The sequence below is a fragment of the Thalassophryne amazonica genome, chromosome 5 (assembly GCF_902500255.1).
Source record: "Thalassophryne amazonica chromosome 5, fThaAma1.1, whole genome shotgun sequence".
Classification (NCBI taxonomy): Eukaryota; Metazoa; Chordata; class Actinopteri; order Batrachoidiformes; family Batrachoididae; genus Thalassophryne; species Thalassophryne amazonica.
This window is the reverse complement of record NC_047107.1, coordinates 91114457-91258635: the sequence shown is the minus strand read 5'-3', so window position 1 is coordinate 91258635 and position 144179 is coordinate 91114457.

Sequence of the window (144179 nt, the reverse complement as noted above, 5' to 3'; positions counted from 1 at the left end):
AAATCACAACAAACAGTTGCCCCAAGGCGCCTTATATTGTAAGGCAAGGCCATACAACAATTATGTAAAACCCCAACGGTCAAAACGACCCCCTGTGAGCAAGCACTTGGCTACAGTGGGAAGGAAAAACTCCCTTTTAACAGGAAGAAACCTCCAGCAGAACCAGGCTCAGGGAGGGGCAGTCTTCTGCTGGGACTGGTTGGGGCTGAGGGAGAGAACCAAGAAAAAGACATGCTGTGGAGGGGAGCAGAGATCGATCACTAATGATTAAATGCAGAGTGGTGCATACAGAGCAAAAAGAGAAAGAAACAGTGCATCATGGGAACCCCCCAGCAGTCTACGTCTATAGCAGCATAACTAAGGGATGGTTCAGGGTCACCTGATCCAGCCCTAACTATAAGCTTTAGCAAAAAGGAAAGTTTTAAGCCTAATCTTAAAAGTAGAGAGGGTGTCTGTCTCCCTGATCTGAATTGGGAGCTGGTTCCACAGGAGAGGAGCCTGAAAGCTGAAGGCTCTGCCTCCCATTCTACTCTTACAAACCCTAGGAACTACAAGTAAGCCTGCAGTCTGAGAGCGAAGCGCTCTATTGGGGTGATATGGTACTACGAGGTCCCTAAGATAAGATGGGACCTGATTATTCAAACCTTATAAGTAAGAAGAAGAATTTTAAATTCTATTCTAGAATTAACAGGAAGCCAATGAAGAGAGGCCAATATGGGTGAGATATGCTCTCTCCTTCTAGTCCCCGTCAGTACTCTAGCTGCAGCATTTTGAATTAACTGAAGGCTTTTTAGGGAACTTTTAGGACAACCTGATAATAATGAATTACAATAGTCCAGCCTAGAGGAAATAAATGCATGAATTAGTTTTTTCAGCATCACTCTGAGACAAGACCTTTCTGATTTTAGAGATATTGCGTAAATGCAAAAAAGCAGTCCTACATATTTGTTTAATATGCGCTTTGAATGACATATCCTGATCAAAAATGACTCCAAGATTTCTCACAGTATTACTAGAGGTCAGGGTAATGCCATCCAGAGTAAGGATCTGGTTAGACACCATGTTTCTAAGATTTGTGGGGCCAAGTACAATAACTTCAGTTTTATCTGAGTTTAAAAGCAGGAAATTAGAGGTCATCCATGTCTTTATGTCTGTAAGACAATCCTGCAGTTTAGCTAATTGGTGTGTGTCCTCTGGCTTCATGGATAGATAAAGCTGGGTATCATCTGCGTAACAATGAAAATTTAAGCAATACCGTCTAATAATACTGCCTAAGGGAAGCATGTATAAAGTAAATAAAATTGGTCCTAGCACAGAACCTTGTGGAACTCCATAATTAACTTTAGTCTGTGAAGAAGATTCCCCATTTACATGAACAAATTGTAATCTATTAGACAAATATGATTCAAACCACCGCAGCGCAGTGCCTTTAATACCTATGGCATGCTCTAATCTCTGTAATAAAATTTTATGGTCAACAGTATCAAAAGCAGCACTGAGGTCTAACAGAACAAGCACAGAGATGAGTCCACTGTCCGAGGCCATAAGAAGATCATTTGTAACCTTCACTAATGCTGTTTCTGTACTATGATGAATTCTAAAACCTGACTGAAACTCTTCAAATAGACCATTCCTCTGCAGATGATCAGTTAGCTGTTTTACAACTACCCTTTCAAGAATTTTTGAGAGAAAAGGAAGGTTGGAGATTGGCCTATAATTAGCTAAGATAGCTGGGTCAAGTGATGGCTTTTTAAGTAATGGTTTAATTACTGCCACCTTAAAAGCCTGTGGTACATAGCCAACTAACAAGATAGATTGATCATATTTAAGATCGAAGCATTAAATAATGGTAGGGCTTCCTTGAGCAGCCTGGTAGGAATGGGGTCTAATAAACATGTTGATGGTTTGGATGAAGTAACTAATGAGAATAACTCAGACAGAACAATCGGAGAGAAAGAGTCTAACCAAATACCGGCATCACTGAAAGCAGCCAAGATAACGATACGTCTTTGGGATGGTTATGAGTAATTTTTTTCTCTAATAGTTAAAATTTTGTTAGCAAAGAAAGTCATGAAGTCATTACTAGTTAAAGTTAATGGAATACTCAGCTCAATAGAGCTCTGACTCTTTGTCAGCCTGGCTACAGTGCTGAAAAGAAACCTGGGGTTGTTCTTATTTTCTTCAATTAGTGATGAGTAGAAAGATGTCCTAGCTTTACGGAGGGCTTTTTTTTATAGAGCAACAGACTCTTTTTCCAGGCTAAGTGAAGATCTTCTAAATTAGTGAGACGCCATTTCCTCTCCAACTTACGGGTTATCTGCTTTAAGCTACGAGTTTGTGAGTTATACCACGGAGTCAGACACTTCTGATTTAAAGCTCTCTTTTTCAGAGGAGCTACAGCATCCAAAGTTGTCTTCAATGAGGATGTAAAACTATTGACGAGATACTCTATCTCCCTTACAGAGTTTAGGTAGCTACTCTGCACTGTGTTGGTATATGGCATTAGAGAACATAAAGAAGGAATCATATCCTTAAACCTAGTTACAGCGCTTTCTGAAAGACTTCTAGTGTAATGAAACTTATTCCCCACTGCTGGGTAGTCCATCAGAGTAAATGTAAATGTTATTAAGAAATGATCAGACAGAAGGGAGTTTTCAGGGAATACTGTTAAGTCTTCTATTTCCATACCATAAGTCAGAACAAGATCTAAGATATGATTAAAGTGGTGGGTGGACTCATTTACTTTTTGAGCAAAGCCAATAGAGTCTAATAATAGATTAAATGCAGTGTTGAGGCTGTCATTCTCAGCATCTGTGTGGATGTTAAAATCGCCCACTATAATTATCTTATCTGAGCTAAGCACTAAGTCAGACAAAAGGTCTGAAAATTCACAGAGAAACTCACAGTAACGACCAGGTGGACGATAGATAATAACAAATAAAACTGTTTTTTGGGACTTCCAATTTGGATGGACAAGACTAAGAGACAAGCCTTCAAATGAATTAAAGCTCTGTCTGGGTTTTGGATTAATTAATAAGCTGGAATGGAAGATTGCTGCTAATCCTCCACCCCGGCCCGTGCTACGAGCATTCTGACAGTTAGTGTGACTCGGGGGTGTTGACTCATTTAAACTAACATATTCATCCTGCTGTAACCAGGTTTCTGTTAGGCAGAATAAATCAATATGTTGATCAATTATTATATCATTTACCAACAGGGACTTAGAAGAGAGAGACCTAATGTTTAATAGACCACATTTAACTGTTTTAGTCTGTGGTGCAGTTGAAGGTGCTATATTATTTTTCTTTTTGAATTTTTATGCTTAAATAGATTTTTGCTGGTTATTGGTAGTCTGGGAGCAGGCACCGTCTCTACGGGGATGGGGTAATGAGGGGGATGGCAGGGGGAGAGAAGCTGCAGAGAGGTGGTGTAAGACTACAACTCTGCTTCCTGGTCCCAACCCTGGATAGTCACGGTTTGGAGGATTTAAGAAAATTGGCCAGATTTCTAGAAATGAGAGCTGCTCCATCCAAAGTGGGATGGATGCCGTCTCTCCTAACAAGACCAGGTTTTCCCCAGAAGCTTTGCCAATTATCTATGAAGCCCACCTCATTTTTTGGACACCACTCAGACAGCCAGCAATTCAAGGAGAACATGCGGCTAAACATGTCACTCCCGGTCCGATTGGGGAGGGACCCAGAGAAAACTACAGAGTCCGACATTGTTTTTGCAAAGTTACACACCGATTTAATGTTAATTTTAGTGACCTCCGATTGGCGTAACCGGGTGTCATTACTGCCGACGTGAATTACAATCTTACCAAATTTACGCTTAGCCTTAGCCAGCAGTTTCAAATTTCCTTCAATGTCGCCTGCTCTGGCCCCCGGAAGACAATTGACTATGGTTGCTGGTGTCGCTAACTTCACATTTCTCAAAACAGAGTCGCCAATAACCAGAGTTTGATCCTCGGCGGGTGTGTCGTCGAGTGGGAAAAAACGGTTAGAGATGTGAACGGGTTGGCGGTGTACACGGGGCTTCTGTTTAGGGCTACGCTTCCTCCTCACAGTCACCCAGTCAGCCTGCTTTCCCGGCTGCTCGGGATCTGCCAGGGGGGAACTAACGGCGGCTAAGCTACCTTGGTCCGCACCGACTACAGGGGCCTTGCTAGCTGTAGAATTTTCCACGGTGCGGAGCCGAGTCTCCAATTCGCCCAGCCTGGCCTCCAAAGCTACGAATAAGCTACACTTATTACAAGTACCATTACTGCTAAAGGAGGCCGAGGAATAACTAAACATTTCACACCCAGAGCAGAAAAGTGCGGGAGAGACAGGAGAAGCCGCCATGCTAAATCGGCTAAGAGCTAGTAGCTACGCTAAGCTAGCGGATTCCTAAAAACACGCAAAGTGAATAATGTGTAAATAATTTAGAGGTGATTCAGCAGAAGGAGTGCTTTAGTTAAGGCACGTAAAGATTACACTGGGAAACAAATCGTAATCTAGATAACTAGATCAATCTAACTGCGCAGATTAAACAGCTAACAGATACAGAAAAACACCGCTGTGCTCCGGAACAGGAAGTGATACAATACCGCAGTGAGAGCCAATCCCCTCCTATTGAAAATATGCAGCTAAAATTAAATCCATTTGTTACGGTCAGTGGGGAGCTACTGATTCAGGTGAAGTGTTGGTCAGAAATGTGTTTTCGAGGGTTGGGAAGTAATGAATTACATGTAACTGGGATTATATGTAATCAGATTACAAAACGTTAATAACTATAATCAGGCCAGAGTGCACTAGCAAAATTAGGGAATAACCTTGTTGTGTCTGATGATTTGTGGGCGTTCATGCTGGTTATACGGTCATAAATTGAGCTTTACCAGTGACACCTTAGCGGAGCAAATAAATGGATATTTGCAACCCTAATCCAGCATGAACGTCCGCAAATCATCAGACACAAGGGGGTTATTCCCATTTTAATCCAATTCCGTCATTTGCATGGTTTATTTTTTTGTAGGTAATGTGGTCGGCGAGGCTTACCGTCAACCATCAAATGTGAAATGGTAATTCTGTATCAGAGTCCGCAACAATGCTTTCGTGTGGTAGCTTAAATTCACCCATTTCGGCATCATCATCGGTACGCAACTTTCTCTCGCTTTCAGCTAATAGCACCATTATTGACATCTGCGTAGGAGCGTGCACGGCCGGTCAGAGCACGGAGTAATATGAGCGCAGCGGCGTGAAGCTCACTCATGGTACGGGGCGTCCTAAACAGGAAGTGCCAATTTTCAAATCCACAGTAAAACAGGAAATGTTCAAATGTCAAACACTTCCTGGATTGACAGACGAGATCCCATAGAATCTCGCGGGAACTCAGTGGCAAGCTCACACTCAAACAGGAAGTGCTGAATTCTCACTCACAGTGAAACAGGAAATGTTCAAATGTCAAACACTTCCTGGCATGGGTGGAGCTAGAGCAGAGGACAGGGTTTCATTGGACTCTCCTGAAATGTGATTGGACACAGATGATTGTCACAGCACCACACGTCTGGTTGAAAGAGCTGCATTTTCAAATCAGTAAGTCACACTGACCGCTAGATTCCTCCTGTCCAGTAGTTTGTGCTGTGCACCACAAAAAATTCTAATCCACCTTAGAAGAAGAAAAATGTTTGCTCTTTCTCTGTTGGCTTATTAGTGCAACAGATAACTGAAACAATCCTTCAAATGGTGATACAAGCATCAAATTATGCACAAATACAGCTGGAGCAAAATTAATGGAGCAACTTTAACTTCTGACCCCTGTACAAATTGAAACTGACCTTTGTCACCATTCTTCCTGCTTTTACCTCATAACTCCATAACATTCAGTCACAGATTGTCCAAACTATACCTTTTGGAATCTTTATGGTCAGGCAATAATGTGGTGTAGTTTCTATATGATTGGAGCATCTTTTAATTTAGACAGGGGTGGGCAACTTGTTCCAGAAAGGGCCAAGAGGGTGCAGGTTTTCTTTGCAGCCACTGACTCCACCAGGTGATTTCACTGATTAATATCACTTTGTGCAGATGGAATCAGTTAATCAGTGAAATCAGTGTTTCTCAATTTCCCTCAAAAGTATTGGAACACTTGGTATTTCACACATTTTAATTTGTTTATTCCATTTCAAATACATTTTTTTCCCCTAAAATTATCTTACTTAACTCAAACTGAAAGCAAATCTCTACAACTTGATATAAATTATTAAAATATAAAATCCAGCTTCCTGATGAAGTGGTTGTAGAGGAGGATTTTCTTAAAAGAAGACCCGATAGTTCAGCTACAATTTGACAGAAAGTACATTTCAGATGAAAGCCAAGATTTGATGTTTTGGTGAAAGAAACTTTTGTATTTCTTCATATTTAATGTAAATAAAGTCCAAGACATATTGTTCATGTTTCCATCCCCTGACTTGTCTAAAGAAAACTGTCAATAAAACTGATTATTATTTACAGGTTTTATCAAGTTTTAGAGATTTGCTTTCAGTTTGAGTTTGAGGAAGATCATTTTAGAAATTTTAATTCTTTCTTTCTTTCTTTATTTGTATTTCTAGTATTCAAGACAGCATAAACAAATTAAAATGTGTGAAATTCCAAGTGTTCCAATACTTTTGGAGGGCACAGTATCCTAACCTTATGACGAGTGTAAAATGAATGTGGTATTATTACTGTTTTGTTTAAGAATGTTTAATTTTCACTGTTACTGCACTTTGTGTCAAATCATAGTCATATCGTATATCATATTGATATGAAAATTCAGTAAGGTATATCTTCTATTATACATTCCAAATCTAAAGTGGAACTCTACTAGTGTTTACTAAGGAACACCTAAATATCTTTTAAAAAAAAAGCGAGAGTAGAGCCATTAGGTGCCTGGTCTTGAGAACCAGGGATGGTCGGTTGAAAAGCTTTTTTATCTCATGGGAACTCTCCCTACCCACCTAAGCTGCTCAAGAATATGGACAGCAGCATGTACTATATAAGTGACATTTACATGACAATATTGAGATACGATAATTTGGCCATATTGTACAGCCCTACTGTCAACTAGCTGAAAACTTTGAATATTAATTTACATCTACATAAAAAAAAAATGCTTAACGTGGCAGGGGGTTAAGAGAGCTGTCATTAGGGGGGTCAGCTGAAAAGCAAAAAAGAAAAAAGCTTAAAAGGTGGGGGGGTATGGGGAGTAGAGCCAACCAGAAGCTAAAAGGTTTTAGTCATGCTCATACTCCCAAGAACCATTTTACTGAAACAAGTCTGAAGCATAAAGGACATGGTTAGATGGCAAGGAGCTTTCCAGGCATGAGGGGTAAATAAAGAAAAATGCTTAAAAAGGCGGGGGGGTCTGGCGGAGCCCCCCCAGAAGCTGAAAGGTTTTTGCCATGCCAATGCTCCCCTGAAGCATTTACTCAAAATAAAGTCTGAAGAACCTAAATGACATGGTGAGATGCTGATGAGCTTCGCTCATTCATGTCCGCGACATATGCATATTACATTAAATGTGAAACGGTTGAATATTTCGCGACCTTACACCCGATATTATACAGTCTGAAATCTTACACGATTAACCAATCAGATTTGTAGAAAATATGTAATTGGATTAGAATGTGAGATAACATCATCAAGGATTACTTTTCAGTGATCCATTGATATTAATTCAACTAGAAGTAAACAGCTGTACTTGTTAAACCAGTCGAGGTCAGTCTTCAACCAGTCAAGTCGAGTCTGGGAGCAGGCGTTGGTATTGCGCTTTGCTGCATCCACAAAACCAAGGAAACCGCCTTGTGTCTTGGATGGCAACCACCCAGGCAGACAGCCGTCCATTCTGACATCTCTGAAATAACCATCATCAACCAGGTGAACATAGATGTCCCCTTGGCCTTCTCTAGCTACTGGTGTCCTTAACACTCAAGCACCTGCATGCTGGATCATGCACAGAGAAATAGGCCACATAGCTGAAATGTTGTAACTGACGTTCCCTCACAATGCAAGTGATCCTCCTCACCCTAGTCTCTTAGTAACCACTCATTTGATACAAAGTCATTTTAGCAGTACTAGGATCCTCCAATGAGACCTAGGCCCGGTTTCATAAAACAGTCTAATCTTTAAGTCTATTAAACATACTTTTTCGACTACGGTTAGTCTCCCAACATTATCCGTCTAATCACTGTTTCACATTCACAGCTAAACTTGTACATTAGCCATTTTACGTTAGCCAGTGATTTTGGCAGGCATAGCGGCCTCGTGAGCGCCATTGCCAAAAAACGCCTCCAGTGTGTGAGAGTTTTGATTACTTCTGGGTTGATCATTGTCATGAACTATCCAGCCTTTGTTTCATTAACTAGCTTTATTAATATTATAGACCCATACAAATTGCAGAATGACATGCTTAGTACTTAGCATAGCAGTTTCACTCTTCAGTTTCTTCTTCTACACGTTGGTCAAGCCTTTTTGTGCACACAACACTGCTCAGCATAACAGTGACGCCGGGTGGCTAATGTGAGAACTGTTGCAAACACATCACAACAGTCATCTGCTACTTTTGGAGGAATATGAGTGACCTTGGGGTGATCTCGAGTGTTCCATCAAGTGATGGTACGTGATAGCCGCCACCTTTGAAGTAAGACATTGAAGTTGACTAAAATTAGATTAGCCTCCTCTGTACCAGGCTAAAAACTTTAGTTTGGTAACATGTAACTTTAGCCGATGGAGTGCTTTGTGCAATGACTAACATCAAAAAATTAATCGATTGAGTTTAGTCGACTAAACAAGATTAGACTGCTTTATGAAACTGGGCCCTAGTACTAAGACAATATAGTCGTCACCATAAGTCACTGGTTAGTGTCCAACTCTCACAACCATACAGCAAAACATGCAGCACCAGGACCCTGAAGACTTGGACCTTTGTTTGCCTGCAAAGACAGCTGCATCGCCAAACACCTCTGTCCAGTGACCTTCTGACTCCACAAACTCTTCCCAGGTGCCTCTGGATCTCAAAGGCTGAGGTGAGAAGAGAGATATATAGTAGCAATACTCTGTTTTGTTATACTCTAATTGCAGCGCTTGCAGCTAGGAGAAAACATCCACAAGATGGAAGACTCAAGCTGCAGCACATTGTGAAAGAAAAACAAAAAGCAAAAGATCTATCTTGCCATCATTTTGAGTTCAAAAAGTGCACCACAAGAACATAAACATTGAGTATAACTTCTGTAATTACATTTGAGTGAAAAAGACCATTTTCAGATAATTAAAAGAGATATGTTTGAGATATTGTATTTAAATTTAATTTTAATTTCTAATTTGTTACGAGATATAGAGGAAAAAAGGATTTCTGATTGTGCCCATTCTTTTAGTATTTTCAGCATCTGATTTTGACATAATCTATAAGTATTCTAATTATGTATTTTTTTTAATCCAATGGATAATGGTACTGATCACAAAACTGAAAAATAATCGGTCACTGATTACAGATGACCAGTAATCTGACCCAGCTCTGGTGCTTCCATACAGTAGGTGTCACTCTCTGTTTTTGTTTGTTTTTCACAGTTAGGCCACTGCAGCCGATCTGGGATCAATATGTTGAACATCATGACTTTGAGAGAAGAACGTGAGCATGTGTTTGCTCCACGTGGGTTTTCTCACATGTTCAGCATTCCCATGTCATTCCCGACTTTACAGATAACATGTAAACCCTTCACTGCCTTATATTCTCTTCACTTACCCATGCAACAGCTATTACTTTCCTTTAACTGACTTTTATCTGTTTGCTTGCTGTGTTGGACAGTTTGAGTTTTCAGTTATCATCGCAGGTGGCTGTTTATACTGTGGAAAATCAATATGCTGAGTGTGCAAAAAAACGAATAGTAGCGCTGTTTTTTTATCGTGCACCACGTGTATTCACCAGTGTGCGTGTGTGTGTGTGTAAACACCCTGCTGAGACACACTGTTCACAAAAAACAAAAAACAGCACTCTGGATGCAGTTTCACTCCACTCGTTATGCTCTTTCCTGATTATTGCTCATGTGTATACAACCCACCCAGGGCATCAATAAAAATCCATCTCACAGTCTCCCACCAGCTACGGCACTGAGTTCTTCTCCAGTGCATGTTAGTTTGTCTATGTGCATGGCTCAGGGCAGCCTGTGCTCTCTGCTTAGGCTTTGGTAGGCTCCAGGAACACTTTGATTTGCCTTTAGGGGATGGAAGAGGATGCAGGGTTCTTAACAGCCCTGTAACACCCAGCATGTCTGTGTGTCTACACTTCTTATTCCACTTTTTCACTCTGCAGCAGGAATATTCTGCAGTTGGAGAAGAATTTTAGTTCAAGTCCAAGCTCAATGCTATAACATGATGCTTTCTGCAGTGATGCGGTGTGCACAGTGGATCCCTGACAGGGTCGACAGGAGAGCTAAATGCACCGATGTCAGTGTGTTAAAAGCTCACTTGATGGCTTGAGTTTATTCACGTCATTCACAAGTCATGTTTTGAGAGGAGCGCGTTTCATGCCAAACTAAAGCCATATAGATAGATAGATAGATACATAGATAGATAGATAGATACATAGATACATAGATAGATATCTAATATATACAACCCCAGTTCAATGAAGTTGGGACGTTGTGTAAAATGTAAATAAAAATAGAATACAATGATTTGCAAATCCTCTTCAACCTATATTCGATTGAATACACCACAAAGACAAGATATTTAATGTTCAAACTGACAGACTTTTTTGTTTTTGTGCAAATATTTGCTCATTTTGAAATAGATGCCTGCAACACATTTCAAAAAAGTTGGGACAGTGGCAACAAAAGACTGGGAAAGTTGATGAATGCTCAAAGAACACCTAAATGGAAACAGGTGAGTGTCATGATTGGGTATAAAAGGAGCATCCTCAAAAGGCTCAGCGAGGATCACCACTTTGTGAACAATTGCCTGAAAAAATAGTTCAACAGTTTAAGAACAATTTTTCTCAGTGTTCAATTGCAAGGAATTTAGGGATTCCTTCATCTACAGTCCATAATATAATCAGAAGATTCAGAGAATCTGGAGAACTTTCTACGTGTAAGTGACAAGGCTGAAAACCAACTGTCCCAGGTTTTTGAAACGTGTTGCAGGCATCCGTTTCAAAATGAGCATATATTTGCACAAAAACAATAAAGTTTATCAGTTTGAACATTAAATATCTTGTCTTTGTGGTGTATTCAATTGAATATAGGTTGAAGAGGATTTGCAAATCATTGTATTCTGTTTTTATTTACATTTTACACAACATCCCAACTTCATTGGAATTGGGGTTGTGTACTTATTCTAGTGACCCTGCAATAATGTTTGCGTTATAATGTTTTATCTGTTCAGTGTTCTGTATTTTTATTGGCAGTCTGGTGCATCGAAGGAGGGAGAGGGTGTAGTGAGAGTGAAAAAAAAAAAAAAAAAAGACCAAGTTGTTATTGTTCTGAGCTGAGCCGTGAGCTGTTGCTGGTGTGATTACAGCTGACAGCAACCATTATTTCACTGCAGAATAAAGAGCCATCTACTGAAACTCCCCATCGTCTTTTCAACGTCATGTCAGACGTTACATCTGTGTCAGAAGTAAACCACCAACGCTTTGCTTGCTGATAGCGGTTAGCTGCGGCTAGCTTGGACTCGGCTAACTTGCATTAACAGCCTGCAGATGTAATGGCTGCACAGTGGGGGACTGCATACGCTCATCCAAGAATCAAAGATGAGGTGATGGACCAGTGTTTATGAGGGTGCATCAGGGCGTGACACGGAGCTTGGCCATTTTTCAGAGCACTTGGCCCGTCTGAGACGAACAGCTTGGAGACTAGCTGCCGACGCTGGCTTTGACTCTTTGAGCACTGCAGGGCAGTGCGCAGATGCAACAACGCCTACCAAAAGTTATTGGCATGTACAATTGAGTATCATCAGCATAGCAATGAAAGCTTCTTTGAGGAAGCTTCTGCGATTAGAAGCGAAACGTCCTTGCGTCAAGCAACCCAGTCCAGTCAAAAATTGAAGCTTCTCTACTATAGCAATGAAAGGCAATCCCAAAATGCCACAGTATATGCCCAAGGGGTGCTATATAAAGGGAGAAGAGCAGGGGGCCCAAGACAGAAATTTCATATCACTAAGGTTAGAGGTAGTTAGAGGTAGTGTTATCGTATAAAACACAGTGAGAGCGACTGGATAGATATGGCGTCAACTATGCAAGGGCACTTCCAGTAATCCCAAAGTAATGCTCCAGCCTATCAAGTAAAACACGATGATCCATGGTGTGAAACGCAGCACTGAGATCTAACAGCACCAAAACCATAATGCTATCTGAATCCACTGCAAGCAGAAGATCGTTCACCATTTTAGTAAGTGCTGTCTCTGTGGAATGATATTTTCTAAAGGCAGACTGCAGTGGCTCAGAAAGATTATTCTCAGTAAGGTGGTCCACAAGCTGCCATGAGACCACTTTTTCCAGAATTTTAGAGCAAATTGATAAATTGGATATCGGCCTATAATTTTTCAATACACTAGGGTCAAGATTAGGTTTCTTAAGTAACAGTTTAATCACTGCAGATTTTAAACATTTAGGAACACATGAGGGCCCACACACGAGGCCCAGCTCAAGAGAAGCCAGCTTGGGCTGCTGACTTGACTTAACTAATTCATGCTGTGGCACTGCAATCACTGCACAGTAGCAACCGTCCTTGCCAGGGCCTCCCTGTGTGTTGGGTGTTTGCCCAAGCTTGCCATATAAGCATGCGATACCCCAAGCAGGCTGGTGCTCAGGGAAATGCCCCAGGGTCTGTGTAGAAGAGACAATGCAGACCCCTGCCCTTGTGCCTCAGTATGCCTTGTCTCCAGGAGATGGAGTCCAGCAACAAAGACCAGAAACAGGGCTCCACTTTCCCCAGAAATAGATGACACTGCTGAATCGGTGAGAGTGGTGGGATAGACTCATGTCTGTGATTTTTGTCATGTCCCTATCACCGTGGTGGGGGTTCCATACATAGCTCTTGTTGACATGGGCTTTACCGCAACATTGATGAAACTTTACATGGTCCCTGTAGGGACACAGTTAGCACCTACTGTGGTGAAACTATGCACGGTGACTGGTGAACTAGCCCCTATGTTGTGAAGAGGGGTGGTGGCTATATGAGTGGGAGTCTGTCAGCAGACTGTAAGGTGTGGGTTGCAGCAGTGCAGGACTCCTGCATGTTAGTACTGGACTTCCGTTTAGGAGGATTTGTGCATGGATTGCGCACAAAATTGGTTCATATTCGCTTACCATCCACAATATGCATGAAACATGCTTGTATGAGTCGGCCTACACCTGCACACGTTCGCAATTATCCGCAGAGGCACGTTTTTCCGTTGCCAGGATTTTTGAGCTGCACAAAATTTTGGCTGTGGATGACATCCACCTTACATTCTCCATACATACTCAATATATATACAATACATACTCAATCTATGCGCTGTATATTCGCCGTCATCTGCTGATATCCGCAACTGACAGTGATTTGCGGCTTGGCAGCGGACTGGGACAGTGCCCATCATGTCCACATCACAAACTAAAATAAGTTGTAGCGACTGCATACAGATTGGCCACGAATAAGAGCATTTTTATTACGTCTGCTTTGCATCTGATTTGCGGCGGATGCAAATCAGATGCGCTGTATTCACAGCTTCACGCTGTTCTTTGTTCTACCAGCTGCCACGCGCTCTGCGCTGGACGCTGCATATATAAAATAATTATTTTGTGGCAGATTAATCATTTTATTGTGCAAATTGGCTGTTGAAAACAGCTCTAATCACCTTAATGGCCAACATGGACACAAAATGCCCAGAGACATATACGTATTTTGTCACAGTTTATAGGCCCCCTGGGCCATACTCTGAATTCTTAGATAAATTTGGTGGGTTCATCTCTAGCTTGTCCACTACTGCAGATAACATTTTGATTATTGGTGACTTCAACATTCATATGAATAAGCAAACTGATCTCCTCTGTAAATCAATTATGGAAATTGTGGATGCATTAGGATTCCAGCAATGCATTCAGGACTCGATGCATATTAGTGGAAATACCCTGGATTTGGTTCTAGCACATGGTACTGCTGTCACGAATACTGACATCACGCCTCTTGCATCAGTGGTCTTCGACCACTCATTTATTAGCTTTACAGTTTCACTGCCGTGTTTAGTGGAACAACAACCTTGTCTATTACTGCGGCAATGCATTAACTCCTCAACTAAGACTGAACTCGAAGCTAGGCTGCCTGGTATCTTAACATCACGTTTGGAGAATGGCCAATTGGTAGACAGTCTTGTGGATAGTTTAAATTCAGCACTCAAAACTACACTTGACAAGACTGCGCCAACCCTGTTAAAACTACGACGTCCCAAAGCACGGTCGCCTTGGTTCAATGGGTACTTGCATGACCTCAGGCAGAAGGCTAGAGGTTTAGCATATAAATAGCGTAGCTCTAAATTAGAAGTATTCCACCTTGTGTGGCATGATGCTATTTTAGACTATAAGCATGTACTACTGGCTACAAAGTGGACCCATTACTCTGATTTGATCAATAAAAACAAGCATAACTCAAAGTTCCTGTTTGACACAGTGGCAACACTTATTCATGAACAGTTGCTCTCCATTTTCAGCACAGGACGTCTTGAATTACTTTGGGGGTGTATTACTTGTCGGGCTAGGTGGTGTATAGGGTTCAGCTGCCACTTAGGGGAAGACGGGTGGCCCTCCACAGGGACAGGTTGGCCCCATACTGAGGGGATCCACGTCGACTTCCATGCCCTGGGCCCTCAACACCTTACCTGAGAAACGACTGTCTTCCCCGTTAATTCCCCACCCCCAAACTCACCCCCTGCTCCTCAGCACATTGTCCCAAGACTGCAGGTGCAGCCGCTGGTGTTCACACTGAAGTAACCTGGGAGACAGAGACACCCCGGCCACCTCAAGTATTTTGCTTTTGATCCCTTGGGTCGAGGGACTTTGTGTGTGTGTGTGTGTGTGTGTGTATGTGTGTGTGTGTGTGTGGAGCATTGTAGCGACTGTTTGAGTTATAATGTTTTATCTGTTCAGTGTTCTCTATTTTTATTGGCTCTCTGGTGTATTGAAGGAGGGAGAATTGTAGTGAGAGTGAAAAGAAAAAAAAGACAGTTGTTCTGAACTGAGCCGTGACCTGTTGCTGGTGTGGTTATGTGCTGCACTTGGATCATTTTAATGGAATGTGGTCAACATTGACATTGTAATAAATAAATGATATGGAATCTGATGAAAATTTTAGGAAATGTCCAGTCCAGGTCTAACCTGAGATTGTTCTTTCTATGTGGAGTTTGCATGTGTGAGAATGTGGACAAAAACAGAGTTTATGCTTCCAAAAACTGATCACCTCCAGAATGGTGCAGTGCACATCTAGATTTGGAAGATCACAGCGGATGTCTCACTTGCCAAGCAACCTTGCAAATTATTTTATCTTAAATGGTTTAAGGTTAGGTTTGGGATAAAAGATAGAGTATAATTCCTCTGGAATGCATAAAAAGTCTGGAACATTGAAAAATACTTTAGAATCCTTGCAACAGCATTGCACACTTCAGAATTCCATAAACACATATATTCCATGTGTGTAGGTTTTCTCCAGCTGAAAAAATGATTAGATTCAATGTTGAGCCTAACTATCAATAGGTGTGAAATTAATGAAATTTTGTCCATATGCTTTAGTTTTGTGATTGGCCTGATTACCAGTCCAGGATGTACCTCACCTCTTAAACTCTACTACTTCCTGCTGCACTTATCTATGTAAATCTGTTAGTGTGTTTTTTCATGTCCCCGTCATGAAAATTGGGCGCTTTTCATGATGTGTTTTTAATTTTACTCTTATCCTCCACCTTCTCCAAACTCTAACCACAACATAAGTGTACCTTGAGTACCTTGTATGGCAGCATCCTCACATTGGGGTGAATGTGAGGCATTATTTGTAAAAGTGCTTTGAGCATCTAATGCAGATGGAAAAGAGCTATATCAATGCAGTCCATTTACCATTTAAGTGTCTCCCTTCCCCTAACCATAACCCCCCAGACCCTAGCATCACCCCGCATTTCGTGCCCATGTCACAAAATGCATTTGTGCCCCCGTCATGAAAAGTGCCCCATTTTTGTGACGATATCACAAACCCATAGATTAATAGGTGGTCTGTGTGATTATTAAATACTTCATGAGAAGATTAAATATATAAAACTCTCAAAAAAGTGTGCCACCATTGTTAATGGTCTTCTTTGTGGACTTTTGCTTTAATGTTGACTTTCCTTTGAACTTTGGATGAACTGCCCCCTCAATTAGCGGTACTGCTCCATTTTGTCTGCATCCATAAGCTTTCAAAAACTGACACAAAGATGAAATGTCTCCATCCGTATCCGTATTTAACACTGAGCATAAGCAAGGTATTATTCTGTTGAAGATGAATTGGAGCGATGGATGATAATGATCAAATGGAGTATTGTTTTATCCAGTTGTTCTTTGGGAGTTAAGCATTGAGACACCAGAAATGTTAAGCAAAAGTACTGAAATATATCACCTGTCTGTGATGCCAGTGTGTGAACTTCACAAGTGAGTGTGTTGATAAGAAAAAACCTATTTTATACCAGGATTGCTATCAGCACATTCATTTGATGTGAAACATTTTTCATTACAATGAAGTTCTCTTTCAACAGTGTCTTTATAAGGCAATATATTTTCCATTTACTCAGTTTAGGAAAAGTTAAAACTAAACAGATTAAACTTGTGTGTGTTCCATTTGAATTCTTAAAGAGAACATTCTAATGATGTCATCCTCCTTTAAACATGGCCTATGTTTAGCGCTATTAGCACATGAAGCGTGTCTTACAGCCTCTCCCGCGGCTTTATGTGATTCAGTGTTAATACAGTTTACTTTTTGATAAGAAATTGAGTCTTTGTCTCTGAAAATAAACTGTGATTTCCTGACTGCTGCTATAGTTTCATCATTTTATTACCCAAATTGACAGATGTTAGGGGGCTAGCACGTGTATTTGAACTATGTTACCTTTAGCAAATTAAGCTAGGAGCACCAAACATGGCATGCACATTATCTTGAAGCAGACACTTGTAGGGAACCTTCAGAGTTCACAAGTTCAAAGGTTGACCATTGACAACGTTGACAACTAAACATTGACAAGGTTATAGAAGAAAAAAAAAAACCCAACCCTTCTGCTTGTTAAAGTGGGAATACTGCTAACCCTTCTTCTTATCCCATGTCTGTGTGAGGTTGATGTATCTTTCTCCTTACAGCCACGTCCTGATCTGCCTCCTCATTCAGTGTTTTTGTTCCTCTTCAGTTTTTTCATCTATCTATCCATGTCAGTATTCTCATTTCACAAAAATAAAGCTGAGACTTATACACATCTTCAGTATCTTGGAGAGAGGTGCACTGGAGGAAAATTTATATCCAGGAGACAATAGACAACTCCTGCACTGTTTTTCTCTTGCAATGAATTTCATTCAGGATAAACAGTATTTCTGTCTTAAGGCTCATTCATGCTCAACATTAAATATGGATACAGATGATATGGGCGCAGTGGAGCAATACTACTGGTAATCGTGGGGCAGTGTGGCTAAAGTTAAAATGAGATACACCCTTAAAGCAAAAGGATACAAAGAAGACCATTAACAATGAGGGAATATTGTTATAAGAGTTTTATGTATATATTTTGCTGCACACACCACCACGTTTATGTACACCACTGCCTGCACTTTTGTTTCTTTTGCAGTAGGCATATTACTATTACTTCTTGGACCATTGCCATGTTTGACGGTCTGCAGTACCCCTTAGCGGATATTGTTGTCCTCAGTGTTCATGCCAACATAAATAATGGGAAAGTCAGAACTATGTGGGGAGTGATGATTACACCGTTTGAAATGTGTGGATAGATTTATTGGGGTAAGTGGAGCATAAATGAACCTTTAGACCTCCAGGATCATTGCTCTACATCAAGCATGCTCACTGCTCAAGATTTCTTAGATTACTTGAAAATAGATGACATTAGATAAAATATATCCCAGCATGCCTAATCCTGCCTGCACCCTGTTATTGATGTGGGTGCCATCACTAATACTCAGCTAGAGTTACTGAATGTGATATTATTTCACTGGGTGCGCTGACGAAACTTGTAACTGTCTTTTCGACCCTATACCAACAAAACTGCTTAAGGACCTTTTGCTAAATGTTTAAAATTTGTCGTGATTAAACCAATACTTAAAAAAATATCTAACCTTGATCCCAGTCTACTGAAAAATTATAGGCCGATTTCAAACCTATCATTTTGTTCTAAAATGCTTGAAAAAGTGGTTTCACAGCAGCTTGTGGACCACCTTACTGAGAATAATCTCTTTGAACCACTGCAGTCTGCATTTAGAATGCACCATTCCACAGAGACAGCTCTTACAGCTTACTAAAGTAGTAAATGATCTCTTGCTTGCAATATAATCTGACACCACCACAGTTCTTTTTCTGTTAGATCTTAGTGCTGCGTTCAATACGATGGATCACCGTATACTACACGATAGGCAGGAGAATTATGTCCTTTCACGGTTGACATCCTACCTAACTGGTCGTTTCAGTTTGGTCTGATAAGATATGATGATGACCAGTCGTTTTTACCGTGTCCTGTACAATAATGTTACCTCAAACCTTGTTAGCATGAAATATGGGGTTCCACATGGGTCTGTCATAGGCCCCCTTCTTTACTCCCTTTACATAGCACCCCTTGGACATATACTGCAATGTTATGAGATCACTTTCTACTGCTATGCTGATGACGCTCACTTGTACATGCTGATAACTGCTGGTAATCACATACACATGAAGAGTTAAGAGGATTGCCTTACTTCAGTGAAAAGCTTGATGTTTAGCAATTTCTTACTTTAAATGATGGTCCTTGGTCCAGCCAGACATTGACATCAGTTTGATCAGCTAATGCTTAACTTAGATTCATGCATCATACATCACACTGACAGAGTAAGCTTGGGGTGACTGTGGATCACATGTTGTCCTTTGACATCTGAGAAATCATGAGGACTGCTTTCACCTTTCGTCCACCTTCGTAACATATTTAAGATTCATCCCATCCTGTCTGTGGCTAATGCAGAGACTTTGATCCATGCATTGTCTCTTCTAGACTGGATTATTACAATGTCCCATTTTCTGGCTTGCCGCAGTCCAGTATTAGGGGTCTCCAATTGGTTCAAAATGATGCTGCCAGAATTTTGACAAGAAGCACAAAGTTTGACCACATTACTTGGTAAGGTTAGACCTTACTTGTGTTCATTGGCTTCCTGTTTAAAATTCTTCTTCTTACTTATGAGGTTTTGAATAATCAGGTCCCATCTTATCTTAGGGACCTCATAGTACCATATCACCCCAATAGAGCGCTTCGCTCTCAGACTGCAGGCTTTCTTGTAGTTCCTAGGGTTTGTAAGAGTAGAATGGGAGGCAGAGCCTTCAGCTTTCAGGCTCCTCTCCTGTGGAACCAGCTCCCAATTCAGATCAGGGAGACAGACACCCTCTCTACTTTTAAGATTAGGCTTAAAACTTTCCTTTTTGCTAAAGCTTATAGTTAGGGCTGGATCAGGTGACCCTGAACCATCCCTTAGTTATGCTGCTATAGACTTAGACTGCTGGGGGGTTCCCACGATGCACTGAGTGTTTCTTTCTCTTTTTGCTCTGTATGCACCACTCTGCATTTAATCATTAGTGATTGATCTCTGCTCCCCTCCACAGCATGTCTTTTTCCTGGTTCTCTCCCTCAGCCCCAACCAGTCCCAGCAGAAGACTGCCCCTCCCTGAGCCTGGTTCTGCTGGAGGTTTCTTCCTGTTAAAAGGGAGTTTTTCCTTCCCACTGTCGCCAAGTGCTTGCTCACAGGGGGTCGTTTTGACCGTTGGGGTTTTACGTAATTATTGTATGGCCTTGCCTTACAATATAAAGCGCCTTGGGGCAACTGTTTGTTGTGATTTGGCACTATATAAATAAAATTGATTGAATGATTGATTGATTGAAGTGCCTTGAGGCAACTTTGTTGTGATTTGGTGCTATATAAATGAAAATAAATTAAATTGAAAAATTACTACACTGATTTTGGCCTCCTTTCATTGGCTTCTTGTGTCTGTGAGGGCTGATTTAAATGTTCTGTTATTAACTTATGAAATCATTCATGGATTTGCGCCTCCCTACCGCTGACTTAATTACACCCTACGCTAGAAAAGCAATTCATTCAATTAATGTTAACCAAATACCAAGAATTTACTGCACAACACTAACACGGTCATGTAGTTGACATTGCTATTCAGTGGCACACAGTCTTCCAGACGACAAGCCTTTATGACCATCACACCATCTGTCAAAAATGACCTGAGCGCTTTCTTGTTTCAAGGTCAATTTGTGTTTGGAGATTTCTTGTATTCATTTGTGCTATTGTATGTAGCTGAATTCATTCGTGAAGCCCCCGACACCCATTTCCCTTTTTGTTTTCTTATCACACAAACAACCTCTGAAAATGGTGAGTGAATTCCATTGTGATTTTAGTTGCCTTACCACTTCAGTCAAAAGCACGTATCTGTTAAAATCCTCCCATGACACTCAACTCTATTCAACGACCTTCATATAGACTTTGGCATCCACTTGGAAAGTGTGATCACTTCTTCCATCCATAGGATTTGTTTTTATGCAAATTTCTAGTGAATCATTTTGTTCTCTTCACAAAGTATTCCCAAAGGAATCAAAACATCAAATCAAAACCCAACCAAGACCTTAATGGTGGTACTGGGGGATGACTCCCAGTCACATTAAGGCTGCATCTGTTGTGTGTTGGGGGGTTTGGCTGGATGTTTTTGTGTTGTTTTCTTTTCTTTGCTCTCCAGGTGGTATGCAAACTGTTTTTTGTCTGTGGAGAAGGTGCTGGCAGAAGAGTCCTTCACCCTCATCAGCATTATTAGCTGCACCTGTGGAGGATGTTCACGTGCAGGCCTACTGACTCGTAGCACCTGTGTAAACTTAAAGATTTTCAGCTGAAGCAGATAATGAGATGGCGTTCTGCATTTAAGCCATGAGTGGTTCAAGCAGAATTGCCGGGAACCCGACCTTGTGACATTCATTTGTGAGACGCTGAGGACCACGCCAGGGTTTGACACATCGTGCCTGTGAAGGAGGACGGGTGAGGGACACATGCTGTCAGCACACATCAGAGGTGATTATTGTCTGAATGATCGCTAATAGTAATTTGGTATTTTGTTACGCAGTGTATTTGAACATTGATGAGAATTGTGCAGTTTGCTTCTCACTGCCGTGGCGTACGGACTGATGATCCTCCACCTGTTGTGAGAAGCTGCTCATTTACATAAAGCTTAAATTCAGACCTGAATGTGTTGCTGATAGTGTGTGCCTTTGAAGGATATTTGCTGTAGCTCTGTTGACTTACCTCACCTTTTCCATCCTTCACAGAGTCAGTTTGTCGTGTCCACCTGGGGGGTGTTTGGCGGTGAATCTGAGTCCAGAAGCGCCGAGGCTTCGATCCTTTTGGGTGCTGGAGAGCGCGCCGTCCTTCACTCCACCAGACAAACTAAATATTTATGTTGTACACTAATTATTGCACTAGAGGGGGAAATAAAATTGTTTTGTTTGTGGAACCGCTTTCTGGTTATTTAGCGCTGGGTTCGGTCAGACGTTGGTCCGCTCCTCAACCTGCGTCTGCACATAACAGCATCCATAAGTTGGTCTCCAGTCATTTTGCTCTCACGCTACTGCAAAGAACTGTGTGGTGACTGCTAACACGTGTGTCGCTACACATTACAAGACAATACCAGTAGGTGTGCAAGGCCCTTTAATAGACTGTGTCAAAACCCTGTGGTGATCCAGAAGCAATGATGAGGGCAGGACAGTGAAGTCCAGGAGGTGCTATGCACAATCTGGCACACAGAGGCAAGTATGATTAGTTACAAAGCCCCTAGATCAAGATCAGACGGTGCTTTTCTGCTGCTGCACCCACAAATGAGCCACTCTACTTAGGATCTGCATAGTAAAAAATGTACCTGTTAATTTACAATAAACTGCTGCAGTTGCCAGTTTTATATTGTACTCTGCAGTGTTAGTATAGTGTTATTCTACAGTGTGCCTACTGTCACATACAACTTACTTTCTTAAAAGGATTACAGTACTGCTCCACTGTAGTTGCCAGAATACATTCTGTAAAAAAAAAAAAAAAAAAAATACAGTAAACAACATAAATGCCTTTAATGAACAACTTGGAAACAGTAGAAACTAGTGTAACACACAGCACCAGTACATTGTCCCTAACCTTACTTGACTTTACCTCAGAGTTACACTGAGTAGGATGTCAACTGGGATACAATGAAGGAAAAATGTAGGAGTTGGAATCTTATAGACTTTTTTTCACAACCCATAGAATTAATTTGATATTATGCAGCCTAATAATATATTATGGCTGATTGTCTGTCTATGTTCACAATTTCCTGCAACCAAAGGTCCTCAAAAAGTCAAACAGCGCTATAATACACAGCCTCCTTTTGATAGTAAATCTTTCTCACTAAAACTACTTTGAAGAACCTGTTCTTATGCAATTACAGCGAAAACCAGCAGGATGACCCTTCACGTCTTTCCCTAAATGCTGTCTGTCCTCCCGCATTAGCATTAATTCCAACATTATTATCATCAAATGACCTTGGGACATTTTCTCCTCTTTTTTGAGTGGGAAAAGGAGAGAAAATGGACATGATAAAAGCCCGCTGATCGTAAGATGTTTTCACAAGACACTGAGGAGAACTCTGAGTGCCTGCTGAAGACTCATTTTAGTGAAGAGGAGGGTATAATGGATTCCATCTTGCTATTTCTGCCTTCTTTATGGCCCGTGACAGAGTCAGGATGCTATCAGTTTGATGGTATTTTTGTCGGTTGGTTGTGAGTCTGCGCCGCATTCTGGCTTCAGCTGATGGAAGAACTTTTTCAGGTCAGTACAGAACCTTCCATCACAGTTTTTGACAGCAGTCAGATGCCACAAACTGCCATCCCAAATCTGGTTCTCACTTTTAAATGTCATCAGAGCTGAAACAGTATATTACACTTATTCTATCCAACCACAATCTCATGCCATTTTGCAACGGCAAAAGTAAATTAATCAATGGTTTGTGATGCCACTACGAAAAGCGACACTTTCATGATGGGAGCACGAAAAAAATGCGTGAGACTGGGCTGATCATAGCAGGTACTGTGTATCTAGCTCACACAAATTCTTTATTTCAGATGCTTTCACACTTGTATATGTGAGTGAAGTGTTCCCTCATCATTCATTTCAACGAGTATGTTGCAAAATACCAAAAGTCTACCTTTTAAAAATACCATCAGCTGGCACACAATAATACCTTCCCTGTTTCAAGTCAGTCAGTGGCATATTTCCAGTGATAGAGGTGAACCTGTTGTATCTCCCCAGTGGGAATTGCTCATTTGAAAAATTTTGGCATCTGGACCTGGTTCACAGGCAGCTCTGAGGTAAATCTTGATGCAGCTATATGTCCACACCACAAGAATCTCAACAGTCTCACCCTAACCTTACGAGAAATTTGATTTTTGTGATTCAAATCACTGCACCACCACTCATCAGTCAACCTCCTTGAAGTTTGCAGATGACATCGCCCTCATTAGGCTCATTTCTGGTGTGATTGAGTCTGCTTAATGGCTGGAGATTGACCATCTGCTGCTCTGATATGGCTAAACAACTTCAAGGTCATTGTTCGAAAGACATGGGAGATGGTGGTTGATATTACATTTAAACCAGTCCCATCCATGCTCTTCACCAGTGTGACTCAGTGTGACTCTCCAGCCATCGTGAAGTCCTTCTACGTCTTGGCCACCAGTGACACCCAAGACCTCAAGTGGGAGCTAAACATCAACTCTGTCACAAAAAAAGGCAGAACAGAGGATGTACTGTACTTGCCGTGGCAACCTGCCATTCCTTGTCAACAAATGTGTGAGATAATTAGTGAAATATTTATCAACAATGTTCCTTGAAGAAAGATTGGAAGGCATTTGCACATTTCTCTCTCTCTACAGGGCATAATATCATTAAACGGTTCAAGGAATCTGGAAAAATTGCAGTGGATAAAGGGCAACAGCGCACGCCTAAGATGGACATCTGTGATCTCCAGTCCCTTAGACAGCACTGTATCAGGAACCATCATTCATCACATGGGCAAACGATTACTTTGGGAAACCTTTGTCAAGAAGTACAATAAGGCATTACATTCAGTACAACAGGGCGTTACATTCAGTACAACAGGACGTTACATTCAGTACAACAAGGCGTTACATTCAGTACAACAGGACGTTACATTCAGTACAACAGGGCGTTACATTCAGTACAACAAGGCGTTACATTCAGTACAACAGGGCGTTACATTCAGTACAATAGGACGTTACATTCAGTACAAGGCGTTACATTCAGTACAACAGGACGTTACATTCAGTACAACAGGGCGTTACATTCAGTACAACAAGGCGTTACATTCAGTACAACAGGGCGTTACATTCAGTACAACAAGGCGTTACATTCAGTACAACAGGGCGTTGCATTCAGTACAACAGGGCGTTACATTCAGTACAACAGGGCGTTACATTCAGTACAACAAGGTGTTACATTCAGTACAACAAGGCGTTACATTCAGTACAACAGGACGTTACATTCAGTACAACAGGACGTTACATTCAGTACAGCAGGGCGTTACATTCAGTACAACAGGGCGTTACATTCAGAATGCCCCTTAAACACACAGCACTAACGAAGGACACCGAAGTCCAAATGAAACAAGAAATCTGGACTGACGTTGACTTCCTGAGACATCGTTTAACTGTCGTCCAGCTTCGTTCCTGCAGCTGGCGCTTCATCAGAATTTTCAAACTGTTGAAAAAATATGAACGAATCCCAACGACAACTTCAATTTGTCCGTATTCTGTTTCGCTTTCTGTCGTGACGGTTCCTCATCATTTGCGTAGTTTCCGCACTGTCAGCGTTCCGTTTGACTGTCGCCCAAATCATCTGTATCATAGTCAGATGATTTTGCTATAAGACAGATTTGAATTTAATATACTATTTGTGTTATGTGTCGGACGCAGCTCGGAGAACCGACCAGCGTTTGAAGGACCCAGTATGAAATAAGCAGAGCACGGTACAAAGGCTAACTGAATTTAATACATAACAGTGAAAATATAATAACAAAAAGGTGCGGCCTGGCGTGGTGCGCTCCCAGCAGCGCTAACGGTCCGGAGCCAGAAGCTGTTTCGGACCCAAGGACCCCGCCGACACCCCCAGGTGGCCGCAACAACCGAGTCTGTGAAAGAAGGAACCATTATGTGAGTCCACACTCTACACACAGAACACTTAAAGGTGTACAAACAGCAAACACTTCCTGGCTTGATTACTGATCAGCTTCCAAACCTGCAGGCATGGAACATCCAGTTCACAAACTCCACTGCAGTGGAAGCTGATACATGACTAACAAACAGCTCAATACAATAAGGTGTGAGGGACACCACATTTACTGACTGTATAACTGTTAGTCACAAAATATAACGTACCTCAGGAAGTGTGCTGACGAGCGTGCGACCTCACCCCCTCCTCTTTCACAGACTGTGCATCAAACCTGGACGTTCTCAGCATCCGCTGCTGATGAGATGGCTCCCGAGACGACGATCTCACCCGTCTGGTCACAAGGTCGAGTCTCTGGCAAATACACACTGTGCACTCCAGTCTTAAATGCCAACATGTTCCAATCCATCCAGATGCACCACAGCTGTGAGTCCTGACGAGTCGCAGGTGATCAGGGTGAGGTCCTGACAGCCTCAGCAACACAGCCACTCAGTCCCAAATGCACGCCACCTGGGAGGAAAACCAAAAGACAGAAACAAACCGGCAGCCAGGCCCCCCCCAGCCATATAACAGTACCCCACCCTCACGGGAAGCCTCCCGGCGACCACACACACCTGGCCCAGGAGAAACACCCCCCTCCAGGGACCATGGCTGGAAACCGTGTCCGCGTTCATCCTCCAACAGACTGGTTGAACTGGCTGCATCTTTGCCCTTGTTCTGACAGTCTCTTAGCACAGGTGTGGCCAGGAGTTCCTACACCTGTGCGGTCAGCCTTTATCCAAACGGTAATTAGTCATAAACAAAACAAACCCACCAAACACCCCCCCCCCCAGAGGACCGTTCATCAAACCCCAGGGAAGGGGAGAAAAGAAAAAACAACCCAAACTTGAGCTCACAAACAAAAATGCCAAAATACCCCCCCCCCCCCCCCCCAGAGGACCGTTCCATCAAACCCCAGGGAAGGGGAGAAAAGAAAAAACCAAACTTGAGCTCACAAACAAAAATGGTACAACACCCCCCCCTCCTCCCCCCCAAACGACATGTAGGGACCAACACCCCCCAGAGGGCCTCCCCGCCAGCTCCAGGAGTAATAACCACGACCGAGGTCCCTCTGGGATCCAATGTCACCCACGGGGACTACCAGCGCCTCCCAGAGGACCACTCCGTCAAACCCAGGAGACGCCTCCCCTCATGACCAATGGACCCAGCCCCGGCCGTCCATGGCTAGATGGGCCTACAGCCCTTTTCCCCCCCCAGAGGACACCACAGTCAAACCCTGGGGGCGGGAAACTGGGGGGGGGAAAACAAAAAGATACCCCAAACCCCCCCCCTCCCCTCCCGGGTGCAGAGGCTACCTGGGAAACGCCCAGCACAACCCAACTGCACCCCTCCAGCAATGCCGACACCACGGCACACCCGGCTGGAGTCAGAGGAGAAGAGAGGGCATAACAAAAAACAAAAAGAGAAAAAACAACCCAAGTACCACCCCATCACCCCCCAGGGGACCGTTCCATCTAACCCTGGGGAAGTTGAAACAAAAAAAATAAAAGGAAAAACAAACAGACCAACACACAGTTGTTTGGGTCCCTTTTTTTTTTTGTCTTGTTTTGTTCGTTTTCAGACAGGCTGCAGGGTCACAACCCCAGACAATAGTGGAAAACAAAAAATAAAATCCCACACAAAAACCAACTCAAACAACACCCACACAAAATGAACTAACACAAAACAAATCAGGAGTTATACCGTCAAGCTCAACCAATGGAACACACCTGTTCCTACTCAAGAGCTTGACGGTAACGTGATTCAGTCACCACAAGGGGGAGCCAGAGTGCTAAAAACAAAAAAAAACCCTTTGGCGACAGAAAAAACAAACGAGCTGCTTTTTTATGTGCGCAGCTGAGTGCAACACACAACCAAATGTGCTCAACTAAATAACGCCGGAGCTGAAAAACAGACGCAGTAGTTACCTTTGTCCGGGGAAACGGGGCTACGACTGTAACACAGGAAGCCCAGCGGACCCGTGCTAACAGAGCTCCGCCATGCGCGTGAACCCATTACAACGCACTCTTGCAGCTCCCGTTTAAACCTCTTATCCGGTCGGAGTGTGACGCGAAGCCGTCGCCAGTCACACTCCACCACGACCCACGGATAAGGCACAACACAGGAACACGGCTGCAAGAGAGCACAAATCAGTATCCAGTAATGGGTTCTCAAACACGCACCTTCCGGGCGGAGAGCCCCGCAACTGATCCGGATAACCACTGAACGTCTGCTGCCGCCTTCCCGGCGCGTTACCGTCTCTGCTACCGCTGGGTCCGTGATGTTTGGGCCAGAGACTACTGTTATGTGTCGGACGCAGCTCGGAGAACCGACCAGCGTTTGAAGGACCCAGTATGAAATAAGCAGAGCACGGTACAAAGGCTAACTGAATTTAATACATAACAGTGAAAATATAATAACAAAAGGTGCGGCCTGGCGTGGTGCGCTCCCAGCAGCGCTAACGGTCCGGAGCCAGAAGCTGTTTCGGACCCAAGGACCCCGCCGACACCCCCCAGGTGCCGCAACAACCGAGTCTGTGAAAGAAGGAACCATTATGTGAGTCCACACTCTACACACAGAACACTTAAAGGGTACAAACAGCAAACACTTCCTGGCTGATTACTGATCAGCTTCCAACCTGCAGCATGGAACATCCAGTTCACAAAACTCCACTGCAGTGGAAGCTGATACATGACTAACAAACAGCTCAATACAATAAGGTGTGAGGGACACACATTTACTGACTGTATAACTGTTAGTCACAAAATCTAACGTACCTCAGGAAGTGTGCTGACGATCGTGAGACCTCACCCCCTCCTCTTTCACAGACTGTGCATCAACCTGAGTTCTCAGCATCCGCTGCTGATGAGATGGCTCCCGAGACGACGATCTCACCCGTCTGGTCACAAGGTCGAGTCTCTGGCAAATACACACTGTGCACTCCAGTCTTAAATGCCAACATGTTCCAATCCATCCAGATGCACCACAGCTGTGAGTCCTGACGAGTCGCAGGTGATCAGGGTGAGGTCCTGACAGCCTCAGCAACACAGCCACTCAGTCCCAAATGCACGCCACCTGGGAGGAAAACCAAAGACAGAAACAAACCGGCAGCCAGGCCCCCCCAGCCATAACAATTTGTATCTAATAAGACCTATTGCCATGGCATTCACCTTGACGTCATCAGAGATAACATCAAAGTGACCATTTTAAAAAAATTGGCAATATATTTGCTCAAGAACACTGAGTCTGTGAACAAGAACTGGTAATAAAATACAATGCATCGCATATGGAAGATATAGAATTTCTAACACATCTATTCCATAATGTTTGGAACTGAACAATATTCCTATCACTCAGGTTCCATGCTTGAGCACCATAAAAATTACAACATTTTGAATTTAAAATGTTGAAAATTATGTCCTTTTGACCACTGTTGCAACAGTATGATTAACTCTGTACACAAGATTGCTTTTCATTCTAATTTCTGTCTTTTTGGACATATCACTATCCTCTTTTAGTGAAGAGGAGGGTATAATGGATTCCATCTTGCTATTTCTGCCTTCTTATGGCCCGTGACAGAGTCAGGATGCTATCAGTTTGATGGTATTTTTGTCGGTTGGTTGTGAGTCTGCGCCGCATTCTGGCTTCAGCTGATGGGGAAGAACTTTTTCAGGTCAGTACAGAACCTTCCATCACAGTTTTTGACAGCAGTCAGATGCCACAAACTGCCATCCCAAATCTGGTTCTCACTTTAAATGTCATCAGAGCTGAAACAGTATATTACACTTATTCTATCCAACCACAATCTCATGCCATTTTGCAACGGCAAAAGTAAATTAATCAATGGTTTGTGATGCCACTACGAAAGTTACACTTTTCATGATGGGAGCGAAAAAAATGCGTGAGACTGGGCTACTACTATAACAGTACCCCACCCTCACGGGAAGCCTCCCGGCGACCACACACACCTGGCCCAGGAGAAACACCCCCCTCCAGGGACCATGGCTGGAAACCGTGTCCGCGTTCATCCTCCAACAGACTGGTTGAACTGGCTGCATCTTTGCCCTTGTTTCTGACAGTCTCTTAGCACAGGTGTGGCCAGGAGTTCCTACACCTGTGCGGTCAGCCTTTATCCAAACGTGTAATTAGTCATAAAACAAAACAAACAACCAAACACCCCCCCCCCAGAGGACCGTTCCATCAAACCCCAGGAAGGGGAGAAAAGAAAAACAACCCAAACTTGAGCTCACAAACAAAAATGCCAAAATACCCCCCTCCCCCCCCCAGAGGACCGTTCCATCAAACCCCAGGGAAGGGAGAAAAGAAAAACCCAAACTTGAGCTCACAAACAAAAATGGTACACACCCCCCCCTCCTCCCCCCCAAACGACATGTAGGGACCAACACCCCCAGAGGGCCTCCCGCCAGCTCCAGGAGTAATAACACGACCGAGGTCCCTCTGGGATCCAATGTCACCCACGGGGACTACCAGCGCCTCCCAGAGGACCACTCGTCAACCCCAGGACGCCTCCCCTCATGACCAATGGACCCAGCCCTGGCCGTCCATGGCTAGATGGGCCTACAGCCCTTTCCCCCCCCAGAGGACACCACAGTCAAACCCTGAGGGCGGAAACTGGGGGGGAAAACAAAAAGATACCCCAAACCCCCCCCTCCCCTCCCGGGTGCAGAGGCTACCTGGGAAACGCCCAGCACAACCCAACTGCACCCCTCCAGCAATGCCGACACCACGGCACACCGGCTGGAGTCAGAGGAGAAGAGAGGGCATAACAAAAAACAAAAAGAGAAAAAACAACCCAAGTACCACCCCATCACCCCCCAGGGGACCGTTTCCATCTAACCCTGGGGAAGTGAAACAAAAAAAATAAAAGGAAAAACAAACAGACCAACACACAGTTGTTTGGGTCCCCTTTTTTTTTTTGTCTTGTTTTGTTCGTTTCAGACAGGCTGCAGGGTCACAACCCCAGACAAATAGTGGAAACAAAAAAATAAAATCCCACACAAAAACCAACTCAAACAACACCCACACAAAATGAACTAACACAAACAAATCAGTGAGTTATACCGTCAAGCTCAACCAAATGGAACAACCTGTTCCTACTCAAGAGCTTGACGGTAACGTGATTCAGTCACCACAAGGGGGAGCCAGAGTGCTAAAAACAAAAAAAAAACCCTTTGGCGACAGAAAAAACAAACGAGCTGCTTTTATGTGCGCAGCTGAGTGCAACACACAACCAAATGTGCTCAACTAAATAACACCGGAGCTGAAACAACAGACGCAGTAGTTACCTTTGTCCGGGGAAACGGGGCTACGACTGTAACACAGGAAGCCCAGCGACCCGTGCTAACAGAGCTCCGCCATGCGCGTGAACCCATTACAAACGCACTCTTGCAGCTCCCGTTAAACCTCTATCCGGTCGGAGTGTGACGCGAAGCCGTCGCCAGCACTCCACCACGACCCACGGATAAGGCACAACACAGGAACACGGCTGCAAGAGAGCACAATCAGTATCCAGTAATGGGTTCTCAAACACGCACCTTCCGGCGGAGAGCCCCGCAACTGATCCGGATAACCACTGAACGTCTGCTGCCGCCTTCCGGCGCGTTACCGTCTCTGCTACCGTGGGTCCGTGATGTTTGGCCAGAGACTACTGTTATGTGGTGCGCAGATGCAACAACGCCTACCAAAAGTTATTGGCATGTACAATTGAGTATCATCAGCATAGCAATGAAAGCTTCTTTGAGGAAGCTTCTGCGATTAGAAGCGAAACGTCCTTGCGTCAAGCAACCCAGTCCAGTCAAAAATTGAAGCTTCTCTACTATAGCAATGAAAGGCAATCCCAAAATGCCACAGTATATGCCCAAGGGGTGCTATATAAAGGGAGAAGAGCAGGGGGCCCAAGACAGAAATTTCATATCACTAAGGTTAGAGGTAGTTAGAGGTAGTGTTATCGTATAAAACACAGTGAGAGCGACTGGATAGATATGGCGTCAACTATGCAAGGGCACTTCCAGTAATCCCAAAGTAATGCTCCAGCCTATCAAGTAAAACACGATGATCCATGGTGTGAAACGCAGCACTGAGATCTAACAGCACCAAAACCATAATGCTATCTGAATCCACTGCAAGCAGAAGATCGTTCACCATTTTAGTAAGTGCTGTCTCTGTGGAATGATATTTTCTAAAGGCAGACTGCAGTGGCTCAGAAAGATTATTCTCAGTAAGGTGGTCCACAAGCTGCCATGAGACCACTTTTTCCAGAATTTTAGAGCAAATTGATAAATTGGATATCGGCCTATAATTTTTCAATACACTAGGGTCAAGATTAGGTTTCTTAAGTAACAGTTTAATCACTGCAGATTTTAAACATTTAGGAACACATGAGGGCCCACACACGAGGCCCAGCTCAAGAGAAGCCAGCTTGGGCTGCTGACTTGACTTAACTAATTCATGCTGTGGCACTGCAATCACTGCACAGTAGCAACCGTCCTTGCCAGGGCCTCCCTGTGTTGGGTGTTTGCCCAAGCTTGCCATATAAGCATGCGATACCCCAAGCAGGCTGGTGCTCAGGGAAATGCCCCAGCGTCTGTGTAGAAGAGACAATGCAGACCCCTGCCCTTGTGCCTCAGTATGCCTTGTCTCCAGGAGATGGAGTCCAGCAACAAGACCAGAAAACAGGGCTCCACTTTCCCCAGAAATAGATGACACTGCTGAATCGGTGAGAGTGGTGGGATAGACTCATGTCTGTGATTTTTGTCATGTCCCTATCACCGTGGTGGGGGTTCCATACATAGCTCTTGTTGACATGGGCTTTACCGCAACATTGATGAAACTTTACATGGTCCCTGTAGGGACACAGTTAGCACCTACTGTGGTGAAACTATGCACGGTGACTGGTGAACTAGCCCCTATGTTGTGAAGAGGGGTGGTGGCTATATGAGGGGAGTCTGTCAGCAGACTGTAAGGTGTGGTTGCAGCAGTGCAGGACTCCTGCATGTTAGTACTGGACTTCCGTTTAGGAGGATTTGTGCATGGATTGCGCACAAAATTGGTTCATATTCGCTTACCATCCACAATATGCATGAAACATGCTTGTATGAGTCGGCCTACACCTGCACACGTTCGCAATTATCCGCAGAGGCACGTTTTTCCGTTGCCAGGATTTTTGAGCTGCACAAAATTTTGGCTGTGGATGACATCCACCTTACATTCTCCATACATACTCAATATATATACAATACATACTCAATCTATGCGCTGTATATTCGCCGTCATCTGCTGATATCCGCAACTGACAGTGATTTGCGGCTTGGCAGCGGACTGGGACAGTGCCCATCATGTCCACATCACAAACTAAAATAAGTTGTAGCGACTGCATACAGATTGGCCACGAATAAGAGCATTTTTATTACGTCTGCTTTGCATCTGATTTGCGGCGGATGCAAATCAGATGCGCTGTATTCACAGCTTCACGCTGTTCTTTGTTCTACCAGCTGCCACGCGCTCTGCGCTGGACGCTGCATATATAAATAATTATTTTGTGGCAGATTAATCATTTTATTGTGCAAATTGGCTGTTGAAAACAGCTCTAATCACCTTAATGGCCAACATGGACAAAATGCCCAGAGACATATACGTATTTTGTCACAGTTTATAGGCCCCCTGGGCCATACTCTGATTCTTAGATAAATTTGGTGGGTTCATCTCTAGCTTGTCCACTACTGCAGATAACATTTTGATTATTGGTGACTTCAACATTCATATGAATAAGCAAACTGATCTCCTCTGTAAATCAATTATGGAAATTGTGGATGCATTAGGATTCCGCAATGCATTCAGGACTCGATGCATATTAGTGGAATACCCTGGATTTGGTTCTAGCACATGGTACTGCTGTCACGAATACTGACATCACGCCTCTTGCATCAGTGGTCTTCGACCACTCATTTATTAGCTTTACAGTTCACTGCCGTGTTTAGTGGAACAAACAACCTTGTCTATTACTGCGGCAATGCATTAACTCCTCAACTAAGACTGAACTCGAAGCTAGGCTGCCTGGTATCTTAACATCACGTTTGGAGAATGGCCAATTGGTAGACAGTCTGTGGATAGTTTAAAATTCAGCACTCAAAACTACACTTGACAAGACTGCGCCAACCCTGTTAAAACTTACGACGTCCCAAAGCACGGTCGCCTGGTTCAATGGGTACTTGCATGACCTCAGGCGAAGGCTAGAGGTTTAGCATATAAATAGCGTAGCTCGAAATTAGAAGTATTCCACCTTGTGTGGCATGATGCTATTTTAGACTATAAGCATGTACTACTGGCTACAAAGTGGACCCATTACTCTGATTTGATCAATAAAACAAGCATAACTCAAAGTTTCCTGTTTGACACAGTGGCAACACTTATTCATGAACAGTTGCTCTCCATTTTCAGCACAGGACGTCTTGAATTACTTTGGGGGTGTATTACTTGTCGGGCTAGGTGGTGTATAGGTCAGCTGCCACTTAGGGGAAGACGGGTGGCCCTCCACAGGGACAGGTTGGCCCCAATACTGAGGGGATCCACGTCGACTTCCATGCCCTGGGCCCTCAACACCTTACCTGAGAAACGACTGTCTTCCCCGTTAATTCCCCACCCCCAAACTCACCCCCTGCTCCTCAGCACATGTCCCAAGACTGCAGGTGCAGCCGCTGGTGTTCACACTGAAGTAACCTGGGAGACAGAGACACCCCGGCCACCTCAAGTATTTTGCTTTTGGATCCCTTGGGTCGAGGGACTTTGTGTGTGTGTGTGTGTGTGTGTGTATGTGTGTGTGTGTGTGTGGAGCATTGTAGCGACTGTTTGAGTTATAATGTTTATCTGTTCAGTGTTCTCTATTTTTATTGGCTCTCTGGTGTATTGAAGGAGGGAGAATTGTAGTGAGAGTGAAAAGAAAAAAAAGACCAGTTGTTCTGAACTGAGCCGTGACCTGTTGCTGGTGTGGTTATGTGCTGCACTTGGATCATTTTAATGGAATGTGGTCAACATTGACATTGTAATAAATAATGATATGGAATCTGATGAAAATTTTAGGAAATGTCCAGTCCAGGTCTAACCTGAGATTGTTCTTTCTATGTGGAGTTTGCATGTGTGAGAATGTGGACAAAAACAGAGTTTATGCTTCCAAAAACGATCACCTCCAGAATGGTGCAGTGCACATCTAGGATTTGGAAGATCACAGCGGATGTCTCACGTGCCAAGCAACCTTGCAAATTATTTTATCTTAAATGGTTTAAGGTTAGGTTTGGGGATAAAGATAGAGTATAATTCCTCTGGAATGCATAAAAAGTCTGGAACATTGAAAATACTTTAGAATCCTTGCAACAGCATTGCACACTTCAGAATTCCATAAACACATATATTCCATGTGTGTAGGTTTTCCTCCAGCTGAAAAAATGATTAGATTCAATGTTGAGCCTAACTATCAATAGGTGTGAAATTAATGAAATTTGTCCATATGCCTTAGTTTGTGATTGGCCTGATTACCAGTCCAGGATGTACCTCACCTCTTAAACTCTACTACTTCCTGCTGCACTTATCTATGTAACTCTGTTAGTGTGTTTTTTCATGTCCCGTCATGAAAATTGGGCGCGTTTTCATGATGTGTTTTAATTTTACTCTTATCCTCCACCTTCTCCAAACTCTAACCACAACATAAGTGTACCTTGAGTACCTTGTATGGCAGCATCCTCACATTGGGGTGAATGTGAGCATTATTTGTAAAGTGCTTTGAGCATCTAATGCAGATGGAAAAGAGCTATATCAATGCAGTCCATTTACCATTTAAGTGTCTCCCTTCCCCTAACCATAACCCCCCAGACCCTAGCATCACCCCGCATTTCGTGCCCATGTCACAAAATGCATTTGTGCCCCCCGTCATGAAAAGTGCCCCATTTTTGTGACGATATCACAACCCATAGATTAATAGGTGGTCTGTGTGATTATTAAATACTTCATGAGGAAGATTAAATATATAAAACTCTCAAAAAAGTGTGCCACCATTGTTTAATGGTCTTCTTTGTGGACTTTTGCTTTAATGTGACTTTCCTTTGAACTTTGGATGAACTGCCCCTCAATTAGCGGTACTGCTCCATTTTTGTCTGCATCCATAAGCTTTCAAAAACTGACACAAAGATGAAATGTCTCCATCCGTATCCGTATTTAACACTGAGCATAAGCAAGGTATTATTCTGTTGAAGATGAATTGGAGCGATGGATGATAATGATCAAATGGAGGTATTGTTTTATCCAGTTGTTCTTTGGAGTTAAGCATTGAGACACCAGAAATGTTAAGCAAAAGTACTGAAATATATCACCTGTCTGTGATGCCAGTGTGTGAACTTCACAAGTGAGTGTGTTGATAAGAAAAAACCTATTTTATACCAGGATTGCTATCAGCACATTCATTTGATGTGAAACATTTTTCATTACAATGAAGTTCTCTTTTCAACAGTGTCTTTATAAGGCAATATATTTTCCATTTACTCAGTTTAGGAAAAGTTAAAACTAAACAGATTAAACTTGTGTGTGTTCCATTTGAATTCTTAAAGAGAACATTCTAATGATGTCATCCTCCTTTAAACATGGCCTATGTTTAGCGCTATTAGCACATGAAGCGTGTCTTACAGCCTCTCCCGCGGCTTTATGTGATTCAGTGTTAATACAGTTTACTTTTTGATAAGAAATTGAGTCTTTGTCTCTGAAAATAAACTGTGATTTCCTGACTGCTGCTATAGTTTCATCATTTTATTACCCAAATTGACAGATGTTAGGGGGCTAGCACGTGTATTTGAACTATGTTACCTTTAGCAAATTAAGCTAGGAGCACCAAACGTGGCATGCACATTATCTTGAAGCAGACACTTGTAGGGAACCTTCAGAGTTCACAAGTTCAAAGGTTGACCATTGACAACGTTGACAACTAACATTGACAAGGTTATAGAAGAAAAAAAAAAAACCCAACCCTTCTGCTTGTTAAAGTGGGAATACTGCTAACCCTTCTTCTTATCCCATGTCTGTGTGAGGTTGATGTATCTTTCTCCTTACAGCCACGTCCTGATCTGCCTCCTCATTCAGTGTTTTGTTCCTCTTCAGTTTTTTCATCTATCTATCCATGTCAGTATTCTCATTTCACAAAAATAAAGCTGAGACTTATACACATCTTCAGTATCTTGGAGAGAGGTGCACTGGAGGAAAATTTATATCCAGGAGACAATAGACAACTCCTGCACTGTTTTTCTCTTGCAATGAATTTCATTCAGGATAACAGTATTTCTGTCTTAAGGCTCATTCATGCTCAACATTAAATATGGATACAGATGATATGGGCGCAGTGGAGCAATACTACTGGTAATCGTGGGGCAGTGTGGCTAAAGTTAAAATGAGATACACCCTTAAAGCAAAAGGATACAAAGAAGACCATTAACAATGAGGGAATATTGTTATAAGAGGTTTATGTATATATTTTTGCTGCCACACCACCACGTTTATGTACACCACTGCCTGCACTTTGTTTCTTTTGCAGTAGCATATTACTATTACTTCTTGGACCATTGCCATGTTTGACGGTCTGCAGTACCCCTTAGCGGATATTGTTGTCCTCAGTGTTCATGCCAACATAAATAATGGGAAAGTCAGAACTATGTGGGGAGTGATGATTACACCGTTTGAAATGTGTGGATAGATTTATTGGGGTAAGTGGAGCATAAATGAACCTTTAGACCTCCAGGATCATTGCTCTACATCAAGCATGCTCACTGCTCAAGATTTCTTAGATTACTTGAAAATAGATGACATTAGATAAAATATATCCCAGCATGCCTAATCCTGCCTGCACCCTGTTATTGATGTGGGTGCCATCACTAATACTCAGCTAGAGTTACTGAATGTGATATTATTTCATGGGTGCGCTGACGAAACTTGTAACTGTCTTTTCGACCCTATACCAACGAAACTGCTTAAGGACCTTTTGCTAAATGTTTAAAATTTGTCGTGATTAAACCAATACTTAAAAAAATATCTAACCTTGATCCCAGTCTACTGAAAAATTATAGGCCGATTTCAAACCTATCATTTTGTTCTAAAATGCTTGAAAAAAGTGGTTTCACAGCAGCTTGTGGACCACCTTACTGAGAATAATCTCTTTGAACCACTGCAGTCTGCATTTAGAATGCACCATTCCACAGAGACAGCTCTTACAGCTTACTAAAGTAGTAATGATCTCTTGCTTGCAATATAATCTGACACCACCACAGTTCTTTTTCTGTTAGATCTTAGTGCTGCGTTCAATACGATGGATCACCGTATACTACACGATAGGCAGGAGAATTATGTCCTTTCACGGTTGACATCCTACCTACTGGTCGTTTCAGTTTGGTCTGATAAGATATGATGATGACCAGTCGTTTTACCGTGTCCTGTACAATAATGTTACCTCAACCTTGTTAGCATGAAATATGGGGTTCCACATGGGTCTGTCATAGGCCCCCTTCTTTACTCCCTTTACATAGCACCCCTTGGACATATACTGCAATGTTATGAGATCACTTTCTACTGCTATGCTGATGACGCTCACTTGTACATGCTGATAACTGCTGGAATCACATACACATGAAGAGTTAAGAGGATTGCCTTACTTCAGTGAAAAGCTTGATGTTTAGCAATTTCTTACTTTAAATGATGGTCCTTGGTCCAGCCAGACATTGACATCAGTTTGATCAGCTAATGCTTAACTTAGATTCATGCATCATACATCACACTGACAGAGTAAGCTTGGGGTGACTGTGGATCACATGTTGTCCTTTGACATCTGAGAAATCATGAGGACTGCTTTCACCTTTCGTCCACCTTCGTAACATATTTAAGATTCATCCCATCCTGTCTGTGGCTAATGCAGAGACTTTGATCCATGCATTTGTCTCTTCTAGACTGGATTATTACAATGTCCCATTTTCTGGCTTGCCGCAGTCCAGTATTAGGGGTCTCCAATTGGTTCAAAATGATGCTGCCAGAATTTTGACAAGAAGCACAAAGTTTGACCACATTACTTGGTAAGGTTAGACCTTACTTGTGTTCATTGGCTTCCTGTTTAAATTCTTCTTCTTACTTATGAGGTTTTGAATAATCAGGTCCCATCTTATCTTAGGGACCTCATAGTACCATATCACCCCAATAGAGCGCTTCGCTCTCAGACTGCAGGCTTTCTTGTAGTTCCTAGGGTTTGTAAGAGTAGAATGGGAGGCAGAGCCTTCAGCTTTCAGGCTCCTCTCCTGTGGAACCAGCTCCCAATTCAGATCAGGGAGACAGACACCCTCTCTACTTTTAAGATTAGGCTTAAAACTTTCCTTTTTGCTAAAGCTTATAGTTAGGGCTGGATCAGGTGACCCTGAACCATCCCTTAGTTATGCTGCTATAGACTTAGACTGCTGGGGGGTTCCCACGATGCACTGAGTGTTTCTTTCTCTTTTTGCTCTGTATGCACCACTCTGCATTTAATCATTAGTGATTGATCTCTGCTCCCCTCCACAGCATGTCTTTTTCCTGGTTCTCTCCCTCAGCCCCAACCAGTCCCAGCAGAAGACTGCCCCTCCCTGAGCCTGGTTCTGCTGGAGGTTTCTTCCTGTTAAAAGGGAGTTTTTCCTTCCCACTGTCGCCAAGTGCTTGCTCACAGGGGGTCGTTTTGACCGTTGGGGTTTTTACGTAATTATTGTATGGCCTTGCCTTACAATATAAAGCGCCTTGGGGCAACTGTTTGTTGTGATTTGGCACTATATAAATAAAATTGATTGAATGATTGATTGATTGAAGTGCCTTGAGGCAACTTTGTTGTGATTTGGTGCTATATAAATGAAAATAAATTAAATTGAAAAATTACTACACTGATTTTGGCCTCCTTTCATTGGCTTCTTGTGTCTGTGAGGGCTGATTTAAATGTTCTGTTATTAACTTATGAAATCATTCATGGATTTGCGCCTCCCTACCGCTGACTTAATTACACCCTACGCTAGAAAAGCAATTCATTCAATTAATGTTAACCAAATACCAAGAATTTACTGCACAACACTAACACGGTCATGTAGTTGACATTGCTATTCAGTGGCACACAGTCTTCCAGACGACAAGCCTTTATGACCATCACACCATCTGTCAAAAATGACCTGAGCGCTTTCTTGTTTCAAGGTCAATTTGTGTTTGGAGATTTCTTGTATTCATTTGTGCTATTGTATGTAGCTGAATTCATTCGTGAAGCCCCCGACACCCATTTCCCTTTTTGTTTTCTTATCACACAAACAACCTCTGAAAATGGTGAGTGAATTCCATTGTGATTTTAGTTGCCTTACCACTTCAGTCAAAAGCACGTATCTGTTAAAATCCTCCCATGACACTCAACTCTATTCAACGACCTTCATATAGACTTTGGCATCCACTTGGAAAGTGTGATCACTTCTTCCATCCATAGGATTTGTTTTTATGCAAATTTCTAGTGAATCATTTTGTTCTCTTCACAAAGTATTCCCAAAGGAATCAAAACATCAAATCAAAACCCAACCAAGACCTTAATGGTGGTACTGGGGGATGACTCCCAGTCACATTAAGGCTGCATCTGTTGTGTGTTGGGGGGTTTGGCTGGATGTTTTTGTGTTGTTTTCTTTTCTTTGCTCTCCAGGTGGTATGCAAACTGTTTTTTGTCTGTGGAGAAGGTGCTGGCAGAAGAGTCCTTCACCCTCATCAGCATTATTAGCTGCACCTGTGGAGGATGTTCACGTGCAGGCCTACTGACTCGTAGCACCTGTGTAAACTTAAAGATTTTCAGCTGAAGCAGATAATGAGATGGCGTTCTGCATTTAAGCCATGAGTGGTTCAAGCAGAATTGCCGGGAACCCGACCTTGTGACATTCATTTGTGAGACGCTGAGGACCACGCCAGGGTTTGACACATCGTGCCTGTGAAGGAGGACGGGTGAGGGACACATGCTGTCAGCACACATCAGAGGTGATTATTGTCTGAATGATCGCTAATAGTAATTTGGTATTTTGTTACGCAGTGTATTTGAACATTGATGAGAATTGTGCAGTTTGCTTCTCACTGCCGTGGCGTACGGACTGATGATCCTCCACCTGTTGTGAGAAGCTGCTCATTTACATAAAGCTTAAATTCAGACCTGAATGTGTTGCTGATAGTGTGTGCCTTTGAAGGATATTTGCTGTAGCTCTGTTGACTTACCTCACCTTTTCCATCCTTCACAGAGTCAGTTTGTCGTGTCCACCTGGGGGGTGTTTGGCGGTGAATCTGAGTCCAGAAGCGCCGAGGCTTCGATCCTTTTGGGTGCTGGAGAGCGCGCCGTCCTTCACTCCACCAGACAAACTAAATATTTATGTTGTACACTAATTATTGCACTAGAGGGGGAAATAAAATTGTTTTGTTTGTGGAACCGCTTTCTGGTTATTTAGCGCTGGGTTCGGTCAGACGTTGGTCCGCTCCTCAACCTGCGTCTGCACATAACAGCATCCATAAGTTGGTCTCCAGTCATTTTGCTCTCACGCTACTGCAAAGAACTGTGTGGTGACTGCTAACACGTGTGTCGCTACACATTACAAGACAATACCAGTAGGTGTGCAAGGCCCTTTAATAGACTGTGTCAAAACCCTGTGGTGATCCAGAAGCAATGATGAGGGCAGGACAGTGAAGTCCAGGAGGTGCTATGCACAATCTGGCACACAGAGGCAAGTATGATTAGTTACAAAGCCCCTAGATCAAGATCAGACGGTGCTTTTCTGCTGCTGCACCCACAAATGAGCCACTCTACTTAGGATCTGCATAGTAAAAAATGTACCTGTTAATTTACAATAAACTGCTGCAGTTGCCAGTTTTATATTGTACTCTGCAGTGTTAGTATAGTGTTATTCTACAGTGTGCCTACTGTCACATACAACTTACTTTCTTAAAAGGATTACAGTACTGCTCCACTGTAGTTGCCAGAATACATTCTGTAAAAAAAAAAAAAAAAAAAATACAGTAAACAACATAAATGCCTTTAATGAACAACTTGGAAACAGTAGAAACTAGTGTAACACACAGCACCAGTACATTGTCCCTAACCTTACTTGACTTTACCTCAGAGTTACACTGAGTAGGATGTCAACTGGGATACAATGAAGGAAAAATGTAGGAGTTGGAATCTTATAGACTTTTTTTCACAACCCATAGAATTAATTTGATATTATGCAGCCTAATAATATATTATGGCTGATTGTCTGTCTATGTTCACAATTTCCTGCAACCAAAGGTCCTCAAAAAGTCAAACAGCGCTATAATACACAGCCTCCTTTTGATAGTAAATCTTTCTCACTAAAACTACTTTGAAGAACCTGTTCTTATGCAATTACAGCGAAAACCAGCAGGATGACCCTTCACGTCTTTCCCTAAATGCTGTCTGTCCTCCCGCATTAGCATTAATTCCAACATTATTATCATCAAATGACCTTGGGACATTTTCTCCTCTTTTTGAGTGGGAAAAGGAGAGAAAATGGACATGATAAAAGCCCGCTGATCGTAAGATGTTTTCACAAGACACTGAGGAGAACTCTGAGTGCCTGCTGAAGACTCATTTTAGTGAAGAGGAGGGTATAATGGATTCCATCTTGCTATTTCTGCCTTCTTTATGGCCCGTGACAGAGTCAGGATGCTATCAGTTTGATGGTATTTTTGTCGGTTGGTTGTGAGTCTGCGCCGCATTCTGGCTTCAGCTGATGGAAGAACTTTTTCAGGTCAGTACAGAACCTTCCATCACAGTTTTTGACAGCAGTCAGATGCCACAAACTGCCATCCCAAATCTGGTTCTCACTTTTAAATGTCATCAGAGCTGAAACAGTATATTACACTTATTCTATCCAACCACAATCTCATGCCATTTTGCAACGGCAAAAGTAAATTAATCAATGGTTTGTGATGCCACTACGAAAAGCGACACTTTTCATGATGGGAGCACGAAAAAAATGCGTGAGACTGGGCTGATCATAGCAGGTACTGTGTATCTAGCTCACACAAATTCTTTATTTCAGATGCTTTCACACTTGTATATGTGAGTGAAGTGTTCCCTCATCATTCATTTCAACGAGTATGTTGCAAAATACCAAAAGTCTACCTTTTAAAAATACCATCAGCTGGCACACAATAATACCTTCCCTGTTTCAAGTCAGTCAGTGGCATATTTCCAGTGATAGAGGTGAACCTGTTGTATCTCCCCAGTGGGAATTGCTCATTTAAAATTTTGGCATCTGGACCTGGTTCACAGGCAGCTCTGAGGTAAATCTTGATGCAGCTATATGTCCACACCACAAGAATCTCAACAGTCTCACCCTAACCTTACGAGAAATTTGATTTTTGTGATTCAAATCACTGCACCACCACTCATCAGTCAACCTCCTTGAAGTTTGCAGATGACATCGCCCTCATTAGGCTCATTTCTGGTGTGGTTGAGTCTGCTTAATGGCTGGAGATTGACCATCTGCTGCTCTGATATGGCTAAACAACTTCAAGGTCATTGTTCGAAAGACATGGGAGATGGTGGTTGATATTACATTTAAACCAGTCCCATCCATGCTCTTCACCAGTGTGACTCAGTGTGACTCTCCAGCCATCGTGAAGTCCTTCTACGTCTTGGCCACCAGTGACACCCAAGACCTCAAGTGGGAGCTAAACATCAACTCTGTCACAAAAAAAGGCAGAACAGAGGATGTACTGTACTTGCCGTGGCAACCTGCCATTCCTTGTCAACAAATGTGTGAGATAATTAGTGAAATATTTATCAACAATGTTCCTTGAAGAAAGATTGGAAGGCATTTGCACATTTCTCTCTCTCTACAGGCATAATATCATTAAACGGTTCAAGGAATCTGGAAAAATTGCAGTGGATAAAGGGCAACAGCGCACGCCTAAGATGGACATCTGTGATCTCCAGTCCCTTAGACAGCACTGTATCAGGAACCATCATTCATCACATGGGCAAACGATTACTTTGGGAAACCTTTGTCAAGAAGTACAATAAGGCATTACATTCAGTACAACAGGGCGTTACATTCAGTACAACAGGACGTTACATTCAGTACAACAAGGCGTTACATTCAGTACAACAGGACGTTACATTCAGTACAACAGGGCGTTACATTCAGTACAACAAGGCGTTACATTCAGTACAACAGGGCGTTACATTCAGTACAATAGGACGTTACATTCAGTACAACAAGGCGTTACATTCAGTACAACAGGACGTTACATTCAGTACAACAGGGCGTTACATTCAGTACAACAAGGCGTTACATTCAGTACAACAGGGCGTTACATTCAGTACAACAAGGCGTTACATTCAGTACAACAGGGCGTTGCATTCAGTACAACAGGGCGTTACATTCAGTACAACAGGGCGTTACATTCAGTACAACAAGGTGTTACATTCAGTACAACAAGGCGTTACATTCAGTACAACAGGACGTTACATTCAGTACAACAGGACGTTACATTCAGTACAGCAGGGCGTTACATTCAGTACAACAGGGCGTTACATTCAGAAATGCCCCTTAAACACACAGCACTAACGAAGGACACCGAAGTCCAAATGAAACAAGAAATCTGGACTGACGTTGACTTCCTGAGACATCGTTTAACTGTCGTCCAGCTTCGTTCCTGCAGCTGGCGCTTCATCAGAATTTTCAAACTGTTGAAAAAATATGAACGAATCCCAACGACAACTTCAATTTGTCCGTATTCTGTTTCGCTTTCTGTCGTGACGGTTCCTCATCATTTGCGTAGTTTCCGCACTGTCAGCGTTCCGTTTGACTGTCGCCCAAATCATCTGTATCATAGTCAGATGATTTTGCTATAAGACAGATTTGAATTTAATATACTATTTGTGTTATGTGTCGGACGCAGCTCGGAGAACCGACCAGCGTTTGAAGGACCCAGTATGAAATAAGCAGAGCACGGTACAAAGGCTAACTGAATTTAATACATAACAGTGAAAATATAATAACAAAAAGGTGCGGCCTGGCGTGGTGCGCTCCCAGCAGCGCTAACGGTCCGGAGCCAGAAGCTGTTTCGGACCCAAGGACCCCGCCGACACCCCCCAGGTGGCCGCAACAACCGAGTCTGTGAAAGAAGGAACCATTATGTGAGTCCACACTCTACACACAGAACACTTAAAGGTGTACAAACAGCAAACACTTCCTGGCTTGATTACTGATCAGCTTCCAAACCTGCAGGCATGGAACATCCAGTTCACAAAACTCCACTGCAGTGGAAGCTGATACATGACTAACAAACAGCTCAATACAATAAGGTGTGAGGGACACCACATTTACTGACTGTATAACTGTTAGTCACAAAATCTAACGTACCTCAGGAAGTGTGCTGACGAGCGTGCGACCTCACCCCCTCCTCTTTCACAGACTGTGCATCAAACCTGGACGTTCTCAGCATCCGCTGCTGATGAGATGGCTCCCGAGACGACGATCTCACCCGTCTGGTCACAAGGTCGAGTCTCTGGCAAATACACACTGTGCACTCCAGTCTTAAATGCCAACATGTTCCAATCCATCCAGATGCACCACAGCTGTGAGTCCTGACGAGTCGCAGGTGATCAGGGTGAGGTCCTGACAGCCTCAGCAACACAGCCACTCAGTCCCAAATGCACGCCACCTGGGAGGAAAACCAAAAGACAGAAACAAACCGGCAGCCAGGCCCCCCCCCAGCCATATAACAGTACCCCACCCTCACGGGAAGCCTCCCGGCGACCACACACACCTGGCCCAGGAGAAACACCCCCCTCCAGGGACCATGGCTGGAAACCGTGTCCGCGTTCATCCTCCAACAGACTGGTTGAACTGGCTGCATCTTTGCCCTTGTTTCTGACAGTCTCTTAGCACAGGTGTGGCCAGGAGTTCCTACACCTGTGCGGTCAGCCTTTATCCAAACGTGTAATTAGTCATAAAACAAAACAAACAACCAAAACACCCCCCCCCCAGAGGACCGTTCCATCAAACCCCAGGGAAGGGGAGAAAAGAAAAACAACCCAAACTTGAGCTCACAAACAAAAATGCCAAAATACCCCCCCTCCCCCCCCCCAGAGGACCGTTCCATCAAACCCCAGGGAAGGGGAGAAAAGAAAAAACCAAACTTGAGCTCACAAACAAAAATGGTACAACACCCCCCCCTCCTCCCCCCCAAACGACATGTAGGGACCAACACCCCCCAGAGGGCCTCCCGCCAGCTCCAGGAGTAATAACCACGACCGAGGTCCCTCTGGGATCCAATGTCACCCACGGGGACTACCAGCGCCTCCCAGAGGACCACTCGTCAACCCCAGGAGACGCCTCCCCTCATGACCAATGGACCCAGCCCCGGCCGTCCATGGCTAGATGGGCCTACAGCCCTTTTCCCCCCCAGAGGACACCACAGTCAAACCCTGAGGGCGGAAACTGGGGGGGGGGAAACAAAAAGATACCCCAAACCCCCCCCCTCCCCTCCCGGGTGCAGAGGCTACCTGGGAAACGCCCAGCACAACCCAACTGCACCCCTCCAGCAATGCCGACACCACGGCACACCCGGCTGGAGTCAGAGGAGAAGAGAGGGCATAACAAAAAACAAAGAGAGAAAAAACAACCCAAGTACTACCCCATCACCCCCCAGGGGACCGTTCCATCTAACCCTGGGGAAGTGAAACAAAAAAAAATAAAAGGAAAAACAAACAGACCAACACACAGTTGTTTGGGTCCCCTTTTTTTTTTGTTTTTTGTTTGTTCGTTTTCAGACAGGCTGCAGGGTCACAACCCCAGACAAATAGTGGAAAACAAAAAATAAAATCCCACACAAAAACCAACTCAAACAACACCCACACAAAATGAACTAACACAAAACAAATCAGTGAGTTATACCGTCAAGCTCAACCAAATGGAACACACCTGTTCCTACTCAAGAGCTTGACGGTAACGTGATTCAGTCACCACAAGGGGGAGCCAGAGTGCTAAAAACAAAAAAAAACCCTTTGGCGACAGAAAAAACAAACGAGCTGCTTTTTTATGTGCGCAGCTGAGTGCAACACACAACCAAAATGTGCTCAACTAAATAACGCCGGAGCTGAAACAACAGACGCAGTAGTTACCTTTGTCCGGGGAAACGGGGCTACGACTGTAACACAGGAAGCCCAGCGACCCGTGCTAACAGAGCTCCGCCATGCGCGTGAACCCATTACAAACGCACTCTTGCAGCTCCCGTTTAAACCTCTTATCCGGTCGGAGTGTGACGCGAAGCCGTCGCCAGTCACACTCCACCACGACCCACGGATAAGGCACAACACAGGAACACGGCTGCAAGAGAGCACAAATCAGTATCCAGTAATGGGTTCTCAAACACGCACCTTCCGGGCGGAGAGCCCCGCAACTGATCCGGATAACCACTGAACGTCTGCTGCCGCCTTCCCGGCGCGTTACCGTCTCTGCTACCGCTGGGTCCGTGATGTTTGGCCAGAGACTACTGTTATGTGTCGGACGCAGCTCGGAGAACCGACCAGCGTTTGAAGGACCCAGTATGAAATAAGCAGAGCACGGTACAAAGGCTAACTGAATTTAATACATAACAGTGAAAATATAATAACAAAAAGGTGCGGCCTGGCGTGGTGCGCTCCCAGCAGCGCTAACGGTCCGGAGCCAGAAGCTGTTTCGGACCCAAGGACCCCGCCGACACCCCCCAGGTGGCCGCAACAACCGAGTCTGTGAAAGAAGGAACCATTATGTGAGTCCACACTCTACACACAGAACACTTAAAGGTGTACAAACAGCAAACACTTCCTGGCTTGATTACTGATCAGCTTCCAAACCTGCAGGCATGGAACATCCAGTTCACAAAACTCCACTGCAGTGGAAGCTGATACATGACTAACAAACAGCTCAATACAATAAGGTGTGAGGGACACCACATTTACTGACTGTATAACTGTTAGTCACAAAATCTAACGTACCTCAGGAAGTGTGCTGACGAGCGTGAGACCTCACCCCCTCCTCTTTCACAGACTGTGCATCAAACCTGGACGTTCTCAGCATCCGCTGCTGATGAGATGGCTCCCGAGACGACGATCTCACCCGTCTGGTCACAAGGTCGAGTCTCTGGCAAATACACACTGTGCACTCCAGTCTTAAATGCCAACATGTTCCAATCCATCCAGATGCACCACAGCTGTGAGTCCTGACGAGTCGCAGGTGATCAGGGTGAGGTCCTGACAGCCTCAGCAACACAGCCACTCAGTCCCAAATGCACGCCACCTGGGAGGAAAACCAAAAGACAGAAACAAACCGGCAGCCAGGCCCCCCCCAGCCATATAACAATTTGTATCTAATAAGACCTTATTTGCCATGGCATTCACCTTGACGTCATCAGAGATAACATCAAAGTGACCATTTTAAAAAAATTGGCAATATATTTGCTCAAGAACACTGAGTCTGTGAACAAGAACTGGTAATAAAATACAATGCATCGCATATGGAAGATATAGAATTCTTCTAACACATCTATTCCATAATGTTTGGAACTGAACAATATTCCTATCACTCAGGTTCCATGCTTGAGCACCATAAAAATTACAACATTTTGAATTTAAAATGTTGAAAATTATGTCCTTTTGACCACTGTTGCAACAGTATGATTAACTCTGTACACAAGATTGCTCCTTTTCATTCTAATTTCTGTCTTTTTGGACATATCACTATCCTCTTTTAGTGAAGAGGAGGGTATAATGGATTCCATCTTGCTATTTCTGCCTTCTTATGGCCCGTGACAGAGTCAGGATGCTATCAGTTTGATGGTATTTTTGTCGGTTGGTTGTGAGTCTGCGCCGCATTCTGGCTTCAGCTGATGGAAGAACTTTTTCAGGTCAGTACAGAACCTTCCATCACAGTTTTTGACAGCAGTCAGATGCCACAAACTGCCATCCCAAATCTGGTTCTCACTTTTAAATGTCATCAGAGCTGAAACAGTATATTACACTTATTCTATCCAACCACAATCTCATGCCATTTTGCAACGGCAAAAGTAATTAATCAATGGTTTGTGATGCCACTACGAAAAGTTACACTTTTCATGATGGGAGCACGAAAAAAATGCGTGAGACTGGGCTACTACTATAACAGTACCCCACCCTCACGGGAAGCCTCCCGGCGACCACACACACCTGGCCCAGGAGAAACACCCCCCTCCAGGGACCATGGCTGGAAACCGTGTCCGCGTTCATCCTCCAACAGACTGGTTGAACTGGCTGCATCTTTGCCCTTGTTTCTGACAGTCTCTTAGCACAGGTGTGGCCAGGAGTTCCTACACCTGTGCGGTCAGCCTTTATCCAAACGTGTAATTAGTCATAAAACAAAACAAACAACCAAAACACCCCCCCCCCCAGAGGACCGTTCCATCAAACCCCAGGGAAGGGGAGAAAAGAAAAACAACCCAAACTTGAGCTCACAAACAAAAATGCCAAAATACCCCCCCCCCCCCCCCCCCAGAGGACCGTTCCATCAAACCCCAGGGAAGGGGAGAAAAGAAAAACCCAAACTTGAGCTCACAAACAAAAATGGTACAACACCCCCCCCTCCTCCCCCCCAAACGACATGTAGGGACCAACACCCCCCAGAGGGCCTCCCGCCAGCTCCAGGAGTAATAACCACGACCGAGGTCCCTCTGGGATCCAATGTCACCCACGGGGACTACCAGCGCCTCCCAGAGGACCACTCGTCAACCCCAGGAGACGCCTCCCCTCATGACCAATGGACCCAGCCCCGGCCGTCCATGGCTAGATGGGCCTACAGCCCTTTTCCCCCCCAGAGGACACCACAGTCAAACCCTGAGGGCGGAAACTGGGGGGGGGAAAACAAAAAGATACCCCAAACCCCCCCCCTCCCCTCCCGGGTGCAGAGGCTACCTGGGAAACGCCCAGCACAACCCAACTGCACCCCTCCAGCAATGCCGACACCACGGCACACCCGGCTGGAGTCAGAGGAGAAGAGAGGGCATAACAAAAAACAAAAAGAGAAAAAACAACCCAAGTACCACCCCATCACCCCCCAGGGGACCGTTCCATCTAACCCTGGGGAAGTGAAACAAAAAAAAATAAAAGGAAAAACAAACAGACCAACACACAGTTGTTTGGGTCCCCTTTTTTTTTTTGTCTTGTTTTGTTCGTTTTCAGACAGGCTGCAGGGTCACAACCCCAGACAAATAGTGGAAAACAAAAAATAAAATCCCACACAAAAACCAACTCAAACAACACCCACACAAAATGAACTAACACAAAACAAATCAGTGAGTTATACCGTCAAGCTCAACCAAATGGAACACACCTGTTCCTACTCAAGAGCTTGACGGTAACGTGATTCAGTCACCACAAGGGGGAGCCAGAGTGCTAAAAACAAAAAAAAACCCTTTGGCGACAGAAAAAACAAACGAGCTGCTTTTATGTGCGCAGCTGAGTGCAACACACAACCAAAATGTGCTCAACTAAATAACACCGGAGCTGAAACAACAGACGCAGTAGTTACCTTTGTCCGGGGAAACGGGGCTACGACTGTAACACAGGAAGCCCAGCGACCCGTGCTAACAGAGCTCCGCCATGCGCGTGAACCCATTACAAACGCACTCTTGCAGCTCCCGTTTAAACCTCTTATCCGGTCGGAGTGTGACGCGAAGCCGTCGCCAGTCACACTCCACCACGACCCACGGATAAGGCACAACACAGGAACACGGCTGCAAGAGAGCACAAATCAGTATCCAGTAATGGGTTCTCAAACACGCACCTTCCGGGCGGAGAGCCCCGCAACTGATCCGGATAACCACTGAACGTCTGCTGCCGCCTTCCCGGCGCGTTACCGTCTCTGCTACCGCTGGGTCCGTGATGTTTGGCCAGAGACTACTGTTATGTGTCGGACGCAGCTCGGAGAACCGACCAGCGTTTGAAGGACCCAGTATGAAATAAGCAGAGCACGGTACAAAGGCTAACTGAATTTAATACATAACAGTGAAAATATAATAACAAAAAGGTGCGGCCTGGCGTGGTGCGCTCCCAGCAGCGCTAACGGTCCGGAGCCAGAAGCTGTTTCGGACCCAAGGACCCCGCCGACACCCCCCAGGTGGCCGCAACAACCGAGTCTGTGAAAGAAGGAACCATTATGTGAGTCCACACTCTACACACAGAACACTTAAAGGTGTACAAACAGCAAACACTTCCTGGCTTGATTACTGATCAGCTTCCAAACCTGCAGGCATGGAACATCCAGTTCACAAAACTCCACTGCAGTGGAAGCTGATACATGACTAACAAACAGCTCAATACAATAAGGTGTGAGGGACACCACATTTACTGACTGTATAACTGTTAGTCACAAAATCTAACGTACCTCAGGAAGTGTGCTGACGAGCGTGAGACCTCACCCCCTCCTCTTTCACAGACTGTGCATCAAACCTGGACGTTCTCAGCATCCGCTGCTGATGAGATGGCTCCCGAGATGACGATCTCACCCGTCTGGTCACAAGGTCGAGTCTCTGGCAAATACACACTGTGCACTCCAGTCTTAAATGCCAACATGTTCCAATCCATCCAGATGCACCACAGCTGTGAGTCCTGACGAGTCGCAGGTGATCAGGGTGAGGTCCTGACAGCCTCAGCAACACAGCCACTCAGTCCCAAATGCACGCCACCTGGGAGGAAAACCAAAAGACAGAAACAAACCGGCAGCCAGGCCCCCCCCAGCCATATAACAATTTGTATCTAATAAGACCTTATTTGCCATGGCATTCACCTTGACGTCATCAGAGATAACATCAAAGTGACCATTTTAAAAAAATTGGCAATATATTTGCTCAAGAACACTGAGTCTGTGAACAAGAACTGGTAATAAAATACAATGCATCGCATATGGAAGATATAGAATTCTTCTAACACATCTATTCCATAATGTTTGGAACTGAACAATATTCCTATCACTCAGGTTCCATGCTTGAGCACCATAAAAATTACAACATTTTGAATTTAAAATGTTGAAAATTATGTCCTTTTGACCACTGTTGCAACAGTATGATTAACTCTGTACACAAGATTGCTCCTTTTCATTCTAATTTCTGTCTTTTTGGACATATCACTATCCTCTTTTAGTGAAGAGGAGGGTATAATGGATTCCATCTTGCTATTTCTGCCTTCTTTATGGCCCGTGACAGAGTCAGGATGCTATCAGTTTGATGGTATTTTTGTCGGTTGGTTGTGAGTCTGCGCCGCATTCTGGCTTCAGCTGATGGAAGAACTTTTTCAGGTCAGTACAGAACCTTCCATCACAGTTTTTGACAGCAGTCAGATGCCACAAACTGCCATCCCAAATCTGGTTCTCACTTTTAAATGTCATCAGAGCTGAAACAGTATATTACACTTATTCTATCCAACCACAATCTCATGCCATTTTGCAACGGCAAAAGTAAATTAATCAATGGTTTGTGATGCCACTACGAAAAGTTACACTTTTCATGATGGGAGCACGAAAAAAATGCGTGAGACTGGGCTACTACTATAACAGTACCCCACCCTCACGGGAAGCCTCCCGGCGACCACACACACCTGGCCCAGGAGAAACACCCCCCTCCAGGGACCATGGCTGGAAACCGTGTCCGCGTTCATCCTCCAACAGACTGGTTGAACTGGCTGCATCTTTGCCCTTGTTTCTGACAGTCTCTTAGCACAGGTGTGGCCAGGAGTTCCTACACCTGTGCGGTCAGCCTTTATCCAAACGTGTAATTAGTCATAAAACAAAACAAACAACCAAAACACCCCCCCCCCCAGAGGACCGTTCCATCAAACCCCAGGGAAGGGGAGAAAAGAAAAACAACCCAAACTTGAGCTCACAAACAAAAATGCCAAAATACCCCCCCTCCCCCCCCCCCAGAGGACCGTTCCATCAAACCCCAGGGAAGGGGAGAAAAGAAAAACCAAACTTGAGCTCACAAACAAAAATGGTACAACACCCCCCCCTCCTCCCCCCCAAACGACATGTAGGGACCAACACCCCCCAGAGGGCCTCCCGCCAGCTCCAGGAGTAATAACCACGACCGAGGTCCCTCTGGGATCCAATGTCACCCACGGGGACTACCAGCGCCTCCCAGAGGACCACTCGTCAACCCCAGGAGACGCCTCCCCTCATGACCAATGGACCCAGCCCCGGCCGTCCATGGCTAGATGGGCCTACAGCCCTTTTCCCCCCCAGAGGACACCACAGTCAAACCCTGAGGGCGGAAACTGGGGGGGGAAAACAAAAAGATACCCCAAACCCCCCCCCTCCCCTCCCGGGTGCAGAGGCTACCTGGGAAACGCCCAGCACAACCCAACTGCACCCCTCCAGCAATGCCGACACCACGGCACACCCGGCTGGAGTCAGAGGAGAAGAGAGGGCATAACAAAAAACAAAAAGAGAAAAACAACCCAAGTACCACCCCATCACCCCCCAGGGGACCGTTCCATCTAACCCTGGGGAAGTGAAACAAAAAAAATAAAAGGAAAAACAAACAGACCAACACACAGTTGTTTGGGTCCCCTTTTTTTTTTTTGTCTTGTTTTGTTCGTTTTCAGACAGGCTGCAGGGTCACAACCCCAGACAAATAGTGGAAAACAAAAAATAAAATCCCACACAAAAACCAACTCAAACAACACCCACACAAAATGAACTAACACAAAACAAATCAGTGAGTTATACCGTCAAGCTCAACCAAATGGAACACACCTGTTCCTACTCAAGAGCTTGACGGTAACGTGATTCAGTCACCACAAGGGGGAGCCAGAGTGCTAAAAACAAAAAAAAACCCTTTGGCGACAGAAAAAACAAACGAGCTGCTTTTATGTGCGCAGCTGAGTGCAACACACAACCAAAATGTGCTCAACTAAATAACACCGGAGCTGAAACAACAGACGCAGTAGTTACCTTTGTCCGGGGAAACGGGGCTACGACTGTAACACAGGAAGCCCAGCGACCCGTGCTAACAGAGCTCCGCCATGCGCGTGAACCCATTACAAACGCACTCTTGCAGCTCCCGTTTAAACCTCTTATCCGGTCGGAGTGTGACGCGAAGCCGTCGCCAGTCACACTCCACCACGACCCACGGATAAGGCACAACACAGGAACACGGCTGCAAGAGAGCACAAATCAGTATCCAGTAATGGGTTCTCAAACACGCACCTTCCGGGCGGAGAGCCCCGCAACTGATCCGGATAACCACTGAACGTCTGCTGCCGCCTTCCCGGCGCGTTACCGTCTCTGCTACCGCTGGGTCCGTGATGTTTGGCCAGAGACTACTGTTATGTGTCGGACGCAGCTCGGAGAACCGACCAGCGTTTGAAGGACCCAGTATGAAATAAGCAGAGCACGGTACAAAGGCTAACTGAATTTAATACATAACAGTGAAAATATAATAACAAAAAGGTGCGGCCTGGCGTGGTGCGCTCCCAGCAGCGCTAACGGTCCGGAGCCAGAAGCTGTTTCGGACCCAAGGACCCCGCCGACACCCCCCAGGTGGCCGCAACAACCGAGTCTGTGAAAGAAGGAACCATTATGTGAGTCCACACTCTACACACAGAACACTTAAAGGTGTACAAACAGCAAACACTTCCTGGCTTGATTACTGATCAGCTTCCAAACCTGCAGGCATGGAACATCCAGTTCACAAAACTCCACTGCAGTGGAAGCTGATACATGACTAACAAACAGCTCAATACAATAAGGTGTGAGGGACACCACATTTACTGACTGTATAACTGTTAGTCACAAAATCTAACGTACCTCAGGAAGTGTGCTGACGAGCGTGAGACCTCACCCCCTCCTCTTTCACAGACTGTGCATCAAACCTGGACGTTCTCAGCATCCGCTGCTGATGAGATGGCTCCCGAGATGACGATCTCACCCGTCTGGTCACAAGGTCGAGTCTCTGGCAAATACACACTGTGCACTCCAGTCTTAAATGCCAACATGTTCCAATCCATCCAGATGCACCACAGCTGTGAGTCCTGACGAGTCGCAGGTGATCAGGGTGAGGTCCTGACAGCCTCAGCAACACAGCCACTCAGTCCCAAATGCACGCCACCTGGGAGGAAAACCAAAAGACAGAAACAAACCGGCAGCCAGGCCCCCCCCAGCCATATAACAATTTGTATCTAATAAGACCTTATTTGCCATGGCATTCACCTTGACGTCATCAGAGATAACATCAAAGTGACCATTTTAAAAAAATTGGCAATATATTTGCTCAAGAACACTGAGTCTGTGAACAAGAACTGGTAATAAAATACAATGCATCGCATATGGAAGATATAGAATTCTTCTAACACATCTATTCCATAATGTTTGGAACTGAACAATATTCCTATCACTCAGGTTCCATGCTTGAGCACCATAAAAATTACAACATTTTGAATTTAAAATGTTGAAAATTATGTCCTTTTGACCACTGTTGCAACAGTATGATTAACTCTGTACACAAGATTGCTCCTTTTCATTCTAATTTCTGTCTTTTTGGACATATCACTATCAAGATAATTACCTAAATACTTAACACACTTAATCCAAACCAGATTCTTACCATCTAACTGTACATCATAATTCTCCTGTTGCTTTTTAGTTAAATGCATACAGACAGTTTTGTCAGGATTGTACTCTACATTGTATTCTCTGCTGAAACCTTCACAAACAGTCAGCATAATTCTTAGACTTGATGCTGTGTGTGCTAATAATGTGACATCATCAGCATACTCCCAAAATTTCCTGTATATTTGTCTAGTGTGCCGGTAGCATGGCCCAAGCAGAGGGTCACCCCTTTGAGACTGGTCTGCTTGAGGTTTCTTCCTCAATATCATCAGTGGGAGTTTTTTCTTACCACTGTCACCTGTGTGCTTACTCTAGGGGTTGGTAAGGTTAGACCTTACTTATGCGTTGCGCCTGAGGCAATTTGTTGTGATTTGGTGCTATGTATATAAAATAAATTACATTAAATCAAATTATATTATTTCCTACTACTCTTTTGTCTTTCTTTGACTTTGTCTTTTATTTGTTTTATTGCATCTTGTAATTTTATTGTTATTTTGAATTGATTTATTTACAATTGGGGGTAACTTGGTGCCCATTGGTGCCGGCTGGAGAAAAGTACTTGGGACAAAATGCTTTAGCGTGCCAACTTTTCTGGAATGTGTTACTCGCCTGAAATACAGGAATGGATGTATATTCATAAATTAAATTAGGTTCACCACACAAAATGTGAAATATCTTTGGGTAACACTGTCTGCAGTGTAATAGCAGAATTTAAAGTACATGTGAGGATGACAGCATTTCCTTTTTATTTGCAGTTTTCCATATTGTTCTAATTTTTTCAGATTTGGGATTTTATTTGTTATTACATTGTTATTCCTTCTGCAATGTTTGATTTTAACTGCAATATGTTTGCTGTTCTTGTTGCAAGTGCATATACAGACCATTTACAGTCTCTATTCTTCAAATAGTGACGCTCATCAAATTTTCTTTAAAGGAATAGGCAGTCCCAGAGGCATCAACCACAGGCACAGACACACAGAACTGCTCTTGGCGTTGAAAATATGGCAGACACACGCATGCTTCTAGGAGCTCAAGCTAATAATGTTTTAGACTATGATACCTCTGCTCCATTACCTTTATTGGAACCCAGATTACTCACAATTAGTGTTTCCTAGACAACACACTGGCTAGTGTGAATTGTAATATCCTTTGCTTTGCAACCCCCCACTTATACACCCACTGTTTTTGCACTTGTCAGGAAATTGTTTTGCCTGCTTGCTGGTCTTTCAGAAGTCATTTTGTGAGCAGACGGAGCTATCGAGAAAGGCAACATGCTTGTTTCCTTGTTCTTTCAGACAAACAGAAGAACACACACATTTCTGTGCGTACACCCATGTGTGCAGTTGTGGTCTATTTGGAGGTCTTTTTGTTGTTTTGGACTCTCCCTCGGTTAGCGAGTAAGGGTGTTATTTACGCCGTTGTTCCTGCAAGATTATTTCTGCTGTGAAGTGAGAGGGGAGATGAGGAACAGCAAGATGTCTCAGCCAGCATGCTGCGCTAGACATGCCACATCCCACGGAACACAATATCTGTTTCCATTAGGTCCGATTATAGCAACGCAGTGCCTCTAAATACATCAACCGAGTTCAGGCGTTAAAGGCATCGCATGCTGATGACTTCACTTCCCATCTGCCGTGGTTTGAGTGATGGCAAAAGAAAATGTTCAGTTCATTGGAGAGGGATATGCAGTCATAATCTGTTGTGATGGAATTATACCAAGATGCAGCGGTTAATCGAAGCACTCAAAAGCCAGGTCACTGTTTGAGGAGATAACAATGTAAAGAAGTATTATAGTATATGAAAATCATACTCAGAACAGACGTTTGAGGAAAAAACAAAGGGCAATGTGATTTTGCTTATCATCAGTGGTGGTCACAGCTAACCATAAAGTTAGCTTCGATAACAGATAATCAGCTAACTGAAAAGTTATTTTTTATGAAGCTAAACCGATAAACCACCCAAAGAATTATCGGAAGCTACAGCTAATCGAAAACCGATAACTTTCAGTTGTGCCTCCTGTACACTTGTAACTAACAAGCTGAATCGCTTCTGGTAGTGTCAAAAACAACCACAGACCCAAACAATGAGTCAGCATTTCTGTGTTTGAGCGCCCTGCGCACTGCTGGAAACTTCTGTTTACTACATAGCTTGCAGCAGTGAGACAGCTGAGAGGAGCAGCGAAGCTCAACTCTCTACTCAATAGCAGTGTCACCGTGAGACAGAGGTCTTGGAAAATAAAGTGGTGCTGTCTTATGGTTTTGATTTATGAATAAAATTAATACGGATAGAATAACTCCATTAATGTCAATTCTGTCATTTGTACAAAGTTAAAATATAACATATATGTTTTACTATTTAAATAATGCACTAATTCTGAAGTTTTGTAACAAACACAGACAGATGCCAAAGGGATTATGGGTAAAATGTGCCTCCGCTAACACTGATTGGTTGACTCATTCATTCTATGTAAAAACCAACACATTATTCACCACGCCTGCAAAAATATGTTAGCGGTCTAAAAATTATCGGATCAAAACCTATCGGAAGATAACTGGTCTGATGATGGTTTTCAAAGTTACCTGAAAAGCTAATCCGATAATGAAACATTAGCTTCAATAATTAGTGGTTAGCGGATTAGTGGAACTGTGCCCACCACTGCTTATCATATACAGTGAAAAGCATATATTGCATTTTCTTTTAACACTTTGAAAGTTTATTTTTTTATTTTACGTTGAATCCAACTGTAAAGACGCCTCGTGCATAATCACGTTCTCGCTGGGGAGGCCGAGATTTCATTGTCACTGTAAACAAGTGTTTGTGGCAACTTGTTTACACTGACATTGCATCGTTATGGAGGTGAGTTCAACCAAAATATTTATTTAGGTGTTTAACTAAGATAATTGTGTCTTTAATGTGAGTTTTATAAAAAAAAAAAAAAAAAAAAAAAGCGTGTTGCTGTTAGGGTTGCGTGTCAGTAATCGGTTCTTTTCAGGTATCCTTAAGAAATAAATCAATCCATCAATGCCTTTTTGCTTAATGATTCCATTATCGGTCCTTCAGAGTGGCTGCTGTTTTTGGGGGTGTTTGCCAGGAAAATGATCATTTTTCTACATTGATTACAGACCCTGCAGCGGGTCTGTATAATCAACCATTTCTGCAGCGCGGCTTTACTTTGAACCTTGAACCAATGAAGCAGTGCTTCAATCTTCGATCTGCTGCTTCACTGGTTCTTTGTTTTATTTCGCTTTATCTTAATCTTTATCTTAGACACACACACAAAAAAAACATAATTAGTTATGTGGGCTGTTTTTGTTTTTTTGTGAGGGGTTATAAATTGTTTGGGTGTTTAGAGGCGATTCTGGTGGAGTGAACGACTGGCGGGTCGGAGCTCAGCTGGACTCAGCCAATCGTCGGTTTTTCTCATTTGAACTTAGGTATTTTCTGTTTGGGATTGGGTCGTGTTGTTTTGTTGTTTTTTATTTCCCTGCTTCCCTAACCCCAACCTCACTTGCCCTAAGACCGTTCGTCTTGTGGGTTGTGGGGTGGTGCAGGTTGGTCACGCTGAGTGTTTCTCAGAAGACCTCTGCACCTAGGGGGGAGGGGTTGTCAGGGGCGTTTTTTTGGGTTTTGTTAGGGCCCGGTTCCACTCCAGCCTCGGTGGGCCTTTGACCGTTCGTCATTGGTGTTACCGGGGTGTGGTGCAGCGGGAACATACCTCAGTCGGAGGGGTGGGCCGATCTGTTGCCGTTCGCCATTTCGGTAGTTCCGCCCCTCCCGATAGGCTGGTGGTATGGTCGGGTAGGGGCACCGGACGTATTTCCGGCTTAGTAATTTTGTGCCGTTCGCCAAAATGGAGCTAACGATTGGCTCTGGGAGTGATCTGGGGTCTTTTGGGGTGCTGGGGGAGGTAACAGGTTTTTCCAGTTGTTTTATTTGCCCCCGGGGTGTTTTAATGTAGTCCGCCGGGGGTTGGATTTTTGTGTTTTTATGCTTCCTTCCAGGTTCCACCTCCAGGGTTGATGGGACGGTCCTCTGGGGGGGGGGGGGGGGGGATTGATTGTGGGGCCGACTCACCAAGTGTGGCTGGGTCTGGTGTTCCTTGGTTGAGGGGAGGGGGCCTCCTGGGTTGATGGTACGGTCCTCTGGGGGGCGCTGCTCCTCCATGTAAACCTGGGGACCTCTGTGGGATTCCGGTTTTGGTTGTCTCTCCTAGAACTGGCGGTAAAGGTCTTCTGGGGGGGGGGGGGGGGGGGGGTTGGGCTGCATATCATTCTGGGGGGGGGGGGTTGGTTGTTATTTTTCTTTGTGAATTTGTGTTTGTATTGTGTGTCGGGGCTGTGTTGGGTTTTTGCATTTGGGAGTTTTTCTTTTCTTCCCGGGGTTGGATGGGACGGTCCTCTGGGGAGGTTTTGTGTGGGTTTTGTGTTTTGTTTTGTATGTTGGGTTGTATGTGGGACTTTTTTGGGGTTTTGTTGATGCCAGCCGGCCTTCCAGCCACGATGCCCTGTCCTGCTGTCTGCTGTGGACCTTGGGAGCGTTACGCCGTCTGCTTGCTGTCATGGACCCCGGAGGGAGGTGCTGTTCTCGGGCCTGGTCTGTTCAGTCGCCGGGAGGCTTCCCGTTGATGGGGGGGTACTGTTGTGTGTTGGGGGGTTTGGCTGGATGTTTTTGTGTTGTTTTCTTTTCTTTGCTCTCCAGGTGGTATGCAAACTGGTTTTTGTCTGTGGAGAAGGTGCTGGCAGAAGAATCCTTCACCCTCATCAACATTATTGGCTGCATTTGTGGAGAATGTCCACGTGCAGGCCTAATGACTCGCAGCACCTGTGGATGATGCTCACGTGCAGACTTAAGGACTTTCAGCTGAAGCAGATAATTAGATGGCATTCTGCATTTAAGCCATGAGTGGTTCAAGCAGAATTGCCGGGAACTCGACCTTGTGACGTTCGTTTGTGAGACGCTGAGGACCGCGCCTGGGTTTGACACATCGTGCCTGTGAAGGAGGATGGGTGAGGGACACATGCTGTCAGCACACATCAGAGGTGATTGATTGTCTGAATAAGTGTTAATAGTAATTTAGTATTTTGTTACGCAGTATATTTGAACATTGATGAGAATTGTGCAGCTCGCTTATCACGGCCGTGGCGTGCGGACTGATGATCCTCCACCTGTTGTGAGAAGCTGCTCATTTACATAAAGCTTAAAGTCAGACCTGAATGTGTTGCTGATAGCGTGTGTGTGTGTCTTTGAAGGATATTAGTTGTAGCTGTTGACTTACCTCACCTCTTCTATCCTTCACAGAGTCAGTTTGTCGTGTCCACCTGGGGGGTGTTTGGTGGTGAATTTGAGTCCAGAAGCGCCGGGCTTCGATCCCTTTGGGCGCTGGAGAGCGCGCCGTCCTTCACTCCGCCAGACAAGCTATATATTATGTTGTACACAATTATTGCATGGAAAGGGAAATAAATGTTTTGTTTTTGGAACCGCTTTCTGGTTATTTAACGCTGGGTTCAGTCAGACGCAGGTCCGCTCCTCAACCCGCGTCGGCACATAACAACAGGTCTGTAATCATTAACTGTGTTTGGATTCTTCTTCTTGGACACAGGGACCAGACATGAGGTTTTCCACCGCTCAGGAAGGAGGAGCAATGAGAGGAGCTGGGGGAAGGGTGGGCAGTGTTCAAGTTGTCAAACCTGTTGAAGAACAGGTTTAGCTGATTTGCCTCATGTGGGTCTCCTTCCATCATCTGCTCTGCCTTCTTACCATGGCCAGTGATGGTTCTCATCCCACTCTACACCTCCATCATGTTGTTCTTTTGGAGCTTGATATCCAGTGTCTTCCTGTAACTGTCCTTCACCTCTGCAATCTTCTTCCTCAGTTCAAGCTGCACCCTCTTCAGCTCCTCCCTGTCTCCACTCCTGAATGCAGAATGTGATTATTGCACAGGTGTGGCCTTTTTTGTGGCCAGCCTAAGGTACACCTGTGCAATAAGCATGCTGTCTAATCAGCATCTTGATATGCCACACCTCTGAGTTGGGATGGATTATTTCAGTAAAGACTCTCTAACACAGATTTAGATACATTTGTGAACAGTATTTGAGAGAAATAGTTCTTTTGTGTATATAAAAAAATGTTTTAGATCTTTGAGTTCAGCTTGTGAAAAATGGGAGCAAAAACAAAAGTGTTGCATTTATATTTTTGTTCAGTGTACTTCATTGTATTGTTGAAATGAAGGGTTTTGTAATTTTCATCATTGGTACACTTCAACTGTGAGCGACAAAATGCAAAAAAAAAAAAAAAATCCAGGAAATCACATTGTAGGATTTTAAAGAATTTATTTGTAAATTATGGTGGAAATTAAGTATTTGGTCAATAACAAACGTTAAACTCAATACTTTGTAACATAATCTTTGTTGGCAATGACAGAGGTCAAACATTTCCTGTAAATCTTCACCAGGTTTGCACACACTGTAGCTGGTATTTTGGCCCATTCCTCCATGCAGATCTCCTCTAGAGCAGTGATGTTTTGGGGCTGTCACTGGGCAACATGGACTTTCAACTCCCTCAACAACGTTTCTATGGGGTTGAGGTCTGGAGACTGGCTAGGCCACTCCAGGACCTTGAAATGCTTTTTACGGAGCCACTCCTTTGTTGCCCAAGTGGTGTGTTTGGGATCATTGTCATGCTGGAAAACCCAGCCACGTTGCATATTCAATGCTCTCACTGATGGAAGGAGGTTTTGGCTTAAAATCTCTCAATACATGGCCACGTTCATTCTTCCCTTAACACAAATCATTCATCCTGTCCCCTTTGCAGAAAAACAGTCCCAAAGCATGATGTTTCCACCCCCATGCTTCACAGTAGGTATGGTGTTCTTGAAATGCAACTCAGCATTCTTCTTCCTCCAGACATGACAAATTGATTTTTTTACCAAAATGTTCTATTTTTGTTTCATCTGAGCACATGATATTCTCCAAATCCTCTTCTGGATCATCCATATGCTCTCTGGCAAATTTCAAACGGGCCTGGACACGTACTGGCTTAAGCAGGGGGCCACACCTGGTAATACAGGATTTGAGTCCCTCTCTGCGTAGTGTGTAGCCTTTGTTACTTTGGTCCCAGCTCTCTGCAGGTCATTCATCAGGTCCTTCCTTGTAGTTCTGGGATTTTTGCTCACCGTTCTCATGGGATGAGATCTTGCGTGGAGCCCTAGATTGAGGGAGATTATCAATGGTCTTGTATGTCTTCCATTTTCTTACAATTGCTCCCACAGTTGATTTATTCACATCAACCTGCTTGACTATTGTAGATTCACTCTTCCCAGCCTGGTGCACATGTACAATTTTCTTCCTTGTGTGCATCTACAGCTCTTTGGTCTTGGCCATGGTTGAGTTTGGAGTCTGACTGTTTGAGTCTGTGGACAGGTGTCTTTTATACAGATAACGAGTTCAAACAGGTGCCAATAATACAGGCAGGGCTTAATTTGAGGGGGAGCAAGCCGGAGCGCGCTCCGGAACCTCGGACGCATGCTCCGGAACCTCTGACGTTGGCTCCACCAGCTATTTATCCCTTTATCTACAGCGATGGTGCCCACACCATATTTTCCATATGCGTATCTTTTTTTTACTGTAACTCCACCATAGTTTGTCCAATCCGAATGATTCAAAGGGCATTGTAAAGCTAACACCAAGGGCTTTCCAATGGTATATGGTGTATTATGGTAAACATAGCCTGTGATGTCATAATGCAGAGGAAAAACACGGACGTTTCACACTAGTGCGCCGCTGATTCTCATTACCGTAAGTTCTCATGTAAGCCCTCAATCTGAAAAATTTCAACACTGACAGCAAGCCAAGAACCCGTGCTCTCCAACAGTATACTATATGTTGCATATATTACGGTAAAGTGCGTTCGGTGACTTTTGAAACGAGGGAAAAGTATGAAAAAGAGCGCAAAAGTGGCAGAAAAGTACAGAGACAGACAGCAAACATAAATGTAATTTTTGAGGAAAAGGCAGGGTGTTAGTGTCATTTGTGAAGGTGTGTGTGCATGTTTGTGTGGGTGTGCAGTTTATTTTAAGTGTGATGCACAGCATTGTTCGCAAGCCCGCCCGCCCTTCTTTTTTTTTCCTGCACCGGAGCCACCCATCCTCTGCGCTCCAGGACCTCCCACTTTACAAATTAAGCACTGAATACAGGTAACAGGTGGAGGACAGAAGAGCTTCTTAAAGAAGTTGTTACAGGTCTGTGAGAGCCACAAATCTTGTTTGTTTGTGGTTGACCATATACTTATTTTCCACCATAATTTACAAATAAATTCTTTTAAAAATCCTACAATGTGATTTCCTGGATTTTTTTTTCTCATTTTGTCTCTCACAGTTGAAGTGTACCTATGTTGAAAATTACAGACCTCTCTCATCTTTTTAAGTAGGATAACTTGCACAATCAGGGGCTGACGACTTTTTTACCCCACTGTATTTTTATAGTTCCAAATCACAACATCAGTTGCCCCAAGGCGCCTTCACAAGGGTGAAGTCTGACCTTACCAACCCCTAGCAGATGAGAGTATAAATGAAGTTTGTTGCCCAAGGACATAAGGAAGTAGCGTGACCAGGAGTCAAACCCAGGTCTATGTATTGGTACCCCATCACCTGCTCTGTTTACTGGGGTTTCCAATGTAGTGCTAAATTGTCAGCTCATAGTGTTACAGCAATGTACAGCTATATGTGTATGTATAAGTATATGTTTCTTGATCTGATTCTGGATTTAGGGTCAAATTCACTGTTTCAAGCAACCAAATGCAATTTGGGCAGCTGACTAAGGCCATCTGTTATTGGTACGGCTTTGGTCTGTATCAACAAGCATGTTTCCACGCTGTTTCCTCCCTCAAATGAAAGAGGACAGAGGTTAGATGGTCACCTAACCTAACTTTTGTGTCTTTGTCTGTGGAAAGGATATACTATATCAAATAGTGTACATATCTTATTGTTTATATTTTTGTTAATTTCATTTTATTTTTATTATTTATTTTGCATCAGTTTGTCTTTTTTAGTGGTTGCGAGTTGCATTCTTTGTGTGTTGCGCATGTTTGACTATTCTCTGTGCATTATATTATTTATGTTAATTGTTATTTTTATTTGTTATTATTATTTGTTGTAATTGGGATGGTCAGATTGGGTGCTACGCAATCCAGCCAGGTCTGCCCTTGTGAAGCACCTTGGGATGCCTGGTGTTGTGATTTGGCGCTATATAAATAAAATTCATTTGAAAATTGAATTTATAGATACATTTTGTGTGAGGTGATGGGCTTGGTGGCAAGGAAGTGCTGTTGGCGATTCTTAACTGCTTCAGACATGATCCATTCATTTCCTTGACAATATCAGATAGCTTTTGAATTTGTTTCCCCTTTTTCCCCAAGAAGCTGCGTTATGACATCATTAAAGTGTCCAGATATTGTGGCTCCTCTTGGTTGGAGGATGTAGCAATGGGATTGGCTGTTGTTACGCCACTGGCAGATACACAGTCTGTGAGTACCATCTGCTTTGTTCAGAGGTGGGTTGTCTAACAATGCCAGTTTAAATGATGACTCCATCAGCTCAAAATCTCTGGCTCACAGTGAAATCACTGTCATTGTGTAAAAACAACACACCAAGAAAGTTTAAACTCGTCTAATCTCAATGTCAGTAAAATTACAGTGCATCCAGAAAATATTCACAGTGCTTCACTTTTCCAAAATGGATGAAATTATATTTTTCCTCAGAGTTCTACACACAAAACCCCACAATGACAATGTAAAAATTTTTATTTTTATTTTTGCAAATTAATTAAAAAAAATCCAAGAAATCACATGCACGTATGTATTCACAGCCTTTGCCATGAAGCTCAAAATTGAACTCAGGTGCGTCCTGTTTCCACTGATCATCATTGAGATGTTTCTACAGCTTAATTGGAGGCCACCTGGAGTAAATTCAGTTGATTGGACTTGTTTTGGAAAGACACACACCTGTCTACATATGAGGTCCCACGGTTGACAGTGCATGTCAGAGCGCAAACCAAGTATGAAGTCAGAGGAATTGTCTGTAGACTTCTGAGACAGGATTGTCTCGAGGCACAAATCTGGGGGGAAGGGTACAGAAACATTTCTGCTGCTTTCAAGCTCCCATTGAGCACAGGGGCCTCCATCATCTGTAAATGGAAGAAATTGTGATTCACCAGGACTCTTCCTAGAGCTGGCCACCCATCTAAACTGAGCAATCGGGGGAGAAGGGCCCTTAGTCAGGGACGTGACCAAGAACCTGATGGTCACTCTGTCAGAGCTCCAGCATTCCTCTATGGAGAGAGGAGAACCTTCTAGAAGGACAACCATCTCTGCAGCAATCCACCAATCAGGCCTGCATGGTCGAATGGCCAGACAGAATCACTCCTTAGTAAAAGGCACAAGGCAGCCCACCTGGAGTTTACCAAAAAGGCACTTGAAGAACTCTCAGACCATGAGAAACAAAATTCTTTGGTCTGATGAGACAAAGATTGAACTTGATGGCGTGAATGTCAGACGTCATGTTTGGAGGAAACCAGGCACCATCCCTACAGTGAAGCATGGTGGTGGCAGCATCATGCTGTGGAGATGTTTTTCAGCAGCAGGAACTGGGAGACTAGTCAGGATTGAGGGAAAGATGAATGCAGCAATGTACAGAGACATCCTGGAGGAAAACCTGCTCCAGAGTGCTCTTGACCACAGACTGGGGCGATGGTTCATCTTTCAGCAGGACAATGACCCTAAGCACACAGCCAAGATATCAAAGCAGTGGCTTCAGGACAACTCTGTGAATGTCCTTGAGTGGCCCAGCCAGAACCCAGACCAGAATCCCATTGAACATCTCTGGAGAGATCTGAAAATATCTGCGCACTGACGCTCCCCATCCAACCTGATGGAGCTTAAGAGGTGCTGCCCAAAAATAGGTGCCCAAAGATAGGTGCTCCAAGCTTGTGGCATCATATTCAAGAAGACTTGAGGCTATAATTGCTGCCAATGGTGCATCAATAAAGTATAGAGAAAGGGGTGTGAATACTTGTGTACATGTGGTTTCTCACACACACACACACTCACACACACACACACACACACACACACACACACACACACACACACACACACACACACACACACACACACACACACACACACACACACACACACACACACACACATCTTCAACCGCTCCAATTATGGGTCGCGGGGGGCTGGAGCCATTTGCAAAAATGAATAAAACAACTTTTTTTCATCTTGTCATCATGGAGTGCTGTGAGAAGAATTCTGAGGGAAAAAATAATTTTCACCATTTTGGAATAAGGCTGTAACATAACAAAATGTGGAAAACATGAAGTATATATGCTAGTCATATGCTAAGGTTGAAAAAATACATTAACCCTGAAGTGTGCTACATGAAAAAAGACTTCAGCACACAATGCTGAAGTTCAAGTCCATACGCAGGACGGACTAATAGAAAACGTCTCCAGCTGTTTGCCACAAAACTGAAATTACTATCTATAAAACCACATTAGAGCCATGCAAGGACAAAAATATTAACCATCAGAGCGCAGCCTGCTGCAGACTGGAGAATAAAAGCAGTGTGGCATTGTGAACCCTGGCCAGAGGCTCTCTGTGGAGGTCTGATTGACTGAGGCCATGTTTAATGATGCAGCTGTGAAATGACGGTTGGCACGAAATGATGCTATTTGTATGCAGCAGAAGCATCTACCTTGTGTTTATGGAGTGAATTGTTCCTCTCTTTATTATTTTCTCTGCTGCAGCAGAGGGACATTACACAGCTGTATTTGTAGAATATTCAGAGGGGGAAAAAAATATGTAAAAATAAATACTGGGAATGTGTAAATGAATGTCTGGTTCAGTTTTGTCTATTGCTGCTATGAATGGCATCAAGATCTGGAATACAACGTCATTCCAAGATGTGCGCTGTTGTGCTATCACTCAGCTTCGCTGTGGTTTAGTCCAGACTCAGCTCAGGTCGCTTTCATGGGTTTAAAGAGGTTACATTAGTCACCTTTTCAAAAATAAAATATAGGTCACAAGTAGCTTTAAAAACAGATATTACATCAAATATTCTAAACTTCAGTGTTTATGGTCTGTTCACATCTTTATTGGCTCAGGGGGTGTCTCACAGTATGAGCGAGCCTAGAGAAGTCCAAAAAGCGGACATTTCAGGCCCGTATTTGCTAAGAGAGGGGTCGTTTCTGCCTGCACAGTAATGGAATTTTAGGTAGACCTTAGTGATTGGACAGGACCATTGTGATGCCCTTGTATCACCTGAAAGCAGCAAATGCATGGAGAGCAAATGACAGAACATTCGTATTATTGGGTGTTTGCCATTTGAGTTATTAAATCTCAGTGATTATGGGCTTATAGCTTTGGGGGGGGGGGGGGGCAGCATGGTGGCTTAGTGGTTAGCACTGTTGCCTCACAGTGAGAAGGTCATGGGTTCAATTCCCACCTGTGGCCTTTCTGTGTGGAGTTTGCATGTTCTCCCCGTGTTTGCGTGGGTTTCCTCCGGGTGCTCCGGTTTCCTCCCACATCCAAAGACATGCGGGTTAGATGGTTTGGAATCTTTCTAATTGTCCATAGGTATGCGAGTGGGTGTGAATGTGTTTGTTTGTCTATATGTGGCCCTGCGACAGACTGGCGTCTTGTCCTGGGTGTATCCTGCCTCGCGCTCAATGACTGCTCCAGCCCCCTGTGACCCTTGATTGGACTAAGCAGTTGAAGATGAGTGTGTGTGAGTGTGTGAGGTCCAGAGGGGTGTGTCTCGTAGAGTATGAGGTCATCTGGAGAAGTCCATATTTGCTCGTAGAAGGGCAGTTTGTGCATACACAGTAATGGAATTGTGGATCAGTGGTTATTTTGTGGAGCTAGTGAAAGAATGTTTTTGTGGCTGTCAAGATACAGAAATGATTGCTTGTACCTACAGTAGCTACATAAAATAGGCAATCTGAAGTTTCCACCCAGGCAAACAACCAGTCCCTAGCTAGGGTTGATGTCCCTTTCAATCAATCAATCAATTTTATTTATACAGCGCCAAATCACAACAAACAGTTGCCCCAAGGCGCTTTATATTGTAAGGCAAGGCCATACAATAATTACGTAAAAACCCCAACGGTCAAATGACCCCCTGTGAGCAAGCACTTGGCGACAGTGGGAAGGAAAAACTCCCTTTTAACAGGAAGAAACCTCCAGCAGAACCAGGCTCAGGGAGGGGCAGTCTTCTGCTGGGACTGGTTGGGGCTGAGGGAGAGAACCAGGAAAAAGACATGCTGTGGAGGGGAGCAGAGATCAATCACTAATGATTAAATGCAGAGTGGTGCATACAGAGCAAAAAGAGAAAGAAACACTCAGTGCATCATGGGAATCCCCCAGCAGTCTAAGTCTATAGCAGCATAACTAAGGGATGGTTCAGGGTCACCTGATCCAGCCCTAACTATAAGCTTTAGCAAAAAGGAAAGTTTTAAGCCTAATCTTAAAAGTAGAGAGGGTGTCTGTCTCCCTGATCTGAATTGGGAGCTGGTTCCACAGGAGAGGAGCCTGAAAGCTGAAGGCTCTGCCTCCCATTCTACTCTTACAAACCCTAGGAACTACAAGTAAGCCTGCAGTCTGAGAGCGAAGCGCTCTATTGGGGTGATATGGTACTATGAGGTCCCTAAGATAAGATGGGACCTGATTATTCAAAACCTTATAAGTAAGAAGAAGAATTTTAAATTCTATTCTAGAATTAACAGGAAGCCAATGAAGAGAGGCCAATATGGGTGAGATATACTCTCTCCTTCTAGTCCCCGTTAGTACTCTAGCTGCAGCATTTTGAATTAACTGAAGGCTTTTCAGGGAACTTTTAGGACACCCTGATAATAATGAATTACAATAGTCCAGCCTAGAGGAAATAAATGCATGAATTAGTTTTTCAGCATCACTCAGAGACAAGACCTAATTTTAGAGATATTGCGTAAATGCAAAAAAGCAGTCCTACATATTTGTTTAATATGCGCTTTGAATGACATATCCTGATCAAAAATGACTCCAAGATTTCTCACAGTATTACTAGAGGTCAGGGTAATGCCATCCAGAGTAAGGATCTGGTTAGACACCATGTTTCTAAGATTTGTAGGGCCAAGTACAATAACTTCAGTTTTATCTGAGTTTAAAAGCAAGAAATTAGAGGTCATCCATGTCTTTATGTCTGTAAGACAATCCTGCAGTTTAGCTAATTGGTGTGTGTCCTCTGGCTTCATGGATAGATAAAGCTGGGTATCATCTGCGTAACAATGAAAATTTAAGCAATGCCGTCTAATAATACTGCCTAAGGGAAGCATGTATAAAGTGAATAAAATTGGTCCTAGCACAGAACCTTCTGGAACTCCATAATTAACCTTAGTCTGTGAAGAAGATTCCCCATTTACATGAACAAATTGTAATCTATTAGATAAATATGATTCAAACCACCGCAGCGCAGTGCCTTTAATACCTATGGCATGCGCTAATCTCTGTAATAAAATTTTATGGTCAATAGTATCAAAAGCAGCACTGAGGTCTAACAGAACAAGCACAGAGATGAGTCCACTGTCTGAGGCCATAAGAAGATCATTTGTAACCTTCACTAATGCTGTTTCTGTACTATGATGAATTTTAAAACCTGACTGAAACTCTTCAAATAGACCATTCCTCTGCAGATGATCAGTTAGCTGTTTTACAACTACCCTTTCAAGAATTTTTGAGAGAAAAGGAAGGTTGGAGATTGGCCTATAATTAGCTAAGATAGCTGGGTCAAGTGATGGCTTTTTAAGTAATGGTTTAATTACTGCCACCTTAAAAGCCTGTGGTACATAGCCAACTAATAAAGATAGATTGATCATATTTAAGATGGAAGCATTAAATAATGGTAGGGCTTCCTTGAGCAGTCTGGTAGGAATGGGGTCTAATAGACATGTTGATGGTTTGGATGAAGTAACTAATGAAAATAACTCAGACAAAACAATCTGAGAGAAAGAGTCTAACCAAATACCGGCATCACTGAAAGCAGCCAAAGATAACGGTACATCTTTGGGATGGTTATGAGTAATTTTTTGTCTAATAGTTAAAATTTTATTAGCAAAGAAAGTCATGAAGTCATTACTAGTTAAAGTTAAAGGAATACTCGGCTCAATAGAGCTCTGACTCTTTGCCAGCCTGGCTACAGTGCTGAAAAGAAACCTGGGGTTGTTCTTATTTTCTTCAATTAGTGATGAGTAGTAAGATGTCCTAGCTTTACGGAGGGCTTTTTTATAGAGCAACAGACTCTTTTTCCAGGCTAAGTGAAGATCTTCTAAATTAGTGAGACGCCATTTCCTCTCCAACTTACGGGTTATCTGCTTTAAGCTGCGAGTTTGTGAGTTATACCACGGAGTCAGGCACTTCTGATTTAAAGCTCTCTTTTTCAGAGGAGCTACAGCATCCAAAGTTGTCTTCAATGAGGATGTAAAACTATTGACGAGATACTCTATCTCACAGAGTTTAGGTAGCTACTCTGCACTGTGTTGGTATATGGCATTAGAGAACATAAAGAAGGAATCATATTCTTAAACCTAGTTACAGCGCTTTCTGAAAGACTTCTAGTGTAATGAAACTTATTCCCCACTGCTGGGTAGTCCATCAGTGGGGAATAAGTTTCATTCCTTTGACTTCTTCCAGCTGCTGGAGTCTTTAATACTGAGGCCTCTGTGTACTGCATTACAATATTCTCATTGTGCATTTCACATGGAATCATACGAAAAGTAAAGCAGGATATTTCATGTATATTACAATGACTTTCCAGATGCATACATAATTCAATTCAATTTCATCCAATTTATTTCATTTATACCACACCAAATCACAACAAAGTTGCCTCAAGGTGTTTCACACAAGTAAGGTCTAACCTTACCAACCCCCAGAGCAAGCACATAGGCAACAGTGGTAAGGAAAAACTCCCTCTGATGATTTGAGGAAGAAACGTCAGCTTTTTTGAAATGTGTTGCAGGCTTTCATTTCAAAATTAGCAAATATTTGCACAAAAACAATAAAGTTGATCAGTTATAACATTAAGTATCTTTTCTTTGGGCTGTATTCAATTAAACATAGGTTGAAGAGGATTTGCAAATCATTGTATTCTGTTTTTATTTACATTTTACACAACGTCCCAACTTCATTGGACTTGGGGTTGTATCTTTCCTTATTCTTATCAAAGATAGATCCTCTGGTCACACTTTGTTTTGACAGGAGGTCATGTCATTGGTAATCAAGTATCCTCCAAAAACACTCACCTAATCTGCAATCAAGAGAAACAAGGCAGCAGCTGGTTTTAAAACTTCATATAGTGACCTCTGTCACGACGCCTCCCTCTGGCTAACCCATGTAGTGCTTTGAAATACCAGTTGACACAACGTGAGCTTAAATAAACCTTTGGATTGGACATGAAATGAGCACCTTTTCATTCATGCACAGACGTACGTTCCATAGATTCATACCTTATAAAACATTACAATGCATGTATCCATTGTCTTCTGCCAGTCCTGTGTGAATATTGGGTCTTTGACTTTGCTTTAGCAAGACTGATAGCACTGCCGAGACTCTACAAAGGCCTCTCTAATCACAGCTGCTGCCTTATTGGACTATTTCTCACCTGTCTGTGAAAAGAAAATACTTTGTCAGCACCATTACCTTTTGTTCCTTTTGTCTAGGCTTTAAATGGTTTCATCAGTGAAGATGTTTCTTCAAAAAGCCTCACTTTTGCTGTAAAGCACAGTTAGACTGGTGTAGTTTTTGGTGGAGATAAAATGTTAAAAGTGGTTTTCCTGGCAGCCTGTGCGTGTTCATAATGAAGTGGATTATTCAGGATTGGATGTTTTATGGAAATAACATCAATCTGCTCTCTTGTTGGAGTGAATGGAGTCAAAAAAAGATTAACAAAAAAGAAAGACAGTCCACACTTATGAAATTCCATGTTTAGTTGAAAGTGCATTAATATTTCAGTACTGTTAAAGGAGAAAAAACCCTATCTTTTCTTCTGCTTCTCAAAACTACATGCACATCACATAGAAAGAGTAAAATAAGATTCATTTTAATGTATTCAGTATTCTATTGAGTTTAAATATCCATTCCACACAAATGTGGTTTTTAATGGTTTTATCAGCAAAGGTGTATCATTTTCATGATATAGGTCAGTTCAGGACACAGAACTGGGAACATGCACTGGTGCTGCGCATCTCTTCCTTCACCACACTAAGGAGTCGCCATTTTTCCAGGATAACAACCATCCAGGCAGGCAACTGATCCATCATTTCTGAGACATGGTTGAAAGAGGAGCATATGGACATTGTCCAGTTTGAGGGTTATGATTTCTTTCCGATAAATAGGATGAACAAACGGGGTGGTGGTGTGGCACCTTATGTTAATTCTGCTTATCACTGTGAAATCATTCAAAACGTGTTTTTCTTTGGAAAATGACATGGAATGTGTCACTGTGGAAATTAAATGCGAAAAATCCAAAAATATAATTGTAAGTTGTGTTTACAGAGCACCAAGATCAAACATAAAAACTTTTGTGGGAAAGTTGATTGAGATGTACAACACTATTAAAAATAATAAGTCTGTATTTGTTTGTGGAGATTTCAACATAGACTTCTTAAATCCTCCTGCTCAAATGCATATAACTGAATTTATAAATTCTGTGTTTTGTTTGGGAATGTATCCAGTAATTACTCATCCAACTAGGATAACTGCGAATACAGCGACACTTTTTGACAATATACTTACAAATGTTACCATGGGGAATTTAGAGGGGGGATTACTTAGTGATATCAGTGATCATTTGCTGGTTTTTGTAGTTTTGAATTCTTTAGTTGACAAAAACCATACTGAAAGTACAAATTTCAAAAGGAAAATAACAGAGGAAACTTTGGAAAATCTTAGAATGGACTTAAGGGATCAAAACTGGAGTGAAATTTACATTGAGGACATTGATCACTCTTATGAGTCTTTCATTTCTATTATCCAATTTATATGATAAACATTGCCCTTTGGTGTCAAATGTTGGAAATAAGCAAAATGTTGACACCCCTTGGATTGCTAAGGGACTGCAAAATGCATGTAAAAAGGAAATTTTTCTGTACAAGTAATTCTTAAAACTAAGAACATTTGATGCTGAGAAAAGATATAAGATATATAAAAACAAGCTAACTAACATTATGCGATCTTGTAAAAGGCAGTATTATAGTGATTTTTTGAAAAACAAAGCAAAACAAACATTAAGGGTACTTGGAAGATTTTAAATGAAGTCATAAATAAGAGAAAAGGTATTAAAGAATACCCTGTCCTTTTTACACAAGCACTGGTACAGTTCTTAAGGAAAATAAAGCTATAGCAGATCATTTTAATGATTAATCAATCAATCAGTTTTATTTATATAGCGCCAAATCACAACAAACAGTTGCCCCAAGGCGCTTTATATTGTAAGGCAAGGCCATACAATAATTACGTAAAAACCCCAACGGTCAAAACGACCCCCTGTGAGCAAGCACTTGGCTACAGTGGGAAGGAAAAACTCCCTTTTAACAGGAAGAAACCTCCAGCAGAACCAGGCTCAGGGAGGGGCAGTCTTCTGCTGGGACTGGTTGGGGCTGAGGGAGAGAACCAGGAAAAAGACATGCTGTGGAGGGGAGCAGAGATCAATCACTAATGATTAAATGCAGAGTGGTGCATACAGAGCAAAAAGAGAAAGAAACACTCAGTGCATCATGGGAACCCCCCAGCAGTCTAAGTCTATAGCAGCATAACTAAGGGATGGTTCAGGGTCACCTGATCCAGCCCTAACTATAAGCTTTAGCAAAAAGGAAAGTTTTAAGCCTAATCTTAAAAGTAGAGAGGGCGTCTGTCTCCCTGATCTGAATTGGGAGCTGGTTCCACAGGAGAGGAGCCTGAAAGCTGGCTCTGCCTCCCATTCTACTCTTACAAACCCTAGGAACTACAAGTAAGCCTGCAGTCTGAGAGCGAAGCGCTCTACTGGGGTGATATGGTACTATGAGGTCCCTAAGATAAGATGGGACCTGATTATTCAAAACCTTATAAGTAAGAAGAAGAATTTTAAATTCTATTCTAGAATTAACAGGAAGCCAATGAAGAGAGGCCAATATGGGTGAGATATGCTCTCTCCTTCTAGTCCCCGCCAGTACTCTAGCTGCAGCATTTTGAATTAACTGAAGGCTTTTCAGGGAACTTTTAGGACAACCTGATAATAATGAATTACAATAGTCCAGCCTAGAGGAAATAAATGCATGAATTAGTTTTTCAGCATCACTCTGAGACAAGACCTTTCTAATTTTAGAGATATTGCGTAAATGCAAAAAAGCAGTCCTACATATTTGTTTAATATGCGCTTTGAATGACATATCCTGATCAAAAATGACTCCAAGATTTCTCACAGTATTACTAGAGGTCAGGGTAATGCCATCCAGAGTAAGGATCTGGTTAGACACCATGTTTCTAAGATTTGTGGGGCCAAGTACAATAACTTCAGTTTTATCTGAGTTTAAAAGCAGGAAATTAGAGGTCATCCATATCTTTATGTCTGTAAGACAATCCTGCAGTTTAGCTAATTGGTGTGTGTCCTCTGGCTTCATGGATAGATAAAGCTGGGTATCATCTGCGTAACAATGAAAATTTAAGCAATGCCGTCTAATAATACTGCCTAAGGGAAGCATGTATAAAGTGAATAAAATTGGTCCTAGCACAGAACCTTGTGGAACTCCATAATTAACCTTAGTCTGTGAAGAAGATTCCCCATTTACATGAACAAATTGTAATCTATTAGATAAATATGATTCAAACCACCGCAGTGCAGTGCCTTTAATACCTATGGCATGCACTAATCTCTGTAATAAAATTTTATGGTCAACAGTATCAAAAGCAGCACTGAGGTCTAACAGAACAAGCACAGAGATGAGTCCACTGTCTGAGGCCATAAGAAGATCATTTGTAACCTTCACTAATGCTGTTTCTGTACTATGATGAATTCTAAAACCTGACTGAAACTCTTCAAATAGACCATTCCTCTGCAGATGATCAGTTAGCTGTTTTACAACTACCCTTTCAAGAATTTTTGAGAGAAAAGGAAGGTTGGAGATTGGCCTATAATTAGCTAAGATAGCTGGGTCAAGTGATGGCTTTTTAAGTAATGGTTTAATTACTGCCACCTTAAAAGCCTGTGGTACATAGCCAACTAATAAAGATAGATTGATCATATTTAAGATGGAAGCATTAAATAATGGTAGGGCTTCCTTGAGCAGCCTGGTAGGAATGGGGTCTAATAGACATGTTGATGGTTTGGATGAAGTAACTAATGAAAATAACTCAGACAGAACAATCTGAGAGAAAGAGTCTAACCAAATACCGGCATCACTGAAAGCAGCCAAAGATAACGATACGTTTTTGGGATGGTTATGAGTAATTTTTTCTCTAATAGTTAAAATTTTATTAGCAAAGAAAGTCATGAAGTCATTACTAGTTAAAGTTAAAGGAATACTCGGCTCAATAGAGCTCTGACTCTTTGCCAGCCTGGCTACAGTGCTGAAAAGAAACCTGGGGTTGTTCTTATTTTCTTCAATTAGTGATGAGTAGTAAGATGTCCTAGCTTTACGGAGGGCTTTTTTATAGAGCAAAAGACTCTTTTTCCAGGCTAAGTGAAGATCTTCTAAATTAGTGAGACGCCATTTCCTCTCCAACTTACGGGTTATCTGCTTTCAGCTGCGAGTTTGTGAGTTATACCACGGAGTCAGGCACTTCTGATTTAAAGCTCTCTTTTTCAGAGGAGCTACAGCATCCAAAGTTGTCTTCAATGAGGATGTAAAACTATTGATGAGATACTCTATCTCACTTACAGAGTTTAGGTAGCTACTCTGCACTGTGTTGGTATATGGCATTAGAGAACATAAAGAAGGAATCATATCCTTAAACCTAGTTACAGCGCTTTCTGAAAGACTTCTAGTGTAATGAAACTTATTCCCCACTGCTGGGTAGTCCATCAGAGTAAATGTAAATGTTATTAAGAAATGATCAGACAGAAGGGAGTTTTCAGGGAATACTGTTAAGTCTTCAATTTCCATACCATAAGTCAGAACAAGATCTAAGATATGATTAAAGTGGTGGGTGGACTCATTTACATTTTGAGCAAAGCCAATTGAGTCTAATAATAGATTAAATGCAGTGTTGAGGCTGTCATTCTCAGCATCTGTGTGGATGTTAAAATCGCCCACTATAATTATCTTATCTGAGCTAAGCACTAAGTCAGACAAAAGGTCTGAAAATTCACAGAGAAACTCACAGTAACGACCAGGTGGATGATAGATAATAACAAATAAAACTTTTTTTTTTGGGACTTCCAATTTGGATGGACAAGACTAAGAGTCAAGCTTTCAAATGAATTAAAGCTCTGTCTGGGTTTTTGATTAATTAATAAGCTGTAATGGAAGATTGCTGCTAATCCTCCGCCTCGGCCCGTGCTACGAGCATTCTGGCAGTTAGTGTGACTCGGGGCAGTTGACTCATTTAAACTAACATATTCATCCTGCTGTAACCAGGTTTCTGTAAGGCAGAATAAATCAGTATGTTGATCAATTATTATATCATTTACTAACAGGGACTTAGAAGAGAGAGACCTAATGTTTAATAGACCACATTTAAGTGTTTTAGTCTGTGGTGCAGTTGAAGGTGCTATATTATTTTTTCTTTTTGAATTTTTATGCTTAAATAGATTTTTGCTGGTTATTGGTGGTCTGGGAGCAGGCACCGTCTCTACGGGGATGGGGTAATGAGGGGATGGCAGGGGGAGAGAAGCTGCAGAGAGGTGTGTAAGACTACAACTCTGCTTCCTGGTCCCAACCCTGGATAGTCACGGTTTGGAGGATTTAAGAAAATTGGCCAGATTTCTAGAAATGAGAGCTGCTCCATCCAAAGTGGGATGGATGCCGTCTCTCCTAACAAGACCAGGTTTTCCCCAGAAGCTTTGCCAATTATCTATGAAGCCCACCTCATTTTGTTGACACCACTCAGACAGCCAGCAATTCAAGGAGAACATGCGGCTAAACATGTCACTCCCGGTCCGACTGGGGAGGGGCCCAGAGAAAACTATAGAGTCCGACATTGTTTTTGCAAAGTTACACACCGATTCAATGTTAATTTTAGTGACCTCCGACTGGCGTAACTGGGTGTCATTACTGCCGACGTGAATTACAATCTTACCAAATTTACGCTTAGCCTTAGCCAGCAGTTTCAAATTTCCTTCAGTGTCGCCTGCTCTGGCCCCCGGAAGACATTTGACTACGGTTGCTGGTGTCGCTAACTTCACATTTCTCAAAACAGAGTCGCCAATAACCAGAGTTTGATCCTCAGTGGGTGTGTCGTCGAGTGGGGAAAAATGGTTAGAAATGTGAACGGGTTGGCGGTGTACACGGGGCTTCTGTTTAGGGCTACGCTTCCTCCTCACAGTCACCCAGTCGGCCTGCTTTCCTGGCTGCTCGGGATCTGCCAGAGGGAAACTAACGGCGGCTAAGCTACCTTGGTCCGCACTAACTACAGGGGCCTGGCTAGCTGTAGGATTTTCCACGGTGCGGAGCCGAGTCTCCAATTCGCCCAGTCTGGCCTCCAATGCTACGAATAAGCTACACTTATTACAAGTACCATTACTGCTAAAGGAGGCCGAGGAATAACTAAACATTTCACACCCAGAGCAGAAAAGTGCGGGAGAGACAGGAGAAGCCGCCATGCTAAACCGGCAAAGAGCTAGTAGCTGCGCTAAGCTAGCGAATTCCTAAAAACACACAAAGTGAATAATGTGTAAATAATTTAGAGGTGATTCAGCAGAGGGAGTGCTTTAGTTAAGGCACGTGAAGATTACACTGTGAAACAAATCGTTATCTAGGTAACTAGATCAATCTAACTGCGCAGATTAAACAGCTAACAGATACAGCAAAACACCGCTGTGCTCCGGAACAGGAAGTGATACAATACCGCAGTGAGAGCCAACCACCAGTAGAGGCAAGCAAGAGCTGTCAAAAGATTACTTTGAAAATGTGGGTAAAAATTTAGCTTATTCGATTGTATCTTCTGGACTGCGTTCTTTGGATTACCGTAAAACAATTAATAAAATTCAGGATTCAATGTTCATTAAGAAACTAATGAATATGAAATAATTTACATTGTTTGTAAATTCAAGGGGGAAAAAAAACAACTGATAGTGATCATTTTGATATGTCTTTGATTAAAAATATTATTAATTGTATTTTTAAACCTTTTACATATATTTGTAACTTGTCACTAATGACTGGGAAATTGTTGTGTGGGCCGCCAGAAGAGGAGGTACTGCTGGCCCACCACCAGAGGGCGCCCTGTCTGGAGTGCGGGCTCCAGGCACCAGAGGGCGCAGCCGCCTCACAGGAGCAGCCAGGGTGACAGCTGTCACGCATCACCTGCAACAGCTGTTACCAATCATCTGATCGGCAGGGGTACATCAGCAGGACGATGTCTCCACCTCTTTGCCGAGATATCGTTCTACCTGGAAGGTAACATTCTCAGCTAACTGTGTGACAGTAACCTTTTGTGACTTTTGTGCATTGTATAACAGACTCCTTTTCCAACGAGCCTGCCCACACGACACCTTTTGTGATTTGGCTTTTTGTCCATTGTTATAATCTGTTGTATTTGTTGTGCCCATTCACAACAGTAAAGTGTTCTTATTTGACTTCCTCCATTGTCCGTTCATTTGCGCCCCCTGTTGTGGGTCCGTGTACCTACACTTTCCCAACAGGATATCTCGGCCAACGTCATGGACCCTGTGGGGCGTCAACCGGCTGTTGAACGGCCAATGGAAGAGCAGGGCGCACAGGCGTCTGCAGGAGGAATGATCGGTGAGTTGCAGCGAATCCTCACCGCTTTTACGGCTCGGCTGGGTCTGATGACCGAGCAGAACGTCCTCCTTAACCGCAGGGTGGAGGCTCTCGCCGCGCAGGTGGAAGCGCGCCCTCAGGGCGCTGCTGCGGCTCCCCCTCCTGTCGATCCTGTGCGCAACAGTGACGTTCCACAGGTCGTTCAACGACCCCTCCCACCTTCCCCTGAAGCATACATAAGCCCTCCAGAGCCGTACGGGGGTTGTGTGGAGACATGCGCGGACTTTCTTATGCAGTGTTTGCTCGTCTTCGCACAACGTCCCGTCATGTACGCGACTGATGCTAGTAAGATAGCTTATGTAATTAATCTGCTTCGCGGCAAGGCACGCGCTTGGGCTACAGCGCTTTGGGAGCAAAATTCACGGCTCCTTCTGATATATGATGGGTTTGTGAGGGAGTTCAGAACAGTGTTCGATCACCCAAATAGAGGAGAGACCGCTTCAGCCGTGCTGCTGTCAATGAGACAGGGGCGCTGGAGCGCAGCTGTTTATGCAGTCGACTTCCGCATCGCGGCTGCGAGGTCCGGCTGGAATAACACTGCCCTCCGTGCCGCCTTCGTAAACGGACTGTCGTTGGTCCTGAAGGAGCTCCTGGTGGCCAAGGACGAACCGCGGGATTTAGACGGGCTTATTGATCTCGTTATATGATTAGACAATCGGTTAGAAGAACGCCGTCGGGAACGAGACGAAGGGCGTGGTCGGGCACGCGCCGTCCCTCTCCCTTCCGGTTCCGACCGAGTTCCACCCTCCCCACGCTCCACGGCCTCTACGCTCCGTGTGGTTACAGCTCCCCCTCCTGATGAAGCTATGGACACGAGCAGGGCCACATTTAGGGCACCAGATAGACAGAGGAGGCTGGCCCGCGAAGCGTGCTTTGTTTGTGGCTCAATAGAGCATCAAGTGAAGGACTGCCCCGAGCGGTTAAAACACCAACGCCCGCCCCTAGAAACTGGGTTAGGGGTGGGTCAAAACATTCACGTGGGACATACCCATATTGCCACACGACTCCCAGTTACAATCCTTTATGAGGATTTAACCCTGAAGGCCCCAGCACTGGTGGACACGGGCTCTGAAGGGAATCTGTTAGACAGCAGATGGGCCAGGGAGGTAGGGCTCCCTCTGGTGGCGCTTACCTCGCCTGTGCAGGTGCGGGCACTAGATGGCTCCCTACTCCCTTTAATCACACATAAGACACCACCAGTAACTCTGGTGGTGTCAGGAAATCACCGGGAGGAGATCGAGTTTTTTGTGACTCCTGCCACCTCCCGTGTGATTCTCGGTTTCCCTTGGATGTTAAAACACAATCCCCGGATCGATTGGCCGTCCTAGGTTCCTCGGTTCCTCCCGGTTCCCAGGCTAAGGAGGAGGTCAGAGTCCCGCCCAATCTAGGGACGGTGCCGGTGGAGTACCATGACCTGGTGGATGTGTTCAGTAAGGATCTGGCGCTCACCCTTCCCCCCCACCGTCCGTACGATTGTGCCATTGATTTGGTTCCAGGCGTTGAGTTCCCGTCCAGCAGGCTGTACAACCTCTCACGTCCTGAGCGCGAATCAATGGAGACCTACATCCGGGACTCTTTAGCTGCTGGGTTGATCCGGAATTCCACCTCCCCGATGGGTGCAGGTTTCTTTTTTGTGGGTAAAAAAGACGGCGGACTTCGTCCATGCATTGATTATAGGGCGCTGAACGAAATCACGGTTCGTAATCGATACCCGTTGCCCTTGTTGGATTCAGTGTTCACGCCCCTGCATGGAGCCCAAATATTCACTAAGCTAGATCTTAGAAATGCGTATCACCTGGTTCGGATCCGGAAGGGAGACGAGTGGAAGACGGCATTTAACACCCCCTTAGGTCACTTTGAGTACCTGGTCATGCCGTTCGGTCTCACAAACGCCCCCGCGACGTTCCAAGCATTAGTTAATGATGTCTTGCGGGATTTCCTGCACCGATTCGTCTTCGTATATCTAGACGATATACTCATCTTTTCTCCGGATCCTGAGACTCATGTCCGGCATGTACGTCAGGTCCTGCAGCGGTTGTTGGAGAACCGGCTGTTTGTGAAGGGCGAGAAGTGTGAGTTTCACCGCACATCTTTGTTCTTCCTGGGGTTTATCATCTCCCCCAACTCCGTCGCTCCTGATCCGGCCAAGGTTGCGGCGGTGAGAGACTGGCCCCAACCCACTAGCCGTAGGAAGCTGCAACAGTTGCTCGGCTTTGCAAATTTCTACAGGAGGTTCATTAAGGGCTACAGTCAGGTAGTTAGCCCCCTGACAGCCCTGACCTCACCAAAAGTCCCCTTCACCTGGTCGGATCGTTGCGATGCCGCGTTCAAGGAGTTGAAACGGCGCTTCTCGTCTGCACCCGTTCTAGTGCAGCCCGATCCTAGTCGCCAGTTAGTGGTTGAAGTGGATGCCTCGGACTCAGGGATAGGAGCTGTGCTTTCCCAGAGCGGGAAGACCGATAAGGTCCTTCACCCGTGTGCCTATTTTTCCCGCAGGTTGACCCCGGCCGAATGGAACTATGACGTCGGCAATTGAGAAGTCCTTGCGGTGAAAGAGGCTCTTGAAGAGTGGAGACATCTGTTGGAGGGAACGTCCGTGCCATTCACGGTTTTCACTGACCACCGGAACCTGGAGTATATCAGGACCGCCAAGCGGCTGAACCCCAGGCAAGCCCGCTGGTCACTGTTCTTCGGCCGTTTTGACTTCCGGATCACCTACCGTCCCGGGACCAAGAACCAGAGATCGGATGCCTTGTCCCGGGTACATGAAGATGAAGTCAAAGTGGAGTTGTCGGATCCACCAGAACCCATCATCCCGGAGTCCACTATCGTGGCCACCCTCACCTGGGACGTAGAGAGAACCGTCCGGGAGGCCCTGGCACGAAGCCTGGACCCCGGAACTGGGCCAAAGAACAAACTATACGTCCCACCAGAAGCTAGGGCTGCAGTCCTGGACTTCTGTCATGGCTCCAAGCTCTGCTGTCATCCAGGGGTGCGAAGAACCGTGGCAGTTGTCCGGCAGCGCTTCTGGTGGGCGTCCCTAGAGGCCGACGTCCGGGATTATATCCAGGCCTGCACCACCTGCGCCAGGGGCAAGGCTGACCATCGCAGGGCATCAGGTTTACTCCAGCCGCTGCCTGTGCCTCATCGCCCCTGGTCCCACATCGGCCTGGATTTTGTCACGGGCCTCCCGCCGTCCCAGGGTAACACCACCATCCTCACGATAGTGGACCGATTCTCCAAGGCGGCCCACTTCGTGGCCCTCCCGAAGCTCCCAACAGCCCAGGAGACAGCGGACCTCCTGGTCCACCACGTCGTCCGGCTGCATGGGATTCCAACAGACATCGTCTCCGATCGCAGTCCCCAGTTCTCCTCGCAAGTCTGGAGGAGCTTCTGCCGGGAACTGGGGGCCACGGTGAGTCTCTCGTCCGGGTATCACCCTCAGACCAACGGGCAAGCAGAACGGGTAAACCAGGAGGTGGAACAGGCCTTGCGCTGCGTGACTGCCGCGCACCCGGCGGCCTGGAGTACCCATTTGGCCTGGATCGAGTATGCCCATAACAGCCAGGTGTCTTCAGCCACCGGCCTCTCCCCTTTTGAGGTGTGTCTGGGGTATCAGCCCCCGTTGTTTCCGGTGGTTGAGGGAGAGGTCGGTGTGCCCTCGGTCCAGGCCCACCTACGGAAGTGCCGTCGGGTGTGGCGTGTCGCCCGTTCTGCTTTGCTAAAGGCCCGGACGAGGGCAAAAGCCCATGCAGACCGTCGGCGGACCCCGGCCCCTGCGTATCGGCCAGGGCAGGAGGTGTGGTTATCCACAAAGGACATTCCCCTCAAAGTGGACTCCCCCAAGCTACAGGACCGTTACATCGGCCCTTTCAAAATCCGTAAGGTCATCAGTCCAGCCGCAGTGAGGCTTCAGCTTCCGACCTCACTGCGGATCCATCCTGTGTTTCATGTGTCCCGAATCAAACCACATCACACCTCACCCCTCTGTACTCCGGGTCCGGCGCCGCCTCCTGCCTGGATCATCGATGGCGAGCCGGCTTGGACGGTACGCCGGCTCTTGGATGTCCGTAGGATGGGCCGGGGCTTCCAGTATTTGGTGGACTGGGAGGGGTCCCGAAGAACGCTCCTGGGTGAAGAGGAGCTTCATCCTGGACCCGGCCCTCCTGGCCGATTTCTACCGCCGCCACCCGGACAAGCCTGGTCGGGCGCCAGGAGGCGCCCGTTGAGGGGGGGGTCCTGTTGTGTGGGCCGCCAGAAGAGGAGGTACTGCTGGCCCACCACCAGAGGGCGCCCTGTCTGGAGTGCGGGCTCCAGGCACCAGAGGGCGCAGCCGCCTCACAGGAGCAGCCAGGGTGACAGCTGTCACGCATCACCTGCAACAGCTGTTACCAATCATCTGATCGGCAGGGGTACATCAGCAGGACGACGTCTCCACCTCTTTGCCGAGATATCGTTCTACCTGGAAGGTAACATTCTGTTCGACATAACTGTGTGACAGTAACCTTTTGTGACTTTTGTGCGTTGTATAACAGACTCCTTTTCCAACGAGAGGTGGAGGTAGTTTTCCTGCCGTGCGGATTGCTGGGTGCAAACGCGCCCACATTTAATTGTTTCTTTGTTCCTCGCCAGCAGTACCAGGTCTGACACGCGGAGGCAGTGGCCACCTGGGAATTCGGGACTTGGCGGCTCCAGTATTCCCGGGGTCTGGTGGCGGAGGAAATCGTGTGGTTCCGGTTCTGCTTTGGACAGACATCTCCTATCTTCGAGCCTGCCCACACGACACCTTTTGTGATTTGGCTTTTTGTCCATTGTTGTAATCTGTTGTATTTGTTGTGCCCATTCACAACAGTAAAGTGTTGTTATTTGACTTCCTCCATTGTCCGTTCATTTGCGCCCCCTGTTGTGGGTCCGTGTACCTACACTTTCCCAACAGAAATTTCCTTTCAGAATGAAATTGGTTAAAGTGATACCGCTGTTTAAATCTGAAAACAAACATGTCTTCTCAAATTATAGACCAATCTCACTTCTGCTACAATTTTCCAAAATTTTGGAGTAGGTATTTTAAAGAGGTTATATGATTTCATAACTAAACATCACATACTTAGCGAACAGCAATATGGTTTTACAAAGAATCGCACTACTTCACTAGCTGTAATTGATTTTGTTGAAGAATTTACAAATGCAATTGAAAAAAAGCAATATACTGTTTTTTTTTATTTGCAGAAGGCATTTGATACTATAGACCATACTGTGCTATTAGACAAACTGCAGAGGTATGGTATCGGGGGATTGGCATATGATTGGATAGTTAGCTATTTATACAATAGATATCAGTGTGTACATATTGGTGGGACAAATTCTGAAGTCATGAAAATTACTTGTGGGGTGCCCCAGGGTTCAGTTGTGGGGTCGTTGTTGTTTCTTCTGTATATTAATGACATATGTTGGGTTTCCAGGGGCCTGTACTACGAAGCGGGGTTACTGGCTTATCAGGGTAACTTCGGGAGTAAGTTGATGACGTGTGGAGTAACTTCCCGGCTAACCCGTACTACGAAAGGTGGATAGGTTTCCACCGAGGCATGCTGCCACGGCAACTTACGCTGTGCGGCAAACCTGCTCCGAGCAGGTTATGTTCCAGGATTAGCGTGAGGTTTGCGCTTAACCACACCCCTTATAAGTACCGCCCATCCACCTGCAATCACTCTGAGGACAATGCCGGCCTACCTGGATGATCCGTGTGATATTGGAGCACAAATTGTGAGGGGCTCTCTCCGCAGGGCGAGGGCATTTAAAGACCGCTGGAATCCGCTGGCATACCCGGACGATATTCTGTATGAAAGATATAGATTTTCGGCCGAGGGAATTCGCTATCTTTGTCAGCTGATCGGGCCAGAAGTCTGTAACATCACCCATCGTACACTGTAAAAAAAGACTGTTGTTTTTACAGGAAAACACTGGCAGCTGTGGTTACCAGGGAATTCCTGTAAAAAATACAGCAGTTAAATGTACAAAAAAAGAGAGCTCTTGTTTGTAGATTTAACAGTTCTTTTAATGTGAGTCAGCCGTGGTTCATTCACTGTAAATCCATATACATATTATGTCTGTAATGTTATCTACTGTACTGCTGTATGTTTTACAGGAATTCCCTGGTAACCACAGCTGCTAGCGTTTTCCTGTAAAAACAAGTCATTTTTTACAGTGTAGCAATGCCCCGACGATCGAGCAGATAATGTGCCTTGTGCCTATTTTGCCAGTGGACAATTTATGTATTACATCGGTGATGCTGAACATCTGAGCAAGAATACTGTATGTCGTATGATTCGCAAGGTAGTACTTGCTCTATCTAAACTGTTGGATGCATTTGTCGTTTTCCCTGCCCATTTATCCACAATGCAAATCAAAGAAGGGTTTTATGCAATCGCGGGTAATTACTAATATCAAAATAGGTCTAATGCATGTCCATTAATTAGGCGAAGTGGGGCTTATCAAGCTATGAATATAAACCTACCGTTCTGAAGGATGTTTTTATATTTCATCTTCACCTGCTGCCAGGTGTGTTTGGCACTGCTATTGCATCTGAAATATTGACAGGATTAGGAATAGCAATCATACAGTCACAGTAGCCTATTTAGGAAACATTAAATTAACCTAACATTTATTAGTAGGCCTATGCCCACTTCTGAATCGTGTTGCATCTGGGCGTAATTAATGAAAGAAGGTCATTTTTTTACACATATTAGACATTCTGTTGTATGGCTGGGGGGCCTGGCTGCCTTTTGTCTTTTGTTTTTCCTTCCAGGTGGCTTGCATTTGGGACTGAGTGGCTGTGTAGCTGAGTTTATCAGGACCTCACCCTGATCACCTGCGGCTCGTCAGGACTCACAGCTGTGGTGCATCTACATGGATTGGAACATGGTGGCATTTAAGACTGGAGTACACAGTGTGTATTTGCCAGAGACTCGACCTTGTGACCAGACGGGTGAGATCGTCGTCTCGAGAGCCATCTCATCATCAGTGGATGCAGAGAACGTCCAGGTTTGATGCATGGTCTGTGAAAGAGGAGGGGGGTGAGGTCTCACGCTCGTCAGCACACTTCCTGAGGTACGTTAGATTTTGTGACTAACATTTATACAGTCAGTAAATATGGTGTCCCTCACACCTTTATTATATTGAGCTGTATGTAGTCGTTTAATCAGCTTCCACTGCTGTGGAGTTTTGTGAACTGGATGTTCCATGCCTGCAGGGTGGGAAGCTGATTAGTAATTAAGCCAGGAAGTGTTTGCTGTTTGTACACCTTTGAGCGTTCTCTCTGTGTGTTGAGTGTGGACTCACATAATGATTCCTTCTTTCACAGACTTGGTTTGTCGCGGCCACCTGGGGGGTGTCGGCGGGGTCCTTGGGTCCGAACCAGTTCTGGCTCCGGACCGTTAGCGCTGCTGGGAGCGCACCGCAATCCACCTCCACATAATAATCGTGCATTCTTCTTTGGTAAAGTAAGGTGACCGCGCCATTATTGAAAAATGGTGACGTGTGCTGCAACCTGCCCCTTTTATGTGAACGCGCACAAACTCCAATTAGGTTAACACAGGTTCAACAAATCAACATCTTATTCAGCGTCGTAGTACCGATTAACACCACTTGAGGAAACCAGGTTTTGTCAACCCCGGTTTAAGAGGCTGACCCTGGGTTACATCTGAGTAAGTTAACCCCGCTTTGTAGTACAGGCCCCAGGTCTGTCAGTTGTATTTTGTTTGCTGAGGATACGACTGTGTTTTGTAGTGGGGATCACTTGGGACAGACCTTGGACATGATGGAGAAAGAGCTACAGAGGTTTAAACAGTGGTTTGATTCAAACAAATTATCGCTCCACTTTGGTAAGACAAAGTGTATCATATTTGGAAACAAGTCCAGGAGTTCCTACAGAAATTTATTATTAAATGATATTGAAATTGAAACTGTGACAGATACAAAATTTATTGGTTTTGTTATTGATGATAAACTGAGCTGGAAAACGCATATTAATTTTGTTAAATCCAAAATGTCAAAAGTCATTGCAATTCTGCATAAAGCACAAGATTTAATTTCCCAACACTCATTAACGATTTTATATCATTCATTGCTCGTACCATACATGACCTACTGTATTGAGGTATGGGGAAATACATATAAAACATACTAATACTAATCCAGTATTTTCCTTGCAAAAGAAAGCTGTAAGAATTATTTGTAACAAATCATACAAATCATACAAGCCAGCGAATCCATTGTTTGCCTGTTTACATATTCTAAAATTCTGGGACTTGGTTGATTACATTACAATACAAATTATGTATAAAGTTAAAAATAAACTGCTGCCACAACATGTCCAACTAAGGGACTCCAGTTATAATTTGAGAGGAATTTTATTTTTTGAGAACTCAAGGATCCGAACTACTGCAAAAAGTCATTGTGTATCTGTCAAAGGTGTTAACATCTGGAACAACTGTCCTGACAATATTAAAGTACTTGGTACGTTAGTGGGCTTTAAAAGACATTACAAGAATAACAAAATTGCGCGCTATAGTTGAAGACTTAGGTCTACTGATTTGTTATTACTTTGGGGTGGGTATTTATAAGCTTTGCTTCTGCCCTCACCCTTTCCGGCCACGTAGGACCTTTGTAAAGTTGCTTTGTTATGAGTTTTTTCGTTGTTGTTGAATTGTGTGCCGAATAAACTCATTCATTCATTCATTCATCTCCACCTCTTGAAAGCTACCATCCATCTGGTACTGCATCAAGGTGACACGTGACCATCCTCTTGGCCTTTTCTAGTTGGGGTCTTCAACACAGAGGCACCTGCCCAAAAACCATGTCCACATGACTAAAATGTCAGGTCTACAGTTACCTGTGAGTACTGAGTATGTGAAGCCAAGTTATGGATCAGAAGCCCCTGCAAAGTCCCATTGTTGGAAAAAATGACGTGCTGAAGAGGTTATAATTTGCCAAACAACATATTGACTGGCCGAAAGAGAAACTTACACAGAAAACAATCCAACAATGCACCCATGTGCCCGAAAGGGTGTAGGCAGAAGTAAAAGCTTATAAACACCCAAACCTTTAACGAAAAAAGTAAAAATGTATACATAGGTATACAAAAATATACATATAGCCATGATAACTAATACAAAGTATAAATTAATCATTGAACTAAAATTTCAAAACACAAACATGCAAACTGCAGTGCACCATGCACAAACCCAAAAACAACAAAAAAAATCAGTAAACCTAATTCATCACACCATAACAAGTAATTAAATGATTAATGTACAGCCTTTTAAAGTCAAACAAGTTACCGAGTGATTTTATGTTATCCGGGCACAAATTCCAAATATTAACACCTTTAACAGAAACACAACAACTTTTTACAGTAGTTCGAATCTTTGATTTTTGAAATAATAATGTTCCTCGCAAATTATAACTGGAGTCCCTCATTTTGAACAGGTCCTGGACATGTTGTGGTAAAAGGTTATTTTTAACTTTAAACATATGCAATAATCAATCAGGTCCCAAAAAGTTAAAATGTATAAACAGACAAACAATGGATTTGTTGGCTCACGAAATAGTGTATTACTAATATTTCTTATGACTTTCTTTTGTAGTAAAAATATTGAAATTGTGTTAGTTTTGTAGGTACTTCCCCAAACTTCAATACAATAGGTCATGTACGGAACAAATAATGAATGATATAAGGTAACTAATGAGTGTTGGGGGAGAAAGTCTTGTGCTTTACAAAATGGCAATGGCTTTTGGCATTTTTGATTTAACATAATTTATATGTGTTTTCCAACTCAATTTATCATCAATGAAAACCCCAAGAAGTTTAGTTTCATTTACAAGTTCAATTTCAATATTGTGTACTAGTAAATTTCTACATAAATTCCTGGGTTTATTTCCAAATATGATACACTTTGTTTTACCAAATCAAACCATTCTTTGAACTTCTGTAGCTTCCTCTCTATTATGTCCAGAACCTGTGCCAAATGAGCCCCACTACAAAACACAGTTGTGTCATCAGCAAATAAAATGCAACTCACAAACTTAGAAACCAAACATATGCTTTAATATATAAAAGAAACAACAAAGGCCCAAGGACTGAGCCCTGGGGCACCCCACAAGTGCACTTCAAAAATTCAGAATTTATCCCACCAATATGAACACATTGATACCTATTGTGCAGATAACTTGATAGATAATGTGACCATGGATGTGAAGTACTAGTTCTGAGAAACAGTGGCTACACAACTAAATATTAGTTCAGTGATTCACAGGAAAGCTAAATCTTCAAACATTTTTCAACTTAGACAGTTAATGCTTAAGTCTGTAAAGAAAAATGCAGCCTAGTATTCCTTTTTCTTAACTTTCTATAATGTAATAACCAATTTGATCCATTTTTACCTCTGCCAACGAAGTTGGAGGAGGTTATGTTATTGTTCGTTTGTTTGTCTGTTGTTTTCTGATATGGGTTTACCTACACCACCAAAATTGTTCCAATTTTACGCCTGTTTTGTCTTCATTTATCAGTCGGAAGCCAAGTGCCAAAAAACAATGACAAATTGTGCATAGCAGAGATAACTAATGTTCTGTGAAAATGATTTCAGTCTGGTCTGACAATCAATAAGGGCCCTTGGGAAAGGTCCTTAATCTGCAAGCTGCTTCTGATGTGTAGTGAGCACCTTGCATGGCAGCACCCTGACATCGGTGTGTGAGTGTGTCTGTGTGACTGAGTGAATGTGAGGCATCATTGTAAAGCGCTTTGAGCTTCTGATATAGATGGAAAAGTGCTATATAAATGCAATCCATTTACAAAGTAGAGATAACCAATGTTCTGTGAAAATGATCTAACACTACAAACTCCTTTGATTCAAGTACATGAACTAAATACATACTCCTGACATTTGATCACATCTAACTCAGCTTATGAAAAGACACTTCTAACAGGACTTTGACCATGAACATTCTTTCCAAGGTAAAATTTTTGTGGAAGTGGAAACTAGTGTTGGCGAAGGTTTGCGCTCTATTAGCGTGGTGCTCTAGTTCTTCATGTTTTGATTTGGAATAGAATGTGCAGTGTTCCCAATACATTTGTGTGTATGGAAATAAAAGCTATTATAAGCATTTTGAGCTTTACTCCCTTTTTGAAACACACACTGCTACTATTTTGAACACAAATATATGTAAATACATAGAGTAAGTACATACAGTTTTATTCAAATTCATTATTATTAATTTGTATAGCACCAATTCATGACAAAACCACCTCAATGTGCTTCACACAACAACATAGAAAACACAACAAAGAATTAAAAGATTAAAACATGATAAAAAGCAGCACATAAAAATACAAAAATTTAAAATATAACATACATAATACCATAGTAACATACATAAAATACTAATGATAAAACAGGGAAAAAAGGTGGGTCTTGAGTTTCAATTTACAAGTCTCGACAGTGTCCGACTGCCTTATGTGGAGCGGGAGATTGTTCTACAGGGCAGGGGCACGAGACGAAAAGGCTCTGTGCAATGTTTTGGGTGTTTAAATGAACTTTTTACCTCTGCCAACGAATTTGGAGGAGGTTATGTTATCGCCCTTGTTTGTTTGTCTGTTTGTGAACAGCCCGGAGCCAACAATTTTTCATATATCGTTCTGATATTTTTACTGAAGATTCATATCCTGATAGGCAAGAACTGATTCAGTTCAAAAATGTCAAAAAGTCAGGAAAAAATCTTGGAAAAATCCCCTTCTTTAACAAATTTTCAAAAATTCATATCTCTGTCAAAAAATGCCAAATTTCTTTCATATTTGAGAGCATTATGTAGGATGGTATCCTGATCCAGATTACAGATTTTGTGGCCATTTAAATTTAACATTGAAAACCCCGTTTAATGTATATTTTACATTATATCTTACATTATATCTTAATATCTTGCCCCAATCACTCATATTTGAAAGTGAGGTGCAGACTACCTCTCACCGTCGCATGACAAAGTTATATCTGGATCTGATGGGATTGTGGATTTTGTGGACATTTGAATTTAATATTGACAAGCCCATTTGTTGTACATTTTGCATTATATATCAAACAAATGTGCCAAATCGCTCTCATTTCTGACAATGAGGCGCAAACTGGCACTCTCAATAAACAGACCTAGTTTGATCCACATCTGATACGTATTGTGGATTTAGCAGATATTTGATTCTTTGTAAGATTGAAAAGCCCTTTAGATCTATATTTTGTATTATATTTTAGCTTATGATAAGCCATTTCTAACTGGACTTTGACCTTGAAAATTGTTTACAAGGTACAAATTTGTGGAATTGGAATTGGAACTCGTGTTTGCTTCTACAAGCACGGCGCTCTAGTTTGTAGTATTAAAATTTATGTCTTGTTTACACACCCACACACACACTTGTATCCTCTATTATGTTCTAAATTAAATAAAACTTCAATACACTGAAGGTAGTCTCATGGCCTTTGAATATTACACAGCTAACTCATCATGTATGCAACTAGTTGGCTTTAGGCAAACCCAGGCAATGGTTACAAGATTGTTTAGAGCCACTGACTATCTCTTCAAGTTCACTTACACTCAACAAAAATATAAACGCAACACATTTGTTTTTGCTCCCATTTTGTATGAGATGAACTCAAAGATCTAAAACTTTTTCCACATACACAATATCACCATTTCCCTCAAATATTGTTCACAAACCAGTCTAAATCTGTGATAGTGAGCACTTCTCCTTTGCTGAGATAATCCATCCTACCTCACAGGTGTGCCATATCAAGATGCTGATTAGACACCATGATTAGTGCACAGGTGTGCCTTAGACTGTCCACAATAAAAGGCCACTCTGAAAGGTGCAGTTTTGTTTTATTGGGGGGGGGGGGGGGGGGGGGGGATACCAGTCAGTATCTGGTGTGACCACCATTTGCCTCATGCAGTGCAACACATCTCCTTCACATAGAGTTTATCAGGTTGTCAATTGTGGCCTGTGGAATGTTGGTCCACTCCTCTTCAATGGCTGTGCGAAGTTGCTGGATATTGGCAGGAACTGGTACACGCTGTCATATACGCCGGTCCAGAGCATCCCAAACATGCTCAATGGGTGACATGTCCGGTGAGTATGCCGGCCATGCAAGAACTGGGACATTTTCAGCTTCCAAGAATTGTGTACAGATCCTTGCAACATGGGGCCGTGCATTATCCTGCTGCAACATGAGGTGATGTTCTTGGATGTATGGCACAACAATGGGCCTCAGGATCTCGTCACGGTATCTCTGTGCATTCAAAATGCCATCAATAAAATGCACCTGTGTTCTTCGTCCATAACAGACTCCTGCCCATATCATAACCCCACCGCCACCATGGGTCACTCGATCCACAACATTGACATTAGAAAACTGCTCACCCACACGACGCCACACACGCTGTCTGCCATCTGCCCTGAACAGTGTGAACCGGGATTCATCCGTGAAGAGAACACCTCTCCAACGTGCCAAACACCAGCGAATGTGAGCATTTGCCCACTCAAGTCGGTTACGACGACGAACTGGAGTCAGGTCGAGACCCCGATGAGGACGACGAGCATGCAGATGAGCTTCCCTGAGACGGTTTCTGACAGTTTGTGCAGAAATTCTTTGGTTATGCAAACCGATTGTTTCAGCAGCTGTCCGAGTGGCTGGTCTCAGACGATCTTGGAGGTGAACATGCTGGATGTGGAGGTCCTGGGCTGGTGTGGTTACACGTGGTCTGCAGTTGTGAGGCTGGTTGGATGTACTGCCAAATTCTCGGAAACGCCTTTGGAGACGGCTTATGGTAGAGAAATGAACATTCAATACACGAGCAACAGCTCTGGTTGACATTCCTGCTGTCAGCATGCCAATTGCACGCGCCCTCAAATCTTGCGACATCTGTGGCATTGTGCTGTGTGATAAAACTGCACCTTTCAGAGTGGCCTTTTATTGTGGGCAGTCTAAGGCACACCTGTGCACTAATCATGGTGTCTAATCAGCATCTTGGTATGGCACACCTGTGAGGTGGGATGGATTATCTCAGCAAAGGAGAAGTGCTCACTATCACAGATTTAGACTGGTTTGTGAACAATATTTGAGGGAAATGGTGATATTGTGTATGTGGAAAAAGTTTTAGATCTTTGAGTTCATCTCATACAAAATGGGAGCAAAACCAAAAGTGTTGCATTTATATTTTTGTTGAGTGTATTTAAATAAATATGAAATGGACTGGAAATATCTGCAAAAATCAGCCACTTTTTCCAAAGATTTTTAAATATTTGCAGACATGTTTCCAAAGAAAATACTGTAATTCTCCTTAAATTATGCCATTAAGACTTCCATGAACAAGCAATGGTTTCACATCTGATATGGGCAATTATCACCACCAAGCTCACTCTGCAGCCTCCAGGGGCCGAGTACTCAGGAATACATTATGTGATAAATCAGATGAGTTCTTTCCTGTCTCTAGCACTGCTGTAGATAATCTTTGAAAGAGAGAAAAAAATTCTGTACTTTGATCGTTTTTCAAAGAACTATTGCAGTCTTCTCTCATGCTACTTATAAATTCCAGCTGAGACAGAGTGCACAAACACACAACATGTAATTAAATGGACAATAAATGCAAATTAGAATTAGACGTTTTTTTAATGCAAGACTAATGAAGTGTTCTGAGGTTTGTGTTCCTTCTTGGCAGTAATGACAGTGCCATAGTCGGTGGAGGGGGGCTGCAGTGCCCACAGCGAAAAAGTAAAGAATAAGGGAAAGAAGGAAAAATATGAAAAGGAGTCAAGGCTGTATCGCTGCATAACTGCTGGGGAAAATGGAGAGAAAAAGAGTGTCGACACTGAAAAGACTGTACCAAAAACAATGTTGAGCCATGTAAGCGATGTATTGTATGGCATGATTGGCATCAGACTGGTGCCAAAATCATACTGGCGTAAAAATGGTGTAAAAATGCACTTGGCCGTATTATATATTCTCACACGCGTAGATATTAACTGTGCGCACGCAAATTATCTCTGTACGCGTGCACTGAGGAAACTGCTTCTCGATTGAGTGAAAAGGTGCTGTGAGAGAGTACTAGTGTGATCTACAGTGCCTTGATTGGAGAGTGGCATCAACTCAGAACATGGTGCCATTTTGGCTCCAACTACTGAATGGACCTTTAATGTTTTCAACATTTTTAAAATCATTTAAGCACATACAGCAACACATCCAGGTACAGGTGCTATTAAAATTAATATAAAAATAGTTAAGATATCAAAATTACATAAATTTACAATTTATGATGATTTATTTAATTAATTTAAAACCTGATTTATGCAGCTGCTGCTCTTTAACTCCATGTCATGCAATGACATGCGTGACAGTTTTAAAGTTCTCCATCTCTGGATTTTGCTTTATTCTGGACTAATTTGACCATCAACTAAGCTTTTCTTTCTACAGTCATCACCTCCAAATTGAAGGTAAACTGAACATTTTCCTCTTTGACCGACTTCGTGCTGTAAATGTGATGCAGACTTTTTTGATCCATTTATCAGCTTCTGCGCTATATAATATGATAGCAGTCGAAAGATTAAAAGCAGAAAAGTGTCAAATCACAGTCTTTTGTGTTTGATTTAACAGCTGCACATCACGCTTCAGGTCCCAGTCTGAACATGGTTTGAAAAAAATAAACAGTCGGACTTTTAATCACAGAAATGATTCCAGTCCCACGTTCCTCAAATTGGCGAGTGTCAGAGCTGAACTTTAATTTGTACCTCTGCACATCCAGCCTGCTCGGGGTTTTTAATGGAAATACATTGTGATCAGACAGGATATTTTATCCGATGTGAGCGAAAAATCTGTTGTACAAAATTCGTTATGTACGGTATTTATTATACTGAAATCAATACAAAAAATTTTGGACTTTTTTGTCCGGTGACTCAGAATATCTGGTTTATACGCCAATGCTTTAGGTGAGTATTACTGTACATGGGACTGAACAATAAATTTATCTCTCAATTCTTTGAAGATGATGGCGGTTTCCATCCCACACAGCTGACTTTATTTTCACAAATTTTTCTTCTGTTCAGATCTGAAGGGAATCTGTACATCTTGAAGCCCTTGTTGTGTCTATTTGTGCATCCAAATGCACAGCAACCCATCATTTTCAGTGAATAAATAAATAAATAAATAGCTGTATTTACATGCAGACAGATTAACAGCGAATACTATTTTGAACCCAAGATGGCACCATGAGTCACGTGACTGATTTTTTTTTAATCGTCATGTCACCACTCTCTCTAATAAAGGCACTCTATTGTGCTCCCCCCACCCCCTGGCCCTCTCAAAGTTGATTTGTGCTGACATGCAGGGGATTCCTGCTCGCACTCCAAAGGTATGGCACTCTGCTGTGATTGGTCGTTTCTGAACAGCGAGGTTTGATTGACAGCCCTCCTCTCTGACACCATAGTCATTGTGCTAAAATGGCGGCGCCATTGTGTTAAACTTAAACAAATGTGAATTACTGTCATTAAATGACTAGTCCATGCAATCATTATACAATATAAAGGTGAAAAAAGAGGTCATGTATTTAGGTATTGTAGTGACCAAAGACAAAGTGATCTCTGAAAAATTAAATATAAAAGACAATGTTGACAATTGCAAATTGAACAGGCGGCTACAAAGAGATCTTTCAATTTTTGGCAGAATATTGTTAACTAAAATGGACAGTAGACCTGTTCAAAATGTCAAATGTTACAAAATCAAAACCGGATCAAACAAACATAGCTTCAGTCAAGTCCAGTCCAGTCGATGATCATGGCATCCAGGAAAAAAGTTGTTTAAGGAAAATTGGGTTTTATTTCAGCAAGAAACAGTGAGTGGTTTATAAATAGTTTTCAGACAATAGTGTGTTTGAAAGGCATTCTATGATGACTGAAATTACATTTTTGGTGGTTTTCTGACCATACATGTCAACCTATATGGGTTGTCCGTAAATTATACGGATTTTTCCAAGTTTCAGAGTCATACGGATGTACAGATAAAGTCTTACAGATATTCAGGGTAGCGTGAACCATTGAAGCAATGCTTCGATCTACTGGCTCGTTGGTTCTTTGATTTGCTGCTCTTCAGAAGCGCAAGTCCGCTTCTTAACCCCTCTCAAAGCCATTAAAATACCGTGAGTCACTTTTGTGTGGATTAAAGTCACTAACTGGGACTCTTGTCTGGTTGCAGTCAACAAACGAGAATCGTCCTCCGTTCCATTGGCACAGCTACAAACGCTGCACGGCTCTCTGCCGAGACAGAGTCTGGTTGGAATTAATAACTTCAAAACAAATTGCCGCTTTAAATAAAATGACATCTCTTACAAACATTGTAATACAGACAAGAAACTACAATAGACTAAAATGTTTTTTCCCTCCCAAAATGAGACATGCTGTATTTCTTTACAAATTCCTGACATGCAGCACAGCTGTAAGAGCTCAGCTCAGATATATGCCTGAAAGGAAATGCTTTTGACAAAAACTACAGATTTGTTTATTCATATTTATGTCCAGAGATCAAGGCTCCACCATGTATATGTCCAAAGTTTAAGGATCCAGTGACCAATTTCATATTTACTTTAAGACTCAATAAAATGTTGTTCAATTTCAATTTAATCAGCTTATAAAGCGCCAAATCACAAGAAAATCCGTCTGAAGGCGCCTCACATAGAACAGTTCAACATAAAAAATTAAAATAAATAAATAAAAATTTAAAAATCCAAATACATAATTAAAAACAGAAGTAAAAGAATAAAACAGATAAAAAATAAAAACAATTCATAAGAAAGAGAATAAAAATAGGCTTTAAGTCTTGACTTAAAAATGTCCACAGACTCTGACTGTCTCACAGCTGCAGGAAGACCGTTCCACAGAGCGGGTGCACGATAAGAAAAAGCCAATTAAAAGAATGAAGATTACTGAATAACAAGATGCGTACGAGTTTTATTTTATCATTGGGCAAAAATGCATCTGTCAGATTTTCACTCTGGATCCAGCCCTGAATCAACCACCACTTTTTGAGATTAGAAGCCATCACATGTACCTGTAAAAGACAAATAATGGCATCAGACTCTTCTCCCGTTAGGGTGACGTTGCCTTGCCAGCGGAGGGAGAGAAAAATGTGTCACTCTGGGGGACCTCTAAATCTTATCTGATTGAGTTCAAATTTGGTCTGCACCTATAAAACCCCAAGTGGAACAAAAACAACATGTGGCCTGAAGTCTCTCAGAACTTTTATTTTTTCACTATATAACATGAACAGCCCTAATGGACAGTTTATCAAGATTAATATACCCGGCGTATTCTCTTCCTATCCACCTTATTCTGAGCCCCCACAAGGTTTTGCGTGAATCATGGGTGAGACTTCCGGTATGAACCGGAACTGGCGTTTGTTTACATGTTAACTGTTCGCGCAGCTCCACTTTCTATGAGGGTTAGAGACATAAACAGCAGCTGTCACAGCTCAAACGAGACAAAATCCTGTTGTCTACAAATATAGGAATGCGGGAGGACGACATGAAGAAGTGGTCTAAGATAACATACGGCTGCATTTTTTAGCTACACTTACTCTGTAATGGGAGGCAGTGAACAATCTGAAAAGCTGCGAGGCATATCAGGACCTGCACAGTAATAAGGTCATTCTACTAAAAGAGGTTGTGGGACACAACTTATTTACCTTCCTGTCCTGGGTGTACCCCGCCTCGTGCTCTATGACTGCTGGGATAGGCTCCAGCCCCCTGCGAGCTGCGACCCTTAATTGGACTAAGCGGTAGAAGAATGAATGAATGAATGAGATGTAGAGGTCAGCAGAAACCTTAAAGCCCCTGATCACCGAGACTGGGTTTGAGTTTCAGCATCAGGTGAAATAAACAGCAGGTGTTCATGGATCACAGGTGAAAGCAGAGCTCCATGTCGGCAACTTTAGTTAATTATAATGTATGAACTAATGTGACAGAATATATGTGAGCCTTCATTAAAATAAACTCTAGCCATATTTTTACATCCCACTAGGTCCAGTTGACAGTGATGTGTCTGTCTGCAGCTGGTTATCTAGACACCTGGAGTTGTACATTTCATTTGACAAAGTCTTTACAGAAATATGAAAAGCCTCCAGAATTACTGTTTTTCTCACCTGCTTCCAACATTAGTGGATGAATTTGTTGCACAGAAGGTTCTGCAAATATCTGAATCTCTTAAAAATACAGTCATCACTTAACAGGTGTAATGTGTGTTACAGACAATAAACGAGCACTATGTGAAGGAAAATAAAGAAGGATGAAAATAAGACACTTTCAGTTGTTTATTTTTTACTGTTAGAAGGAAAATAGTGTTTTCAGTACATTTTCATTGTATGTTCCACCCTCCGAAACATCTGTGTTTTGTACATGTTACTACATTTTCCATCATAAGCATAAGAAATTAACATGATGATTCCAGAGGGGGGTGGCCAAGTGGTTAATACACTTGATTTCAGTGCAGAAGGTTCCGGGTTCAAATCCCACCCCTGCCACATTTCTCCATGTAATGTGGAGTTGTGTCAGGAAGGGCATCCGGCGTAAAACCTGTGCCAGTTCAACATGCAGATCCACGTTGGATTTGCTGTGGCGACCCCGAGTGCAAACAAGGGAGCAGCCGAAGGGACTTACTAATCCAGAGGGGAAACATCCACTAAATACTTATGTGTGTTATTTGCATAATAGTGACTCTATGACTCACTTCTTGAATCCAGGTTTTTTTTTTTTTTTGCTTTTATAAAACTGTCTGTTGGCAGTCAGTTACACAGGTTGTGTTAGCAACATGCTCTTTAAAAGCTTTTAGCAATCTTGCTTTGATTGTTACATGAAGGCCCCTTCACACATTGTGCGAATTTGTTTAATTTGTGCATAAAGTGTGCATGAAGCAGGAATTGTGTGCAAAATGTGTAAAATCGTAGTTGTACACCTGTTGCAACAACTATTTGCGCACACCAATGGCTGAAAGACAGAGTGGGCTCTGTGCAAGCCCATCGATCCCTTTGGCGGCAGGTGTCGGCCAAATTCCAGCTGACACACGAACATCTAACACCACTTGTTTGGCACTTAGAAAATGTGTGGCCATTCGTACTATTAACACAACAATAGTCAGCAGACAATCACTGTCGTGCTGGCAGTGAAATTTGTTTAAATGCCCCACGAGTGTGTCTTTGGTATGTGTGTTGAACTGAAGGAGGTGTGGCCACTGACAGAAGCAGCTGTGGAGATCTGTCGATCTGGACATCCTAGCTGGACAACAACTGTGTTTGGACGGACAAGGACTAACAACTGACCACTGTGATCCGCATGTGTCTGCTTGCTGTCATCACGTGGACATAAATAAAAACATATGTTTGGTGACGGGCTCCAGCAAGCGAGCGCACCCATGCTGCAGCCCACTGACAGGCTGCCCCCAGGTGAAATGGACTGTCAGATCATAACACACAGCGCGCGATGTGACTGTCATGTCACCCATGTGAGCTCTGTTCCACATGACGCGGTATAAGTCCTGCGGCGTGCGGGCCAGCTAGACACACGCCAGCAGATGTGGACATGATCAGAGCACACTGCTTCTCATTCATGTCATTTTATGACCATGGGTCATCTACAGAGGAACAGACGGATCATATTTGTATTGCCCGCTTGATAAATGCGGTGTTTTTTATGGTGTGTGAAATGAAATTATGGCATTTTTAGGTTCTTACTAACCAGCAGTCCAAACATGTTAGATTCTAACCTTTCAGAAAAGGGTAATACATGTTGTTGCTAATAATACTACAGTCTTCTCCAGTGATCTGTTATTATTATGTTATTATTATTATTAACTTTTGATGTGTGCTTTTATGTACTATTTCTACAAATGTTTTACCACACAATAAAATGTTATGTTATATCCCAACCACAAACTAAGACGTTCCTGCTTGGGCTTTTTGTCAACAAAGTGAAAAGAGCGCACATATAACGTTTTAGGTGGTCTTTTCAAGTTGAGTTTTTTCAGCAACATCCTTCTGGTTTCCTCATCCCTCGGTCAGCGGTGGAAACTCTCAGTCCGGCTGCATGTTAAAAACATCGCTGTTGTAGCTGCAGATTTAACTTCGTCTGGTTTTGCTATAGACTTAGACTGCTGGGGGTTCCCATGATGCACTGAGTGTTTCTTTCTCTTTTTGCTCTGTATGCACCACTCTGCATTTAATCATTAGTGATAGATCTCTGCTCCCCTCCACAGCATGTCTTTTTCCTGGTTCTCTCCCTCAGCCCCAACCAGTCCCAGCAGAAGACTGCCCCTCCCTGAGCCTGGTTCTGCTGGAGGTTTCTTCCTGTTAAAAGGGAGTTTTTCCTTCCCACTGTCGCCAAGTGCTTGCTCACAGGGGGTCGTTTTGACCGTTGGGGTTTTTCCGTAATTATTGTATGGCTTTGCCTTACAATATAAAGCGCCTTGGGGCAACTGTTTGTTGTGATTTGGCGCTATATAAATAAAATTGATTTGATTTGATTTGATTTTAAGTACGGGGTCTGTTAGAAAAGTATCGGACCTTTTTATTTTTTGCAAAAACCTGATAGATCTGAATCATGTGTGCTTGCATGAGCAAACCTTGAACCTTCGTGCGCATGCGTGAACTTTTTCACGCCTGTCGATTGCATAATTTTCTGGTAAGCAGCCTTTGTGTGAGGATTGTGCAGCGCGCTCAGCGGATTTTCATTTCAAGGAAAAAGACGGAACGACTGGAGCAGCGCCGCATCAAATTTTGCCAGAAACTGGGTGACAGCCAGGTGGAAACCATTCGGAAGATTCAGATGGCTTTCGGTGACTTTTCAGTCATGTGACTATCCGAGAAATTGTGGAAGAGGTGGGCATGTCACAGCATGTCCTGTGAGACTTTAACACGGAGGCGCTTTTGCTGCGCCGTCAGCAGCAGCATGAATTTCACCGCCACTCTTTTCATGGCCAAATCTTCTGTCACAGTGGAATGTGCCGAAAAAGTGCTGATGTCCACCTCTTCCGCAATTTCTCGGATAGTCACGCGACAGTCCCGCATCACCACAGCGTTCACTTTGGAAATGATCTGGTCATTTCAGCATGTTGATGGCTGACTGGAGCGCGGCTCGCTCTCCACCGTTGTGTGGACGTCTTTAAACCGGTTGTACCACTCCTGAATCTGTGTGACGCCCAAAGCATCGTCACCGAAAGCCGTCTGAATCATCCAAATGGTTTCCACCTGGCTGTCGCCCAGTTTCTGGCAAAATTTGATGCAGCGCTGCTCCAGTCGTTCCGTCTTTTTCCTTGAAATGAAAATCCGCCAAGCGCACAGCACACATCCCACACAAAGGCTGCTTATCAGGAAATGACGCAATTGACAGGCATGAAAAAGTTCACGCATGCGCACGAAGGTTCAAGGTTTGCTCATGCGTGCACACGTGATTCAAATCCATCAGGTTTTTGCAAAAAATAAAAAGGTCCGATACTTTTCTAACAGACCTTGTACAACCGCGATCAGTGCAACATGTTCCCAATTTGTGCAAGGACATTTTTAAATGCTACAAGAGCTGATCATGGTTTATAAAAGAAAACAATAAACTTTAAAATTAACCGGTCTGGGAAACAAAATCCGCGAATAAGCTGGATAGCACCCCAAATTATTAAAACTATCTTTATGGTCTTACATTCCCATGTGATTTTTGAAAAAGCAGGTGGACTGGATTTACTCTTAAGATGTGATTTTGACTTAAAAAAAAACTCCCTCTGAAGTGTGTAAATTGCAGAGGTGGGACCAAGTCACCATCAAGTCAATCTCAAGTCATGAATCAGCAAGTCCCAAGTCAAGTCTCAAGTCATAATGACCACCAATACCAATTGTTTGCAAGCTGATTTGAGACTTGACTTGGGACTTGCAGATTGATGACTTGACAGTGACTTCGTCCCACCTCTGGTAAATTGGGTAACCATTCCCATCTCTGTTATACCAAGGTTTATTATCCCGTACAAATAGATTCTAAATATTACAGACATCCTGGTAAAAGTGCAATACCTCCCCACGTCCACTTGTACAGGGCTCTTTTCTTTATTTTGGTTAATCCTTTTACCAAATGTTGTCTTCTCAGTTGAAACCTAAAGAGTAGATGTTTAAAGTTCTTTAATGATTAAACAATCAAACTGACAGGACAGAACCTGGATCACAAGATAGACATCATTTTACATGTTCCAGTATTTTTTGCTCATCCCAAAATTGGGTTGTTTGAAACAAAACATGCAGATGTTCTACACAGTTGTCCTGTTTTACTTCTTATCACTACTGCCACGTTTTACTCCAGATGCCAACAAAAATAATAAAAAGAAATAAAAACTTCTCATGAAAATTCAGCAAGGTATGTCTTCTATAATATATTCAAATTCTAAGGTAGAATTCTACTAGTGTATACTAAGGTATGTATATATATATATATATATATATATATATATATATATATATATATATATATATATATATATATATATATATATATGTTGTGTGTTGGGGGGCTTGGCTGGACACGGTTTTGTGGTTTTTGTGTTTGTTTTCCTTCCCAGGTGGTTTGGGGCTGATCTCTGGGGAGAATGTGCTGCAGAAGAGTCTCTCACCTCTGTCACGGTGATCTGCTGCACCTGTTGCACTCACGTGCGATTCTCTGATCAGGATGATCTATGACACTTGTGACATTCACGTGCAGTTCTGAGGACTCTCAGCTGGTACCAATGAAGAGATGAAGAACTGCATTTAAGCCAGCAGTGATCTGGGCTTAATGACCGGAGAATACGACCGTGTGACGACCGTTTGAGGACGCTGAGGGCCGCTCCAGAGTCTGACATTGCGTCTGTGAAGGAGGACGAGGGTGAGAGGCAAGCACTGTCAGCACACGTCAGAGGTGATTATCCTTATAAGCTTATCTGTGAATATAACGTGGCATTGTTGTGCAGCTAAAATTAAGTATTGAAGAGAATCGTCTCGTTTGCTCTTTGCGGCTGTGGCGTGCGGATTGATAATCCTCCACAAGCTGTGAGCAGCTGTTCTTTTGAATTAAGCTTGAAATCAGTCCTGAACATGTTGCTGATAAGTGTGCCTCTAAATAGTTTTTCTTGATAAAAGTACTGAATAACCTTACCTCTGTTCCTCCTTCACAGATACAGTCTTGGGAAAAGCCACCTGGGGGGTGTCAGCAGAACTCCTGAGTCCAGAATGTTTGGGCTCTGATCCATTGAGGCGCGGGGAGAGCGCGCCGCCTCTTCACCCCACCAGACTCATGTATTTTGTGTATAGCACAGTGGGAAGAAAAATAAATTTGTTTCTTTTGGAACTGCTTCTGATTATTTAGCGCTGGGTTCAGTCAGACGCTGGACCGCTCCTCCACCTGCGTCCTACACATAACAATATATATATAAAGAAGAGTAGAATAGAAGAGTAGAGCCACTTAGGTGCCTGGTCTTGAGAACCCTGGATGGTAGGTTTAACGTCTTGTTCATCATTTTGTCTCAAAACCAAATGTCTTCAACATATAGAAGAAGATGAAGAAAAAAGAAAGAAGAGGCTTTGTCATTTCAGTACTTGTGTACTTTCCCCTACTTTCCGAAGGGATTGTACACAAGCAATATATTGTAAAACAGGGTACAACTCTCTTATCTGTTTTATAATTATTATTACGTCCGCCAAGTACATAATAAAATCATCAGCATTTATCTTTTTATTTGTCTGTCTGTTAGCAGGGTTACATCAAAACTACTTCACAGATTCACAGATTCTCACCAAATTTGCACCACAGATACAGTGAGGAAAATAAGTATTTGAACACCCTGTGATTTTGCAAGTTCTCCCACTTAGAAATCATGGAGGGGTCTGAAATTTTCATCTTTGGTGCATGTCCACTGTGAGAGACATAATCAAAAAAAAAAAGAAAAAAAAAGAAAGAAAAAAGAAATCCGGAAATCACAATGTATGATTTTTTACACGTCCAGGCCCATCTTAAGTTTGCCCATGACCATTTGGATGATCCAGAGGAGTCATGGGAGAAAGTTATTAGGTCAGATGAGACCAAAATACAACCCCTGGCAAAAATTATGGAATCACCGGCCTCGGAGGATGTTCATTCAGTTGTTTAATTTTGTAGAAAAAAAGCAGATCACAGACATGACACAAAACTAAAGTCATTTCAAATGGCAACCTTCTGCCTTTAAGAAACACTATAAGAAATCAAGAAAAAAGATTGTGGCAGTCAGTAATGGTTACTTTTTTAGACCAAGCAGAGGAAAAAAAATATGGAATCACTCAATTCTGAGGAAAAAAATTATGGAATCACCCTGTAAATTTTCATCCTCAAAACTAACACCTGCATCATATCAGATCTGCTCGTTAGTCTGCATCTAAAAAGGAGTGATCACACCTTGGAGAGCTGTTGCACCAAGTGGACTGACATGAATCATGGCTCCAACACAAGATATGTCAATTGAAACAAAGGAGAGGATTATCAAACTCTTAAAAGAGAGTAAATCATCATGCAATGCTGCAAAAGATGTTGGTTGTTCACAGTCAGCTGTGTCTAAACTCTGGACCAAATACAAACAACATGAGAAGGTTGTTAAAGGCAAACATACTGGTAGACCAAGGAAGACATCAAAGCGTCAAGACAGAAAACTTAAAGCAATATGTCTCAAAAATCGAAAATGCACAACAAAACAAATGAGGAACGAATGGGAGGAAACTGGAGTCAACATCTGTGACCGAACTGTAAGAAACCGCCTAATGGAAATGGGATTTACATACAGAAAAGCTAAACGAAAGCCATCATTAACACCTAAACAGAAAAACAACAGGTTACAATGGGCTAAGGAAAAGCAATCGTGGACTGTGGATGACTGGATGAAAGTCATATTCAGTGATGAATCTCGAATCTGCATTGGGCAAGGTGATGATGCTGGAACTTTTGTTTGGTGCCGTTCCAATGAGATTTATAAAGATGACTGCCTGAAGAGAACATGTAAATTTCCACAGTCATTGATGATATGGGCTGCATGTCAGGTAAAGGCACTGGGGAGATGGCTGTCATTACATCATCAATAAATGCACAAGTTTACGTTGATATTTTGGACAATTGAAAGGATGTTTGGGGATGATGAAATAATTTTTCAAGATGATAATGCATCTTGGCATAGAGCAAAAACTGCGAAAACATTCCTTGCAAGAAGACACGTAGAGTCAATGTCATGGCACAGGGTCAATGTCAACGAGCAGATCTGATTTGATGCAGGTGTTAGTTTTGAGGATGAAAATTTACAGGGTGATTCCATAATTTTTTCCTCAGAATTGAGTGATTCCATATTTTTTCCTCTGCTTGGTCTAAAAACGTAACCGTTACTGACTGCCATAATATTTTTTTCTTGATTTCTTATAGTGTTTCTTAAAGCCAGAAAGTTGCCATTTGAAATGATTTTAGTTTTGTGTCATGTCTGTGATCTGCTTTTTTTCTACAAAATTAAACAACTGAATGAACATCCTCCGAGGCCGGTGATTCCATAATTTTTGCCAGGGGTTGTAGAACTTTTTGGTTTTAATTCCACTCGCCATGTTTGGAGGAAGAAGGATGCTGAGTACCATCCCAAAAACACCGTCCCTACTGTGAAGCATGGGGGTGGAAGCATCATGCTTTGGGGGTGTTTTTCTGCACATGGGACAGGACGACTGCACTGTATTAAGGAGAGGATGACCGGGGCCATGTATTGCGAGATTTTGGGGAACAACCTCCTTCCCTCAGTTAGCGCATTGAAGATGGGTCATGGATGGGTCTTCCAACATGACAATGACCCGAAGCACACAGCCAGGATAACGAAGGAGTGGCTCCGTAAGAAGCATATCAAGGTTCTGGAGTGGCCTAGCCAGTCTCCAGACCTAAACCCAATAGAAAATCTTTGGAGGGAGCTCAAACTCTGTGTTTCTCAGCGACAGCCCAGTAACCTGGCTGATCTAGATCTGTGTGGAGGAATGGGCCAAAATCCCTGCTGCAGTGTGTGCAAACCTGGTGAAAATCTACAGGAAACATTTGACCTCTGTAATTGCAAACAAAGGCTACTGTAGCAAATATTAACATTGATTTTCACAGGTGTGCAAATACTTATTTGCAGCAGTAACATACAAATAAATTATTTAAAAAATTATACATTGTGATTTCCGGATTTTTTTTGGATTATGTCTCTCACAGTGGACATGCACCTAATATGAAAATTTCAGATCCCTCTATGATTTCTAAGTGGGAGAACTTGTAAAATCGCAAGGTGTTCAAATACTTATTTTCCTCATTGTAGATATTAGGAAGTGGAAGACTCCACTGAATTTTGGAGGTGATCTAGATCCAGACCCAGATTCTGAATCAAAATTTCTCTTTATATAGACTTTGAAGGATTATGTCAAAACTACTTCATGGATTGTCACTAAATTTTGTTGTGCTGCCTTGGGTTGCTGCTGTGTCTGCCTCACTCCCCCTCCCTTCCTGTGTCTGCTGAAGCCGCTTTTGGAACTGATTGGATTCACCTGCTCACACTCATTAACCACCTGAACAAATACCTCATCTCTCCATGCTCTCAGACGCCGGAAACTCAGTTGCCTACAGGTTTCTTCGGCCTCGTCTTTGGATTACTCTTGGTGCCGATTTCAGTTGTGATACTAACTCTGTGTTCCCTTTGTCTACAGAGCTCCTGGTTCCCTCTGCTCCACTGTGCCATCTGGTCCTGTTCTGTGCTGGTCCTAGACTTCGGTGTTTGGGGTGTGACATTCCTGCCTCACGTTAGCTCCAGCGGTCTCTCCCTCCTCCAGTGCTTGGCTTCTTGGCTTGTGACACTTTTTACACAGTTCAATAAATCATTCTGTTTTGTATTTTGGCTTGCTTTCTGCATTTTGAGTCCAATCACTGTTTTCTCGGGTTTATACCTAACAGGAGTTTCCGGCCATGAATGGATTTGTCGGAAGCAGAGCAACTTCGCCTGGCCCTCAGCTCGCAGGGAAAGTTAATCGGTCAACAACAACAACATCTAGCTGCCTTATCTGAACAACAGAAATCCCTGGAGTCACAGGTATTTCAACCATGCAGTAGCATCTCAGTACTCTCTCAGCGCTTAGCAGATAGCTTAGCTTTAGCCGCCCCAACAACAGCGCCGTCAGCCGAGCCAGCTGCCACATCCGCTCCCTCATTAGCGTTAGCTCCCCCGTGTCAGGAACCTTTCCTCTGTCACCCCAAGCCGTACACCGGTTCAGAGGATAAATGCTCATCATTCCTGCTTCAGTGTTCGCTTGTTTTCTCACAAAGACCATCTATGTACACCACTGATAAAGATAAAATAGCTTACCTGGTTAGCTTGCTTCGGGGGGAGGCCCTGGAATGGGCTACCGCATTATGGGCACGGCAGTCACCAGTTTTAGCGTCCTTTAGTCAGTTTGAGCAGGAATTCCGGATGGTCTTCGATCATCCGATGCGGGGGCAAGCGACCTCTCAGCAGCTGTTGTCCCTCAAACAGGGGAACCGTAGTGTGGCGGCGTACTCCATTGAATTCCGCATTTTGGCGGCCGAATCGGGCTGGAACGCCGCTGCGCTGTGGAGCGTCTTTATCAACGGCCTATCTGAGACGCTCAAGGACGAGCTGGTGGTCCGCGATCTACCCTCTTCCCTCGATAACTTCATTTCATTAGCCATTAAAATTGATAATCGTTTGAGGGAGAGATGGTGGGAGAGAGGCCGAAGGGTTGCGCACGTATCTTCCCCTCAGATCCCTCCGCATGCAGACCCTGTTCCTTCTTCCTTGCGCTCCACTGGGATTGCACTCCCCGCACTCACAGCACCCCCTACCAAGGAACCCATGCAGCTCGGTTGGGCCCGATTGACTCCTGAAGAACGTAGCCGGCACTTGTCAGCCGGGGAGTGTCTGTATTGCAGCGCCCGGGGTCATATTATTCGCGAATGCCCAGTTCGGCCAAAAGAGAATGCTCGCCAATAGACCCCGGGCTATTGGTGAGCCGAACTCATTTCACAGGGGGTAACAATTCACGTACCCAAATCCCGGTTACACTTTTTTTCCAATCAATCATTCAAACTCCAGGCTCTTTTAGATTCTGGTGCAGATGCCAATTTTCTAGATCCTAGTGTTATTAATCAGGCTCATATTCCGGTAATTGAACTATCCTCCCCAATCCAGGTTTCGGCACTTAATGGTACTCCTCTCCCCTCTATAACTCATCAGACTGTTCCTGTTTCTTTGCTAGTGTCGGGTAATCATCGTGAGTCAATTCAATTTTTCGTTTACTCATCCACTCCACCTATCGTTTTAGGGCACCCATGGTTACTCGTACATAATCCTGATGTTGATTGGCCAACTGGGTCCATCTCCCGGTGGAGCGAAGCCTGTCACCTCTGTTGTCTCCGTTCATCTGTTCCGCCTATATAGAGTTCCAGGGAGTCTATTATTTCCCCAGTAGACCTCTCTATTATTCCAACAGAGTACCATGACCTTCAAGAAGTCTTCAGCAAGAGCCATGCGCTATCGTTACCTCCTCACCAACTGTATCACTGCTCCATCGATTTGCTTCCGGGCGCAGAACTTCTGTCCAGCCGCCTGTACAGTTTGTCGCGCCTGGAGAGGGAATCAATGGAGCAGTATATTCAAGACTCCCTGGCTGCAGGTCTTATTCGTCCCTCCTCCTCGCCGTTAGGGGCAGGCTTCTTTTTTGTGGGGAAGAAGGACAGGACACTTCGTCCCTGCATAGATTTCCGTGGGTTAAATGCCATAACTGTTCGCAACCGATATCCTTTGCCTTTACTAGACTCCGCCTTTGACTCTCTGCAGGGAGCAGCCATTTTTACTAAGCTTGATCTTATGAATGCTTACCACCTAGTCCGTATTAAAGAGGGAGATGAGTGGAAGACTGCATTTAACACACCCCTGGGGCATTTTGAATATCTAGTTATGCCTTTCGGTCTCACTAACGCTCTCGCCATCTTTCAAGCTTTGGTTAGCGATGTCCTCCATGACTATCTCAACCGTTTCATTTTTGTGTACTTAGACGACATACTCATTTTTTCTAAAAACTTGCCTGAACACATCCAACATGTCCGTCTAGTGCTCAGACGCCTCTTAGAAAACAGTCTCTTTGTCAAAGCCGAGAAATGTGCCTTCCATCAAACCTCCGTGTCCTTCCTGGGTTTCATTTTTGAACACAATCAGATTAGACCAGACCCTACCAAAGTCTCTGTCGTGGTGAAGTGGCCACCACCCTCCAATCGTAAACAACTTCAACAGTTCTTAGGATTTGCTAATTTTTATTGTCGTTTCATCCGTAACTTTAGTCAAGTAGCAGCCCCCCTCCATCAACTCACTTCTTCCAAGTCCTCTTTTCACTGGTCCACTGAAGCCGAATGAGCTTTCCAGGCCCTTAAACATAGGTTTACTACTGCCCCTGTCCTTATCCAACCTGATCCGGACCGCCAGTTCGTCGTGGAGGTTGATGCCTCCGACATCGGGATCGGGGCCGTTCTCTCCCAGCGGGCTGAGGGCGACAACCAACTGCACCCTTCTGCTTTTTTTTCCCGGCGGATCTCTCCCGCTGAGTGCAACTACAACATTGGTGACCGGGAACTCTTGGCCGTGAAGGAAGCGCTGGAGGAGTGGAAACACTGGTTGGAAGGTACGTCTATCCCTTTTGTTGTATGGACTGATCATAAAAACCTAGCCTACATTCAAAGTGCTAAGAGACTCAACTCCAGACAGGCCAGGTGGTCTTTGTTTTTTGGTCGATTCAATTTCACTCTTACTTACAGACCAGGTTCCAAGAACATTAAGCCCGATGCCCTGTCCCGCCAGTTTGCTCCTGAGGACTACTCCCCTTCTCCGAACTGCATCCTTCCCAGCCACTTGATCTTGGGAGCTCTCACTTGGGACATTGAGCAAGTCATCCGAGAGGCTCAAAAGACTCATCCCGACCCTGGAGGAGGACCTCCCGGCCGCCTTTTTGTGCCTCCCTCAGCCAGATCAGATGTCCTGCAGTTCGTTCACTCCTCCAAACTCTCCTGTCATCCCAGCATTCGTAGGACTATCCATTTAGCTCAACAGAATTTCTGGTGGCCCTCACTCCAAGCAGACACCCGGGAGTTTGTCAATGCCTGCACCATCTGCGCTAGAAATAAGTCATCCCACCAACAGCCATCGGGTCTTCTTCATCCGCTCCCCACTCCTGGCCGTCCATGGTCCCACATCTGTCTGGATTTTGTCACCGGTGTGCCTCCCTCAAACGGAAACACGGTCATACTCACCATTCTGGACCGGTTTTCTAAGGTAGCACACTTTTTGGCCCTGCCCAAGTTACCTTCGTCGTTGGAAACTGCTAACCTTCTAGTCCACCATGTGTTCCGGCTGCATGGCATTCCCCTGGACATCGTGTCAGACCGAGGACCCCAGTTTACGTCACAAGTCTGGAAGGCCTTCTGTGCAGCTTTGGGGGCTTCGGTCCGTCTCTCGTCCGGGTTTGATCCCCAGACCAACGGGCAGGAGGAGCGGGCCAACCAGGAATTAGAAGCCGCCCTTCGCTGTGTCGCCTCCTCTCATCCTTCCTCCTGGAGTGCTCACCTGCCATGGATTGAATACACACATAATTCTCAGGTGAGCTCAGCCACCAGCTTGACGCCCTTTGAGTGCTCTGTGGGTTACCAACCACCTCTGTTTCCTGCTCAGGACTTGACTCTCTCTGTGCCTGCAGTTCAGGCCCATTTGCAGCGGTGCCGCCGAGTCTGGTGGACTGCCCGCTCCGCCCTTCTCCGGACGAGAGAGAGGACTGCCCACCATGCAGACCGGCATCATGCCCCGGCCCCCCACTACCGGCCTGAGCAGGAAGTTTGGTTGTCTGCCAAGGATGTGCCCCTCAAGGCAGCAGCCAAGAAGCTGGCTCCTCGGTACGTGGGTCCGTTTGTTGTGGATAAAGTCGTCAACCCTGTTGCTGTTAAGCTCAAGTTGCCTCGTTCCCTCAGGATCCATCCTGTTTTTCATGTGTCTCGTCTCAAACCAGTTTGTTCCAGCACCTTGTGCCCACCGGCCGTTCCCCCGCCTTCTGCACGGGTTGTGGATGGCCATCCTGACTGGACTGTGAGCCGCATCCTTGACGTGTGTCGTCGGGGCCGGGGCTTCCAGTATCTGGTGGACTGGGAGGGGTATGGTCCAGAGGAGCGTTCCTGGGTCTCGCGGGGCCTTATTTTGGATCCCTCCCTCATCTCTGCTTTCTATCGGGCTCATCCCGACAGGCCTGGTAGGTCACCTGGGGGCTCCCGTTGAGGGGGGGCTGTTGTGCTGCCTTGGGTTGCTGCTGTGTCTGCCTCACTCCCCCTCCCTTCCTGTGTCTGCTGGAGCCGCTTTTGGAACTGATTGGATTCACCTGCTCACACTCATTAACCACCTGTACAAATACCTCATCTCTCCATGCTCTCAGACGCCGGAAACTCAGTTGCCTACAGGTATCTTCAGCCTCGTCTTTGGATTACTCTTGGTGCCTATTTCAGTTGCGATACTAGCTCTGTGTTCCTTTTGTCTACAGAGCTCCTGGTTCCCTCTGCTCCACTGTGCCACCTGGTCCTGTTCTGTGCTGGTCCTAGACTTCGGTGTTTGAGATGTGACGTTCCTGCCTCACGTTAGCTCCAGCAGTCTCTCCCTCCTCCAGTGCTTGGCTTCTTGGCTTGTGACACTTTTTACACACTTCAATAAATCATTCTCTTTTGTATTTTGGCTTGCTTTCTGCATTTTGAGTCCAATCACTGTTTTCTCAGGTTTACACCTAACAAAATTTGCACCACGGGTACATATTAGGGTATGGAAGACTCCACTGAATTTTGGAGGTGATCTGGATCCGGATTGACGGATGTCAGAAATCTCTGATTGTGCTTGTTGTTATTATTATTAATCTAATGAGATTAGTTACAGTAATTCAACAGCTACCACGTTTTTGTTATTTGCAGTTTGGTGTTTAAATGCTACATGTTCATTTTGTAGAGACTTTCACTGGCATGCAGAGGAAAAGCTACAAGTTCAAGCTCTCATTATTGCACTGTCTTGTACAGCGACAAGGGTTAGTTCTCTGGAGGCTCTCGTGTGACTCATTTCTGCTTTGTATTTTTCACTCTGCTTTCATTGTGCCTGGCTACTTCCATTTCTCAAACTCGTCTGCAAAACAGCAGATTAACTTTACAAGCAGCAGATGCTGTTCCAAAGCCTTGAAGCACATTTGAAGTGCAAATCAGTCCTCATCAAGAGCTGCAGTGTCTAGTTTTCTGTTAAGGACTCTTTTTTTCTTCAGTGACTTTTGATTTACTGCAGATGAATTTCACATCAGTGATTTAAAAACAAAACATAATAACGTCATGTTTTCATTTGTATACATCAGATTTGACCTTTACAAATGCAAATTCAGCAGAGGCTTCTTTAATGAACGTATGTTGACAGGGACTCAGTTCACCCTGCTTCCACACAAACAGCTCACACACACTGTTGAATATATTTGTGTTATTAATCTTCCAAGTGTACTGCACTACTAATGATACTGCTTTACTGCTCCTTTGTAATTATTTCACATCAGCCATTGCTTTGGGTTACTTTGTCTCATATTATCGTTGTGATCCTGAGATTATCTGTCAGATGATTTCTGTTCAGAGTGAATGTAAAAATGCCTTTATGCACAGTGTACCTAATTAATTCTTTTCAACACAGTCACAATCAAAGTCACTCAGGTTCTGAGATATGTAGCATGACTTGCTGGAAGAGTCTGATCCCTTTTGTCATTTCAGTTTCAGGTACAGTTTTCATAAGTGTTCAAATGCAAAATATCACCACAAAATTAGATATTTGTCCCCAGACCCAGTGGCACTGTTTTCATTTTGAAATAATTAAGTGTGTCATGATCTGCTCTGGTCCTTTTGTCTCTGTTTGTGTGTGTTGTTTGTCTGTTTTCCCTCCAGGTGGCGCACAAGCGGCGCAGAAGTACCTGTTCTCACACCTGTGATTCTTCTCACGCCTGTGATTGATCTGCTTCTGATGATCAGCCTGTGTACTTAAACCCCGTGTTCCAGCTCACCAGTGCCAGATTTTTTCCTTTCCATGAAGCCAGAATCTTACTGCAGAATCCATGACCTTGTTTACGCTGTTGCTTCCATGCGCTCTGATGTCTGAGCTTCCTGCAGCTCATCTCAAGGTAACCTGGCCTCTTTAATTCCCGTAGTAGAGTCTTCTGATTTTTGGTGTTTCCAGATGCCTTCCTGTGCAGCTTCCATGCAGCATCTCCTGGCTTCCACACCACTACAACGTCACTTTGGAACTGGCAGCTGTTCTGCTGCTCCTCTGCACTCTGGCTCATAGCATACCGCTCTGCTCCGTCAGCTAAGTTCCTGGTTCTCTGAGTTTGTGAGATTCCGCCTCTCACCCTGCTCCTGTCTGTGACTTCTTCTGTTTATTCCCAAGAACTGTATGAACTGTGTGCAGAACTATGAAGAACTTCCAAGTCATTCCTGAAGCTGAGGTTCAGCTAAATTGAACTGTGTCACAGATGCGCTGCAGCTCTCAGCTCTCCACCGCTTGGAGTGGGCCCTATCTGCACTCTCCAGGCTTCCTGATGAATTGACTCTGTTGCAAGTTAATGTGAATAAATCTCCTTTTGTTCACTCCTGTCTCGTCCTTGCTCCCAGCATTTGAGTCCATCGCCTGAACCGGTCCGGTTTCATCCAGACTCCTAGCCATAACAAAGTGATTTCTTCCCAAAGTTGTACTTTTGATGGTAAGTTATTGCATGAACACAACTGGTTACACGGGGTCAGTCCCATGTTTCCAGGGTCCTGTATTCCTCAGATGTATACGGCACAAAATAGAACATGACAGACAATACTATGCTATGCTATCAGGGTCCTATTGTTGTGAAAGTGTAGTGACACGGACCCACAACAGGGGGCGCAAATGAACGGTCAATAGATGAGCCAAAAAAAATAACAATTTAATGTTGTGAAGGTGCACAACGAACATACAGACAATCTCAGAATATGATTACAGTCAATCCAAAAAGGTGACGTGTGGGCAGGCTCGAGGATAGAAGACGTCTGTCCTGAGAAGAGCCGGAACCACACGATTTCCGCCGCCACCGAACCTGGTGAATACTGGAGTCGCCAAGTCCCAAATTCCCAGGTGATCACCGTCCCCGACTGTCGGATCTGGTACTGCTGGCGAAGAACAAAGACAGTCAAGTGTGGGTGTGTGTACACCCCGTAACAACAACGGTGGGAATGCCACCTCCACCTCTCACTCAGTATTCTGTAGAGTACCGCAGTGATTCCTCAGGGGCAAAGAGTGCCGTCCTGCACTCACTCAGCTTCCACAGAAAGAGGAACTGGTACTCCTGCAAACACTCACAATATACAGATATATTGCAAAACACAAACGGCTGAGTCTATTACCTCCAAAGAAGTACGATATCTCGGCAACGAGGTGGAGATGACGTCTGGTCTTTATGGAGTGAGATGATGTAGAGTAGATGGGTGACAGCTGTCAAGAGATAATGAGTGACAGCTGTCACCCCCGGCTGTGTCCGTGGCGGCAGCGCCCTCTCGTGCCTGAAGCCCGCACTTCAGGCAGGGCGCCCACTGGTGGTGGGCCAGCAGTACCTCCTCTTCTGGCGGCCCACACAACACCTATGTTCCCTATTGCTAGGATCCTATGTTCCTAAGTTCCTCTACTCCCACTCTTCCACGATCCCAAGATTCTGTGTTCCTAAATTCCTCCACCCCTCAGATTTTCAGTGTATAATACATAATGGGAACATTAAAAATGGTCCCATGTTCCCAGGGTCCTATGCTCCTCAGATGATCAGTATACAAAACTGGAACATGAGAAATGGCCCCTTGTTCCCAGGACTCTATATTTAAAGGGTTTGGTATCCCTCATATGTATATGGCACATAATGGGAACATGACAAAAGACATCCAGCTTCTCACTGATGCAAGGCAATCTTCTAAAGATTTTATGTGAACGAGATTACCAGCAGTTATCGGCAGTTATAACTGAGTATCATCAGCGTAGCAGCGAAAGGTAATCCCAATGCGCCGCAATATGTGCCCAAGGGGTGTTATATAAAGGGAGAAAAGCAGGGGGCCTAAGATGGACCCCTGTGGAACCCCAAATTTCATGTCACTAAGGTTAGAGGTAGTGTCACTGTACAAAACACAGAACGACTGGTCAAGTATGATGCCAACCATGCAAGGGCACTCCCAGTAATCCCAAAATTTTTTTCCAGCTTATCAAGTAGAATATGATGATCATTTTGGAGAAGGCTGGAATGCTGACGCTGGCTCACAGATCTGGCAACTTGCTTCTGCTGGATTGTTTGCTGTTGTGACACTCTTCTGAACTTTACATGGTCAACCGTGTAAAGTTAACCATAAATCTTCTTTCTTCTATTTCAGTTTAGCACTCTTCTGGTTGTTAAGTGTATCTATTCTGAATCTTATTTAACTACAGTCCTGTTGTGAATCGCTAGTGGTTAGAATTCGCTAGCGGTTAGCTTTCACTAGCTAGGTCGACTCCCCCCCTCCCCCCGCTGTTACTTTTATAGCTGTTTCTTTTTTACCTGTTTAATACTTCTGTTAGTTTTTCAGTGTAACTGCTGTGAATTTTAGATCATTATTTTACTCCTGTATAAATCTTAGTAGCGGCTAGCATTTTCGCTAGTGGTTAGCTTGCGTTAGCTAGTTTGACCCCCCCCATTTCTTTAATACTTCTGTTAGTTTTTCAGTGTACTGTTGTGAATTTTAGCTTAGTACTTTACTCTTGTGTTAATCTTAGGAGTTGTTTACTTGTACTTTTTTAACTGCTCCAACAAGTATAATACTGTACTTCTGCTACTTTCTCAGTGTAACTGCTGTGAATTTTAATTAATTTATTTACGTCTGTGTGAGCCTTAGGAGTGGTTAGCTTATCCATTATTGGTTAGCTTGTGCTTGCTTGGCTATACTCTTGAATTACTTAATGCACAAAGTACATTACTTAACTTACTTTACACCCTCCATAAATCCTTCATGATGTTGGAAGATAGGGTGGCTCTCTTAGAAAGCTGTGTCTGTAAGTTAGAGCAGCTTCTTAGCTCAGAGGAGTTAGATGTTACGGTCACTCCAGATGAAGTTAGTGTTGGGCTGGCTAGCGAGCCCATTAGCATCAGCCTAGAAATGCCAGCTGTGGAGGACAGCTTTCAGACTGTGGCTAGGAAGCCCTGTAGGGCTTGGTGCCCGGTTGTGGTACCCCGATCACACTCGCCACTGGGAACTGTGAATTGGTTCTCCCCCTTGGATTTGCCTGATGTGAATTCTCTGAGCCCACAAGTGACTTCCACTCCTGTCTCCAGGCCGAAACACTGGACTTAAGTGATAGGGGATTCTATCACCTGCATAGTCAAGTTACAGATGCTGACTGATGTTAAATGTATTCCTGGGGCCAGAGTTCCCGACATTGCATCCCATCTCAGGGTGCTGATGCTGCAGAAGGGAAGACAGACTAAGGAACATGACATGAGATATAGTCACATAGTTATTCACGTCAGCACCAATGATGTCAGGATGAAGCACTCAGAGGTCACAAAATGGACATAGAGAGAACTTGTGACCTTGCCAGAAAGATGTGTCAGCATCGATTAATAGTCTCTGGTCCCCTCCCCTCCTAGGGTACTGATGAGGCATTTAGCAGGCTGACATCGTTAAATAGGTGGCAGGTGCAATATTGTAGACAGCAAGGCTTTAGCCTTATTGATAACTGGCCTTTCGTTCTGGGGCTGCCATGGCTTGCTGATGCCGGACGGCCTCCACCCTACTGGGGAAGGTGCCGCCATCTGGTCTGCGAACATAGATAGAGCTCTACAGAGAGCAGCAGGCCATGGAGCAGGTGATTAGAGACACTGCAAGGCTTATGACAAATGTGGGTGTGGAATCCATTAGCTTAGTGGGGAAATTAATGCAGAAAATCCACTATGGTGATAGTGCAGTTTATCTGCCAGGGAGGGAAATTCAACAAGTTGAGACTATGGCCTGCTTCGATAGACGTGTCCATAAGAATCATAGCAGGATATGCTTTGCAAACTTAATACCCATTACTACATTGGATGATTTTGAAATTGAGGATGGCCCAGAGGTTGTTCCAGCAATAGCAAAGATTTCATGTCTGCTACCTACAATGCACGTGGAATGTCTCAAACCTAAACCTACTTCTAGGCATCTTATATATTTGCTACTCTGGAACCACCCCTAAATCCAAACAGTTCAACTGTCAATCTCACTGAGGTCCTTAGTCTGGGTCTCATTAACATAAGATCACTATCCTCAAAATCGTTGATTAATGATCTAATTATTGATCATCACTTAGATATGATTGGGTTATGTGAAACTTGGCTTAAACCTACAGCTGTCCTCCCCTTAAATGAGGCCTGCCCACTAGCATATACATTTAGTCACGTCCCTCATGATGCGAAGCAAGGCAGAGGTGTTGCTCTTATTTATAAATCTAGGTTTAGCTTATTAGCTGTTGCGGGGTCACAAATATAACTCATTTGAGCATCTGATTCTCCGCTCTGCTCAGGATATTATGCATTGCCAAGGTCAGAAGAATAAAAATCAGCCGTATTACTTTGTCATTGTATAGGCCTCTTGGCCCATATTCTGAATTCTTAGATGAATTTGGTGCGTGCATCTCTAACTTGTCAACTAGTGCAGATAACATTCTGATTATTGGTGACTTTAACGTTCACATAAATAAGCCTTCTGATCCCCTCTGCAAATCATTTATGGAAATTGTGGATGCATTAGGATTTCGGCAATGCATTTGGGACTTGATGCACATTAGTGGAAATACCCTGGATTTGGTTCTTGCACGTGGTATTGCTATCATGAATACATGACATGACATTATGCCTCTTACATCAGTGGTCTCTGATAACTCACTTATTAAGTTTACAGTTTCGCTGCCGTGTTTAGTGGAACAACAACCTTATATATCACTACGGCAATGCATCAACTCCTCAACTAAGACTGAGCTCGAAGCTAGACTGCCTGATGTCTTAGCTTCACATTTGGCAAATACCCAATCAGTAGACAGTCTTGTGGATAGTTTAAACTTAATGCTCAAAACTACACCACCTGTGTTAAAACCGCGCTCCCCCAAAACACAGTCACCTTAGTTCAGTGATTACCTGCGTGACCTCAAGCATAAGGCCAGAGGTCGAGAACGGAAATGGCATCGTTCAAAATTAGAAGTATTTCACCTTGCATGGCATGGTGCTATCTTAGACTATAAGCATGCATTACTGGCTACAAAGCGGACCTATTACTCTGATTTGATCAACAAAAATAAGCATAACTCAAAGTTCTTGTTTGACACGGTGGCAACACTTAATCATGGACAACTACCTGTAGTTCGCTCTAATTTACAGCACAAGATTTCCTGGATTACTTTGAAAAGAAAATTGAAGACATTAGGTTAAACATATCCCAGCATGCCTTAACCCAGCCACTACACCCTGCTATTGAGGTGGTTGCCATTACTGAGGTATTAGATTTACAGAATTTGATAGTATCTCACTAGGCATGCTGATGAAACTCAAAATGTCAACAAAAAGCACAACCTGTTTATTTGATCCTATCACAACAAAACTATTTAAGGACCTGTGGCTGACTGTGTTGGAGATTATTATTTTTTAACCTCTGGATTTGTTCTTAAATGTTTCAAATCTGCAGTGATTAATCCATTACGTAAGAAACCTAATCTTGACCCTAGTGTATTGAAAAACTATCGGCTGATATCAAATCTATCGTTTTACTCTAAAATTCTGGAAAAAGTGGTGTCACGGCAGCTCGAGGACTATCTTACTGAGAATAATCTCTTTGAGTCACTGCAGTCTGTGTTTAGAAAATATCATTCCACAGAGACGGCTCTCACTAAAGTGGTGAATGATCTGCTTACAATGGATTCGGACACCACTACGGTTCTGGTGCTGTTAGATCTGAGTGCTGCATTTGATACCGTGGATCATCATATTCTACTTGATAGGCTGGAAAATCATTTTGGGATTACTGGGAGTGTCCTAGCATGGTGACGTCATACTTGACCAGTTGTTCTCACTGTCTAACTGTACAGTAACACTACCTCTGACCTTAGTGACATGAAATTTGGGGTTCCACAGGGATCTGTCTTAGACCCCCTGCTTTGCTCCCTTTATATAGCAGCCCTTTTGGGATTACCTTTCACTGCTATGCTGATGCTACTCAGTTATACATGCCAATAACTGCTGGTAATCTCGTTCACATAAAATCCTTAGAAGATTGCCTTGCATCAGTGAGAAGTTGGATGTCTAGAAACGTCCTGCTTTTAAACTCTGATAAGACTGAAATGATGGTTCTTGGTCCAGTGAGACAACGGCATCAATTTGACCAGTTAACGCTTAGCCTAGGCTTGTGTGTCATACATCACATTGACAAAGTGAGCAACCCTGGGCTAATTTTTGATCCTACATTGTCCTTTGACCTCCACATTATAAATACAGTATTACGAGGACTGCTTTCTTCCACCTGCGAAATATAGCAAAGATTCATCCCATCCTGTCTATGACTGATGCTGAGACCCTGATCAATGCGTTTATCTCTTCTTGATTGGACTACTGCAATGTTCTATTTTGTGATTTACAGCAGTCCAGCATTAGGGGTATCCAATTGCTTCAAAATGCTGTAGCCAGACTTTTGACACAAAGCAGAAAGTTTGACCACATTACACCCATTTTGGAATCCCTTCACTGGCTTCCTGTCCCAGTGAGATCAGATTTTAAGTTTCTGCTACTAGTCTATAAAACTGTTCACGGACTGGCACCTCCCTACCTAGCTGACCTAATTAAACCTTACGTACTGGCCCGGGCTTGGCGTTCTCAGGGTGCAGGACTACTTTGTGTTCCTAGGGTGAATAAGAAGTCTGCAGGTCATAGAGCTTTCTCTTATCGTGCCCGTATTTTGTGGAATGATCTCCCTGCATCAGTAAAACAGTCAGATTCTGTGGAGACTTTCAAGTCCAGACTTAAGATGCACTTATTTTCCCTTTCGTATGGCTAGCATCCTGGTATAGTTTTGTTTCACGTTTTTTACTCTTTTAATTCATTTTATTAGTAAACGGAGCGTGCCGTGGCCTCAACTTTACCTAAATTCTGGGTCTTTTAGTGAAGTTTAGGGCTAGTGGCCGGCAATCACCTTAGTATTTCTTCTGTTTTTCTTGTTGTTTCATGCTGGCAAATTATACTGTATTTCTTGTCTTTCTGATGCCTGATTCTGTTTTTTTTCTCGCTGTTTAAGGTGCAGCTCCATCCAGAGATGGGAGTTGTATTTGTGTTGGAGACCCTCCTGTCCTGTGCACCAACAGCATTTCCTGTATATTCATTTTGTGAATTATCCCTTCGAGTCTGTTCTGCTTGAGGTTTCTTCCTCAGAGGGAGTTTTTCCTTACCACTGTTGCTCTGGGGGTTAGTAAGGTTAGACCTTACTTGTGTGAAGTGCCTTGAGGAAACTCTGTTGTGATTTGGTGCTATATAAATGAAAATAAATTGAAAATCATCCACGGTATCAAATGCAGCACTGAGATCTAACAGTACAAGAACCATAGTGGTGTCCAAATCCATTGCAAGCAGAAGATCTTTCACTACTTTAGTGAGGGCCGTCTGCGAAATGCTATTTTCTAAAAGCAGACTGCAGTGGCTCAAAGAGATTATTCTCAGTAATATAGTCCATGAGCTGCCGTGAAACCACTTTTTCTAGAATTTTAGAGCAAAATGATAGATTTGATATCGGCCGATAGCTTTTCAATACACCAGGATCAAGATTAGGTTTCTTAAGTAATGGTTTAATCACTGCAGATTTGAAACATTTAGGAACAGATCCAGAAGTTAAAGAAAGATTAATAATTTCCAGCACAGTTGGCCCAAGAGTGGGCCACAGGTCCTTAAACAGTTTTGTTAGTATAGGATCAACTAAACAGGTTGTGCTTTTTGTTGACGTTACGAGTTTTGTCAGCATGTCTAGAGAGATACTTTCAAATCTGGGTAATACCTCAGTAATGGCACCCACCTCAATAGTAGGGAGTAGTTCATCCAGGTTGACAAAACGAGAAATCATCTTTTAATTATTGTACCTACTTTAGGAAAAGGGAGGAGCACAGGGTGACATATAAGAGTAGAGGAGGGTGTACACAGGTAAGGCAAAAAGAGAAGTGGGAAAAGCTAAGGAAAAGGCATATAGCGAGCTGTACATGAACAGGAAGGAAGGAGAAAAGGACTGGTACCAATTGGCTAGAGAAAAGGAGAGATCTGGAAAGGATGTCCAGCAGGATAGGGTGGTAAAAGAGGCAGATAGTAATGTGTGGAAAGTGTGTTGAGAAGGTGGAGGGAATATTTTGAGGAGCTGATGAATGAAGAAAATGAGTGAGAAAAGGCTGAATGATGTGGAGAGAGTAAATCAGGAATTGCAAGAGATTAATAAGGATGAGGTGAGGGAAGCTATGAAGCGGATGGAGAACAGAAAGGCAGTTGGTCCAGATGACATTCCAGTGGAGGCATGGAAATGCTTCGGAGACATGGCAGTGTCAGATTATTTCAGAAATTCTTGGAAAGTGAAAGGATGCCTGAGGAGTGGACACGAAGTGTGCTGCTTCCTATTTTTAAGAACAAGGGTGATGTGCAGAGCAGCAGTAACTACAGAGGCATAAAGCTGATCAGCCACAGCATGAAGTTATGGGAAAGAGTATCAATCAATCAATCAACTTTTTTCTTGTATAGCGCCAAATCACAACAAACAGTTGCCCCAAGGCGCTCCACATTGCAAGGCAAGGCCATACAATAATTATGAAACACAGTCTACGTCTAAAGCAACATAACCAAGGGATGGTCCAGGGTCACCCGATCCAGCCCTAACTATAAGCCTTAGCGAAAAGGAAAGTTTTAAGCCTAATCTTAAAAGTAGAGAGGGTATCTGTCTCCCTGATCTGAATTGGGAGCTGGTTCCACAGGAGAGGAGCCTGAAAGCTGAAGGCTCTGCCTCCCATTCTACTCTTATAAACCCTAGGAACTACAAGTAAGCCCGCAGTCTGAGAGCGAAGCGCTCTAATGGGGTAATATGGTACTACGAGGTCCCTAAGATAAGATGGGACCTGATTATTCAAAACCTTATAAGTAAGAAGAAGAATTTTAAATTCTATTCTAGCATTAACAGGAAGCCAATGAAGGGAGGCCAACACGGGTGAGATATGCTCTCTCCTGCTAGTCCCCGTCAGTACTCTAGCTGCAGCATTCTGAACCAACTGAAGGCTTTTTAGGGAACTTTTAGGACAACCTGATAATAATGAATTACAATAGTCCAGCCTAGAGGAAACAAATGCATGAATTAGTTTTTCAGCATCACTCTGAGACAAGACCTTTCTGATTTTAGAGATATTGCGTAAATGCAAAAAGGCAGTCCTACATATTTGTTTAATATGCGCTTTGAATGACATATCCTGATCAAAAATAACTCCAAGATTTCTCACAGTATTACTAGAGATCAGGGAAATGCCATCCAGAGTAACGATCTGGTTAGACACCATGCTTCTAAGATTTGTGGGGCCAAGTACAATAACTTCAGTTTTATCTGAGTTTAAAAGCAGGAAATTAGAGGTCATCCATGTCTTTATGTCTGTAAGACAATCCTGCAGTTTAGCTAATTGGTGCGTATCCTCTGGCTTCATGGATAGATAAAGCTGGGTATCATCTGCGTAACAATGAAAATTTAAGCAATACCGTCTAATAATACTGCCCAAGGGAAGCATGTATAAAGTGAATAAAATTGGTCCTAGCACAGAACCTTGTGGAACTCCATAATTAACTTTAGTCTGTGAAGAAGATTCCCCATTTACATGAACAAACTGTAATCTATTAGACAAATATGATTCAAACCACCGCAGCGCAATGCCTTTAATACCTATGACATAAGAGTAGAGATGAGATTTATTGTCATTGTCATTACATGAGTGCAACAACAATGAAATTATGTTTACCATAATAATGGCACACATCAGAATTAAAGACAACACATATACATTTGACATTGTGTATGTGCACTAAACTTGAAGTAGTCCATCATCCGAATTGAGGTAAAGTGGGTGAAGGCTGCAGCAGGAGGGGCCCGCACCACCCAGCTTGGGGAGTTGAAGGGTGCAGCAGTAAAATCTTTGAGGTGGCAGGGAGGAAGCCAGGGTGAGGGGAGTGGAGAGACACGGGGGGGTAATAGGGATGGAGGGAGGGAGACATGAATCGTGTGGAGATGAGCTAAATTTCTGTCTGTGTGTGCGTAAAGTCACAAAAACTCCAGCTTTTGTGACTTCTTGATTATTCTTCTCTACAAGAGTCAAGACAGAAGTCAGACCACCAGAGCAAGAATTTTAGCTGAGGAAGCTTCTGCGATTTGAAGCGAAACGTCCTCGCGTCAAGCAACCCAGTCCAGTCGAAGATTCAAACTTCTCTACTATGGAAACCACCTGGACAACTGAGAGCCTACACAGAAACATAACTGAGAAATTGTTTAACAGCTTGGGCATGTTCCAACTTGCCCGTTAAGGTTTCCAACGGAAGTGTTTTTCCTGTCGCGACCCCCCGCGGTCGGGTCTGGCCCGACATGCAACTCTGCCCGCACGTTCTTTCATTACAAAATGTCCGTTAACAATGGAATGTCCGAATAAACTTCTCATGCCGACTTCTTCTGAAAGTTCTCTGTTCTCTGACGACTTACTGGGTCAACAGAGCCTGAAATGTGGAAGTTTTCAACTTGAAACGGCGAGACGCTGCCGCCTCGAAGCGCAGATCGCTGTCAGGCACCGTGGGCCGTCCTTAAAGCGACACTACAGACCAAAATCTCTCATCAGCCGTTAAAATTTTTACCGAAAACCAGCTGAGTTTATCGAATGGTGTCCACTCAGTTGTGCCTTACAGTTTTTGAAAAATTTTTTATCAAACAAAGCAGCAGTCTCTGACCCATTCCTAAACAATAAAAAAACGACGAGAGGGTGGGCCACTCATCACTCAAAGACTGCCCACAGGCGAATGACGTAACCGACAGGCGTGAAAAAACTCTTGCATGCCCACGAGGGTTCAAGCATGTCTGATGTAATCACACGTGATTCAAATCCATATGGTTTTTGAAAAAAATAATAAGGTCCGTTACTTTTATCACAGACTTCGTATGGTTTCATGCTGAGAAAGAGCACTCATGTTTGCTCTGAGAGTACTGGTGGAGAAGTGTAGAGAAGGTCAGAAGGAGTTACATTGTGTGTTTGTGGATTTAGAGAAAACTTATGACAGGGTGCCAAGAGAAGAGTTGTTGCATTGTAGGAGGAAGCATGGAGTGGCAGAGAAGTATGTGAGTGTAGTGCAGCACATGTACAAGGATAGTGTGACAGAGGTGAGATGTGCAGTAGGAATGATAGATTCATTCAAGTTTGGGATGGGATTACACCAAAGATCAGCTTTGAGTCCTTTCTTGTCCGCAATGGTGATGGACAGGTTGACAGATTCACTCAGACAGAACTCTCCACGGACTTTGATGTTTGCAGATGACATTTTGATCTGTAGTAAATGGTAGAGAACAGGTGGAGTCTAGCCTGGAAATGTGGAGATATTCTGGAGAGAAAGGGAATGAAAGTCAGTAGGAGCAAGACTGAGTGCATGTGTGTGATTGAGAAGGAGCCCGGCGGAATAGTGCAGTTACAATGAGTAGAAGTGGTGAAAGTAGATGAGTTTAAATACTTGGCGTCAACTGTCCAAAGTAATGAACAGTGTGGTAGAGTCTGCAGGCCACAGAGCCTTCTCTTATTGTGCCCCTATTTTGTGGAATGATCTCCCTACAGAGACGTAGAGACGTAGACATCTTACGTCCAGACGTAAGATGTCTACGTCTCTACGTCTCTGTAGGGAGATCATATGAGGGGTGACCCACTGCTTAGGCCATTCTAACAGTTACTAAGTTTTTACAAAGCCAAAGACACAGGAAACAGAAAACCAAAGTAACATCAAAAAGAAAGAATTTAGTGCAAATTAGATGACCACGCAAGCATTTGTGCCGCAGGCAGGGGGTCATCCAGCACCCTGGGGTGCAGGGCCAGCATCCATCCCTCACACCATCAAGAGGGAGAATAGATGCATCTTACGTCTGGACGTAAGATGCATCTATTCTCCCTCTTGAATGGTTAGCATACTGGCATACTATGGTACTATGCTTCTTATCCATTTAATTCATCTTATTAGCAATGGAACAGGTCTTGGCCTCTACTTCATCTAAATTCTGGATCTGTTAGTGAAGCTTAGAGCTAGTGGCCAGCGATCACCTTAGTATTATCTTGGTTTTTCTGTTGATTTACTGCTGGCAAATTATACCTTCGGTGTAGTTTTTCCGGCCGACTGATTCTGCTCTTTTTCTCTTTGTCCAATGCACTGATGATGTCGCACAAGGCTGACAGCTGCACACCACAGGGCAGTAGACTGACCACAAAGTGACATGCCTGAAGCTGACGCAGCACACTGCAGTCTGTGTTTGGAATAAACTTTGCTATGGTGATAAGCCCATTGATGGTGTGAGGGATGGATGCTGGCCCTGCACCCCAGGGTGCTGGATGACCCCCTGCCTGCGGCACAAATGCTTGCGTGGTCATCTAATTTGCACTAAATTCTTTCTTTTTGATGTTACTTTGGTTTTCTGTTTCCTGTGTCTTTGGCTTTGTAAAAACTTAGTAACTGTTAGAATGGCCTAAGCAGTGGGTCACCCCTCATAGTCTGGTCTGTTTGAGGTTTCTTCCTTAATATCATCAGAGGGAGTTTTTTCTTGCCACTGCTGCCTGTGTGCTTGCTTTAGGGTTTGGTAAGGTTAGATCTTACTCGTGTGATGCACCTTCAGGCAGCTTTGTTGTGATTTGGTGCTGTATAAATGAAATAAACTGAAATTGATATTGAATTGTTGAAGAGAGTGCAGACAGGGTAGAGTGGGTGGAGAAAGGTGGCAGAAGTGATTTGTGACCAAAGAATATCTGCAAAAGTGAACGGGAAAGTCTATAAGACAGTAGTGAAACGAGCTATGTTATCTGGCTTGGAGATGGTGGCACTAACAAACACACAGGAGACAGAGCTGGAGGTGGCAGAGCTGAAGATGTTGTGATTCTCTTTGGGAGTGATGAGGATGGACAAGATTAGGAATGAACATCAAAGGGACAGCTCAGGTGGGACAATTTGGAGACAAAGTCAGAGAGACGGGATTGAGATGATTTGAGCATGTGCACAGGAGGGACCCAGGGTATATAGGGAGAAGGATGCTGAGGATGGAGCCACCAGGCAGGAGGAGAAGAGGGAGGCCAAATAAGAGGTTTATGGATGTGCTGAGGGAGGACATGCAGGTGGTTGGTGTGACAGAGGAAGATATAGAGGACAGGGTGAGATGGAAACAATTGATCTGTTGTGCTGACCCCTTACAGGAGCAGCTGAAAGAAGATCTTTTACTTATTGTAATTCTAACACATTCACTAACTATAACCAATGCAAAATGTAGGTTGTACACTTATTACTTATTATATTATATTATATATACCTTTTTCTTGAGCTGCTTGGGTGGGTAGGGAGAGTTCCCATGGGATAAAAAAAGCTTTTTAATCTACCATCCCTGGTTCTCAAGACCAGGCACCTAAGTGGCTCTACTCTACTCTTTTCTACTCTCCTATTTTACTCTTCCTTTTTTAGATATACCTTTGTATAGTGGCAGAGTTCCACAGTAGAAATGGAATATAATATGATACCTTACTGAATTTTCATGCATGCAGAAATTTGCAGGAAGTTGCATGAAATACTGTGCTTAACTTTTTTGTGTGATAAAAGGAAAGCATCATGAGATTGGTGTTGCATGGCATTATAGTAACATTTCATTGGCAATTGTGCATCATTAATACTATGAAGTGCTATGTAATATATTGCTTTGTGTAGCTTTCATTTCATGACTTGGGGCCCATCCCATAAGGGTACCACAGTAAAAAGCTACATAACAGTTTATTATTATTATCCAAAAAGATTTTGTAAAACAAATAGTGTGGGTACCTCTTTGAGATAAGTTATTTCTTGCTGGCTGTTCCTCATATGGAGTGCCACGAGGACACATTTATCAGAAGTCAGTGGTAAGGATAGTCCAGAATCATCTACAGGTTTACAGAGGATCATTTTTTTAAGTGGGGAAATTTGACTGGATTTAGCCACTCAAGTATCACCTGAAGCTTCGTAACATAAACACAGCCTCTGAGAGGATCAGTAAATTGCTCATGCAGCAAGCCGATGCTGAAGTCTCTGATCACTGGATCAGCACAGTGCATCATTGATCTCGTGGCATTCTGCTTGCACGTTTCTTTCATCCCTTCCCCGTTCGTGCACTCGGTGTGGCGTTGTGTTAACGGCATCAATTTTAAATGTGAGAGCAGGATCACAATAGGAATGTTCTTTGAATTGACACACTTACAGTCAGGCCCATAAGTATTTGGACAGCAACCGTCAAAAACCGAGAGAGACTGGTGAGGGAAGCCACCAAGGTACATGCGATAACCCTGAAGAAATTTTAGGCTTTTGTAGATGTGATTGAAGAAACTGGGAATAGTGAAACTTTTGTCTGTTGCATCATCAGTCACAAGGACTTGGTGGAGTGGAACAGAGAAAGATTTTAACATGCATAAACACTTCAAATCTAGGGTTAGTTCTCCCATCTGCCTTCTGGCAAAGTTTAGCTGAAATACCACATCTTTTTTCAAGGAAATCCTTCTGTTTGCAGCTCCAAATTGGTTTTGCAAAAGACAAAAGCTGCGCCATGCTTAGTTTTTTTCAGTCACAGCTACAGAAGCCTTTAACTCCTTCAGAGTTGACATGGGTCTTGGTGGCTTCCATCGCTAGTCTTTGTACATGATGATTCTCACTTTATTAATGGCACTCAGTTTCACTTTGATTCTCTGTTCCAGTAAGCTCCAACATCATCTTGCAAAGTTTCTGTGATCCAAGTAATGAGATTAGTCATTCATACAAAAAGTAATGCACAGTAATTTGTGTATAACCGACATAATCGTCAAGCAGGAGACTGCGATCATGTGACCTATGCACTGCAAGCTGTTGTGAAAAAAGGCAGACATTCCTCTTGTTACTATTCTAACCCTAACCTTAGGTTCTGCACTGTAGTGTTATGATCTGGCTTTAGTTGAATCCAAAATGCAGGTGATTGCACACTGATTAGGAGGAATAAGTGATTTTATTTACCAAAAAAGGTGAGTCAGAGTCCAAAATCAGGGGATCAGTTTGAACAGCAGGTATGGGTGGAGAGTCAGTGGCCAGGTTGAGAGGGAAGCGATGGGGAGGAGAAATGGAGGAAAGCTGGAATAAGGAGCAGAGAAACACAGAAACCAGGAACATGAGCCATAAAATCAATTCAATCAATCAATTTTTTTTTTATATAGCGCCAAATCACAACAAACAGTTGCCCCAAGGCGCTTTATATTGTAAGGCAAGGCCATACAATAATGATGTAAAACCCCAACGGTCAAAACGACCCCCTGTGAGCAAGCACTTGGCTACAGTGGGAAGGAAAAACTCCCTTTTAACAGGAAGAAACCTCCAGCAGAACCAGGCTCAGGGAGGGGCAGTCTTCTGCTGGGACTGGTTGGGGCTGAGGGAGAGAACCAGGAAAAAGACATGCTGTGGAGGGGAGCAGAGATCGATCACTAATGATTAAATGCAGAGTGGTGCATACAGAGCAAAAAGAGAAAGAAACAGTGCATCATGGGAACCCCCCAGCAGTCTACGTCTATAGCAGCATAACTAAGGGATGGTTCAGGGTCACCTGATCCAGCCCTAACTATAAGCTTTAGCAAAAAGGAAAGTTTTAAGCCTAATCTTAAAAGTAGAGAGGGTGTCTGTCTCCCTGATCTGAATTGGGAGCTGGTTCCACAGGAGAGGAGCCTGAAAGCTGAAGGCTCTGCCTCCCATTCTACTCTTACAAACCCTAGGAACTACAAGTAAGCCTGCAGTCTGAGAGCGAAGCGCTCTATTGGGGTGATATGGTACTATGAGGTCCCTAAGATAAGATGGGACCTGATTATTCAAAACCTTATAAGTAAGAAGAAGAATTTTAAATTCTATTCTAGAATTAACAGGAAGCCAATGAAGAGAGGCCAATATGGGTGAGATATGCTCTCTCCTTCTAGTCCCCGTCAGCACTCTAGCTGCAGCATTTTGAATTAACTGAAGGCTTTTTAGGGAACTTTTAGGACAACCTGATAATAATGAATTACAATAGTCCAGCCTAGAGGAAATAAATGCATGAATTAGTTTTTCAGCATCACTCTGAGACAAGACCTTTCTGATTTTAGAGATATTGCGTAAATGCAAAAAAGCAGTCCTACATATTTGTTTAATATGCGCTTTGAATGACATATCCTGATCAAAATGACTCCAAGATTTCTCACAGTATTACTAGAGGTCAGGGTAATGCCATCCAGAGTAAGGATCTGGTTAGACACCATGTTTCTAAGATTTGTGGGGCCAAGAACAATAACTTCAGTTTTATCTGAGTTTAAAAGCAGGAAATTAGAGGTCATCCATGTCTTTATGTCTGTAAGACAATCCTGCAGTTTAGCTAATTGGTGTGTGTCCTCTGGCTTCATGGATAGATAAAGCTGGGTATCATCTGCGTAACAATGAAAATTTAAGCAATACCGTCTAATAATACTGCCTAAGGGAAGCATATATAAAGTGAATAAAATTGGTCCTAGCACAGAACCTTGTGGAACTCCATAATTAACTTTAGTCTGTGAAGAAGATTCCCCATTTACATGAACAAATTGTAATCTATTAGACAAATATGATTCAAACCACCGCAGCGCAGTGCCTTTAATACCTATGGCATGCTCTAATCTCTGTAATAAAATTTTATGGTCAACAGTATCAAAAGCAGCACTGAGGTCTAACAGAACAAGCACAGAGATGAGTCCACTGTCCGAGGCCATAAGAAGATCATTTGTAACCTTCACTAATGCTGTTTCTGTACTATGATGAATTCTAAAACCTGACTGAAACTCTTCAAATAGACCATTCCTCTGCAGATGATCAGTTAGCTGTTTTACAACTACCCTTTCAAGAATTTTTGAGAGAAAAGGAAGGTTGGAGATTGGCCTATAATTAGCTAAGATAGCTGGGTCAAGTGATGGCTTTTTAAGTAATGGTTTAATTACTGCCACCTTAAAAGCCTGTGGTACATAGCCAACTAACAAAGATAGATTGATCATATTTAAGATCGAAGCATAAAAGCAGGAGGAATGAGAATAATCCAGCAAACAAGACTAAACAGTGACAAATTTCAATAGTAACTCCTTTAAGGAGGAGACAGAGACATGTTGTGACTGGACAGGTAAACAGCTGTGGGAGAGAATGGTGACATGGACATGCCTACAAACTCACATCAGACTAGACAAATTACAGACTGTAAACTACAAAGAAACATGAGTAAGTGTGATTTAAAACAAACATTAAATATTACATAAAACCAGTAGGTGGAAACTAAAAGAGAACAACAAAATGGCTAATGAATAAAAAAAAAGGGAAAACAACTGAAAACCACCAAAAAGCCACACAAGGCAGAGACAAGGGACTTGTAGAGGATTGCACCTCTAATTGACAGAGCACATCGCTCTAACAGACCACGGCCAAATGCTTCTGAACCACCACGGCCATTCATCCTACATCTGCACTACTATCACACAGTTGAGGAGATTCTGAAAAAAGCAGCAAAGGCGAGAGATCTGCGGTTTCAAGACAGAGCCATACGCATATTCCCGGACTACCCTCCAGCCATAGTCAAACGGAGAGCGCTATTCAACAGAGCCAGAGGTCTTCTACGTGATAAGCCTGGGGTGAGATATGGCCTGCTTTACCCAGCGAGACTCATTGTGACCCATGACGGTGTTCAGTCCTCATTCACTGACCCACAACAAGCTGAGGAATACGCGGAACGCCTCCTCTCATCCCCGTCAGCCCCAGGACCAAGCCGAGAGAGATAAGAGAACATCCGCTGCTAAATCATAAATAATGCAACTTCTCACGAACAAGACCCTGTTTGTACGGTAAACAGTTCCACTGCAGCGTTGAAAACTTTGAACTGAGAGGGTAAAACCTAAAATGTTGTTAAGAAATTATTTGTTTAGTTTGAGATGTTTATTTACCCTTTTATTTATTTTTTTTAACTATATGGATTTGAATGACGTGCGATTACACTAATCATGCTTGAACCCTCGTGCGCATGCGTGAGTTTTTTCACGCGTGTCGGTGACGTCATTTCCCTGTGGGCAGGCCTTGAGTGAGATGTGGTCCCGCCCTCTCGGCTGAATTCCTTTGTTTCACACGCTGCTTGAGACGGCGCGCGTTGCTTTATCAAAATTTTTTCTGGACCTGTGAGGAATATCCGAGTGGACACTATTCGAGAAATTAAGCTGGTTTTCGGTGAAAAGTTTAACAGCTGATGAGAGATTATGGGGTGTTTCTGTCGCTGTAAGGACTTCCCACGGAGCAGGACGTCGTGCAGCGCTTCCAGGCGCCGTCGTCGGCCTGTTTCGACCTGAAAACATCCTAATTTAAGGCTTACTTCACCCAGGACGTCGTGAGAGAACAGAGAAGATTCAGAAGAGGCTGGCATGAGGACTTTATGCAGACATTCCACTGTTTAAGGACATTAAGGACATTTTTTAATGAAAGACGTGCGCGCAAATTCGCCGAGTCGTTTCCGTGACGACTCGGCAAATCTGTGTGCGCCGCAACAGGAAAAACACCTCCGTGTTGAAAACCATTTGTAAAATTCAGGCGGCTTTTGATGGCTTTCAACAAGTGAGTAACTGAGAAATTGTTTAACAGCTTGGGCATGTTCCAACTTGCCTGTTAAGGTTTCCAACGGAGGTGTTTTTCCTGTCGCAACCCCCCATGGCCGGGTCCGGCCCGACATGCAACTCTGCCCGCACGTTCTTTCATTACAAAATGTCTGTTAACAATGGAATGTCCGAATAAACTCCTCATGCTGACTTCTTCTGAATGTTCTCTGTTCGCTGACGACTTACTGGGTCAACAGAGCCTGAAATGTGGAAGTTTTCAACTTGAAACAGGCGCCGTCCTTACGGCGACACTACCAGACCAAAATCTCTCATCAGCCGTTAAAATTTTTACCGAAAACCAGCTAAATTTATCGAATGGTGTTAAACTCCTCCACTTGAGGCAAGGACACTCCACTGACCTGAAGAGGGCAAAGCACCTTTTTCTGGTCGAGAACCATGGCCTCGGATTTGGATGTGTTGATTTTCATCCCAGATGCTTCACACTCAGCTGCAAACCACCCCAGTGCACGCTGAAGGTCCTGATTTGACGAAGCCAACAGAACCACATCGTCCGCAAACAGCAGAGACGAGAATCTGTGGTTCCCAAACCAGACCCCCTCTACACCCTGGCTGCGCCTAGAAATTCTGTCCATAAAAATAATGAATAGAACCGGTGACAAAGGGCAGCCCTGGCGGAGGCCAACGTGCACTGGAAAGAGGTTTGACTTACTTCCGGCAATGCGAACCAAGCTCCTGCTGCGGTCGTACAGGGACAGGATAGCCCTTAGCAAAGGACCCCAGACCCCGTACTCCTGGAGCACCCCCCACAGGGTGCCCCGAGGGACACGGTCGAACGCCTTCTCCAGATCCACAAAACACATGTGGACTGGTTGGGCAAACTCCCATGAACCCTCGAGCACCCGATGGAGCATGTAGAGCTGGTCCAGTGTGCCGCGACCAGGACGAAAACCACACTGCTCCTCCTGAATCTGAGGTTCGACCATCGGTCGAATTTTCCTCTCCAGTACTCTGGAATAGACCTTACCGGGGAGGCTGAGGAATGTGATCCCCCTATAGTTGGAACACACCCTCTGGTCCCCCTTCTTAAACAGAGGGACCACCACCCCGGTCTGCCAATCCAGAGGCACTGTCCTCGATCGCCACACGATGTTGTAGAGGTGTGTCAGCCAAGACAGTCCCACAACATCCAGAGACTTAAGGTACTCAGAATGGATTTCATCCACCCCAGGAGCCTTGCCACCGAGGAGCTTTCTAACCACCTCGGTGACTTCGGCCTGGGTAATGGACGAGTCCGCCTCTGAGTCCCCAGTCTCTGCTTCCTCTTCGGAAGATGTGACGATGGGACTGAGGATATCCTCGAAGTATTCCTTCTACCGCCGACAACATCTCCAGTCAGGGTCAACAGCTCCCCACCCACACCGTAAACAGTGCTGGTGGAGAGCTGCTTCCGCCTCCTGAGGCGTCGGACGGTTTGCCAGAATCTCTTTGAGACCGACCGATAGTCCTCCTCCATGGCCTCCCCAAACTCCTCCCAGACCCGAGTTTTTGCCTCTGCGACCGCACGGGATGCGGCACGCTTGGCCTGCCGGTACCTGTCAGCTGCCTCCGGGGTCCCACCTTTCAACAAGGACAAGCAGGACTCCTCCTTCAGCTTGACGGCATCCCTTACTTCCGGCGTCCACCACAGGGTTCGGGGATTGCCGCCGCGACAGGCACCAGAGACCTTGTGACCACAGCTACGAGTGGCTGCATCAACAATGGAGGTGGAGAACATGGTCCACTCGGACTCCATGTCTCCAACCTCCCCCGGGATCTGGGAGAGGCTCTCCCGGAGGTGGGAGTTGAAGACCTCGCTGACAGAGGGTTCCGCCAGTTGTTCCCAGCAGACCCTCACTATACGCTTGGGCCTGCCAGGTCTGACCGGCTTCCTCCCCTCCCAGCAGATCCAACTCACCACCAGGTGGTGATCGGTCGACAGCTCTGCCCCTCTCTTCACTCGAGTGTCCGAGACACGTGGCCGAAGGTCAGATGATACGACTACAAAGTCGATCATCGGCCTCCGGCTCAGGGTGTCCTGGTGCCACGTGCACTTATGGACACCCTTGTGCTCAAACATGGTGTTCGTGATGGACAAACTGTGACTAGCACAGAAGTCCAACAACTGAACACCACTTGGGTTCAGATCGGGGAGGACGTACTTCCCGATCACCCCCTCCAGGTCTCACTGTCGCCGCCCACGTGGGTGTTGCAATCCCCCAGGAGGAGGACTGACATTCACAAGCTGGAATATACGTGGCTGTAACAACCCTGTAAAAAGAGGAAAAGTTATCCAACATCTAAAATCATTACAATCCGATATTACTTTCTCACAAGAAACCCATCTGAAGAATAATTGTCACAATAAGCTAAGAGCAAAATGGGTGACAGATATATACCATTCATCGTTCTCTGCCAAAGCAAGGGGCACAGCCATATTAATAAAAAATGGCGTACCCTTTACCCAACGGAATACAATTCTTGATAAAGATGGCCGCTATGTAATTGTTATTGGAGACATTTTCAATGTACCTGTAACCTTGATCAATCTATATGCACCAAATTCAGATAACCCTGCATTCTTCAAAAAGGTTTTGGCTTAATCCCTGGTTTATCACAAACAAAATTAATAATAGGTGGTGATTTTAATACCCATTTGGACCTCTATCTCGACAGATCATCAAACAAGAAAATTCCCCAAAATAATTGTAGTCTTCTCCTGAATTCTTGTCTCAAAACCATGAATACTGTAGATCTCTGGCGCTTCACAAATCCATCTGGTAGACAGTACTCCTTTTTTCACCGGCACATAACTCGTATAGTAGAATTAATTATTTTCTTCTGGACGCACAATTAATACCATTTACATCAGATATAAAATATCACGTTGCATCAATTTCAGACCACAACCCTCTTTCATTTAATCTCCTATTGGACGGAATGGATCCGCCATGTAGATCCTGGAGACTAAATCCTCAGTTGTTAACTGAAACTGAATTCTGTGATCATATCGAAATAAAAATAAATTTGTACTTTGAAATGAACGACACTCCGGATGTTACTCCATGCGTCCTATGGGAAGCCTTTAAGGCATATTTGAGAGGTTGTGTCATCTCCTACGAAGTTGCAAAAAAGAAAAAAGATACAACTCAAAGTAAGAAACTTGAAGAACAAATTCAGAACTTGTACCAAGAAAATGCATCAAACCCTACCCCTGAATTACATAGGAAAATCACAAATTTAAAATACGGAGTTACTGAAATACAGTCAAAAAAATTAACGACAACCTTTTTATACACCAAGCAAAAATACTTTGAATTTGGAGATAAACCGCACCAATTATTAGCATACCAACTCAGAAAAGCACAAGCAGATAGGGCTGTTATGTGTTGGACGCAGCCCGGAGAACCGACCAGCGTTTGAAGGACCCAGTATAAAATAAGCAGAGCACGGTACAAAGGATAACAGAGTTTAATAAACATAACAGTGATGTGAAAAAATACAAACAAATAAGTGCGCGGTCTGGCGTGGCGGATTTGCGGTGCGCTCCTAGTAGCACAAAACGGTCCGGAGCCAGAACCAGTTCGGACCCAAGGACCCCGCCGACACCCCCCAGGTGGCCGCGACAAACCGAGTCTGTGAAAGAAGAAATCATCATGTGAGTTCACACTCCACACACAGAGAGACCGCTCAAAGGTGTACAAACAGCAAACACTTCCTGGCTTAATTACTAATCAGCTTCCCACCCTGCAGGCATGGAACACCCTGTTCAAAAAACTCCACTGCAGTGGAAGCTGATTAAACGACTACATACAGCTCAATATAATAAGGTGTGAGGGACACCACATTTACTGACTGTATAAATGTTAGTCACAAAATCTAACGTACCTCAGGAAGTGTGCTGATGAGCGTGAGACCTCACCCCCTCCTCTTTCACAGACCATGCATCAAACCTGGACGTTCTCTGCATCCACTGATGATGAGATGGCTCTCGAGACGACGATCTCACCCGTCTGGTCACAAGGTCGAGTCTCTGGCAAATACACACTGTGTACTCCAGACTTAAATGCTACCATGTTCCAATCCATGTAGATGCACCACAGCTGTGAATCCTGATGAGCTGCACGTGATCAGCCTCAGGTGATCAGGGTGAGGTCCTGATAAACTCAGCTACACAGCCACTCAGTCCCAAATGCGCACCACCTGGGAGGAAAACCAAAAGACAGAAACAAAAGACACACAAAAGCCAGCCAGGCACGCCAGCCACAACAGCACCCCACCCTCACGGGAAGCCTCCCGGCGACCACACAAACCTGGCCCAGGAGAAACACCCCCCTCCAGGGACCATGGCTGGAAACCGTATCTGCATTCGTCTTCCAACAGAATCTTCATTTAACAGAACGGTTGATGTCTTCTCCTCTGGCTGCATCTTTGCCTTTGTTTCTGTCAGTCACTTAGCACAGGTGTGGCCAGGAGTTCTTAAACCTGTGCGGTCAGCCTTTGTCCAACCATGTTCAGTCTGATTAGTCATAAAACAAAAAAGACAAACACAAACAACCAAACCACCCCCCCCTCCCAGAGGACCGTCCCATCAAACCCCGGGAAGGGGAGAAAAGAAAAACCCAAACTTAAGCTTGCAAATAAAAATGCTAACACCCCCCCCCCCCAACGACATGTAGGGACCAACACCCCCCAGAGGACATCCCGCCAGCTCCAGGAGTAATAACCACAGCCGAGGTCCCTCTGGGATCCAACGTCACCCACGGGGACTCCCAGTGCCTCCCAGAGGACCATTCCATCAACCCCAGGAGACGCCTCCCCTCATTACCAACGGACCCAGCCCCGGCCGTCTATGGCTAGATGGACCCACAGCCCTTTCCCCCCCAGAGGACACCACAGTCACACCCTGAGGGCGGAAACTGGGGGGAAAAACAAAAGGAAAGAAAAAAAACATACAAACAAAACAACCCCAACCCCACCCCCTTGGCGCAGTGGAAACTGGAAGCACGTCCAGCGTCACCAACCGTGACTATACCCCAGAAGCCAACCGGGAGGAGTGGAACAGCGGTTATGGCAGACGGCACAAAACAGCGCCACTCCTCCGACTTCCAAACCAGCCACCAGCTGCGGGTATATCCCACTGCCCCAAACCTCAGCCACGCCGATGGCAGACGGCTCAAAGGCGCGCTGAAGCCGGAGGTGGAACAGCGAATCAACAAACAAAAACACCCCCCCCCCCCCAGGTGCAGAGGTTACCTGAGAAACGCCCAGCATAACCATAACCAAACTGCACCACTCCAGCAACGCCGACAACCTACAGCTCACACGGCTGGAGCCAGAGGAGAAGAGAGGGAATAAAAAGAAAATACCCCAAACCCCCCCCCCCCTCCCGGGTGCAGAGGTTACCTGGGAAACGGCCAGCATAACCAAACTGCACCACTCCAGCAACGCCGACTCTACGGCTCACCCGGCTGGAGTCAGAGGAGAAGAGAGGGCATAACAAAAAACAAAAAAAAAAAAAAAAAGAAAAAACAACCCAATTACCCCCCATCACCCCCCAGGGGACCGTCCCATCAAACCCTGGGAGGTGAAACTAAAAGAAATAAAAAGAAAGACTAACAGACTAACATAAAGTTGCTTGGGTCCATTTTTTGCTCCAAACAGACTGCAGGGACACGACCCCAGACACTAATAGTGGAAAAAAAAAAAAAAAAAATCCCACACAAAAACCAACTCAAAAAACACCCGTAAGAAATGAACCAACACAAAACTAATCAGTGGTTTATACCGTCAAGCTCAAACAAATCGAACACACCTGTTCCAACTTAAGAGCTTAACGGTAATGTGACTCAGTCACCACAAGAGGGAGCCAGAGTGCTAAAAATAAAAAACTCCCTTTGGTGACAGAGAAAACAAACGAGCTGCTTTTCTGTGCGCAGCTGTGTGCAACACACAACCAAAAATGTGAATCAACTAAATAACACCGGAGCTGACACAACAGACGCAGTAGCTATCATTACCCGGGGAAACAGGGCTACGACTGTAACACAGGAAGCACCGCGACCCGTGCCACAGAGCTCCGCCGTGCGCGTTCACCCATTACAGACCCACTCCTGCAGCTCCCGTTTAAACCTCTTATCCGGTCGAAGTGTGACGCGAAGCCGTCGCCAGTCACACTCCACCACGACCCACGGATAAGGCACAAACACAGGAAACACGGCTGCAAGAGAGCACAAATCAGCACTCAGCAATGGGCCCTCAAACACGCACCATCCGGGCGGAGAGCACCCGCAACTGATCTGGATAACTTCTGAACGTCTGTTGCCGCCTTCCCGGCGTGTTACCGTCTCTGCTACCGCTGGGTCCGTGATGTTTGGCCAGAGACTACTGTTATGTGTTGGACGCAGCCTGGAGAACCGACCAGTGTTTGAAGGACCCAGTATAAAATAAGCAGAGCACGGTACAAAGGATAACAGAGTTTAATAAACATAACAGTGATGTGAAAAAATACAAACAAATAAGTGCGCGGTCTGGCGTGGTGGATTTGCGGTGCGCTCCTAGCAGCACAAAACGGTCCGGAGCCAGAACCAGTTCGGACCCAAGGACCCCGCCGACACCCCCCAGGTGGCTGCGACAAACCGAGTCTGTGAAAGAAGAAATCATCATGTGAGTTCACACTCCACACACAGAGAGACCACTCAAAGGTGTACAAACAGCAAACACTTCCTGGCTTAATTACTAATCAGCTTCCCACCCTGCAGGCATGGAACACCCTGTTCACAAAACTCCACTGCAGTGGAAGCTGATTAAACGACTACATACAGCTCAATATAATAAGGTGTGAGGGACACCACATTTACTGACTGTATAAATGTTAGTCACAAAATCTAACGTACCTCAGGAAGTGTGCTGACGAGCGTGAGACCTCACCCCCTCCTCTTTCACAGACCATGCATCAAACCTGGACGTTCTCTGCATCCACTGATGATGAGATGGCTCTCGAGACGACGATCTCACCCGTCTGGTCACAAGGTCGAGTCTCTGGCAAATACACACTGTGTACTCCAGACTTAAATGCTACCATGTTCCAATCCATGTAGATGCACCACAGCTGTGAATCCTGACGAGCTGCACGTGATCAGCCTCAGGTGATCAGGGTAAGGTCCTGATAAACTCAGTCCCAAATGCGCACCACCTGGGAGGAAAACCAAAAGACAGAAACAAAAGACACACAAAAGCCAGCCAGGCACGCCAGCCACAACAAGGGCTGTTCATAAAATTAAAGATAATATGGATAATATATTTAAAGTTTTACTCTGAATTGTACACATCAAAGTACAACATTGACCCCCCAATTATGAAAGCTTTTTAAGACAATTGTCATGTACCAAAATTATCAGATGAAGATTTGAACTTTCTAAATTCAGACGTTCACCAAATTGAGATACAAAAAGCCATCAGTTCTCTTAAGAGCGGCAAAACACCAGGCCCCAATGGAATACCAGTTGAACTTTATAAAAAATTTAGTAATATCTTTTCACCATTCCTGCATAGAATGTATAAACAAGTACAAGTAGATGGAACATTACCAACAACGCTAACAGTGTTGTGTGTTGGGGGGTTTGGCTGGACATTTGGGTGCTGTTTTCTTTTCTTTGCTCTCCAGGTGGTATGCAAACTGTTTTTTTCTGTGGAGAAGGTGCTGGTGGAAGAGTCCTTCACCCTCATCAGAGCTATTGGCTGCACCTGTGGAGGATGTTCACGTGCAGGCCTAACAACTTGCAGCACCTGTGGAGGATGCTCACGTGCAGACTTAAAGACTTTCAGCTGAAGCAGATAATGAGATGGCGTTCTGCATTTAAGCCATGAGTGATTTGAGCAGAATTGCCGGGAACTCGACCTTGTGACATTTGGTTGTGAGACGCTGAGGATCGCGCCAGGGTTTGACACATCGTGCCTGTGAAGGAGGACGGGTGAGGGACACATGCTGTCAGCACACATCAGAGGTGATTATCGTCTGAATAATCGTTAATAGTAATTTGGCGTTTTGTTACGCAGTATATTTGAACATTGATGAGAATTGTGCAGTTTGCTTCTCACTGCCGTGGCGTATGGATTGATGATCCTCCACCTGTTGTGAGAAGCTGCTCATTTACATAAGGCTTAAATTCAGACCTGAATGTGTTGCTGATAGTGTGTGCCTCTGATGGATATTTGTTGTAGCTCTGTTGACTTACCTCACCTTTTCCGTCCTTCACAGAGTCAGTTTGTCGTATCCACCTGGGGGGTGTTTGGCGGTGAATCTGAGTCCAGAAGCGCCAAATTCAGGCAAATTTTTCACCTCTATTGGAAGAACTAAAGAATGAATTTTGGAAAACACTACCAATCTCACTACTAGGAAGAATAAATGCTATAAAAATGACTTTTCTACCACAAATTTTATATCTCTTTCAAAATATTCCTATATTCTTAACCATGTTCACTGATCTCTTGGGTGACTCTTGCTTGCCTCTACTGGTGGTTGGCTCTCACTGCGGTATTGTATCACTTCCTGTTCCAGAGCACAGTGGTGTTTTGCTGTATCTGTTAGCTGTTTAATCTGCGCAGTTAGATTGATCTAGATAACTAGATAACGATTTGTTTCACAGTGTAATCTTCACGCGCCTTAACTAAAGCACTCCCTCTGCTGAATCACCTCTAAATTATTTACACATTATTCACTTTGTGTTTTTTTAGGAATCCGCTAGCTTAGCGCAGCTACTAGCTCTTAGCCGATTTAGCATGGCGGCTTCTCCTGTCTCTCCCGCACTTTTCTGCTCTGGGTGTGAAATGTTTAGTTATTCCTCAGCCTCCTTTAGCAGTAATGGTACTTGTAATAAGTGTAGCTTATTCGTAGCTTTGGAGGCCAGGCTGGGCGAATTGGAGACTCGGCTCTGCACCGTGGAAAATTCTACAGCTAGCCAGGCCCCTGTAGTCGGTGTGGACCAAGGTAGCTTAGCCGCCGTTAGTTCCCTTCCAGCAGATCCCAAGCAGCCGGGAAAGCAGGCCGACTGGGTGACTGTGAGGAGGAAGCGTAGTTCTAAACAGAAGCCCCGTGTACACCGCCAACCCGTTCACATTTCTAACCGTTTTTCCCCACTCGACGACACACCCGCCGAGGATCAAACTCTGGTTATTGGCGACTCTGTTTTGAGAAATGTGAAGTTAGCGACACCAGCAACCATAGTCAATTGTCTTCCGGGGGCCAGAGCAGGCGACATTGAAGGAAATTTGAAACTGCTGGCTAAGGCTAAGCGTAAATTTGGTAAGACTGTAATTCACGTCGGCAGTAATGACACCCGGTTACGCCAATCGGAGGTCACTAAAATCAACATTGAATCGGTGTGTAACTTTGCAAAAACAATGTTGGACTCTGTAGTTTTCTCTGGGCCCCTCCCCAATCGGACCGGGAGTGACATGTTTAGCCGCATGTTCTCCTTGAATTGCTGGCTGTCTGAGTGGTGTCCAAAAAATGAGGTGGGCTTCATAGATAATTGGCAAAGCTTCTGGGGAAAACCTGGTCTTGTTAGGAGAGACGGCATCCATCCCACTTTGGATGGAGCAGCTCTCATTTCTAGAAATCTGGCCAATTTTCTTAAATCCTCCAAACCGTGACTATCCAGGGTTGGGACCAGGAAGCAGAGTTGTAGTTTTACACACCTCTCTGCAGCTTCTCTCCCCCTGCCATCCCCTCATTACCCCATCCCCGTAGAGACGGTGCCTGCTCCCAGACCACCAATAACCAGCAAAAATCTATTTATGCATAAAAATTCAAAAAGAAAAAATAATATAGCACCTTCAACTGCACCACAGACTAAAACAGTTAAATGTGGTGTATTAAACATTAGGTCTCTCTCTTCTAAGTCCCTGTTAGTAAATGATATAATAATTGATCAACATATTGATTTATTCTGCCTTACAGAAACCTGGTTACAGCAGGATGAATATGTTAGTTTAAATGAGTCAACACCCCCAAGTCACACTAACTGCCAGAATGCTCGTAGCACGGGCCGAGGCGGAGGATTAGCAGCAATCTTCCATTCCAGCTTATTAATTAATCAAAAACCCAGACAGAGCTTTAATTCATTTGAAAGCTTGACTCTTAGTCTTGTCCATCCAAATTGGAAGTCCCAAAAAACAGTTTTGTTATTATCTATTGTCCACCTGGTCGTTACTGTGAGTTTCTCTGTGAATTTTCAGACCTTTTGTCTGACTTAGTGCTTAGCTCAGATAAGATAATTATAGTGGGCGATTTTAACATCCACACAGATGCTGAGAATGACAGCCTCAACACTGCATTTAATCTATTATTAGACTCAATTGGCTTTGCTCAAAATGTAAATGAGTCCACCCACCACTTTAATCATATCTTAGATCTTGTTCTGACTTATGGTATGGAAATTGAAGACTAACAGTATTCCCTGAAAACTCCCTTCTGTCTGATCATTTCTTAATAACATTTACATTTACTCTGGTGGACTACCCAGCAGTGGGGAATAAGTTTCATTACACTAGAAGTATTTCAGAAAGCGCTGTAACTAGGTTTAAGGATATGATTCCTTCTTTATGTTCTCTAATGCCATATACCAACACAGTGCAGAGTAGCTACCTAAACTCTGTAAGTGAGATAGAGTATCTCGTCAATAGTTTTACATCCTCATTGAAGACAACTTTGGATGCTGTAGCTCCTCTGAAAAAGAGAGCTTTAAATCAGAAGTGCCTGACTCCGTGGTATAACTCACAAACTCGCAGCTTAAAGCAGATAACCCGTAAGTTGGAGAGGAAATGGCGTCTCACTAATTTAGAAGATCTTCACTTAGCCTGGAAAAAGAGTCTGTTGCTCTATAAAAAAGCCCTCCGTAAAGCTAGGACATCTTACTACTCATCACTAATTGAAGAAAATAAGAACAACCCCAGGTTTCTTTTCAACACTGTAGCCAGGCTGACAAAGAGTCAGAGCTCTATTGAGCCGAGTATTCCTTTAACTTTAACTAGTAATGACTTCATGACTTTCTTTGCTAATAAAATTTTAACTATTAGAGAAAAAATTACTCAGAACCGTCCCAAAGACGTATCGTTATCTTTGGCTGCTTTCAGTGATGCCGGTATTTGGTTAGACTCTTTCTCTCAGATTGTTCTGTCTGAGTTATTTTCATTAGTTACTTCATCCAAACCATCAACATGTCTATTAGACCCCATTCCTACCAGGCTGCTCAAGGAAGCCCTACCATTATTTAATGCTTCCATCTTAAATATGATCAATCTATCTTTATTAGTTGGCTATGTACCACAGGCTTTTAAGGTGGCAGTAATGAAACCATTACTTAAAAAGCCATCACTTGACCCAGCTATCTTAGCTAATTATAGGCCAATCTCCAACTTTCCTTTTCTCTCAAAAATTCTTGAAAGGGTAGTTGTAAAACAGCTAACTGATCATCTGCAGAGGAATGGTCTATTTGAAGAGTTTCAGTCAGGTTTTAGAATTCATCATAGTACAGAAACAGCATTAGTGAAGGTTACAAATGATCTTCTTATGGCCTCAGACAGTGGACTCATCTCTGTGCTTGTTCTGTTAGACCTCAGTGCTGCTTTTGATACTGTTGACCATAAAAGTTTATTACAGAGATTAGAGCATGCCATAGGTATTAAAGGCATTGCGCTGCGGTGGTTTGAATCATATTTATCTAACAGATTACAATTTGTTCATGTAAATGGGGAATCTTCTTCACAGACTAAGGTTAATTA